General features: G+C 40.6%; 1 protein-coding gene and 4 long non-coding RNA genes across 5 annotated transcripts; 2 read left to right on the top strand and 3 right to left on the bottom strand.

Moving 5' to 3' along the window:
- The first annotated feature begins 4488 nt into the window (after positions 1-4488).
- LOC139363642 (histone H3.X-like) lies at positions 4489-4899 on the top strand. Its single transcript, XM_071097910.1, has one exon. It carries the CDS (start codon positions 4489-4491, stop codon positions 4897-4899), a length of 411 nt encoding a protein of 136 aa, XP_070954011.1.
- Positions 4900-12369: 7470 nt separating this feature from the next.
- On the bottom strand, positions 12370-52080 carry LOC112428559 (uncharacterized). The gene is made up of 3 exons (XR_003020564.2): positions 51848-52080; positions 18546-18686; positions 12370-12583 (listed from the first exon to the last, which is right to left on the bottom strand). It is a non-coding gene; the product is annotated as an uncharacterized lncRNA (long non-coding RNA).
- Positions 52081-62053: 9973 nt separating this feature from the next.
- On the bottom strand, positions 62054-74127 carry LOC139363915 (uncharacterized). The gene is made up of 3 exons (XR_011625119.1): positions 73329-74127; positions 66510-66678; positions 62054-62784 (listed from the first exon to the last, which is right to left on the bottom strand). It is a non-coding gene; the product is annotated as an uncharacterized lncRNA (long non-coding RNA).
- A 9249-nt stretch (positions 74128-83376) lies between these two features.
- LOC105492301 (uncharacterized) lies at positions 83377-92346 on the bottom strand. The gene is made up of 2 exons (XR_011625118.1): positions 92064-92346; positions 83377-84070 (listed from the first exon to the last, which is right to left on the bottom strand). It is a non-coding gene; the product is annotated as an uncharacterized lncRNA (long non-coding RNA).
- Positions 92347-107939: 15593 nt separating this feature from the next.
- LOC105492300 (uncharacterized) lies at positions 107940-116273 on the top strand. The gene is made up of 3 exons (XR_011624349.1): positions 107940-108044; positions 109762-110355; positions 114680-116273. It is a non-coding gene; the product is annotated as an uncharacterized lncRNA (long non-coding RNA).
- Positions 116274-144179: the final 27906 nt, after the last annotated feature.

Below are 144179 nucleotides of genomic sequence, written 5' to 3' on the forward strand. Positions count from 1 at the left end.
GCTCTCCCTTCCCTTGCCTCCCTCCCCCTGACAGGCCACGGTGTATGATACTCCCCTCTCTGTGTCCATGTGTTCTCATTGATCAACTCCCACTTATGAGTGAGAACATGTGGTGTTTGGTTTTCTGTACCTGTGCTAGTTTGCTGAGAATGATGGTTTCCAGTGTCATCCATGTCACCATAAAGAACACGAACTCATTCTTTTTTATGGCTGCATAGTATTCCATGGTGTATATATGCCACATTTCCTTTATCCAGTCTATCATTGATGGGCATTTGAGTTGGTTCCAAGTCTTTGCTATTGTAAACTGTGCTGCAATAAACATACATGTGTATGTGTCTTTATAGTAGAATGATTTGTAATCTTTGGATATATACCCCGTAATGAGATTGCGGGGTTCAATGGTATTTCCGGTTCTAGAGCCTTGAGGAATTGCCACACTGTCTTCCATAATGGTTGAACTAATTTATACTCTCACAGACATTGTAAAAGTGTTTCTATGTCTCCACAGCCTTGCCAACATCTGTTGTTTCCTGACTTTGTAATAATTACATACTAAATCTTCTCAATATATAATATCATATGGCCACAGCTCTCAAGAAAGAAATCTGTAGAAAGTGGTTTCTTTCCAGGAGAAATCTTTGACAGCTTTCATGGCTGATTATATTACATGTTAATGACAATAAAGTTTTTCCTGGAGCTTCATTACTATTCTTAAAGACTATCTCATAATGTACATTTGGAGACTGCCTAGAAAAATGTGGTCTCTGATTGGATGCTGGTAAAGTGGTGACAAGATACCTAACAAAGTGAGTATACTTGACTGTTTTCCATCATTTTCTATTTTGGAATAAGCTTAACATCCTCAGTGCCTGCCTTTGCCCCTCACAAGTAATTAGCGTATGCCTAAATAAAGTTTAAGCAAGCTAGCTCCACTATTCCCAAGCACATATTATCTAGGGTCTAGTCTTTAGAAGTATAAAGTTCAAAGCTTCAAAGTACAACCGGCCAGGTGTGGTGGCTCACGTCTGTAATCCCGGCACTTTAGGAGGCCAAGGCAGGCAGATCACGAGGTCAGGAGATGGAGACCATTCTACCTAACACGGTGAAACCCCGTTTCTACTAAAAAAATACAAAAAAAATAGCTGGGCATGGTGGCGGGGGCCTGTAGTCCCAGCTGCTCGGGAGGCTGAGGCAGGAGAATGGCGTGAACCTGGGAGGTGGAGTTTGCAGTGAGCCGAGATTGTGCCACTGCACTCCAGACTGGGCGACAGAGTCAGACTTGGCCAAAAAAAAAAAAAAAAAATGTACAACTACATAAAAAGATATATCCAAACTAGAAAGGTTTAAAGGATAAATTGATGGATTTGTGTTTCCTATGGAAGAGGGAACAAAGCACAGTGCTAATATACATATATTACTTAGTTTAAAGATAGGAAAGCATGAATCTTTTTATTTTCTCTGTAGTTTGCCTTGTGACATTACCACTCAGAGAGATGTTGATACTTCACTTTTCTAGTGTTTACTGATTTCAAGACAAGGTGATGATATTGAATCTCCTTAGGAGCCACCCTGATACTGGAACTCCATTTTATTGTGGTTATACATTTGTTACCGTTTATCTTATATTCATGGTATTGGATCAATTACACATCGCTATAATTACAAATAATGTTCAAATACACAAAATACTTAATGGTCAAATCCTACACTGAGAGGGAATTTTATTTTTAATTTTTGTGTTCTTATAGAATAATTTGGAAAATAAAGTAACAATTGAATTTTATCTTGTATGAAAATGTATTGTCATCATATGTATATCTGTTTTAGAGAAGCACAAAACAGAAACAAACATGTTATTTCGGCCATAAACCTAGTTTACAATGGGGCCAATTCCTTGGAGGTGAAGGCGTGGAAAGGAGTGCCCAGATTAGACGGGGTATCTGGGGTCTGTGCTTCTCTCAGTTTTCCATGCGGCTCCTAGAGTGTGTTACCATTCTAACATCATCACATATCACTCCCTGACATGAAACAGTCTTGGTAGGAAAGTAAAAAGAGTCATTTTCAAGAAGAAAACTGTTTTTCAATTTCACTTTTATTTTTACAAGCTGGAAAAGAGGTGCTTGATTCCCCAGGAAAAGCTACGGAAACGTGCTAAATGTTTACAAGGGCAACTACTCCAGTACTCTTAGAAAGCCCAGGACCTTAAGGATAGAGTATTGTAAGGGAGGACTTTGTTGTATCTCCTTAAAATCACATATGAGCAAAAATCCTAAGTTATATCCACTTCAAGATTCCGTGTGAATCCACCATAGTCTCCTAAAAGGGTTTCTTTCTTCTCTCGAAAAACAGTTCCCTGTCCACAGGAGGCTCAAGGTCCATGTACCTTTGTTCTTCCAACTAGGAAGCCCTAGAACAATGCCTGCTCATACATGGACCTCAGGGACCCAAATATGATGATGATGACGCTGACGGTGATTGTTATTTTCTTGAGCCAGGGTCTCCCTCTGCCAGCCAGGTAGGAGAGCAGTGGCTCCATCTCAGCTCACTGGGATCTCCACCTCCAGAGCTCAAGAGATCCTCCTACCTCAGCCTCTGGAGTAGCTGAAAGAGCAGGCACCAACCACCACATTTAGCTTTTTTTTTTCCCACTTTAATTGTAGAGAGGAAGTTCCGTCATGTTGCCCAGGATGGTCTGGAACGCCTGAGTTTAAGTGATCCGCCAACCCCGCTCTCCCAAAATGCTCTCTGTCGCCTATAGTCCCAGCTACTCAGGAGGCTGAGGCAGGAGAATGGCGTGAACCTGGTAGGCGGAGCTTGCAGTGAGCCGAGACCGCGCCATTGCACTCCAGACTGGACAACAGAACTAGACTCCGTCTGAAAAAAAAAAAAAAAAAAAAGAGGAAATATAGACAATGAGATGTATCTATTTTAAATATGAATAAATAAATCAGTAGTTGAGTGGTTGCAAGGGACCAACGGGGAAGGAAAAGTGCAGAGAGTGGACACAGTGCATTTGTACGGAAGTGAAACTAGTCCATAGAATACAATAACGGTGGGCACGTGTAATTATGCCTTTGCTCAGATCCATGGAATATACAACAGCCAAGTGAATCCTAAGAAGAGCTATGGTCTTGGAGTCAGAGTGACGTGTCAGTGTAGGCTAAATGATTGTAGCCAAAGTCCCAATCTAGGAGAGAAAGTTGATAATAAGGGGGCCTATGAATATGTTGGGGGAGAGGATATCTGTAACCTCTGTTCCTTTTGCCCCATTTTGGCATGAACCTAAAGGTTTTCTATGAAATGAGCTCTATTTTTAAAACAGTAATGTAAACTTATTTTGTGAGTGTTGATTATCCTGGAATTTCCTGTTTGGTGCGTGATATATGCATTGCATACATGGGCATTAAATTTCTACTACACATATCAGAGAAGCCTGTTAACCGTGTATTGAAATAGGGGCCTTTTGTTTGTGTGTTGTCTCTTCTGCTTTGCCTTTTCTCATGGAGCCAAAGGTATGAAGGTAGCAGCTGTGGCCTCGGTTCAGCAGCAGCTCAGTAAACTCAGGGTCTTCACTGGGCCTCATGGCATTTCCAAAGTTGGAAAATGGAAACAAAGCTCAGCCCCAGTACCAAGGTAAGAAAAAAAACAGGCGGCCTCAGTGACAGGCCCATAGGACCAGTTGATCAAAAAGCCACAGCTTCGCCTGAAGGCTACCCGCCGATTCCCATGAATGTCACTTTGGGAGAGAAAAATGCCCCCAAGAGCATCCCTGTTAGAGGTTTTCTATCTTTCCCTCCCCGTTTCACCTCATCCTCCGGGAACCTGAGAGACACCTCATGATCGCACCCTTGGTGTTTTGCAGCAGTCACCAATGTCGTGTAACATGCAACTTTACTCCTATGTCTTTTTCATTGTAATGACTTCCATGTAAACTTTCAGAATCTCCTTGGAACCCAGAATTTTATCTAACTCGCACCTACCATCCCTCCCATGATGCACACAGCAGAGGTTCCGCCCTCCCTGGGGGTGTGTGCAGAATCCGGGGACTTGATTGGGTTTTCACAGCCCTGGTGAGATTGAGGATCTAGTGAAGCAGGGAGTACAATGGAAGGTAGCAGGGAGGGCCTAATGCAATCATCTGAGCTCCTTATAAGAGGCAGGGCTTTACCGAGACCACAGAGATCTCCAGTCAGAAAGAGACTGCCTGCGAGGGAGATTCCTGGCTGCTGCTGTGTAGACCAAGGAAACCCACGACACTCCAGGAAGACTAGAAGCCCGGCCTCCGACCCACAGACCTGAGAGCTGGTAAGTCTGGGGCTGGGTTTGCAGGGACTAAGTGTGTGGGAGAGTCATGCGCATGGACCTCAACTCACAGGCTCTCTGAATCCTGTCCACAGCACCACTGCCCTCGTTTTCAGACGCCAGCACCGCCTGCAGCAGGCCAGGCTCAGCCCAAGGAGAGCGGAGAGGCTAAGACCCCGAAACATGGCTCGCACCAAGCAGACCGCCCGGAAAGCCACCAACTGGCAGGCCCCCAGGAAGCCCCTGGCCACCAAAGCAGCCGCCAAAAGGGCGCCGCCTAGAGGAGGGATCAAGAAGCCTCACCGCTACAAGCCTGGCACCCAGGCGCTGCGGGAAATCAGAAAGTACCAGAAGTCCACGCAGCTGCTCCTGCGCAAGCTGCCTTTCCAGTGCCTGGTGCGCGAGATCGCTCAGGTCATCAGCCTGGACCTGCGCTTCCAGAGCGCGGCCATTGGCGCCCTGCAGGAGGCCAGCGAGGCCTACCTGGTGAACCTCTTTGAAGACACCAACCTGTGTGCCATCCATGCCAGACGTGTCACAATTATGCCCAGAGACATGCAGCTGGCCCGCCGCATCCGCGGAGAGGGTGCTTAAGAGCCCACGCTCCTGGGAAACGTTGCACTCTAGAGGACTTCTTTTCTATTTGGTTGTGTTTTCTTTTTTCTCTTCCCCCTGTAACTGGTAGTTCTGATGTGAGAAGTTTTGTTCTGTTTTGGTTTCTTTTCCCTCCTGGGGTCCAAAGGTAGCTAAGCATAGGATTGCCAGTGGAAACGTAGGCAGAAATCAGGTGGCGGTTGTGTCTGTGTGTGCTTCTGTTAGGAAACGTCTCATCTACCTTGAGGCTCCCAAGGCACTAGTGTCAAGTGGAAATGTGTCTGTGAGCGAGTTTCAGTTCAACTCTGTAAAATTATAAAGAAATCTGTTTCTTTCTTTACTATGTCTGCATATGGGTTCCGTAAACAAAGTAAATTTCTTATTAATGAGAGCTAAAAGGTGTTTATTGCATTTTATGAAACAGTAGATTCCAGGTATACTTGGAGGTTTTATGTATGCAACTGTGTTTTCAATGTTCCCTGTCTTCTGTGATGTTTCCACTAGTTTGCTATGAAAATACGTTAAACTTCATTGTCTACAATTTGAATAAACTCTGTATTTACAAATTACTGCACATTGTGGAAGCAGTGTGAGTAGAATCCAGTGGAGTAAATCTGTATGTTGAAGGGAGTCAGAGGCACCCATTGGGAGTCTGATGCAGTCCATCTCTGGTGGCCTATATCCCGGAGTGTGGTCATTGTCTTGGTTGGAATGGTCAAGGCCTTGGTCACGCAGGTTGTAGAAGAGGCTCTGGACATGTGTGAGATTTGAAAAAGAGATGCCCCTGAGAAAGCTTGCCTGCACATTTAAGTTTAAGGGCCACATTTTTATCAAGTACAAAAAATTATGTGATTTTCAGCCCAAGACGAGAAAAGTAATCCTGTTCCTGAGGGAAGAAGTACTGGCTCCGTCTTCCAATGACAGAAGACTGTATGCTGGAGCTTCCGCATCTCAGTCTATCCTGGACCCACCCTAGATTTTTAACACCTTCCTCAAACTCTGACATGGTCTCACCTAGATCATGGAAGCAGCCTTTTTCATAATCACTTTGACTAAATATTTGTTCCTCCTTGAGTGAATTGAATCATTTTTCTACGTCTTCTCCGTTGGAAGAAGAAAAGTGCATGGTCCCTGAGAACCTTTGGAACAGACAGCTGCTTTGAGAGGGAAACACCTCCCAAGGGACTGTGATGGTTTCACATTGAAGCCTGAAGTTGTTCTGCCTTAGGATTATTTCTGGGTTTTCTTTTCTTATCGTAATCAATTACTAGTTGATATTTTCTGTTGGAATTTTTAGAAAGGGCTTACTGATGAGATTATGACTTTCTCATTAAAAATACTACTTTGGTGAAAGTATATTAAAATTAACAATACTCGAATTTCCGATACTTACATATACAATAGTTGAACATGGCATGGTAGGTGAAAGTGAGAAGTAGAATTTGACAAACACCATTTTACCAAACATTAGTATGTTCCCTTGAATATGTGACTAAGAAAAACTAAGTAATTAGGGGGAAAAAAAGAAACACCTTATATATCTCTTTTATAGATTCGTTCAGAAAAAAAGATACTCTTTACAATGTCTTACTATGTCTTGATATTCCTAGACATGGCACTGACTTAAAATTTCATGAATCGTCTCTCTAATATTCATGTTACTCAAGAAACTATTATAAAATATTTGACTACATTCATTTTATAAGAGCCCTGCCCTCTTCTCACCTACATATGTATGTTAGCACTCTGCGTTGTACTGTCTTCCGTAGAAAACACAAATCCATCAATTTATCATTTCAGCTTTTTTAGTTTGGTTACAACTTTCTGTGAGTTATACTTTTAAACTTTTTACTTTGTACTTTTAAAGACTAGACCCTAGATCATATGTGCTTCAGAATAGTGGAGCTAGATTGCTTAAGCTTTATTTGGACATATGGTAAGTATTTTTGTAGGGCAAAGGCAGGCAATGAGGATGCTAAACTTATCCCACAATACTAAATTATTGAAAATAGTCAAGTACAGTCACTTTACTTGTTAGAAATTTCATCACCACCTTACCAGCACCAATCAGACACCACATTTTTCTAGGCAGTCTCCAAAGGCACATTATGAGATAGACATTAAGGATAGTAATGAAGCTCCATGAAAAATGTCATTGTCATTAACGTGTAATACAACCAGCCATGAAAGATATCAAAGATTTCTCCTGGAAAGATACCACGTTCAACAGACTCCTTTCTTGAGAGCTGTGGCTGTATGATATTATATATTGAGAAGATTTTGAATGTGTAGGGAAACTGAAACTTCCCAGCTAATCCATTTTTCCTCTTTGAGAAACACACTGTGTTCCTGCTCCTGAGCTGACCTCTGAGATATTGATGGGAACTTGTTTCTGTCTTCAGCAGTTCAGCTTTACTCAGACCCCACTCGAAGCATGGAGTTCTATGGGGGGCCGGAAAAACGTTCTGAGCGCATGTGTCCAGTCAGCACTGTCACTGCTCTCTGCAGTGGCTCATTCCCACTTCAGGCTGCTTGGGCCAGGTTTTCTTTACTCTGGTGTTAAGAGACTGCTCGGCCTGCCACGTCTGCCAGAACACAGCTCCCAAGATTCCTCAATGCCATGGGAAAGGGATGAGCTGACAGCCATCTAAAGACTGGGAGATATTGAGTCTCTTGGATCTTACTTCTTTTGGTTGCTCAAGCACTTTAATTCCTGAGAGAGCCCTCCTATCTCCATCAGTTCTTCCAAGGACCTGTACCCTCCTGTGTCTCTCTAAGACACACTGGTCTAACTTGTTATACGCCTCTACAGGGAAGTTGGTAAAATAAAAGGAAAGCTAAACAATGTCAGAATATGGAGGTCAGAATATGTCAGAATATGAAACAGAATTTCCCCATGCTTGGTAAAGTTTAGAAATTTATGTAATGCTCAGCCAAAGATAGATCCTATGTACAATAAGTTCTATTTTAAGAGCAAAAGCAGAGTGTATGAGGAAATAAAACATTTTGTGGAGGTATCTTTGGCTTCAAGAAGAAAGAATAGATGTTATTCTCTACTCGATATGAGAACTGAACTGTGGGGGCTTTTAGATCCTTTTTGCTTATACTCTGTGATTCAGGGGGCACATGGCAAAGGTAAACAGATCCTGAAATAGCACCGTGGATATCTGGGAGCTGTGCTGGGAAGGTTCACAGTGATTCCATAATAAATCTCAGGTCTTTATTCTATGATGAAAAAGTAAAGGTAAAGTAAAGGATGAACAAGTGGAGTGTGGAATAACTTTGTAACTCCTGATGAACCTACTTTTTCTGATATTTTAATAACTTCTTTTCCTCTGTTGCTGTACTCGGGTTTGATTTTCTGAACGGATCACTGGTAGAATGAATAAAATCAAGAATACTCTAGGCTGGGTACTGTGGCTCACACCTGTAATCCCAGCACTTTGGGAGGCCAAGGCGGGCGAATCATGAGGTCAGGAGATCGAGACCATCCTGGCTAACACAGTATAACCCCTTCTCTACTAAAAAATACAAAAAATTAGCCGGGCATAGTGGCAGGCACCTGTAGTCCCAGGAACTCAGGAGTCTGAGGCAGGAGAATGGTGTGAACCCTGGAGGCAGAGCTTGCAGTGAGCCGAGATCGTGCCACTGCACTCCAGCCTGGGCGACAGAGCGATACTCCATCTCAAAAACAAAACAAAAAAAAGAATACTCTAAAGCAATGTTTTGAACTAAATTTGGGTACCTATAGAAGCACCACAGCATACCTGAGCTATCAATGTGCTCTTTCTGTGTCTTTTAAACAGCTTAGATGATCATTACAAATGGCTGTTTGCAGAAAGGTGGTTTTTGAATTCTGTTTCTGTCACTCTAGTCTTATAAGATGCTCTTATATTATGTTACTTTATAATAAAGTAAAGGATCACTAGCTGACATAAAGCACAGTAGGTAGGAATATGAGAACAGTCAAATGAGAGAAAAAAATGCTTTGTGATTTTATCTTTATTTCTGCAGGCTGGAAAACAGTTTAACAGTTTAACTGTTTTTATGATGACTCATCAAAATCCATACCAGAATTTAAAATACATACAAGGACAACAATTCCAGTTCCCCTTCTCAGGCACAGCCTTCAGGGCAGAATATCACAAGAGAAAAGTTTTTGGAGGCTTCACTTATTGAAACCCAGACATAAGCATAAAAGCTAAAACACAGCAACTCCAGGCTTCAGTATGAAACCATACAAGACTCTTGGAAGGAATTTCCCTCTCTGAAAGCAGCTATCTGTCCACAGAATGATCAAGACCCATAGACCTTTCTTCTTCCAACTAGGAAGACACATAAAGATGACTCAATATGTCCTAGGCGACCCAATTATTTACTCAAGGCGATTATGAAACAGTGTCACAGTTTGAAAAAGACGTTAAGATTGTGGCAAATCCAGGGTAGACTGACATGCAGAAACTCCAGCAAACATAGTCCTATCATACCAAGACTGGATGCAGTACTTATTCCTGCACAAACAGACCTGTCCCTCTGGCCTTCGGCCTAGAAGAACGTGATTTTTTTTGTAGTTGCTGTTAGGGAAGAGGCCCTTGGGCTTTAACCTGCGAACAGCCTCCCTTAAATGCTTGGGCTGAAGCGGGGGCGTTTCTCCCCACATCTCACACACGTCCAGGGCCTCTTCCACCACCTCTCCAACCAAGACCTTGGCTATTCCAGCCATGGCAATGGCCGTGTTCTCAGACTCCGAGCTGCCACTGATAGACCGCATCAGATGTGCAACGCGTGCTTTTGGGAAAGCTGACCCACGACACACTTCATAGCGGGCCAGCTGCTCCTCAGACATGGCAGACAGCAGGGTGCTCATCCTCCGAGCCTCCTCTGCATCCACGGTGGGCTTCCTCTCCTTCTTTCCTTTGGTGTCTGTTTTCAGTCTTTTGGCTGCAGGAGGAGCTGAGGCTGAGGCTTCATTATCGCCTTCCGTGAGGCCCATGACATCCTGACTCCTGAGCTCACCTTCCTGATCCCTGGGTTCTTCCAAGTTCCCATCTAGGTCCTCAGGGATTCCATCCATGTTGCTGCCCTTCAGACCTCGGGGCAGGGCGAACATCTCAGCAGACACACCTGCTTGCCTGCCCGTCTCCATGGGTGGGATTCAGGTCTGCTCTCTGACAGCGCTGTAGAGGAGGAAGTTCCGGCTGGGGTGGTTTGATTATGGATCTTCAATGAGAACCTTTCAAAGATTTTGGCTGCGGTGTTTCTGCTGAGCCATAGTTTAGCCACAGCTGGACACAGAAAGTGTGTCCCTGCCTCCTGCTCCCACACGTAAACACACACACTGGTTTTTCTGACTTCCACAATGCGAAGAAACTTGTGTATGGAAAGTATATTAGTTTTAGATCAATGCCTAATAAATTCTCACAAATTTGGGGTCTTTAAAACAAACCCCAGCTCACAGATCAGAAGTCCCGCTAGGCCGAGTGACTGCCTCCTGCTCACAGTGAACCTCTAGGGTGGGCCTGGCTGTGTGGACATTGCCTTGACCTGGGAAAGGTCTGGCTGTGATCTGATTCAGGTTGGTTGGTAGAATTCGATGCCTTAGGGCTGTGAGACCCAGGCCCGCTTGTCTGTCTGCCTGCTGCTGTGAGGATGCTCTCAGCTCCCAAAGTTTCTCCCAGGTCTGGTTGTGGGACTCCCCGGATCTGCAGAGCCCGCACAGGAGAATCTCCCGCATGGGGGAAAGGAGGCAAATCTCCCTCAGGCTGGAGAGCCCTGTCATTTCAGGGGTTATAAGCAGAAACAAATGGCAACTCAAAGAGGGGAAACCATCCAAAACTGGAAGATCAACCCCTGAAATGAAACAAACGGAGATACATAATCTGTTAATAAAAATCAACTCCTATATACAGTTCTCTGTCATTATGATAGCTCAGATGATTGAATTAGACCCAGTACTTAATGTCCATTGCTGCAGGGCATTCCTAATCTCATCAGGGATTTGTGGGCCTGTTAATTTCATGGTGTCACCCACACTCAGGGAGGGGCAGATGCGGGGTGTGCCTCTGAGGGACAGGAAATGCGTGGGACATTTCAGAATTCTGTCTGCCTCAGATATTCTGAATGTTTGCATTTCACAATAATAAAAAACGTATTTTCTGTGCAAATTTGACATTTTATGAAGCTGCGTGTTAGACAATTTAAATGTCTGAGGAAAAATCCCCAACTGATTTGGCAACGAGTCATTTATCAGGTACTCTGAGGGTAAACTGGGCTGGTAAGGAGAATATGGAAATATTTATTTCAATTTTTTCATTATATACATATATGTATACATAGGTTGCAGAGAAGCACAGAAGAGATAACGTTTTTCAAGCACAAAAATATGTATCACATTTGGAGAAAACTATGTTGGGTAAAAGGCATAAAATTAGTTTAGAAGATAAAGTAGACACTAAAATACCTGACTTTTAAAGAGCTTTCATGTATTTTTAAATATTTGGTAGAAGATATTAAATTACTACATTATTGCCATTATGTTGAACATATTTAAAATAATGATCTAGTTATTTTATTTTTAAATAACAAAATTTGCAGTATGTCAAACATCTTTTGCAACTATTTAAACTTGTAATGAAAACTTAGATGTCTACATAAAAATAAATGAGAAACATAAAAATTTAAAACCTTTTAAAGATTGAAGACCAATACCCCCATACTTTATTTATGCCATTAATTATTAAACTGAGAATTACTCAACTTCTCAGTTAAATAAATTAATATAAATATTAAACTTAGAATTACTCAAATTCTATGCAATTTGCCTTCTCAACATTTCTTTCCTAATTCTGATTTTGCTGGTACAAAATCAAAGGTCCTAAAAGAATCTGAGAACTTGGCAGCACTTCACTGCATATGAAGATATGAGTCTGTACTTGAATCAAATACTTGAAGCATTCTTTTGATGGGTTTTCTTTATTTTTTATTGAGAAAATAAAAATAAATTTATTTTTAATTAACTAATTTCATTAATTAATTAACATTGACTGTTAATTAGCCTCTAATTAACATCATACTAAGTATTAAAGAAACTAGATTTTAATACTTCAAAGTAAAAATTGGCCCACGTTTGATATGGGCTTCTTTGACTTGTCTTCTGGTATTTTATTGAATGCAGAACATGATAGCAATACCTGGAACTCATGTGACAACGATACTGAATACAAGTTCATTTAATATTAACATTGTTGAAAGTTTTTCCTTGCTGTAACATTAAGAATAATCTAATCACTTGGATTACTGGTGCTTCAGGAATAAAACTAACAATGAGAATAACATAGTGATAGTCTTCAATAAATAGAGCTTAAACTGGAGTCTATGACAGTCAATGAAAAGAGCGACTCAAAGTTCTGAGACCTTATTATACCTTGATACTGAATAGCCAGTTTCACTTAACTCATCTGAGGAGGCATGAATGTGGTACAAGAACACCTGTGAAAGTCATGCGTAATCCGACACCTTCACTTCCCCATCTCAGCAACACGTATTTACATCAAAGCCTTTCCAAGCCACCCAAGGCTTTCCCTTTTCAATATTTACTAGTACTAAAGGCATGATCAGTAGGTTATAAGCAGAAACAAATGGTAACTCAAAGAGGGAGAACCATCCAATACTTGAAAATTAACCCCTGAAATGAAACAAACACAGATACATAATCTGTTAATAAAAATCAACTACTGTATACAGTTATCTCTCATTATACTCTAAGGAGAGACTGAATGTATCTAAGCTTTTTATATCCCCCATTTCTCTCTTAAAGACTATGTGGTTCTTTACCTACAGGCTAGAGAAAGGCCTGTATTTATGATTTTTAAAATGAAGTGGGGATGAAAAGGCTATATACCCCAAGAAATATGCAAGATAATTGAGGCATAAAGAAAAAATTAATGTCCATTTATGCTTATTTTTATCTAAAAAGCAAGAATTAAATTTCTAATATTTAATAGACAAAATATAGCACATAAAGTTTATAAATAACAAGATATATGCTGGGTTATTCAAAAATATTTTACTGGCTCACACCTATAATCCCAGCACTTTGGGAGGCCAAGGAGGGCAGATCACTTGAGCCCAGGATTTGGAGACCAACCTAGGCAAGATAGTGAAAACCTGTATTTACTGCAAAAACCTCAATTGTTTTTGCACCAAGCTAATACAAAAAATACTAAAATTATCCAGGCGTGGTGGTCCGTGCCTGTGGTACCAGATACTTGGGAGGCTGAGGTGGGAAGATGGCTTGAGCCTAGGAGGCAAAGGTTGCAGTGAGCGGAGATCACGCCACTGCACTCCAGCCTGCGTGACAGAGCAAGACTCAGTCTCAAAGAAAAAAAAAAAAAAAAAAGTACATGATCTTCTGCACAGATTAGATAACCTTCCATGTAAACTATCACAGATCGGGGAGAACCAGCTCATATTTTATAGTGCTCCAGAGAAAAATTACAGACACTTTCTAAGCATCAGTGTCAGGATAATTTTTGAATTGCTTTTTAAAAAGATAAAAGCACTTAAAATTTTTTCCACTAAAAAGTGTCATCATTCTTCATCCCATTATGCTTATTTCAGAGCATTATTCTTACTCTGAAATCCCTTGTAATGTTTTTAAAGCATTTCTGCCATTTCTATTCTATGGCCAATTAAATTTTTAAAAAATTATGTCAGAACTGCCATTGTTATTTTGCAGAATGTTTGCAAAAGCATTCATGACAATCAGAGCCTTTCTGGATACATCTATAAAGGTGCTGGCAGAGGAAACTGGTGAAACTGTTATTCCCCCAAAACAGTGACGTGCCTCTGGTTTTCAAATTAAAAATAAGAAAGAAACATACCAATTAGGTGGCTGTTTTTCAGATCCTTGACAGGTTCTTTTTAGACGTATCCTCTTTTTTGAATACATACTCAAAAAAATATTTTCAACAAATATCTATTGCACATTTTTCTACATGCTGTGTATCGTGGAGGAAATGGTGTGAATATGTACAAAATTTAAACTTTTCCATCCTAGACATGAAAGATCTGGTATTTTAAAGTTTTTTATTTTTTTTTTTTAATTTTACCCTGGCAGGGGAATTTCTTAACTGTCACGGTCTTTCAGCAAACCAGTCAATGCTTTAGATGCCCTAAATCTACCAAGTATAGTTCCAGGCGTTTATTTCCTACTTGGTTTATCCTGTTGTAACTTCTTTAATTATTACACAGATACTGAATTTAAACACATAATTGACAATGTTTATGATATTCAGAGAGCATAAGTGTTTCATTTTATTGTCGCAAAATTTCTTGTTGGGTATCAAATAGGTACAAGCAGAAGTTAGGTCTCTGAGGACTCTAAAATGAATCTGAAGTTTAACAAAAACCAGCACGGTGCTTACAAGCTATTTTGATGCTTCCTTTTTTAGCTGAACAATATAAAAAGGAACTGGAAAAGAAAGATGAGTTCCCTGCATGGTAGAACACAGAAGCTACATGGACTGGGAAGATTCATTCCAACTCTTCATCCTACCAGACCTGAATCGACTCTGCTCTCCCGTGAGCACCCCCATCCTTTAACTTCGGGGTATGGAAAGATCAAGACAGAAGAAAATAAAAGAAGAAAAAAAGGGGCAAGGGAACAGAAAAGAAAGAGAGGTATGCTCTATAGGAACTGGCATTTCCTTAGAAGTGGAACAAGAAAATTCAAACCCAACTATGCCCCTCCGTCCCCTAACCCTTCCCTATCGAAGCAAGCTGGCTCCTCTGAACCACTGTACTGAGATCTCTAACAATGCTGTGCTAACTTTCCCCTGCCTTGTTCCTCTAACAGCTCTCCTCCCATCCTTGAATAATGAGAATCAGCTGACAAACTCTGGGTCTTAGAGATTTATATGCTTCACTTGTTTTTAGAATTGGGCATGAGATCCAAGGGGGTGACAGTCTCAGAGCATAGTAAGAAACACGTATTTATTCCTAAAGACTTTCAAGTTGACTGTAGTGTGCATTTATCTTGAATGATTTGATTTCTGGGGGATGTGTGTGCGTGTGAGCATGTATGTGTTGTGTAAGAATTGTATTACCACTAAAACTCTCCGGAATATAGTAAGGCCAATATAGATTTAACACTTCAGTTAGTTGGTTGATTTTATTATTTTTTCTCCATAAAAATAAATGATTGTTTTATTTTATAATTTCTGTTTAGGTACCATCACTGAGTGTTATTAAAAAGGGAAAAAATGCAAGCTAAAAAGAAAATAAAAGGGAGAAAAAGATGATTACCAACAAATTGTTCAGAATACGTCTGTTTTTTTAACATTGCTTATTAACATTTATTCTGTAAGCATATAGTGTTCACTGAAATTATAGCAATAGTCTCCTGCTTCTCAGCAGACCACATTGTCACCTCCCTCAAAAAATTGTATATATGTATAATATATATGGTATTTATATCTTTATATATTACACTTATATATAATTTTTATATATTGGTATGTATATCTATACTCCTATATAGATATATACACACCTATATATGTGTGTGTGTGTAAAAGTACATATATATGAGATGGAATATATAAAATCAGATATATAAAAGCACATATATATCAGATGGAAACCCATCAGTTCCTACCCTTAAAGGTACCTATATCTGCATCCAGATCAGATTTTTCAGATTTCTCCCTTCCCTTTCATCACAATGATGATTCCTCCCCCACCTATAAATTATTCTCTGCCTGTGGTCTAAGTCCCACAGTAGCCTCTCTGAAAAGTCCCTTATTGATTTATTTCTGTCTTTCCTCTCTACTACCTTTATCCCAGAAGCAGTTAAATACTGTCAAATGTTTCCTGTCTTGAAAATAATTAACTTCGCTCTCCTCATCTACCCACTAGCTATTGGCTATTCTCCTCCCACGTAAGAAGTGGGCTCCTTCTGAGAGCTGTTAATCCGTCCTGTCTCCTCTTGGTCAACTTCTGTTGACTTCTCAAGTCTGGCTTCTGCCTTCATCATGCCACTGACACTCCTCTCATATGTCAAATGCAGGATTTGACAATGTTCACCACTCACTTCCTTTAAAAAAAAAATCCTCTTCCTGTGGCTTCTGGATCAGGTCCCCAAGCTATTCTAGGTTGATTTCCCAGTGTTGACATACTTCTTCTTTTTTTTTTTTTTTTTTTTTTTTTTTTTTTTGAGATAGAGTCTTGCCCAGGCTGGATGGAGTGCAATAGTGCGATCTTGGCTCACTGTAACCTCCACGTCCTGGGTTCAAGTGATTCTCCCGCCTCAGTCTCCTGAGTAGCTGGGATTACAGGCTCACACCACCATGCCCAGCTAATTTTTTGTATTTTTAGTAGAGACGGGGTTTCATCATGTTGGTATCGAACTCCTGACCTTGTGATCCACCCACCTCAGCCTCCCAAAGTGCTGGGATTACAGGCATGAGCACCACCCCAGGCTGACATACTTCTAAGTCTCCTACTGAGCTCATCTTTTCCTAGTTGCCTGAATGGTCATCAATTATCAGGGTCACTCTCTCAGTCTCTTGCTTTCCTCCTTTCTCTGGTTCTCCTGACAACCTCATCCATTCTTGCCTCTTACAACCATCTCTATGCTAATGAATGCACCTCCCATTTTCTCTCTTCATTTTCAGCTTATAGAATTTCAAAAAATTGAAGAAACACAATGGAAAGAGGAATTAAAACATTTATTCCTTACACCATAGGTCTGGCGCCAACTTTGAAGTTGTTTTATTTCCCCAAAACTTTGTAGCATTTATGCATCTAAACGTTGCATTACAGGCTTTGGTTGAGAAGGTCTTGATAAAAGCAAAATTCAATGCACAGTATTTGTTTTTAAACTGGAGATTAAATTGTCAACAAACTGCTTATTACATGTTTAGTAATACGACAAGGGGGGTTAGATGATGTTAACTTTGAACTGAATTATTAAATGTTGAATCTGGGTAATGAGTGCATAGGGATACATTATCTAGCATGTGTTTAAGTTTTCCATAATAAAAAGTTTCTTTTTAATTTCTACCCTCATAGTGCTCACATGCTACTTTACAAAATACTCACAGAATTCTAAGTTCAAAGGAATTGAACCAAAAATTAACCTAATCCCACCACCTTTCAATGAGACTAGAGAAACTAAGTGACTTTTCATGTTTCCTAGTTTCTTACACCAAGGTATTGCTGAAAATGACAGCATGTAGACCCATGTATTAAATATGAAATTTAACCAGAGCTGACTATGTACTGAGCCCTTTCCAAGGGTCAAGAGAATTGAGATTAACCATTTGTGCAAAATTTATGCTACAGCCTTTGAACCAGTGAACAAACTAGAATAATGTAGAACATTTAGGGCAGACATCTTTAAGGTTCACTATAAAAATTGCAGAGAAAGGAGCATACCACAAAAACCTTCCACTCCTGAAAACATGGATCTCTGAATCAGCTTTGAGGAGGTGACAGCTTTGGGTTTTGTGCTTTGAGGAACTCCTAGTTTAAAAATGAAGGTGCCTTGCCTGTGCACTGAACACCTTCCCAAACGTTGCCATGTTGCCTGCTGGACATTTTTTTTTTTTTCTTTTTTTTTGTGACGGAGTCTTGCTCTGTCACCCAGGCTGAGTGTGATGGCGCCATCTCGGCTCATCACAACCTCTGCCTCCCAGGTTCAAGCGATTCTCCTGCCTCAGCCTCCCGAATAGCTGGCACTACAGGTGCGCATCACCACGCCTGGCTAATTTTTGTATTTTTAGTAGAGACGGGGTTTCTCCATGTTGGTCAGGCTGGTCTCAAACTCCCGACCTCGGGTGATCTGCTCTCCTCAGCCTCCCAAAGTGCTGGGATTACAGGCATAAGCCACTGCACCTGTCCTCCTGTTTGAATATCTTAAGCACTCCTATCAACATACATGCCTGTAGTGGGCTGAATGGTGGCACCCAAAAAGATGGCATCCAGTATTATCTATCTGGGCTCTCAGTGCAATCATATGTTCTGGGCTCTCAGTGCAACCACCTGTATCCTTTCAGGAAAGGGTCTGAGTTTGGGGACAGACACACACAGGAGAGATACACATAAAAGTGGTAGGTAACATGAAGATGGAGCACAGAGAGACACAGCCACAAGCCAAGGGACAGCTGCAGCCACGAGAAGCTGGAAAAAGAAAGGATCACATTCATCCCTAGAGCCTCTGGGGAGTAAGGCTCTGCTGATACCTTAATTTCAGACTTCTGGACTCCAGAATTGTGAGAAAAGTAATTTCTGTTGTTTTAAGCTACCTAGTGTGTGCCGATGTGTTACGACAGCCCTGGGAAACTAACGCGGCGCTACGTTTCCTTCCTTCTGTTAAAGCTACTCAGCTATGCAACACGCTACCGGCTGCTACCTTAGAGTTGAAGAGAATTTGTGTCTCTAATAACATGATGACAGACTTTAAGAGGATTCCTTCGAGAACTTATTTGCATCAAGTAAAGATTCAGTCTTAGAGTTTTCAATATTCATCACATGCGGCTGTGAGAAGGTCCCTTACTCTTCACTGCATGGGCCTCCGTGTGAGAGGAGGGGTGGAGTGAGTGCTTAACATCGGCAGACAGAGCAGCGTTCACTTAAACACGTACTGATCCGTATCGTGGGCAGAGTGGTGTGCTGTCACTGCTACTGTGATGGGCACGGCTGAAGACTGGTGTATGACTTTCTGCGGCTCAGAAGGATGCTTAATGGCGCTTAGAAACAGGACTGCCTCCATAATTGGCAGGAACCTGTGAAAAATAAAACTGTAGGGCTTCTTGTTCAAAAATTATCCAGAATATCAAAACAGCAGAGAATTAAGTCAAGTACCGGGCTCTTCGGAGAATGGCAGCCTGTGCAACTGCGCAGACACAATGTCTGTGAAACCAGCTGTGCTGGGACATACTCAGTTCAAGGAGAGCGTGTTGTCAGGGAAAAACCTTCAGAGATGACTCTCCCAGAGGAAAAAAAAAAGGGGGGGCAGAACTGGAACAAGTTTCCCCTATACCTCAGTGTGGCGGAGACCCAGGGTTAGAATACCGTGGCTGGTGAAGACAGAACCTCTCAGAGCGGAATGAGAGACAATGAGTCTCCCAGATAATTAGAGACAGTGATGGGAAATAAACTGAAGCTGGGCCTGGTGATGGCTATCAGAGGAAAGCAAAAGCGCCTTAGCAACATAATTAACAAAGACTCTAATCTAGCCTTGAGGAAGCATATTTATTAACAAGCTAAATATAGATAGATATTAGTACACAGTAACAATATCAAACATATTAATATGTATATGCTAATATATTGAAATTTATGTACATGTACATGTATATCTATCTTTTAGCCATTTTCTCCTTATTATCTTTATCCCATAGCATTGAAATACTGCCAAATACTATATATTACGTGTGTATACTACAATTTCGTGTGTATTCGTATACAATACTATTTTATGTAATATATTTAATATTTTATAAAATTAGCATATATAAATTTTCTTATATATGATTGTGTATGTAATACATGTGGAGATTTTTTTTTTTTTTTTGAGTCTTGCTCTGTCACCCAGGCTGGCGTGCAATGATATGATCTCGGCTCACTGCAACCTCCACCTCCCAGGTTCAAGCAATTCTCCTGCCTCAGCCTCTCGAGTAGCTGGGACTACACGCACCCACCACCACGCCTGGCTAATTTTTTGCATTTTAGTAGAGACAGGCTGGGCGAGAACTCCTGAGCTCAGGCAATCTGCCTGCCTCAGCCTCCCAAAGTGCTGGGATTACAGGCGCGAGCCACTGCATCCAGCCAATACATGTGTATTTTATACTATGGAGGGACCTCATAGGCACACTGAAGGAAGCATTTAGACCAATGCATTTTTTTTAACCTTTATCTTAGGTTTGGGGGTACAAATGAAGGTTTGTTACACAGGTAAAAACGTGTCATGGGGGTTTGTTGTACTTATTATTTCATTACCTGGGTACTAAGCCCAGTACCCAATAGTTATCTTTTCTGCTCCTCGTCCTCCTCCCACCCTCCACCTTCAGGTAGACCCCAGTGTCTGTTGTTTCCTTCTTTGTTTTTTGGTTTCTCTTTTTTATGAGACACAGTTTTACTCTGTCACCCAGGCTGGAGTGCAGTGGCGCAATCTCGGCTCACTGCAACCTCCACCTCCCAGGTTCAAGTGATTCTTGCACCTCAGTCTCCTGAATAGCTGGGATTACAGGCGTGCACCACCAGCCTGACTAATTGTATTTTTAGTAGAGATGGAGTTTCACACCATGTTGGCCAGGCTGGTCTCAAACTCCTGACCTCAAGTGATCCACCTGCCTTGGCCTCCCAAAGTGCTGGGATTACAGGAGTGAGCCACCATACCGGGCCATTGTTTCTTTCTTTGTGTTTATAAATTCTCATTATTTAGCTCCCACTTGGTTTCCTGTTCCTATTTTAGTTTGCTAAAGATAATAGCCTCCAGCTCCACCCATGTTCTCTCAAAAGACATGATCTCATTTTTTACGGCTGCATAGTATTCCATGGTGTATATATACCATATTTTCTTTATTTAATCTGTCATTGATGGGCAGTTAGGTTTATTTCCTGTCTTTGCTATTGTGAATAGTGCTGCAATGAACATTTATGTGCATGTGTCTTTATGGTAGAATGACTTTTATTTCTCTGGTTATATACAGAGCAATAGGATTGCTGGGTCAAATGGTAGTTCTGCTTTCAGCTCTTTGAGGAATCACCATACTGCTTTCACAATGGTTAAACTAATTTACACTCCCACCAACAGTGTATACATGTTCCTTTTTCTCCACAACCTTGCCAGCATCTGTTATTTTTTGACTTTTTCATAATAGCCATTCTGACTGGTGTGGGATGGTATCTCATTGTGGTTTTGATTTACATTCCTTTGATGATCAGTGATATTGAACTTTTATTCATATGCTTGTTGGCTGCGTGTATGTCTTCTTTTGAGAAGTGTATGTTCACGTCCTTTGCCCACTTTTTCATGGGGTTGTTAGTTTTTCTCTTGTGAATTTGCTTAAGTTCCTTATAGATGCTGGATATTAGACCTTTGTCAGATGCATAGTTTGCAAATATTTTCTCCCATTCTGTAGCTTGGCTATTTACTCTGTTGATAGTTTCTTTTTCTGTGCAGAAGCTCTTAAGTTTAATTAGATCCCACTTGACAATTTTTGCTTTTAGTTGCAATTGCTTTTGGTGTCTTTGTCATGAAATCTTTGCCCGTTCTTATGTCCAGATCGGTATTGCCTAGGTTGTCTTCTAGGGTTTTGATAGTTTTGAGTTTTACATTTAAGTCTTTAATCCATCTTGAGTTGATTTTTGTGTATGGTCTAAGGAAAAGGTCCAGCTTCAATCTTCTACATATGGCTAGCCAGTTATCTCAGCACCATTTATTGAATAGTGAGTCATTTCCCCATTTTTTTGTTTTTGTCAGCTTTGTCAAAGATCAGATGGTCATAGATGTGCAGCCTTATTTCTGAGCTCTCCATTCTGCTCCATTGGTCTATGTGCCTGTTTTTATACCAGTACCATGCTGTTTGGGTTACTGTAGCCTTTGTAGTATAGTTTGAAATTGGGTAACATGATGCCTCCAGCTTTGTTCTTTTTTCTTACGACTGCCTTGGCTATTCAGGCTCTTTTATGGTTCCATATAAATTTTAAAATAGTTTTTTCTAGTTCTGTGAAGAATGTCATTGGTAGTTTGATAAAAATAGCATTGAATCTGTAAGTTGCTTTGGAGAGTATAGCCATTTTAATGATATTGATTCTTTTTATCCATGAGCATGGGATGTTTTTCCATTTGTTTGTGTCTTCTCTGATTTCTTTGAGCAGTGTTTTGTAATTCTCTTTATAATTGTAATTGAACAATATTTTGCCAATTCTTTCACTTCCCTAGTTAGCTATATTCCTGTGTATTTTATTCTCTCTGTGGTAATTGTGAATGGGATTGTCTTTCTGATTTGGCTCGAGATTTGGCTGTTGTTGGTATATAGGAATGCTGATTTTTGTACGTTGATTTTGTATCCTGAGACTTTGCTGAACTTGTTTATCAGTTGGAGGAGCTTTTGGGCCAGCACTATAAGGTTTTCTAGATATAGAATCATGTCATCTACAAACAGAGATATTTTGACATCCTTTCTTCCTTTTTGGATGCCCTTTATTTCTTTCTCTTTCCTGATTGCTCTGGCTAGGACTTCCAATATTATGTTGAATAGGAGTGGTGACAGAGGACATCCTTGTCTTGTGCTAGTTTTCCAGGGGAATGCTTCCAGCTTTTGCCCATTCAGTATAATGTTGGCCTGTCATAGATGACTCTTATTATTTTGAGGTATGTGTTTTCATTATCTATTTTATTGCAAGTTTTTAACATGAATGGGTGTTGAATTTTATCGAAAGCCTTTTCTACATCTATTGAGATAATTATGTGGTTTTTGTCTTTAGTTCTGTTTATGTGATTAATCACATGTATTAATTTGCATATGTTGAAACAGACTTGCATCCTGGAGATGAAGCCTACTTGATCGTGATGGATAAGCTTTTTGATGTGCTGCTGGATTTGATTTGCCAGTATTTTATTGAGGATTTTGGCATCAATGTTCATCAAGGATATTGGCCTGAAGTTTTCTTTTTTGGTTGTGTCTCTTCCAGGTTTTGGTATGAAGATGATGCTGGCCTCATAGAATGAGCTGTGGAGGAGTCCCTCCTCCTCGATTTTTTGGAATAGTTTCTGTAGGAATGGTACCGGCTCTTCTTTGTACATTTGGTAGAATTCAGCTGTGAAACTGCCTGATTCTGGTTTTTTTTTTTTTTTTTTTTTTTTTTTGGTTAGTAGGTTATTTATTACTGATTCAATTTCAGAGCTTATTATTGATCTGTTCAGGGAATGAATTTCTTTCTGGCTCAGTCTTGAGAGGGTGTATGTGTTTAGGAATTTATCCATCTCTTTTAAGTTTTCCAGTTTTTGCATTTTATATGGAACTCTGTATTATATGTATAGGATACTAAGGAGGGACCTGACAGAAACACTGAAGGAAGCATTCAAACCAACAAATTTCAAAAAAAAAAAAAAAAAAAAAAAATTTCGAGACAGGGTCTCACTCTGTCCCCCAGGATGACCGCAGTGGTACAATCACAGCTCACTGCAGCCTCAACCTCCCTGTCTCAAGCAGTCTTTGCACCTCAGCCTCACAAGTAGCTGGGACTATAGGCATGTACCACCACACCTGGCTAATTTTTTTTTTTTTTTTTTTTTTTGTAGAGGCCAGGATCTTGTTATGTTGCCCAGGCTGGTCTTGAACTCCTGAACTCAAGCAGTCTTCCCACCTTGGCCTCCCAAAGGGCTGGGATTACAAGCGTGAGCTATTGCACCTGGCTTAAAAATAATTTTTTATGTTTTATTTTTATGGGTCCATAGTAGCTGTATATAGTTACAGGGTACATGAGATATTTTGACACAGGCATACAATGCATAATGATCACATCAGAGTAAATGGGGTATCCATCACCTCAAGCATTTATCCTTCCTCTGTGTTACAAACAATCCAAGTATACTTTTATTTTTAAATGTACAATAAATTATTGCTGGCTGTAGTCACCCTATTCTGCCACCATTCTGTTTAATTCATTCTGTCTAATTATATTTTTGTACCCATTAACCATCCCCACTTCCCCCTAACCCCACCCCCACTACTCTTCTCAGCCTCTGGTAACATCCTTCTGTTCTCTATCTCCATGAATTCAATTGTTTCAAGTTTTAGCTCCCACAAATGAGTGAGAACATGCAAAGTTTGAGTACCTGGATTGTTTCAGTTAACATAATAACCTCCAGTTCCATCCGTGTCCTTGCAAATGACAGGATCTCATTCTTTTTTATGGCTGAATAGCACTTCATTGTGTATATTACCAGATTTCCCCATCCACTTGTCTGTTGATGAACACTTAAGTTGCTTTCAAATCTGTGCTATTGTGAATAGTGCCTCAATGAACATGGGACTGTAGATCTCTCTCTAATATACTGATTTCCTTTCTTTTGGGTATATATCTAGCAGTGGTATTGCTGGATCATATGGTAGTTCTATTTTTAGTTTTTTGAGAAACCTCCAAACTGTTCTCCATAGTGGTGATATTGATTTACATTCCTACCAACAGTGTACGAGGGTTTTCTCCATATCCTTACCAACATTCATTATTGCCTGTCTTTTGGATATAAGCCATTTTAACTGGGGTGATATCTCATTGTACTTTTGATTTGCATTTCTCTGAAGATCAATAATATTGAGCAGGTTTTTATATACCTGTTTGCCATTTGTATGTCTTCTTTGGGAAATGTCTATCAAATCTTTTGCCCGTTTTTTAATTGGATTATTAGATTTTTTTCGTATTGAATTGTTTGAGCTCCTTGGGTATTCTAATTATTAATCCCTGGTCAGAGGGATAGTTTGCAATTATTTTCTTCCATTCTGTGGGTTGTCTCTTAACTTTTTTGTGTGTTTCCTTTGCTTTGCAGAAGGTTTTTAACTTGATATGACCTCATTTGTCCATTTTCACTTTGGTTGCCTGTGCTTGTGGGGTATTACTCAAGAAATCTTTGCTCAGACCAATGTCCTGAAGAGTTTCCCCAATGGTTTTATTTTACTAGTTTCACAGTTTGAGGCCTTAGATTTAAGTCTTTAATACATTTTGATTTTATTTTTGTATATGGCAAGACATAGGGGTCTAGTTTCATTTCTCTGCATACAGTTACCCAGTTTTCCCAGCACCCCTTATTGAAGAAACAAGTCCTTTCCCCAGTGTGTGTTCTTGGCACATTTGTCGAAAATGACTTCACTACAGATGTATAGATTTATTTCTGGGTTTTCTAGTCTTAAGCCAGTGGATTTTATCATGGCTCAAAACAGAAACAATGAGAGAAATAAGTAGTAGAGAAATACGTTCTAAATAACTTGTAGAACACAAGTGGATTCTAGGATAAATCTGAACAGAAATTTGTCTATATCGTATCCAACTGAAGGGCTTTCACTGATTCTTTAATTAGAAGGCAAATGAGTTTATTATCATATGCAATAATGTTTTAAGGTTTTATAGCAATTTAAGCTTCCATTAACTTCCTAGTAAAACGAATGTAGTTTATATTACATGGTGTAATTCAGTCATACTCAATCAAATTTTTAGTCATCTCAAAATGCCATGAGGTTTAAAAAAATGTGTAATCACAGTTACAGAGAGTAATGTAGATCACTGTATAAATTCTGCCATCAAAGTCTAGCATTCCACAATAAGCAACTCCAGGAAACAAGAGTCCTTTACAGAATGTTATCACAACCGAAAGTGTATTTCTATCTTGGCACTGTATTTCACCAAGCACAGGGCAGGATAGAATGAAGAGTCAGACAAGACCTTGCCTCAGAGAGCTTACACTCCAGGAAGCAAAACCAAAATAGATACTTCTATATCTATATATCAACCTGTATCTGTATCTATAAGAAAAGTGCTAAATTCCAATGGAGCCTGAAATTTAGAAGTTAGAATAATCTCAATACTTCTTGAAACTCTCAATTTTCTCATTCCAATCCAAGTACTGTTAGTTGCCTGCATCCTTTTGTCTGTTCATACAGTGATATGTCTTCATGATGAGCCATCTCCTGGCTCACCAGGGCCCAGTTACATTTTCAATAATCGAAATCCTTTTGCCTCTCATTCTCTCAGAGGAAACCACCATCTTACTAATAGCTAACACGGATTGAGCACTCTCCTGATTCCTTGCATGAATTATCTCATTTAGTACTTATAAAAATGCACAAGGGAAGTACTTTAATGTTTGCATTTTACAATTTAATAAACTGAGGTTCAGAGAGTTTAGGAAATTTGCCCAGTATCATGGGTAATAGGTGGAGGAATCAGCATTAGAGACTGTGCACAGCTTGAACTCTTATTCTGCCTCTTGTACTGCCTCTGGATTAGGGAGAGCAGCTGCACTTCCAGTAGGTGAAATATTGTAACACATGTGCCAGAGTGAGAATTACAGCTTAGAACTGGGTCCCAGTACAGTAAATTATCAGAGCTTGCATTCTGGATACAGCTTCTTTCAGTGATTTCTTATCCTCCCTTTTATGTATCTTATGTAATTCCTGTCTCATACAACCTGGCCTCTATATTTAGATTGCCCCTTCACTGTGTTGTAGGGTTTTCTTTTATAGAAAATTTGTTACTGATTATGCACTTTCGCAAGGTTTATTCAAAGCATTGACTCTTTCCCAACGAAAGAATTGCTTCAGCTCATATGCTGTATTTTCCTGGGAGTGGACTGTGAATGAGAGTTCTATTCACACAATCCTGCACCTTCCTTATTCTTGGTAGAGTACTTGGTTCTGACTACCTGCCTCTGAGGCTGCATCTCCTCCATTCCCCATGCCTCTCCCCCTTCCAGATGCTACAAACCACCATTCTAAAAGTTTGAACCTTTGAACTCCTGTGGCAGGTAATCAAGAGAGGAACTACTCATTTAGTCCAAGCTGAAAATAAATTCCCCTATTCTGTAGAACATAAACAGGGTTACACCTATATCTCACCCTTAAATACTTCTGGTCTGAAGATTCCTGGAATTCATACTCTCTACTCATGTTCCTCCCAACATCACCTATGCTACCTTTATCGTGTATATGTGTTTTCTTGTTAAAATGAAGGTATATAAAAATGCTGCTTAAGTATAATCAACACACACACACACAAACACACACACTAAAGATTCCTTCCAGAATGCATGTACTTATGCCAAGTAAGAGTTAGCAAAAAGAGAATAAAATGTGTAGAGTTCTGATATGTCAGAGGGCTTCTTCAAAGAATGGGATATGATCTCAAATTCCACCTGTAAGCTGGCAACCTTGATTTACAAACAAGAGAACAGGGTAGTATACTCACATAATTAACACTGCCCAAAGACTGTAAAAAGTAAAGTAATATGTAATGTACCTAGTAAATCTATGAGTCAACAATCCTTTGTCCTTTCATTGCATTGGTGTTCTTAACCATTGGTGTTTGGGGGTCTTAACCATTGAAGCTTTTGGGGCCTCAATATTTCAAATACTCTGTCTAGAAAACCTTTACATAAAAATATACTGTCATTCAGCTTGATCATTTTTTTTCTTAACTTTTTTTTTATTTTGACCTTCATTTTGGTTCATTCCTTTAAGTACTTCAAACTCATCTTACTGAAGGTACCCTCTCCCGACTCCACATCTCAAAACAAATGAATACAGACACACACACACACACACACACACTCATGCCAAGATGGCAAAGGATGAATCCAAATTCACAAGACCAATCAATAACAAAACAGACACACTTAGGTACAAATATTTTTACATTCCAGTTCAGTCAGTGTTCTGCCCACTGAACCATGCTACTCCAGTAGGACGTCTAGTACATTCTTACTGATCAGCAATTGCCAAATGTTAACTACCAGTAAAAATAGCTTTGTGTTCCATCTATGAATGATACCGAGGTCAAAGCCAAATGGCCTCCAACCACTGCATTATTATCCCATCTATTGTTCCCAATTCAACGCTGCAGCCAGCCAACACAAATCAGCCTTTCCTGGTGCGTTTATTGCCTTTCTATTGCAGCCATACCTCCCCCAGCGAGAATAGGAACGATGACTAAAGCAAATCACGTTACCATTCTGGAAAGAGGGTCTTGAATGCAGGCAGCCACCAGTACCGGTATCTCCTGCCAGGTGGAAGCACAGCTCTGGGTCACAGGACTTCTCAACAAAGACACATTTTGTTACCTCCTGACACAGAGCGTCAGATGGGCTTCGTGAGCTATTCATTAAATTTTACCACAGTTCTTCATTTTCTCTGCCTACATCAAGCTTCCTCCATCTGGAATTTTCTCAGATGAACTGAGCTTTTAGCAGCATCCACTCTACTTGCAAATCATCAGTTCATTACAGGATTTATTCACCAAAATAGGTGCAGTTAAAAACATATTCAAATGGTAGATTTTTTACTTTTGATATTTGCATAGATGCCTTATTCTAGTAACTGTTCTACTGTCTTGAGAGAAAGCAGAGAAAGAGTATTTCAAGGAGGAAATAATTTGATAATTATGAAACATTGGAGCCAGAAGGGCCTCAATTCCAACTTCTGTCTTGGAATTGTCTCTTTACCTCAGTATAGAGAAGGTATGGAGAAGTTGAGGCACCTTCAGGTCACACTAGAAAACCAGGCTAATATCTCAAACTGAAACTGAGGCCTCCAGACTCTCTGTAGAAACGTTTCATCGCCAAAATGTGTTGCCCTTTATTGCACTATCAACATGAAGCAGCCGCTATCAGCAACTGGTCATTAGGTACCAGCTAGTGACTCGCATGATGGGCTGGCTTTTATTCCCATTATTAGCTATTTATTTTCTTCATATTAAGTAACAAAGATAAAAAAGTAATCCAATAGGTCTTGTAAATTTTATTTCCTATTCTTATTCACAAAACAAGCGAACAAGGATAAAGCTCTTATTACATAATAAATAGAAATAGTCACTACATTCATAAACATTATCACTCATGTATAGAGAACAGCAACTGAAACCCTTAGCAATGGATTGGTTTTTTTAAAGCAACTAATTTGAGATACTCAAAAAGTCTTTCTTTCATTGTTAATCATTATGATATCAGAATAGTAACTATATAAAACATCTTTTTATTCTGTAATTATTTAGAAAGAAAAAAATTAAATTAGCATCAACGGACCTGGTTACAGGATTTAGTTGGTATCATGGGAACATGGCATAGCACCATGGTTCTCAGTCTCAGCTGCACATTTGAAACATCTGAGGAACTTTTAAAATCTCAATAGCCAAGTCATAGTTACAACTGGTTTTTTAAAAGAAAAATCCATAGAGTTGGGATCAAACCACCAGTACTTTTAAAACTCTCCAAGAAATTTCAATCTTCAGCCAAATCTGATAATCACTGGCATAATTACAAGCTTTATATAAAATATATACAACATTGGTGCCTGGTACGGTGGCTCACGCCTGTAATTCCAGCACTTTGGAAGGCTGAGGCAGTCGGATCACAAGGTCAGCTGATCGAGACCTTCCTGGCTAACACAGTGAAACTCCGTCTCTACTAAAAATACAAAAAATTAGCCGGGCATGGTGACGACACCTGTAATCCCAGCTACTCAGGAGGCTGAGACAGGAGAATGGTGCTAACCCAGGAGGTGGAGCTTGCAGTGAGTGGAGATCATGCCACTGCACTACAGCCTGGGCAACACAGCAAGATTCCATCTCAAAAAAAAGGAATATATATATATATTTATATATATAACTATATATTAATATTTATTTACATATAAAAATATATATCTATATATAGTTCTATATAAATAAATATATATTTATATATAGCTCTATATAAATATATAAATATATATTTATATAGATATATATTTTATATGTAATATATAAATATATATTTATATAGATATATATTTTATATTTAATATATAAATATATAAATGGAAATATGTTTAATTTATATTTAATATATAAATATATCAATATAAATATATAAAAATAAATATATAAATATATTTATATTTTATATATAAATTATAAATATACAAATAAATACCAATTTAAATAATTTAAAATTTAATAAATTATTAATTTATTAAACTATTAATTTATTGATAAATTTATTAATTTATTAAAATAAATAGTAATTTAAATAATTTGATAATTTAATAAGATTAATAAATTTAATTATTTAATAATTTAATTAATTTAAATATGAATAAGTATAAATATATATAAAACATATTTATATATAACACATATATATTTATATATATATATATAACTTTTATATATATATACACACACACACACAACATTGAATCCTGCATCTGTCCCTTACTTTGTAAACTTGGGCAAGTTTGTTATCACTCTGTGCCTCAGTTTCTTTTCAGTAATATGATGGTGATGATTGATGATGGTGACAATGATACCTTGTAGTGTTGTTATGTGGATCATCGCTAAGGTACATAAATCTCTCCCACAGCACATGACAAAGGACTGGCAAGCAACTAATATTAGACATTAGTTTATGCAAAAATTCTGTTTCCATTTGTGGTAGAATAGCTTGTATCAGACTAAATCTCCTATAATAAGAATTATAATCTCCAGACAAATTTTCTTTAAACTGTGTGAAGGCGCTGGTGTACAATCCAAAGCAGGCAGAAACTGAAGGTGCACAGTAGATGAGCTCCGTAATTAGTTGGCTTTTCCCGATAACACATTCAGGGTCACGGCAGTACAAGGAGAAAATGAAAATCAACCAAGAAACGTCATCCTATTGGGAAAAGGACAGGGAGACAAGTTCAGAGATTCTAGCAGAACATGAAATTGGAAGAAAAATATTCAGAAAAATGGAGGACACAGAGGGGATACTGCCAAATCTGCATACAAACTCTCCTCGAATCCTTGGCTGTTACCTAAACTGTCTATTTTCATGGTGAGAATCTAAGCAATCCAGAAGAGAGCAGCACCTGAAAGGATGAATAACTGAGAAAATATATCAGCAGTTATCCTCGTCTCTCCAGGGTACAGCTCAAGTCTGGCTAGGTCAGAGGAGCTTGGTAAACACCGTTGCTGTTCATTAAGACTCTACAAGGACCACACATCAGGAGTAAGAAACACATATCATGACTAAGGTCTATGGCACAGAACTAAGGGGAAAACTAAAACAGATGCTCATTCAAAAACTCTAAAACCAAGCCTCCAAAAGATCAAGAGAATATGCTAGTAACTTAGTCACCATCCACAGCAAAATTTAACACTCTATAAAAAGACAACAAAATGTTTATCATCTTAAGTGTTTATCACACAATCAAAAATTACTAGGCCAACAAAAACACATAGAAATAGGACCCACACCTAACAGAAAAAAAAAAAAAAAAAAGTAAATAGGAGCAGACCCTCACTGGTGATGTTGACATGTTGACTTTGATGTTGAAATCAGCAAAGGCTTTAAAACAGTTAATAGAATTCTGACTAAAAATTTGGGGAAAAAGGTGGACAAAATAGATGAACAGATGTGGAATCTCAGCACAGATGTAGAAACCTAAAAGAAAAAAAAATCATAAAAATTATGAAACTGAATATACATCACCATAAATAAAAAGTTTGTTAAATCAGTTTAATTGCAGGCCAGACTTACAGAAGAAAGAATAAGCAAATTAACTTAAAAACAGGAATATAGAAACAAAGAATAAATTCACACACAGGAACAGAGCATACAAGACCTCTAGGGCAATATTTTGTCATGTAACATATGTAACTGAGGTCCCAGAAAGAGATTAGAATGAAAGAGTAAATACTTGAAGAGATAATGGCTAAAACCTAAAACCGATAAAAATACATCAACAGATCCAAAAAATTTGCAAACTGCAAGCAGGACAAACACAAAGATAAACTCATCTAGGAACCTTTTCGCCAGACTGGTTAAATCTAATGATTAAAATAAAATATATTAAAAACAATTAAAGAAAAAAATTATGCATTATATTCAGGGTGATAGCAATAAATATGATGGTTGACTTCTCATGAGAAGAAAGATAGAAGATAATGAAATGATATCTTTAAAATGCTAAATGAAAAATGTTAACTGTTCATCTTTCAAAAATGAAGGTAAATTAAAGCCATTTTCAGACAATGGCTTAGAGAATTTTATTGTAAGCAAAACCTCACTACCAGAAATGTTAAAGCAAGTTCCTCAGGTTGAAGGAAATGACAATATATGAAAAGTCCAATCTGCAGAAAAGAATAAAAGAATGACTGGGCGCTGTGGCTCATATCTGTATAGGAGGCCGAGGTGGGCAGATCATTTGAGGCCAAGAGTTCGAGACCTGCTTAGCCAACACGGCAAAAACCCGTCTCTACTACAAATACAGAAGTTTGAGGGGCCAAGATGGTGGACTAGAAACAGCAGCATTGGGTGGCTCCCACAAAAATAATAATAATAATAATAATAATAAGTGTGTGACACCTTCACTGGCAACCAAGGTATCCAGGTTCTCTCAACAGAACTGACTAGGAGGCTGGTGTGACCTTGGAAAGGGGGAAGAACAGTGTGGCACTGCAGCCACGTGGGGCAGGGGAGCACCATCCCCCCAGCCAAAGGAGGCTGTGAGTGAGTGTGTTACCTAGCCAGGGAAACCATGCTTTTTCCACAAAACTGTGCAACCTATGGATTGGAAGATCCCACTTGTGAACCCATGCAACCGGGGCCTAGTGTCCCAACCCCAGAACACACAGATTCTCAACAGCTGGAATCTGCTTAAACCCACTGAACCTCCTCCGGGAGGAGGGGCAACCAGCAACACAGCTGAGGCTGCCTGCTGTCTAAGCCATTTGAGCTCCTTGGAGGAGGGGCAGCAGCCAGCACTAAGACTTGCAACTGTCTAACACACAAAGCTCCCTGGGTGGGGGAAGGGTGACATCCATCTCTATAGCTCCAGGCTGCTCTTTTCCCCTACTGGAGCCAAGGAGACTGGACAGCTTGCTCCCAAGACTTGTATCCACAGCCTAACACACCAGTTGTGGCAGTCAGCGGCCAGAGTGCCTCTTCAGGCCTGACCCAGACCCATCCTTCCTCACTGGGTGGGGGGCTTCCCTGCAGAACTCAATAACTCCAGCCAGAGGCTCAGGGAAATAAGCTGAATCTCCCTGGGCCTAGCCCCTAGGGAAAGGGGTGCCCACAGTCTCTGCGATCCTTTCCTCCCAGTAGTTCTGAGGAATCCGGGAAGCCTAGACGAGTGGGTGTCCCCCCAGAGAAGCACAGCCCCTCTACCAAGACACAAAGTGCTTTGTTAATCGGTCATGCTCCCCGTGCCACCAAACTGGATGAAACCCTCCAACAGGAGTTGTCAGATACCTTATACAGAAGCGGTCCTACTGGCATTAAGTTAGTGCCCCTCGAGGTCAGAGGTCCCAGAAAAAGGAGCAGACACCCATCTTTGCTCTTCTCCAACCTCCTTGAGTGACATCTCCAGGCACCGGAGTGAATCAGATAAATAGAGCCTGAAGTGAACCCCCAGCAAACTGCAGCAGCCCTACGGAAGGACCTGACCACTGAAAGAAAAGCAAACGAGCAAAAAACAACAGCATCAATAACAACAAAAAGCCCCCACAAAAACCCCATCTGAGGGTCAGCAGCCTCAAAGACTGAAACTAGACACACTCACGAAGATGAGAATCAGTGAAGAAATGCTGAAGACACAAAAAGCCAGAGTTCCTCTTCTCCAAATGATTACAAAGTCTCTCCATCAGAGGCACAGAACTAGACAGGGGATCAGATGCACGAATTGACAGAAGTAGGCTTCAGAAGATGGGTAATAAAAAACTACACTGAGCCAAAGGAGCATGTTCTAACCCAATGCAAAGAACCTAAGCACCTTGATAAAAGGTTAGAGGAATTGCTAACTAGAATAACTAGTCTACAGAGGAACATAAACAAACTAATGAAGCTGAAAAACACAGTATGAGAACTTCGTAAAGCGTATGTAAGTATCAGTAGCCAAACCAACCAAGAAAAAGAAAGGATATCAGAGTTTGAGGACCACCTTGCTGAAATAAGACATGCAGACAAAACTAGAGAAAAAAGAATGGAAAGGAATGAACAAAGCCTCCAAGAAATATGGGACTTCATAAAAAAAGCAAACCTACAATTGATTGGAGTACCAGAAGGAGACAGAGAGAATGAAAATAAGCTGGAAAACACACTTCAGGATATTATCCAGAAGTTTCCCACCCTAGCAAGACAGGCCAACATGCAAATTCAGGAAATACAGAGAATACCATTAAGATACTCCATGCGAAGATCAACCACAAGATACATAATCATCAGATTTGCCAAGGTCAAAATGAAGGAAAAACTGTTAAGGGCAGCCAGAGAGAAAGGCCAGGTCACCTACAAAGGGATGCCCTTCAGACTAACAGTGGATCTCTCAGCAGAAATCCTACAAGCCGGAGGAGATTGGGGGCCAATATTCAACATTCTTAAAGAAAAGAAATTGCAGCCCAGAATTTCATATCCAGCCAAACTAAGCTTCATAAGCGAAGGAGAAATAAAATCCTTTCCAGACAAGCAAATGTTGAGGGGCTTCGTTACCACCAGGCCTGCCCAACAAGAACTCCTGAAAGACGCACTAAATATGGAAAGGAAAAGCTGGTACCAGCCACTGCAAAAACACAACAAAATATAAAGACCAATAACACTATGAGAAAACTGCACCAACTAGTGTGCAAAATAACCAAATAGCATCATGAAGACAGGATCAAATTCACACATAACAATACTAACCTTAAATGTAAATGGGCTAAATCCCCCAATTAAAAGACAAAGACTGGCAAATTGGATAAAGAGTCAAGACCCATTGGTGCGCTGTATTCAGGAGACCCATCTCATGTGCAAAGACACACATAGGCTCAAAATAAAGGGATGGCAAAAAATGTACCAAGCAAATGGAAAGCAAAAAAATAAAAAGCAGGGGTTACAACCTAGCCTCTGACAAAACAGACTTTAAACCAACAAAGATCAATAAAGACAAAGAAGGGCATTACATAATGGTAAAGGGAACAATTCAACAAGAAGAGCTAACTATTATAAATAGATATGCAGCCAATACAGGAGCACCCAGATTCATAAAACAAGTTCTTAGAGACCTACAAAGAGACTTAGACTCCCACACAATAATAGTGGGAGACTTTAACACCCCACTGTCAGTATTAGATCAACAAGGCAGAAAATTAACAAGAATATTCAGGACTTGAACTCAGCTCTGGATCAAGTAGACTTAGTAGACATCTACAGAACTCTCTACCCCAAATCAACCCCTAATATAGATTGTTCCCAGTGCCACGTGGCACTTATTCTAAAATCGACCACACAATTGTAAGTAAAACACTCCTCAGCAAATGCAAAAGAACTGAAATCATAAGAAACAATCTCTCAGACCACAGTGCAGTCAAGTTAGAACTCAGGATTAAGAAACTCACTCAAAACCACATGATTACATGGAAATTGAACAAACTGCTCCTGAATGACTCCTGGGTAAATAATGAAATTAAGGCAGAAATCAGGAAGTTCTCTGAAACCAATGAGAACAAAGAAACAATGTACTAGAATCTCTGGGACACAGTGAAAACAGTGTTAAGAGGGAAATTATAGCACTAAATGCCCACATCAGGAAGCTAGAAAGATCTCAAATCAACACCCTCACATCACATTTAAAAGAGCTACAGAGACAAGAGAAAACTAATCCAAAAACTAGCAGAAGACAAGAAATACCTAAGATCAGAGAAGAATTGAAGGAGGTAGAGACAGGAAAAACTTTCTAAAATCAATGAATTCAGGAGCTCGTTTTCTGAAAAAAATAACAAAATAGACAGACTGCTAGCTTGACTAATAAAAACGAAGTGAGAGAAGAATCAAACAAACACAATAAAAAAAAATGATGTAGGGGATATCACCACTGACCCCACAGAAATACAAACTACCATCAGAGAATACTATAAAAACCTCTATGCAAATAAACTAGAAAATCCAGAAGAAATGGGTAAATTCCTGGACACATACACCCTCCCAAGACTAAACCAGGAAGAAGCTGAATCCCTGAATAGAAAATAACAAGTTCTGAAATTGAGGCAGTATTTAATACCCTACCAACAAAAACGAGCCCAGGACCAGATGGATTCACAGCTGAATTCTACCAGAAATGCAAATAGGAGCTGGTACTATTCCTTCTGAAACTATTCCAAACAATTGAAAAGGAGGAACTACTCCTTAACTCATTTCATGAAGTCAACATCATCCTGATACCAAAACTAGGAAGAGACACAACAAAAAAAGAAAACTTCAGGCCAATATCCCAGATTAACATGATCCAAAAATCCTCAATAAAATACTGGCAAACCAAATCCAGTAGCACATCAAAAAATTTATCCAACATGATCAAGTCAGCTTAATCCCTGGGATGCAAGGCTGGCTCAACATACACAAATCAACAAACATAATCCATCACATAAACAGAACCAAGGACGAAAACCACATGAGTATCTCAGTAGTTGCAGAAAAGGCCTTTGATAAAATTCAACATCCCTACATGTTAAAAACTCTCAACAAACTAGGTATTGATGGAACATACCTCAAAAACAAGAGCTATTTATGACAATCCCACAGCCAGTATCATATTGAATGGGCAAAGACTGGAATCATTCCCTTTGAAAATCAGTACAAGACAAAGATGACCTCTTTCACCACTCCTATTCAACCTAGTATTAGAAGTTCTGGCCAGGGCAATCAGGCAAGAGAAAGAAATAAAGGGTATTCAAATAGGAAGAGAGAAAAACAAGTTGTCTCTGTTTGCAGATGACATAATCTTATACTTACAAAACCCGTCATCTCAGCCCAAAAACTCCTTAAACTGATAAGCAACTTCAGCAGTCTCAGCATACAAAACCAATGTGCAAAAATCACAAGCATTCCTTTACACCAATAATATACATGCAGAGAGCCAAATCATGAATGAACTCCCATTCACAATTGCTACAAAGAGAATAAAATACTTAGGAATACAGCTAACAAGGGATGTGAAGGACCTCTTCAAGGAGAACTACAAACCAGTGCTCAAGGAAATAAAAGAGGACATAAACAAATGGAAAAACATTCCATCCTCATGGATAGGAGGGATAAATATCATTAAAATGGCCATACTGCCCAAAGTAATTTTTAGATTCAGTGCTATTCCCATCAAACTACTGTTGACATTCTTCACAGAATTAGAAAAAAAAAACTAGTTTAAAATTTGTAGGGAATCAAATAAGACCCTGTATATCTAAGACAATCCTAAGCAAAAAGAACAAACCTGGAGGCACCATGCTACCCGACTTTAAACTATACTACAAAGCTACAGTAACCAAAACAGCATAATACTGGTACCAAAACAGACATATAGACCAATGGAGCAGAATGGAGACCTCAGAAATAACACCACACATCTACAACCATCTGATGTTCGACAAACCTGACAAAAATAAGCAATGGGGAAAGGATCTCCTATTCAGTAAGTGGTGCTGGGAAAACTGGCTAGGCATATGCAGAAAACTGAAACTGGACCCCTTACTTATGCCTTATACAAAAATTAACTCAAGATGAATTAAAGATTTAAATGTAAAACCCCAAGCCATAAAAACCCTAGAAGAAAACCTAGGCAATATCATTCAGGACATAGGCATGGGCAAAGACTTCATGACAAAAATGTCAAAAGCAATTGCAACAAAAGCCAAAATTGATAAATTGGATCAAATTAAACTAAGGAGCTTCTGCACAGCAAAAGAAACTACCATCAGAGTGAACAGGCAAATGACAGAATAGGAGAAAATTTTTTCCATCTACCCATCTGACAAAGGTCTAATATCCAGAATTTACAAGGAATGTAAACAAATTTACAAGAAAAAAGCAACCCAATCAAAAAGTGGGCAAAGGATATGAACAGACACTTCTCAAAAGAAGACATTTATGTGGCCAACAAATATGAAAAAAAACTCAGCATTACTGGTCATCAGAGAAATCAAAACCACAGTGAGATCCCATGTCATGCCCATCAAGAATGGTGATTATTAAAAAGTCAGGAAACAATAGATGCTGGTGAGGCTGTGGAGAAATAGGAATGCTTTTACACTGTTGGTGGGAATGTAAATTAGTTCAACCACTGGGGAAGACAGTATGGCAATTCCTCAAGGATCTAGAACCAGAAATACAATTTGAACCAGCAATCCCATTACTGGGAATATACCCAAAGGAATATAAATCATTCTACTATAAAGACACATGCACATATATGTTTATTGCAGCACTATTTACAATAGCAAAGACATGGAACCAACCCAAATGCCCATCAATGATAGACTGGATAAACAAAATGTGGTACATATACACCTTGGAATACTATGCACCCATAAAAAATAGTAAGATCATGCCTTTGCTGGGACATGGATGACGCTGGAAGCCATCATCCTCAGCAAACTACCATAGGAACAGAAAACCAAACATTGCATGTTCTCTCTCATGAGTGGGAGTTGAACCGTGAGAACATGTGGACACAGAGAGAGAAACAACACACACCAGGGCCTGCTGGGGAGTCGGGGGTGAGGAGAGGGAACTTAGAGAATGGGTCAATAGGTGCAGCAAACCACCATGACACACATATACCTATGTAACAAATTTGCACATTCTGAATATGTATCCCACTTTTTAATAGAAGAAATAAAGAAAAATAATAAGAAATAAATAAAATAAAAAATCAAAATCAAAATACAAAAATTTGCTGGGTGTGGTGGTGCATGCCTATAATCCCAGCTACTCAGGAGGTTGAGGTGTAAGAATTGCCCAGGAAGTAGAAGTTGCAGTGAGCTGAGATCTCCCCAATACACTCCAACTTGCATAATGGACTGAGACTCTGTCTGAAAAATAAATAAATATATAAAAATAAAAAATTTTTAAAAAGAATAAAAGAGCACAGGAAATGGTATTTGGGCAATAATGACCAAATAAGGGTCAGTTTTTCTTTTTTTTTTCTTTTTTTTTTTTTTTGAGACGGAATTTGCTCTTGTTGCTCAGGCTGGAGTTCAATGGCACGATCTCAGCTCACCGCAACCTCCGCCTCCCAGGTTCAAGTGATTCTCCCGCCTCTGTCTCCCAACTAGCTGGGATTACAGGCATGCGCCGTCACACTTGGCTAATTTTGTATTTGTAGTAGATACAGGGTTTCTCCATGTTGGTCAGGCTGGTCTCGAACTCCCAACATCAGGTGATCTGCCTGCCTCAGCCTCCCAAAGTGCTGGGATTACAAGAGTGAACCACTTCGCCCAGCCAAGGGGCAGTTTTTAAAAGTCAGTTGGTTGGCCAGTCCATTAGCTGGCTGGTTAAATAATACTACCAGAATCTCAGCACACTCAGATGCTCATGCCATGAATAACATCCAGAAATTGAGGCTGAGATTACAGCTTTACATCACCTGTCTCATTCTCATGGCAGAGCACATGCTTACTGGGTGACATGAAAGGCATAGTCATTTTCTATATGTAAATTCTTATTTTCTTGTCAAGCTATAGTAGAATTTGCATGTCTTAAATGGGCATATAACATGAATCCATTGTGTCAACAGAGTTCATTCTTGACAGCATAGCTTTAGCATTCACTGGTTCCTAGAAATCAGGAAAAGGTCCATGTATTCATGAACAATTAAGGACAATAACAACAAAGAAAATATAGATAAATATTTCGTATGAATTTCTTTTCTTTTCTTTTCTTTTTTTTTTTCTGAGACAGAGTCTCACTCTATTGCCAAGGCTGAAGTGCAGTGGCACAATCTTGGCTCACTGCAGCCTATGTCTCCCAGGTTCAAGCAATTCTCCTGCCTCAGCCTCCTGAATAGCTGGGACTTATAGGCATGTGCCATCATGCCTGACTAATTTTTCTATTTTTAGTAGAACAGGGTTTCATCATGTTGGATAGGCTGGTCTCAAACTCCTGATCTCAGGTGATCTGCCCACCTTGGCCTCCAAAAGTGCTAAGATTACAGGCATGAGCTACCAAGCCCAGCCATGAATTTTCTTTTTTTGTTTGTTTTGAGACAGGTTCTCACTTTGTCACCCAGGCTGGAGTGCAGTGGTGTGATCACAGCTCACTGCAGCCTCAACTTTCTTGGGCTAAAGTGATCCTCCCACCTCAGCCTCCCAAGTAGGTGGGACAACAGGCATGTACCACCATGCCTGGCTAATGTTTAGTATTTTTTGTAGAGATGAGGTTTTGCCAGTTGTCTATGTTAATCTTAAACTCCTGGACTCAAGCGTTCCATCCACCTTGGTCCCCCGAAATGCTGGGATTAAAGGTGTGAGCCACCACGCCCAGCCATAAATTTCTCATAGTTCTTTTAGTTTTAGTTTGTTTTTCCTCTTGTCTTTTCCTCTTCTCTTCCCACCAAATGGAGAAGAAGATAGGGAGTAACCCATCAGAAAAAGACTGGGCTGAATTAACATGGTTCTGGTATAAAGGATTAGATTGAAGGACACCAAGATGTATAAATACAAATTCTCCTCATAATTTCACCTGGAAAGAGTCAGTGTGTAGTGGCACTTCAGTTACAAGGAAAACATGAATCCTCTCACTTTCCCTTCTGAAACCTTCCACTTCCCTTCCCTCTTCTTTATAATTCTTCCTATTGCATATTATCATCTTGCCCTCTTGCTGTCCAAAATCCTTCATGTTTACCAGAACAAAACAAAAACAAACAACATTTATCTTTCCAAATCCCTACCTTATCTCCTTTCAATAGAATTTTTATCTGATGAATAATTCACATTTAGTTCAGCCAAGAAAAATACTACAATGCCACTTGGGTAGAATTTGTAGTTTAAAATAATTTGCTACTCATAATAGCAGATAGTCTTTGCTTATAGAGGAGCCTGCCTCAGTTCTAGGTTTATTCCTTGCAACCCCAACACATCCTATGCTGTTTTCATGCACACTAACACACACACATTGTGGTAAAATCAGAACTGAATAATGACAGCCATTCTTTCAGGAGAATAAAATAACTGGCTCAAAAACCACAAGTCACAAATACGACAGTAAGGAGAGCCTTTTAGACTTTATTTCTGGCAAACCACTTGAGCCAGAGCCCAGAAAAAAACGCCATTACATTTTTTAGTCTAGTATTCCCTGCTAAAATTATTTCAAATAATAAATGTAAAGGAAGCCACCAAATTGATTTCTTCATCCAGTTTGGGGATTTTGACCAACTTCTATATGACTGTACAATCAATCATGACTCCCATTATGGATGTCCAACCTCACTATTATCATAGCTAAGTGATTCAGTTAATTCATTCTCAAATCAATATTTTAGTTATAAACCATCACCTCAGGCTCTTACAATTTTATCCTATTTCTCTCCATTGTCATCAAGGTTTTCTGGTAAATTTCATAATTCCCCAGAGCTTGAACTTGCCTCAACAGTGGCTCCATTTTTAATTGTTAACATTTATTAGAGAGATGGACTTCATTATTGAAAATTCAAACAGACAGACAGTGAAAGTTATTAGTTAAAGTGATTTGCAAGATGTTAAACATATCAACATGTAGTAGACATTTAATAAACATTTGACGAATGAATAAATGAACTAATGAATAAATGAATGAGAAAATATTTCTAGACTTTAATATAAAGAAATGATACTTTGAGGAGGATTACACCTTTTTCTTACCTGAGCATAACCATCCACTTTGACAGTGCCCCTCTGGCTTTCCTTTGTAATTGTAAATATATTCCAGTTTGAATTATGCATGAGATATTTATTTCTCTCCATTTGTTCAAGCACCACACCTGGGTCAGGCAGAACTTACTTTCTGCAAACCGCATGCTCAGGCCTTGTCAAAATTGCGCATCAGTTCTGTGCATACACAGAAAAGAGAAGATCCTGTGGCACTGAGCTTGGAATCAAGCTTCATTCTTGTACCTGACACCCCACAACTCAGGACCTCTGCTGAGATCCAAATCTTTCCTTCCTGGAATCTTTGACCAGGCATATTGATCTTTTCTTCCCAGACCTATAGGTCTAGACTCTGGTTTCTCCACACCTCTCCTCTGGGTTTCTGATCCCTGTTGCCTGACTTCCCCGTTGCCTGCCTTAGCTGCTGAGACCCATTGTGAACGTTGACTGCTCCATGATCAACTAACTTCTATGAGCCAGAAATCTTGACCTAGTCCAAATTTCAAAACCAACCTCCTCATCCTATTATGCGCTTTTACTATGTCCAGTGTCACCTGGTATTTTAGCTGTTCATGAAAGGAAAACCAGGGCAGATGCACTGCCTTTATGAGTTAGTGCCTGAAGTGGCCTTTCTCTTGTCTACAATACAGTTGCATCTCTTTCAACCCCATTCCCACCCCCACTACAATTTCTCAGTAGTGAATTTTGCTTTCTCAGTAGTGAGCTTTGCTTTCTCAGTAGTGAGCTTTGCTTTCCCTGAGCTTTGCTTTCTCAGTTTTCTCAGTTTAATGAACCACTTATTCAGGTCTTTCCAGTTCCCGCCAGCCTCCTTTATTTCCTAATTATAAATTTGTCCTCCTTTTTGGCCAGTGATTCCTTGAACTGGTACAGCAGTGAAAACAAACAAGTAAAAATAAGCAAGCAAACAAAAACAAGAAAAAGGCAAAAAAATGCTTTTTTTCTTGGATTGAAACATCTCATACTTATAACCTGCATGGATAATACCGACTAGGCATAATTCAACAGAGATCTCCAGTGTAAAAAAATCCTTTTGCTGCAAAAGAGGGGAAGTGTGATTGTCTTCAATTCCTCATGTTCTGAGAGCATGTACTGCACTTTAGTGCACATTAGAAAATTTCCCTGTTCAGGTGGATGATTCCCAAAAAAATACTCGCTCTGAGTGTTTGATGCATCGCAAGTTGACCCAATTCAATTCTATCAAACAGAGCCCAAGCTACCCTGCCTCACACTAAGCTAAGTACTTCCTAATTACAGTTGAACTTTCATGTAATATCTAGAAATCCAGAATCCAGTGGAATAATGTTCTAAAGTATAAGAGAAGTTATAAAATATGTGTGTGTTCATGTAAGGCAGGCCTCTTGAGTTTTCCATTTTCCTCCCCCTTAAATTCTGATTACTTATTGCTCCTTGTGGCAGACTATTTTTGGAAAAGGCACAACAGTTGCTTCATGTTTAATACTGAACAGGAAAAGTGAGATGTTGACCTCCAATTTTTATTTTTCTGTGTACATGTCATTACATATTTGTCTAAACCCCTAGGATATACAACTCCAAGGGAACCCTAAAGTAAACTCTGGGCTTTGGGTGATAATCATGTGTCAGTATAGGCTCATGGATTGCAACAAGGGTACCACTCTGGTCAGAGGTGTTGATAATAGGGGAGGCCAGGTGAGGGGGACAGGAGGGATATATGGGAAATCTCTGTTTTTTTATCTCAATTTTGCTATGAACTAAAACTGTTCCTAAAAAAATAAAGTTTTAAAAAAATGTTTTAAATTATTCTCATTCAGACCATCTAATTCTTAATAAAAGACAAGCATGGCTGGAAAATGGTATGGAATATGCAGACACACAGGGAGAAAGCGTGCATGCTGCAAGTTTCCATGTGTCTACTTGAGAATTTCCAGATGCAAACGAAAAGAGAGAGATTGCAGACTAATCAGATGAACTCGCTTTATTTTACATTTTTACAGTTGCTATGTATTCTTCCCCCCAAAGTAAGAAACCCTCATCAGTGAGAAGCGGGAGGTTGGAAGAGGAGTGATATAAAAATCCTAGATAACTGACATCAAATATTCCAGTGTATAGTGTTTCAAACTGTTGCAAGCATTTTTCTCTTTTCAGACAGAGCAGACTGAAGACTGATTTCCATCCAAATTTTGAAAAATAAAGCTGATCCTCCAACCGGGTGAGAGAAGAGAGAAAATTCTTGTTTTATAAATGAGAAGGCATGTGACAAATGGAACAGTTCTAACCAGAGACTTTTTTTTTTGGCACTATTTTATATTTGGTATTACAATATGGAAGTGTCTTGTCCTTCACATGCAATTAGTGCCGTGGGAAAGTTGCTCTGCAATTTCTACTCACATTCCAGTCTTTGAAGGGACTTAAGACAAATGTGACCCATGTGACTCATTTTACACTGCTGAGAGAAATCGACTGTTCAAAATCCATCCTTCGATTTTTGAGAGCCATGATTATAAAAAGTCAGACGAAAACAAATATTTGAGAAAGCCTTCCCTAGCAAATGTATCAATAATTGACAGAAGAAAAAACTCTAAAATCAAACGTCATAATTAAGTGAATAAAGTACACATTTTAAGCATAATTCATAACTGAATTACAAAAGTAATTGTCATCATATTTTTATTGCTTAATCAATTTCCATACTCAAGTACACTAATTCCCACCTTCTTTTTGGTGTGACTTTTTTTTCCTTCGGGGCAACTTAGTCTTGATGTTTTTTCAAATGTATTCTATTTATCTAATTTATGTGAGCTCACGAAAACATTATTTGGTCTTTCTGCTCCAACAGATATGAAAGAGAAGGAAAGACCAAACAGAGGATCCTTAATGGGAAAACAGAAATCAAAGCAAATAACCAAGGGAAAAAAATAAGATATTAATGCTTATGATAATTTAAAAAGTAAATAAAATAAGGAAACTAGCAAAAACTCCTCAGCAGAAATTATTCCCAAATTGCTCAATATCAAGGGCTTACACACATTATCGAAATTCATTTAGTCAAAGGGTACATGTAAGCCTTTGGGGTGATGGAAGTGTTTTGTATCTTGATGGTGATGGTGATCTTACAGGCATATTAAACTGTCAATATTCATCAAACTGTACACTGGATGCAATCTATTACACATAAATTACACCTCAATAAACTTGATTACAATAAGAAAGCAAAACACTTGTTTATGATCCCTAGATAAAAGTTAAGTGCAGTGAAAATAAATGAACTATAAGTGATAGCAAATATTCACATTTCACAAAAGTCATTGCTTTAAATGTACACTTACACTCCAATATTTCTCAGTGAGGTTTCAAAAATCGTGATATGTAATAAATGCGAGGTATCACAGGCACCATTTTCATTTGCAATCACAAGGAAAAGCAGATATAATAGTTTTTGACTTTTTGTTATTTCATTTATGTATCAGTCTGTTTTCACACTGCTGATAAAGACATATCTGAGACTGGGAAGAAAAAGAGGTTTAATTGGACTAACAGTTCCACATGGCTGGGGAGGCCTCAGAATCACGGCAGGAGGTGAAAGGCACTTCTTACATGGTGGCAGCAAGAGAAAAATGAGGAAGAAACAAAAGCAGAAACCCCTGATAAACCCATCAGATCTCGTGAGACGTATTCACTGTCACAAGAATAGCACAGGAAAGACCGGTCCCCGTGATTCAATTACCTCCTGCTAGGTCCCTCCTACAACACTTGGGAATTCTAGAAAACACAATTCAAGTTGAGATTTCGGTGGGGACACAGCCAAACCATGTCAATCTACAACTTAGAGTTCCATCCTCTCAGTGCTGGAAAAGTTGGAATGTTTCATATTTTATGGTAGAATAAAGTCTACAGATTGGAAGATAAGACACTGAAGTGCATTAACCATCAAAAACTGTGAAGAAGGCCAGGCGCCATGGCTCACGCCTGTAATCCCAGCACTTTGGGAGGCCAAGGTGGGTGGATCACGAGGTCAGGAGATCGAGACCATCCTGGCTAACACGGTGAAACTCCGTCTCTACTAAAAATACAAAACATTAACTGGGCGTGGTCGCACACACCTGTAGTCCCAGCTACTCGGGAGGCTGAGGCAGGAGAATCGCTTGAACCCAGGAGGCAGAGGCTGCAGTGAGCTGAGATCATGCCGCTGCACTCCAGCCTGGGCAACAGAGCAATACTCCATCTCAAAAAACAAACAAACAAACAAAAAACTGCGAAGGGTCTGAGAGTTCACCCTTCTCGCAAACTAACCAGTTAGCCAGACAAAAGTTTCATGAATGCTGGTAGAAGACACAAGACTCCCGGGTCACAGAAAAATAACAGTTTAGTGCTCATGACAATAGCAGTAGCCAAAGTATTCGCATTTTTTTGTACCAGTTAACCAGGCCTCCATTTTTGCAAGGTGATGCAAAGAGAACCAGATGGTACCTTCAGTGATTGTGCTGTAGAAGAGGAATCTTGAATTCAGGGAACCCGAATCCTTTATAATGGGCAGTGAGCATGCCTGGCCTTTGCTCCAGAAACACTGTCTCTATGTTCCAAGACTGTTCACAACACAAATATCCCTGAAAAGATAGTTCAGAATGAAGGGCAGTTAGTTGCTCACTCACAAGAGACGCAGAAATACAAAAAGTCTGTGGAGAATTGACCTCCAACAATAACAATTTAATCATTAGGAAAGTACTTCAGGGTACCTTGAATTCTTCAAAGAAAATGTTGGCTAATTTATTAGAAACCTCTGCTTTTCCAGGTCCAAGTTTTACACTAATACGTGTATATAAAAGTGCATACATTTTCTCAATTTGAGTCAAAATACCAAAAACTACACAACAACATTTGTATTAATTAACAGAAAACAGACATGGCAAGGAATAGCACACTACATGCATGTGCTGGACCTCCTTGTAAATCACCTCATGTAATCAATGACAATCCAACTGTTACCATCTATTTCAAATGATGAGTTCTTGTCCATGAAATTTATTTCTTATTTATCGAGGTAACAGGAGTAGAAATTAATCAATCTTCAAATCAGCTGCTCATAATCACAAAGTACATTTTATTAATGTGCTAGAAGAACAAATATTGGAAAGTTTTATTTGGCCTCAAACTTGACCCTACTTAGAAATAAGGTGACAGTATACTGCATTTCAAAAAATATACATTCCTCATCAGCTCAACAGCCCAAGCCAAAATATACATCATCCTAGATTCCACTCTCCTTGTCACTCTTCTCACATGCGGTCAGTTGCCCACTTCTGCCATCTTTGTTTAATAAATAGTTATTATATCTGCTTCCAAGCAAGGCTGTGCCTTTTATTTGTATCAACTGCACCTCCCATTATGCTGATGCATAGTCAGCACACAATAAAGGTTTGTGAAACGAACAAATAAAGGTTTGTGACGTTTATCGACGTCAGAAAACAATGCACGTGGGAATGTAAATTGGTACATCCATTATGGAAATCCATATGGAGATTCTTCCAAAAAATTTGGAAAGAACTACCATATGATCCACCAGTCTCGCCTCTGAGCATACCACATATATCCAATGGAAATGAAATCCATGTGTCAAAGAGGTATCTGCATTCCCATGTTCATTGCAGCATTATTCATAATAGCCAAGAGATGGAATCAGCCTAAATGTCCAACAATGGAGGGATGGATAAAGGAAATGTGATATATATGCACAATGGAATACTATTCAGCCTTAAGGAAGAAACCCTGTCATTTGTGACGTGGCTGAACATGGAGGACATTATGTTAAGTGAAATAAGCCAAGCATAGAAAGACAAATATCACATGTGGAATCTAAAGAAGTTGAACTCACAGAAGCAGAAAGTAGAATGGTGGTTACAAGGGACTGGTGGGGAGAAAGGTGGAGTTGGAGAGATGTTTGTCAAAGTATACAAAATTTCAACTGGACAGGAGTAGGAAGTCCAACAGATCTATTGTGCAATATGGTGACTACAGTTAATAACATTGGACAGTATTGTATTCTGGAAAATTTCTAAAAGAGTAGATTTTAAGCGTCCTCACCACAAAAATCATAAATATGCATATGATAATTAGCTACATTTAGCCATTCCAAATGTATGCATATTTTAAAATATTCCATTGTACACAATAAATGTATATAATTTTTGTTTAATTTTTTCAAATAAGCTTTCTAAACAGAAAACATAATTAAAAATGAAAAGGAAATTTTAAAACCACAGTGCACAAAGAGAGATATGGAAAAAATTGATTTTCTTGGCAAACATGGATTTTATCTTTCTAACAATTATAGATATTTTCACACAATCGATAATACAAGCATACGTTTTGTGTACTGGTAAACACAAACCCCATTCAAAATGGTGACATTTTTTCCTCCATCTCCTGTTAGCAATCTGGTTGCACTTACCTGTTAAACATTAGTTTCCTAGAGAAGAAGATACTATCATTTCAAACTGCAGCAAACAAAATATTCTACAGGACATATAAATCCTGTATAAAACCTGAACTTTGAGCTATGAAATTCTGGTGGCTTTCTCAACCCAGTCAGTATGACACTGTGAAATCTAAGACTATACCAGAAATGCTCATTCATTTTAAGGTATGTGTGTTTATTTAAGGCTATTTTGCTTTTAACCAAGTGGTTATCCTCAAAATATACAGCTTCTATTGGGGAGGATAAAAGGAGAAAAATCAAAGTTTAATCTCCAGTTCTCATGGGAAAAATCTGAAGAGCAGTTGTCCTCCTTTAAAAAAAAGTTAATAAAAAATATTTTCATGAAAAGATAAGATCCTGGCATGTTAAGACAATTTAACCATTTTAATCTGATGCAATCATTTTCTCTAAAATAGGTACTGTGTTTGCCATCCAATGGGCAGTGGTTTGGGAGAGCGTTTCTGAAAGATCCTTTGGTTAGTAGCCAGGACAGAATTTACCTCAGGAACAACAATATCCACACACAGTGACCATTCCCACTATTCTTTTGACTACACAGCTTACACTAAGGTAACAAAAACACCAGCTATGTTTTCAGGATGCAGTCAAGACCCCATCCAAAAAGAAAATAAAACTTACATTTTAAATTAACTTAAACGGTATGCATTAGAAGAGAGTGATTTTGCAATTGCTGGATCAATCAATCAGTCACTTGACTGTGACTTGAGAGGAGGTTTCTAGAAGAAATTCAAAGTTTGGATGAATGCCTGAGGGTAGTCTCTTCTTACCTTAATCCACATGTTTCTAACCCGTAATTATCTTAAAGTTATCGCACACACACACACACCACACACACACACACCACACCCTTTCTTGACTTCACTGAAACCCACTGTCCCCTAAGGATACTGCTTCTCCTCTCAAGCAGGGGCTGGGAGACGTTTTCCATCAAACTCGAAATATCCCAGTATCAGAACCAAGGCAGTGTCCTCCTGACTACCCAATGCCACTTGCAGACAAAAAAACTGCACTCTCTTTTGTAAGCCGCTCCTTTGAGTAGTTGACAATAAGAGCCTCTTCTCTCTCCAGTCCTCACTTAATCATTTGGTCACTCCTTAAAGAATTTAGCACCCAACTCGTCGTCTTCTTTTCACCCAACCTTACCATCATGCTAAGCAGATTTAACATCACTTGGATGTACCATCAACACCTTGACCAGCAGTTCCTTACCCTGATACCCACTGATAGTTGTCATCATTCACCCCAAGCACCAACTTCCACAGTCACACCATGAATTTGGTCAACACTGGAAACTGCACTTCAGATAATTCTGCAATAACATGAATACCTTCACAAACACCACCACCACCACCTTCAGCTTCCCTTTCCAATGGCCTTGTTTTCGTCCCCTCATACAACATTTCTACCTATCAAGAACTGCAATCCAGTGACACTTCTACTTTCTCTACATTCATCAGCCTCCTCAGCTCTCTACACCTCTCTGTCAGTACTATGTCACCTCCCTCCCCCGTGTCCACCTCCAACTCCTGGCTTAGTATTTTATCTGGCCTATTCCTATTCATCCTTACTCATACCGCTTTCTTAGAAAGGGGCTATCCATACTTGTAAGCTAGATGAAGTTCTTCTGTTAAGCCATCTTGTAAGTTCTTTGTGCTTTTCTTAGCTATTCTTCAAACACAACAATGAATCATATTGCAATTAATGTCATTGTGGATTTGAACATGGAAGGTCTCTTTTATCCTAGATTGTAAATTGGTTAAGAGCAGAGATCATGACTGTTTTACTCTCAATTATATATGTTGACTAACACCATGCCTGGCACATAGAAGGCACTCCAGAAATATATGTGGAGTCACACACACACACACACACACACACATACTTATGCATACACACTCATACACTTACCCACAAAGATTTCTTCCAGTTAATGGGTATCTGTATTATGCAAGCAATGTGAAATCAAAAAGAACATTTTGGGGTTTTTGCTGCCTAACACCAAAACTAATTGCAGCCACTCTTAAAAAAAAATGCAATAACTTTACAAACAGCCACATCCTGATTCTTACGGTAGAAAGCTCTCCATTCTCTGCTGAATATTCATCTGTTGGGAGGGACACTCACCAAGAAGCTCAGCACTTTCTGTAAAGAGAAGCAGCAAGAGAGGAAAGAAAGTCAAAGGCAGGCTCCTGCAATGCAAAGGTGCCAGGAACAAGGGTGCAATCCCAAGCTGTGTAACACAGGATGGAGGAGGGAGATCTCACTTTTATTGTAAACAGCAGAATTCTTTAAAGGGAGCTCCATTAGCAATCAGATCTCAAAGATGGTGGAAACATAAACACCTCCTTTCTCGTTAAGGCTAGGGGGCTCCAGCATAATTTCTCTGGACCAGGAAGATGGAGGAGTCTTACTTCTCTTCCCGTCCAACTGCATCCCGCACTCAATCCTAGATTGCACAAGGAAGTCAACACTACCTCCCCCAACACGCTCCAAATACCTCTCTTCACAGCGTTGTCAATAGATTCTCTTCATCCAATCTCGGAAGCAGTCTGGAAAAAGAAGCAGAAGAGAGAAGAAAAGGGAAAAGTTCAAAAGTACTTTAAACTCTGCCAAAAAAATCAATTAATACCAATATACACAGAGAAATGAATGACAGAAGTCACCGCAGCAATGTATTTCCTCATAACTCCTTCAACTGGCCAGGGCCAAACCAAGGTGTGCAAATAATCTGGGCAACTGTACGCTTTGGCACACCTCTGCTATGTATGCATACCTTCAACATTTCTTTAGAGAAGAAGCTGGAAATTGCACAGGGCAGGACCAGGAAAGAACTGGCAGCAATGTTCAACTGCATGGCCAGTGCCCTGAGCTTTAGCCCCAGAGTTGTATGTCCTACTCCAAAGCCCTACAAGTCATAGGACCCATTCACCCCAGAGCCAGTGTATCCTATGTCTTTTTTTTTTTTTTTTTTTTTTGAGACAGAGTCTCGCTCTGTCGCCCAGGCTGGAGTGCAGTGGCCAGATCTCAGCTCACTGCAAGCTCCGCCTCCCAGGTTTACAGTGTATCCTGTTTCTTTGAGATCTCAGTCCCATCCCTCTAGTGGTATCAAAGTACCCTCCATGTACATATAGTGCTCTCTTTGAAAGGAGCCATGATAGACTTTAATCCAAATTTACAAATAGAAAAACTGGAGTCCAAAGAACTATACAATTAGCATAAATACTGGGACTACACACTGCCACATAATAAAACAGACAGCACCAGAATATATAATTAAGTATAACACCTATACACTAGTATAGGTCAAACAGCTGAATGATTTAAAGGAGTTTTGTTTTGTTCTGTTTTGTTTTGTTTTAATCAACTAGGTACTTCTTAATGCAGTCACTTGGGCATGATACAAACAAAATCTTTCAAACTACAACACATCTTAGAAACAACAAATACTACTGCTGTTCACGTAGCAAGGAAAGTTACAAGTAAATCTCCCAATAGCTCAGGTGTAAAGAATTGTTCTAACAATATCCATTTGTATTAAATCAAATCACCAGACTAAGGCGTCTATTTTGTACCGTTTACTCAGAGCAACAGACAAAAAGACAGGACTTTGGGTTTATTTATATAAACATTCTTCCACAGGTAGTCCGAGGAGGAAGGAGTACAATGTAATTTGACGGTGGATGAATCTGCACAAAAAGGAGACTAAAAAAGAAAGGTTTTTGTGACCCAACACTCATGGGTTTACTTTTTAAAGTTGTGAGGAAAAGAAATGGCAAAGCTTTCTATTTCTGTAAGTTTTTGTTCTAAAGAATTGAATGAAAAATAACAATACCTAATCATCTCCAAATTACTTCAACTAAAAACACCACTAAAGACCTTATAATTTTTTTTTAAAGAATTCATTTTTCTTCCTTGGCCCTGAAAAAGATGGTTTAAAAATAGCTTGATTTGCATCTTATTCTTTTACTGCCTTTCTACAAATACATTTTGAAATGCTTACTTACGGGAAAGCTGTTGCCTGCTTAGCTTTCATCATGTATGAGATCGCACTACTTCGCTCACCTGGAACTGTGGTGTTCTCTGTTCCCAGCAACGTGAAAGACCATCCAATAAGGAGCACCCTTGCTAAATGGTATGTTTAAAGTATGTATAGCTACACGTATTTTCAAATGCATAACTGATTTCTCAAGAGAGAAGGGAACTCATGCCAAAAGCAAGGAAAAGATTGAAAGGCAGGCCTGGAAACAGAGCTGGCCCAGTAGCAGCTCCAAATATGGCAAAATGCTAGTGTTATTCAAGACACCGATACAACATCCCTGATGATGAAACAGGAGAAGTTCCCTTGCCCCCTCGCAGGGTGTGCAACAGCAGGAGGGGCTCGCTTCTTCCCTGCCCCACTGCTCAAACCTCTAGAGGAGCAGGCAGACGGCTGGGTTGTGGGATTCTAACCCAACAGCCGTGTCTAGGGGTGAACGATTGCAGCGGAAGCCCCAGTGGGCGTGTGTTACAGGGTGCTCTTTTAGTTTTGCCATCTGTAGGCGACTTGTGTTAGTCAGCTCAATTAGACCCCTGGCTTATCTCAAGGACAGAGGACTTTCTGTATCCTAAGGTCCTTGCCTTGTTGTACCGCAAGAATCAGATCACACGTGAGCCTGGAGAATGAGAGCAAGGTTTTATTGAGTGGAAGTAGCTCTCAGCAGGCAGGGGAGGCAGAAGGGAGATGGAGTGGGAAGGTGTATTTCCTGGGGTCAGGCCACTTAGCGGCCTGGATCTCCTCCGACTGCCCAGCCGAACTCCACGTCCTTCCACCAGTCGGTGGCCTGCCAGGGTCTGCCGGTGCCTGTGGACGTGCTCTTCTTGACGTCCTCTGGATGTCCAGCCGCTTGTGTGACTGCCCACTAGGGTTTCGGGGTTTTCATAGGCACAGGATGGGGGCGTGGCGGGCCAGGGTGGTCTTGGGAAAAGCAACATTTGGACGCAAAGGCAGGAGTGCCTGCCCTCACCCAGGTCTGTGGGCACAGGCCCCAGGGTGGAGCCCTGGCCAGAGACCTGCCTTTCTCCTCCCAGCACTTCCCTGCCCCCCTCCCTTATCAATAACATCTGCATTTGTGGCTGGGTAACCAGGGTATTCTTCACATAGTTGCAAGCGTCTGGCCAATATATTGATAGGGTTTGGATCTGTGTCCAGGCCCAAATCTCACGTTGAACTGTAATCCCAGTGTTGGGGATAGGACCTGGTGAGAGGTGATCGGATCATGGGGGAGGATTTCTCATGGATGGTTTAGGACCATTCCTTTGGTGCTGTCCGCAAGACAGTGAGTGAATTCTCAAGAGAGTTCCGGTTGTTTAAAAGTGTGTGGCACCTCCGTCACTCTCTCTTTCTTGCTCCTGCTTCAGTCACACGAGGTGCCTGCTCCCATTTCACCTTCCACCATAAGTCAAAGTTCTCTGAGGTCTCCACAGAAGTAGACGAAGTAGACCCAATATGCTTCCTGTACAGCCTGCAGAACCATGAGCCAATTAAACCGCTTTTCTTATAAATTCCGCAGTCTCAGGTATTTCTTTATAGCAATGCAAGAACAGCCTAATTGATACATTATGTCTTCAAGTGGGGGTGAAGACATGCTGAACACTTACTGCTTGAAATATCCATTATATGATAGTCAGGGTGTTGTATGTTGAAAGCATGTATGTATATAGCTTACATTATTAAAAATTATTGCTTTAGAATAGAAAAAGGAAGAGTGATAAAATATTAGGCTGAACCATATGAAATTGCTGATATTTTGTAATTTTTAGGCAACAAAATTCTCAAATGAGAGCTTTGGGTCCAATAAGTTTGCTTTGCCCGAGGCAACTTGCCTCACTACTGTAATTCAGGGTCAAGCCATGTCCGAGACCATCAGACATTTTGCACATCCAAGCATGACCACTCCATGCTATATTATGCTAAGACAGTCTCTATAACTTTCTCTGCTTTAAGTTACATAAGTTCCCTTTCTGTTACCCAACCTTTGTGGGTGCCAGGTCCCTGAAAGGAAGCTATAGGAGCAGGTAAAACTTCTTTCCATATTTCTTTGTGTGGAATTTTTACTTTTCAACTGTATACCAGATGTAAGGAAGTGTTCTTGCTCTAAGGCCATCTGTCATTGCAGAGGTAGGATAGATACACATAATGACAGAGTAGAAAAAAATAAGTACAGTGACCCAGGTTTAAATCCTGTCACCTGCTGTTATTGGTTGTGTTTCACTTCTTGACCTGCAGAATCCTTGTCTATAAAACTGAACTGGGGACCATGCCTAGTCATGTAAGTTCATTGTAAAATTCAAACAAAACGAAGTCTGTTAAGTATTTTGAAATGCCAAGATACAACCATGTCATCAGGGAAATTTACATAGAGAACAGAGTTGGGATAACATAATGCTAGAAAAACCAGAAAGCGATCGGACACAACGGTTCACACCTATAATCCCAGCACTTTGGGAGCCCAAGGCAGATAGATTGCTTGAGTCCAGGAATTCGAGGCCAGCCTGGGCAACAAAGCAAGACCTTATCTTTACAAAAAAAATCATTAAAAAAGAAAAGAGAGAGAGAGAAAAAAAAACTAGAGTGGGCCAAAGTTAAGAGCTCTAGAAGTTCAATTCCAAAAGGAATATTTATTCAGAATACATCAAAGGGTCTACTGGAATTGGAAACATAGTCATCATACTTAAGGATAAGGACAGTCAATTCCTTAGATGCAGGTCTTCTGAGTCAGTGGACTCCACACTCCTGGACTTGCATCCAGATTATCATCGACTTCTGTACTGATGCTTGCAGGAGATGCTCTGTAGACTCCCTGTATCTCTGGACACACAGAAAAAAGGACAGTCAAGTTTTTCATGTTGGACAGTATGAATTTAATTTGTAATCTCTATTTGTCACACATATCCATAATGTTCTTTGTGATAGTCTCATCTGAAGCTTCTGGAAAAATAGGGGAAGATCTTATGGACTGTTAGATTGGAAAGACGTAACTTCCCAAGACTTCCTAAAAGTTGACCCTAAGGGGACTTGTGGTTATGAATAGAATGCCGTTGGTTGCAGGAGAACACAATCCTGTTAGACTAACTAAAGAAGACAAATTAATTGCAAAAAATCCATTTAAAGAGATGAGTGAATTATGGAAACAAAAAGAATTAAAAGAACAAAAATTCCAGAGAGCAGAGTGTTTTGGCAAGGTTAGCTACCTTTCACAGGCTATTTTCTTTCTTGGGATATTTGCTGATTTGAAACACAGATCAGATATGGTTCATGCAGAAGCACTGTAGGAAGGAAAGAGGAGTGAGCAAAGCTTGTGGCATTCATAGAAGCAACCACAACAATTTGGAAACAAAAGTATCCCCACATGCCTTGCCAATTTTCCTATAGCACCCTTGCTAAATTGAGACTGAGTAAAAGGTTAGGAGTTTCTGCAAAGTAAGTTAAAATCTTCAGAAGTCCCATAATAATTGGGAGGAGAAGTTCCACTTGAGGAAAGGAGTCTGCTCAGAACATGGCTGGTCTCCCCAAGATGCTCATCAAATTTGGATGGAGAATACAGCAGGATGCTAAACAGCCTGAACCTTCCACTGTCTTTCAGAGCTCTCAATCAACAGTGTAGAAGAGACAGGCCTGAGAAATAAAAACAGAACTAGAGGTGGAGGGGATCTTACTAAAATGTCAACCCAGTCTTGATCTAGCTCAGCCTCTTGGATTGGGGTGATGACCTCCTCACCTTATCTGCTCCACAGAGAAAACACAGATTCCTGTCTGGTCAAAGTAGCATCATACAGAGCTTTGACTTGTGCTTTTTCCACAATGTCTGGCATACAGTCACAAATTACTAACATAAAAAGAGGCAGGAGATTGTGATAAACTACCAGGTGAAACAAACAAACAATATAAGTAGATGCAAAGAAAGAAAATGATATTTTATTTAGCATCTTAAGATTACATTTGATACAATGATCAGTATATTAAAGAGACTGAAAGACAATATGAATGAAAGTTATGAAAAGATGTGGGGTTTAATCATTGAATCAAAATCTGTAAAAGTAATCATTCTAAGACTGAAAAATACAATACTTGAAATGAAGACCTCATTGGATGAGTTGAACAGTATAGCTGAAGATTGGCTCAATGATCCCAAAGACAGATCAACATGAAATATTTGACTAGAGCACAGAGAATGCAAAAGAATACACATATCAGTCACATGCAAGTCATAGTGCAAACCCCTTTATTCCTATTATTGGAGTTACTAAAGAAAAAAGAAAGAATAGGGTAGGACAAATATGTAAAGAAAACACAGTCAAGAATTTCCCAAAACTCTTAAAGCTAGCAATCTTCACATTCAAGAATCTCAGCCAACTCAGGATAGCTATAAAGACTCCTCAAGGATCTAGAACTAGAAATACCATTTGACCCAGCCATCCCATACTGGGTATATACCCAAAGGATTATAAATCATGCTGCTCTAAAGACACATGCACACGTATGTTTATTGAAGCACTATTCACAATAGCAAAGACTTGGAATCAACCCAAATGTCCATCAATGACAGACTGGATTAAGAAAACGTGGCACATATACACCATGGAATACTAGGCAGCCATAAAAAAGGATGAGTTCGTGTCCTTTGTAGGGACATGGATGCAGCTGGAAACCATCATTCTCAGCAAACTGTCACAAGAACAGAAAACCAAACACCGCATGTTCTCACTCATAGGTGGGAATTGAACAATGAGATCACTTGGACACAGGAAGGGGAGCATCACACACTGGGGCCTATTGTGGAGTGGGGGGAGGGGGGAGGGATAGCATTAGGAGATATACCTAACGTAAATGACGAGTTAATGGGAGCAGCACACCAACATGGCACGTGTATACATATGTAACAAACCTGCACATTGTGCACATGTACCCTAGAACATAAAGTATAATAAAAAAAAAGAAAGAAAGAAAACCACAACTAGGCATTTCACAACTAAACTGCTGAAAACGAAAGACTTGCTGATTCTAATGGGCTAGATGATCAATGTGCCACAGTCCTTATTTTAAACCCATATAAAATATTTCACAAATTATCTGAATATCGCTAGTTTAAAAAGGAAATTCATTTCAACAAAGTCAAAACAAGGGACAAATGAAAGATGGATAAATTGTGTTTATCATTTGAAGGTTGTAGCTGCTTTTCAAACCAGATAGAAACCGTTTGTTTCTAATTGTCTCATAACTGAGATAAATAAAACCAATTTTAAGGAGAAACTTTATGCCTGACAAGTATGAGTCAATTGGAACATTGAGAAAACAATTCAAAAGAAGTCGAGTTTAGAACTTTACATCTTAACTCTTACTTTGTTTTGTGCTTTGTTTTTTGTCTTTTGTTTTCTGTTTTTGAGATGAAGCTTCGCTCTTGTTGTCCAGGCTAGAGTACAATGGTGCCATCTCGGCTCATGGCAACCTCAGCCTCCTGGGTTCAAGCAATTCTCATGCTTCAGTCTCCTGAATAGCTGGGATTACAGGCATGTGCCACTATGCCCAGCTAATTTTTGTATTTTCAGTAGAGACGGGGTTTCACCATGTTGGTCAGGCTGGTCTCAAACTCCTGACCTCAGGTGATCCACCCGCCTTGGCCTCCCAAAGTGCTGAGATTACAGGCTTGAGCCACCGCAGCCGGCCTTAACTCTTACTTTGTATGTTGACTTTAGAAAGCACAGATATACACTGTAGACAGCTTGACTGAGATTGCTCACATACCAGAATAATAGAGAATCAGGTGTCATTGTGGGTAGAAACAGAAGTAAGAAATCAACATTTACTGAGCCCTTAACAGTGCCAGGCATTAGACTACCTTTCTTACAGAGAGCACTGCAGATATGAAATGAACTTCACATAGATCACACATGGATGTGGAAATGAACCCATTCATTAGCCTGAATGCCCATAAGGTAAATCATTTCAGACAGTACAATATCTTCAGCTCCATCTCATTTCTTTTTTCATTCTATTGAGAAATAAACATTCATTCCAGCTGCCAGCTTCTGGATTTGTCTGGAGTGTTGCAGACCCAAGTGGAATCAGCCTGGGTTCCCATCGATTTCTTTCTTCAGAAACTAAGCTTGTGTTCCTCTTCTCCTCCCTCCTCTCAGAAACTACTGAGCCCTCTCTCTCTTCACTTGCACCATCCCCTCTCCCCACCCACAAGCCCGACTATGAAATGGGATGTCACCCTACTTTTGCCTCCCCTTCCAGCACATATATTCATTTCATCTTAAATTGTTTCTGCTAATCACTTTGGGAAACAGAGATAATTAAAATCATAAGCATGAAGGGAAAAAAATGAAATCATAAACATGAAGGGATTCAAAATCTCATCATTGGCCTGAAGCTGTGCTTCCTGGAGCACTCTTTATTCTACATCTGAAATTATAACTAAGCACAGTTGGGATTCTGCCCCTCTTCCCCCACTGTCTCAGCTAATTTAATTCTGGGTCCTATTCGTTGATTGAATTAAATCCTACCGATGTCATGAAAACATCCAATGTTTCCCCGCTCCAAGTGTTCAACTCACAACTCTGAAGCCCACCAAGAGGTCCCTGCTGAGGTACCAGCTATTTCCTCTGTAAGGCGGTAATCTCCAAGGTAAACAATCCACCAGCACCTGGTACCTCTCCTTACCCTGCCTCCTTGGAAGAAAGGAAAAAGAGAATTTAGCAGAAAAAAATTCCTAAAACCTAACAAAGTGTCCCAGCCCCTTTGGACAGACCTATGTACCCATCTGTCATAAGTAAACCCATACAACAAGAATGTTGCCATGTCTTTAAAAATTCGTGAGTTCCAGCCAAGCGCAGTGGCTCATGCCTGCAATCCCAGCACTTCGGGAGGTCAAGGTAGGTGGATCATGAGGTTCAGGAGATTGATACCATCCTGATCCACAAGGTGAAATCCCATCTCTACTAAAACTACAAAAATTAGCCAGGTGTGGGGTGCATGCCTGTAATCCCAGCTACTCGGGAGGCTGAGGCAGGAGAATTGCTTGTACCTGGGAGATAAAGGTTGCAGTGAGCCGAGATCAGGCCGCTGAACTCCAACCTGGCGACAGAACTACACTCCATCTCAAAAATAAATAAAAATAAAAATTCCTGAACCCTCAATTTGTCTCCCCTATTCACTCAATTGAGTCATTATCTTTCCAAGCTAGACACATAGGAGCTATCTTTTCCTCCTTCCTTATCCTTTCCATTTGATCTGTGGTCATCCCTCATTCCCCTACTTATTTTATCGCCCCCTTTTATCCTCACACTTTTTCTCTTGTATGTTGAATGTATTTGCTAGTTACATGTTAATCACCCTTGAATTATCTTGAAAGAAACTGATACCGGCTGATGTTTCAAAGACTGACTTTCTATACCTGTTCTGTACTTTCACTTTAGTGATCATTTATTCTATTGTTTTAGGTTAATACTGTTGTTTTCATACCTTAAATAACTTTGCTTCCCACAAAGTAGAGGGTTTTGTTTTGTTTTGTTTTGTTTAGCATTTCTTATTTAACGCTTTATAAACACAATAACCTAGGAAAAGGGGTTACTTTACATCTACCTTCCACTCCTGCAGCTTTGATTCCTGGCACACAGCATGAAAAGCAAGCAGAGGAACACAGCAGTTAGCAACTTTCACCACTTTTCACCTGTTCTTCCCCATTATTGAATCTATCTAAGGAAGATATCATTGTGACTGCCAGGAGATGTCAGGCCTCAAAAGGGAAGTTGAAAATTTTGTAAGAAATGAGCCCAGTGACCTCCATTTCCTTGCCTCCTTGGTAAATAATTTGTGGTTTTCCAAAACTGGAGGCATATTTTAGAGTTCAAGCAAGCTTGGCAGTAAATTGTCCCAAGGCTCATAAAAATGTGCACACGGGGTTTTGCAGACACCAAATCAAATAACTAAAGTGAAGTGAAACCAAAACAGAGCAGATGCATGTATGCACAGGCATATCCCAGTCCCAGAACTGCAGACAGGGTTGTCTGTCTTTTACTGTGTAACATAAATTCTAGAATATTAAACAGTTCAGTGGTAGGGAGGTGCAAGTCGCTCTTCCTTTAACCTCCAAAATATTTCTAACATCCAGTTTTGACTGCTTTCATCAAAGAGATAGCTCATGGGTTACAACTTCAAACTTTGGAACAATTCAGGGTTTAGCAAAGCCATTGTCCTCTGCTTCTTGACTTCTGCATGTGCTGAGAGGATTGGGAAGGGAAGTCGGCGCTGTTAGTAAAGAAACGGAGGACAGAGGTGGGGCAAGCAAAGACACAGGCTCTGGTGTTGGAAAAAAAAGAAAAACAAACTTGAGGATCCTAGCAGGCTCCAGATCACAGGGATTAAGAAGAAATTGGCTCAAACTTAAATACTAAGTGTTCACTTCTATTTCCCTTCTGAATAAAACAGTAAGGGGATTGTGCCAATACCCTCCAGCAGTTAGCAGAAGAGTCCCAACTAGAATACAGAACTTGAGACGGTAAGTTCACTGCTCAGTGGACATATACCCAGATCACAAAGCCTTACAAATAGGGCTTTCTACATCCTCCCAGACCCTCCTACGTGTTTGTTTTTGTTTTTTTCCTCAAAGCGCCTACCTGAATGATCCTCTTCAAGAGAAACCAGGTCATAAGGCTTGTTCTCTTCTCTGCTGCAACCACGCAATGGACCTTGAAATCACTCAGAGCGAGAACCAGAGCCTCACAGTGGCCTCCAGGGTGTCCACCATCTGCTGAGCTTACACCTCCACCCGCCCTGCCACCCTCACCTCTCAGGTCCCTCCAGCTGAACCCCTTTTTCACTCTGTCCCAACCGGATGGGGCTCATCACTGCCTGCGTCTTTGCACTTTCTACTCCTCCCCCAGAGATCTTCTCACCCTGTTCTCTCTCCACCCGTAAGTCTCTGCTCAGACATTACCTTTTCAGGGAGGCCTCTCTGACCATATTATCTAAATGGGTAAATGACAACTCTTCAAGACTCTTGTCCCCCACCTGGCTCTGCTTTTGCATACGGTACTTACCCCCTTCTCTCTTTTTTTTTTTTTTTTTTTTTTTTTTTGCTTTGAGATGGAGTCTCGTTTTGTCACCCAGGCTGGAGTGCAGTGGCGCGATCTCGGCTCCCTGCAGCTTTCACCTCCTGGTTCAAGTGATTCTCATGCCTCAGTCTCCCAAGTAACTGAGATTACAGGCATGTACCGCCACACCTGGCTAATGTTTGTATTTTTAGTAGAGATGAGGTTTCACCATGTTGGTCAGGCTGGTCTTGAACTCCTGACCTCAAGTAATCCATCCACTTTGGCTTCCCAAAGTGTTGGGATTACAGGCATGAGCCTCCATGCCCGGCCCTCACCTTCTTATATTCTATATAATTTTTGTCTTCCTCACCAGAGTATGAGCTCTATGAAGCCGAGAGCTTTCCTTCCTTTTCTTCACTGATGAATCCCAGCATAAAAAATTATGTCTTGTACACAGTAGGATTCAACAAGGAGATCTATGTATTATTTATATGTTTTTATATATCTCATTGACATATATGTTGTTTACATATATATCTTATTTACATATATCTCATATAGGTATATACACAAATGGTCCCTAACTTACGATGTTTTCAACTGTACAACGGTGTGAAAGTGAAACACATTCAGTAGAACCTGTACTTCAAGTTCCCGTACAACCATTCTGTTTTTCATTTTCAGTACAGAATTCAATAAAGTACATGACATATTCAACACTTTATTATGAAATAGACTTTGTGATGATGATTTTGTCCAGCTCCAGACCAATGTAAATATTGCGCATTTACAAGTTAAGTGTCTAAGCACATTTGCAGTGGACTAGGCTAAGCTACGGTGTTCGAAAGGTTAGGTGCATTCAGTGCATTTTTGGCTTGGAATATTTTCAGCTTACGGTGGGTTTATCAGAACATAACCCCATCGTAAGTTGAGGAGCATCTTTCTCTCTCTCTCTCTATTTTCTCTCTCTCTCTTTCTTTCTCTCTCTCCATATAAATGTATATACACACATACACACATATACATATATATACACACACATATATACATGCTCTGTGTGTGTATAGAGAGACAACTCTGTTCTCTGAGTGTGTGTATATATATGTGTGTGTGTGTGTGTGTGTGTGTGTGTGTATGCACAGGGAGAGAAAAGAGAGAAAGAGAAATCAAATCATCCATGGCTACATTTGAGAATAGATTTGTGTAATGATCTTTATTTTACCAATCAAAAAGTTAATGAAGAAATGGAACGGACAAATACAAGTACCAAAAACAATATTATACTTAATTAAGGTTTTTCGCTTTTGATTTAATGACTAGACTTATTATAACTTCTTCTTACAAAATAAATTATTGAGCAGAACACAGGTTTGTTGAGGACCAGGAATTTTCAGGCATTCAGAAGTCTATCCTAGTCCATCCTCTGGGTCTAATGGAAAGTTACTTGCTCAATGTTTATGTGAGCCAGGAACCAGCAGAAGTGGGTGCATGACTTCAGTGAAAACACAGGGAAATTTTAGAGGGTGATGGCGTCGGAAGTCAAGTTGCATATCTGGAAGCCATCTCTTCCGTGATTCGTGACTTTAAGGACAAGTGGACATTTTTGAAAAGGTACATGGTGGTTTCTTTATAGTTTGGCACAGAGTCACTGTGGACTCAGGGTGTCCCAGACACAGGGAGCAAAGTGGGTGGCAGAGGAATCTAAGGGTGGTTCATGCTGACTGTTTGATCCAGCAGACATTTTTGAGACTTCTAAAAGGTTGGCATTTTATGGCCTATTTAGTCATTTAAATCCTCGTGGGCCTTTGACCAGCAGAAGTGGGTGAATAACTACAGAGCAGTTCAACCTGAACTTCCAATTGCAAAAAAGAAAAAGTGAGGGGGCAGGGGTTTGCTGGTGAATGACAGTCTCTTCGTGAGCTTCCCTGAAAAATAAAACAAAATTAAAGTTAAAATAAAACAAAATTAAAGACTACTGAAAACTAATCTAATAATATTGACATTTCTTCCCCCAAAATATCAGCTTTAAAGAACTGAATAGAGGGTGGTGGAGAGACTGAGCTTTCCTTTGTTATTGTTCTCTTTTGATCATTTCACTGCTCCTACTTTATTTTAATAATGCGTCCAAAGACTGATTCACCCTCTGTCTCCCACTTTAATAAAGGTTCATTAGTGGATTAGGAGAGATTTGAAACCGAGCCCAGTGGAGTCAGCAGAGACAAGTTCCAAACAGCCATTCAGCACATTTTGGAAAGCGCCAAGCTAGCAACTTGGAAAAGAGTCACCAATAAAATGTGGGTGTACTTGTGTCCATGGAACCCCAGTGGACAGACAAAGCACCCCCACTTCCAGGAGGGGCAACGTGGCTCACTGAAAATGTTCAAGGCAAAGATTGTTGTGTCTACTTTGAGCCAACCCCAAGAAAATAAATATAGCCCATCCACATGGAAAATCAGGGAGAAACTGATGACCACATATATTATTATAATCAAAATAAGTAAATAAGTGCAGCCACTTGTGCTACTCTGGAATCCCAGCATCCTCTTTGAAATCTACAAGCCCTTCTCAATCGTAGCAGGTCCCACACTCCTACCTGGCCTACAGAGGGGGTCAACCACTGGTGTTTGTAAGCACGCAGGTGGTTCACACCTCAATGCTTCGCTTCCTTCTAAGCCTTCTCCAAGGGTGAAACTAAGGAGGGAGCTGTTGACTTCATCCTTTTTCCCTGTTTCCATAGGTTTTATCAAAATTATTTCTGATGATATTTTCAATATGTACACAAAAATTCTACTTCTATTAGTATTACGAATATGATAACAAGCTAACAATTGAGCACTTGTGAATTTTTCTAAGAACGTTACAGCCATTAGCTCATTTAATATTCAGAATCCTGTAACACATTATAACCCATACTCTTGATTGTCTGATTTAAGCCATATCTATAATCTCCTTTCTCTCCCAAATTCAAGCAAAGGTGGTCAGAAGACACAAATCAGGCCCATAAGTGAGTTTCTGCTTATTGGAAATTTGAGAAAAGCGTTGATTTTCTGATAAAAAGGCCGACTCAGCTAAAACTCTCCCATGTCTCTTTTCTCTTCTTTTTGTATGAAAAGTAGAATCGCACACACGGTATGGCAGAGACAAAAAACCTCATTTCTCTCACACTATTGATCAACAGCACCTGCTCTTTGGGTTTCTCTTTGTTTAAGCTACTGTAAGTCATACTTTCTGGTACTTTCAGGCGAAGATATTCCTATCAGATGCCATTTACCGGTGAGGAAGCTGACACATGATGAAATGAAGCCATCTATCCAAGATCACCCAGGTGAGAAGTACAAAAGCTTAGCTTAAACTCAAACTCTTTTTTCCCAGAGCCCACATTACTAACCACTATGGCATGCTGTGATGCCCTTGACAACCATTAGATTAGAAATAAGGACATTCTAGGCTGGCCCGGTGGCTCACATCTATAATCCCAGCACTCTGAGAGGCCCAGGTGGGCAGATCACCTGAGCTCACAAGTTCGAGACCAGCCTGGACAACATGGCGAGACTCCATCTCTACTAAAAATGCACACGAAAAGAACCCAGGCATGACGGTGCATGCCTGTAATCCCAGCTACTCAGGAGGCTGAGGCTGGAGAATTGCTTGAGCCCGGGAGGAAGAGGTTGCAGAGAGCTGAGACTGCACCACTGTACTCCAGCCCAGGCAATAGAGCCAGAAAGGAAAGAAAGAAAGGGAAGGGAAAGGAAGGGAAGAGGAAGTGAAGGGAAGGGAAGGGAGAAGGAAGGGAAGGGAAGCCGCACACCACCACGCCCAACTAATTTTGTATTTTTAGTAGAGATGGGGTTTCACCACGTTGGCCAGGATGGTCTCGAACTCCTGACCTCAGATGATCCACCCAGCTCAGCCTCCCAAAGTGTTGGGATTTGCCACTGCACCCAGCCTATTGTTATTCTTTTACTCAAGTTCTCTATACAACTTTTGTATTAGCTACAGAAACACAAAGTCAAGTTCTGAATCCTCTTGCCTCTGCTTGCAACTCTGTTGCCATCTCACCCATCCTGGATCTAGCCAATACTTTCCTTTAATTTTAAATTCTTTTAATCTGTGGAACATGCCAGTATGCCAGAAGTTTCCTAACTGTATTCATTTATATGATGCCAAGGGAAAATGGAAAGAGGAAGAAAAGAAAGGGGGTGGGGAATGAGAAAGGGAGGATGGGGGAAGGGAAGGAAAGAAAACATTGTTATAACTATTTTACCAGAATTGGTACATTGTGTTGAGATAACCTTTTTAACTTTCTATTTGGAAATAATTTTTAACATTACAAAAAGTCACAAAAATAAAAATAGTACAAAGATCATCTATCCATTTAGCCTTTACCCAGATTTTGCTGCTGTTAACAGTTTATTCCCATTTGCTTTGTAATTTGCAATAGATGATAGATGATCAATAGATCGGTAGATTAATAGACTGCCAGATGATTGATAGACAGACAGATAAATAGGTAATTTTTTTCTGAACATTGTTTTTTATCCCTAAATACTTCAGTGTATCCTAAGGGATATTCTTTTCTACAACCACCATGGGCTTATCAACTTCATACATTTGCATTGATACAATAATTTTCCTACTCTAACAATCATATTCTAGTTTTGTCCATTGACTGAATAATGTCCTTTCTTGCATTTTCTCCCACCAGTGCAGAATTGGTAGAGCTTCATTATAGAAGCATTTGTTGCTGCTGTTGCTGCTGCTGTAACTGTTTATATATTAGTTCAATTATTTGATGAAAAACTGTTAGCCCTTGAATAGGGGCCAACCTGTGGATAGCCCTTATCAGGACTCAGGCTTCCAAGAGCAGTTCATACTTGACCTCATCTCTTCCATGCCTACCCTCTGTTTTATCCTTTCCACTCCTTTTTGTTGCAGAAAGAAACAAACAGCAGGGCTCGCTTTAGACCCAGGTGAGCTGGGCTCCTCCCTCAGTCCTCACGATTCAGGGGCCCATGAAAATGTCTTTCATGATAGTTTCTGAGAACCCCCTCCCACCCCCAATCCTCTGGTTCCTGGGCCTGGCTGGAGCTGGTAGTGTGGTCTGGGCAGGTTTCCTGAGCCCAAATGGGGATTTGCTTGTACCCAGTCCCCCTTTCTCCCCTTTAGAGTTCTTTCCAACCCACTTTCTTATGCACGAGATGGGCTTGACATTCCAAAGAGCTCCAGAAATCGTGCCTGCAAGGTCATCCTGGGGCCCTGGGGCTGACCTCCAGTTCCAGAAAAGCAGCCTAGGGAGTGGATTGATTCTGCTGACTGGCACAGGGTTGCTGTCATGGGATGGTGTGTGATTGGGCCACCAGAATGGTGCTGACATCCTGATTTTGAATGATTCTCACTCACTCGGTCACAGGATGAGTTCAGGACTCTGGGCTCCCAACAGCCATCCGCCAGCCCTTGGGTTCGAGCTGCATGTGAGGTTTCCTGCCTCCTCAGTTATCCCCCTTGCTGCTACTGTGGTGTTGCCTCTGCTCTGCAGCACCCGCGGTGGCAGGCAAGGTTTATGCTGTGCACCTGCTGCTGCTGAAACCCAGGGCCATCGCCCCACCCCTCTGCAGGCTGCACCACAGTGCTCGAGGGTGGCTTCACCCACCTCCTCCAAGGGCTTTCCAGATGGTTGTTCTGCAACACCAGCAGGCTCTTCCAATCCATGTTCATTCTTTCCTCCAGCTGATGGGGTGCCTGGCCCTCCCAGGTTAAGCTGAGCGAGATAAGGGTCAGGGATTCCTTGCATAAATGGGATCACTCTTCTTGCTCCACCACTGGAAACAGTGTGAGGAAACCAGGGGTGCAGTCAACATGAAAAGAGATCACATTTTAGGAATGCTGTCATTACAGCCTCAAGGGTTCAAGAGACGACATGGTTGGAAAATGTGTTGTTCTATATTTATACCATAAAGTTCCAAAGGGTAAATTTAACATGACCATAAAATAAATGACTATGCACATTTTCCTGCATACTCTGTGCATTTGTGGTCATCTTCAAAGAAATACGGGCACAACCTCTGAAAAAGCCATCGGAAGCCAGTATTCACAGGCAGCAGGATGGATGGTACAGCATCGTGAGTAATGATGTAGCCAGCATGAAACAAATAGCATTGGGGACTTTAGAGGCAAGAAGAATCAGAATGTCTCAACACGGACAGGTTCTGACAAGCTATAGGTCTTGAATAATAACACAATTGCTACCCTTTTCTCACAGTGGGAAATATGAATTATCCAGGAACAGCACACTTGACAATAACTAATATGAAGAGATGATTTCTGGATCCAGAAGGAAAGAAGTAGTGTCGGGATGGTACAAAGAATTATCAAGTAGTCTGGACAATAAACAAATACATCAGTACCTCTTTACCTATCATTCTAAATCTTCAGTGATCAATCACTAAACCTCATATACGTTTAAAATTTTGCAAAGCATTTTTCAAAGGAATTGCTTGTATAAATGGGAGACCCACACAAAAAAATACTTGCCCAGAGTCCCACACATCCTAGTGTGGGCCCTAAAGAGGCAGACACGTTCTCCATGTCCTAATTCTAAGAAGGCCATCACAAAGCGTGAAAGCATTCCAAAGACAACTCAGTTTTTCTTACATCTTGATCAATTCCCATTGACTTTTAAGCATCGTAGAAAGTAGAAAAATTACACCTGGAAAATGTGCCTGGAATACGGGGAGATACCCACTGAAACTTGAGACCAGAGTAAGAGACACTGACTTTAGCTCAAAACAGTGAAGTCTCCAAGGCCACATGCACACCCTTTGAACAAGGAAGAAAATATGGCTGTGCAGTTGCACAACTTGAGGAATAGCACATGGGGATGGGCTGCCAGTCTAGCTACAGAAGGAAGTATACAATCCCATTACTGCAAGCTAAGAAGGACAATTCATCATGACAAGGTTCTGTGGCAGTGTCTAAGGAGTCACTGTACTTTAATCAACAGTAAAACAGAACTCGGAAGAGAAGCTGATCTGTTTTCACAACTAGGTGAGTCCTAGTCACCTGTTCCTTGGAAACTGCTTCATTTTCTTTCTGCTTCTTTTGTGCTACACCCACGTTTTCTTCCCCTTCTCCCCGGGTCTCCTGTTCTGCAGGATTAGAGCTCAGCCCAAAGCCGTATGTTCTGTTCCTCCCCAGCAGCAACATTTCCACGTTCGGAAGTGCCAACCTATGCGCAGTTCTTCTCATGTCAGTTTCATTGTTCCTTCCCTCCTTCGCTTTGTGATAATTATGCCTATTGGTATCTCCATTTATTTTTCCAAAGAGCACTAAGAAATGTATAACCCCAGAGCAACAGAAGCACAACCCACCACTACTTCCTTTTTTTTTTTTTTTTTTTTTTTGGAGTCTTTGGCTAGGATCAAGTTACCATTTGCTGTCTTCGTATGCTGGCAGGAAGAATTACAGAAATAAATAAGTTAACCCTCACTTCAACAATTACCGGAAACCATGATTAATTCAAACAAAAGATATGTGCAGTGACTTTAACATTTAGAAGGGCCAAATTATGCTCTCCTTTCTTTATTGAGTAAAGCATACTCTGCCAAGGAAAGCCTAATTTCTGTGTTTCTGTCACTTAATTGGTAGTAGAGGATGGCTACAACTTTTTTTGGAAAACTTCAGACATGACAGGGAAAAAGAACAAAAAATTAAAGAAAACAAAGAGTATGGTAAAACTGTGAGAGGGAAAGGAGGAAACAGAAAAAATGAAAGAAAGAGGTATGTCTGATAGGATGGAGAAGGAGTCAGTTCCACGTAGATAGAGAGACTCTTGGGATATGGTTTTTGCCAGATGCCATATATGTTGTATATGCAACTGGGATAGCAATAGCAGAGGTTGTTTTGAAAATGAATTGTCTAATGGGAATTTGCTGCACGCCTATCTTACGCTATGTGTAAGGAACATTTCAAGCCCAGTGGTTACACATCAGCATTATCTTCTATTGTTACATGTCAGTGTCCCTCTTTAAATCACAGTGAGGGCTGGGATGCAGGAAAAATGAAGCGTGGGTCCACCTAGCACAATACCCTTTTTTCTCAGCAATTCTATTAACATAACAATTGTGCCAAATGTCACAATACAAATGCCAACAGACAGCTGGACACGGGGGCTCCTATAATCCCAGCACTTTGGGAGGCCAAGATGGGAGGATTCTTTGAACTCAGGAGTTCAAGACCAGTCTGGGTGACATAGTAAGACCTCATCTCTACTAAAAATAAAAAAATAAAAATTAGCCAAGCATGGTGGTATGTGCCTGTAATCCCAGCTACTCAGGAAGCTAAAGTGGGAAGATCATTTGAGCCCAGTAGTTCAAAGCTGCAGTGAGCTCACATGACTGCACTCCAGCCTGGGTGACAGAGCAAGGCGCTGTCCAAAAAAAAAAAAAAAAAGCCAACCAAAGAATTTGAACACATTGTTTTTATTCTGGCTTTACAAGGAATTTCAGTATATGAAGAGATTTCCTTGCTTAAATTATTTTGCTAAAATATTTAAATAATAGCTGGCATTAATGAGTGAGTGTGATGTTCTAGGTATACTTTCAGGTACCTTAACTGTAATAATTTATGGAAACCTTACAATAGGTCTACCTTCACTTTGCAAATAAGGAGACTGAAGCTCAGAGGGACTAAGCAACCTTCCCAAAGTTTCCCTCTGGTAAGTGATGAAGCTGGCTTACAATCACAAAGCAGCTTATTCGAAGCTACTTTTGAACTCTCAGATATTCCAACACATTAAATCAATTAGCATCAACTAGCATTTTTAATGACTTTTTGATTTGGTTCTATTTGCTGCATCTGCAGTTACTGTCATTCATCCACAAACTAAATATGCTTTGTCACTCTCCTGATTTTTAAAGTGCTCTGTTCTCCTGAACTTGACAAAAGCTGAATATTCATTCAGGAAGCACATAACTGGTGAAATCTATTAAACCATCCATGCCACAGATCTGAAACTGTCATGGGTAGTTCAGTAATTTTTGAGAATCCACAATGCCCTTAGAACTGTACAGAAGATGAAAGAATATTATCTCTACCTCACCCTCTTAAAAAAGCCAGAGAAAAAACCAGCAGAACTTCTTGTTCCCGTATCTGCTGGCACATCATATGCTTTTAGATACGATCATCGAGACAAGCAGTGTTTCATTTTTCATTTTAAGCCCCACCCTACAACCAGCAGAAGAGAAAGGTTTCTAAATCACGCAGACCCATGTTACTTTTCCAGCGGAGCTGGCGAGGGAGTAAGGTGCTGTTTTTAATTCTGGAAACCAACACACACAAGAGAAGTCTGATCCTACAAAACCATTCCTCTGGGACAGCATCACCTTTCAGTCTCATAACATTTCATTGCCTATATAATTCACACTTTTAGAGTATAATTACGGGTTAATATCACATTTGCACACAAACTTCACACAGGCACAATAAATCAATTACAGCAGCCTGAAAAGTCAAAGACACATCTCTGAGGTATCTGCTTATCCATAAGCCTGTTTAGAAAAAATTCCCTTCCCTGTTTAGTTTGTCTCCAGGGCTAATGCCTAAATCCAGAAGCCTGAACTTTCCCATCATCTCCACATCTCTTTTACTCAAGGAGAGCTCCAAACTCCATTTTAGGACTTTTTCTCAAACAGGTTCTCTTAATGGTAATATTCAAATAAAGGTAGAAATGTTTCAATATTAATAATTCGTCTTTAGTGGGTTTTATCATTTGCAATTTACTACCTCATATAGTTTTCTTGTAACACACCAAGCAACCCTGTGACATGTCATGTGAGTGACTTGTGATTATCAGCATTTTACACATAAAAAATGTGACCTGAGAGAGGCGATGTAATATTATTACTGGTTACATGGCTGGGAGATATTACAGTCAAGATTCATACCTAGGTTTTCCGAGGCTGAAATGTTCAGCAAAAATCCACTTTAACATGAATCAGGCCATATGCACACACATTTTATTAAACAAAAATCTAGAAAATATCCCAAGAGTAGATTGTAAGCATTCCCTGAGGTATTTTCTATGAATTCAAGCATACTACAGCTACCACCACATAAAAGACAGATGTGAAACCAGACTCAAACTGAAAACCAACAGAACTATTTTTATTGCCCACGCTTTGTATAAAAAGCAAGAGGAGAAAAGAGCCTGAAGATCAAATGACAAAGAACTTTCTAAATCTGTCACTTAGTAACATATTGCTAAATTCTTGTTCTCTTTGTCCCAACATGTTAAAAGTCTGCCTTCTACAGAAGATTTTATGTTCTTTCTCTGTCTCTCAATACTCTACCTTCTCGATTGCAATGGAAGAATGACAGGGTGACTGATTAATACACGCATAATATCAAAAATGTGTAAGACATGTGTAAAGAGAATTTTTTTTTGTCTTTGACATTGTTTGTGTTCCTCCCATTTATACTAATTTTTCAGGTATGGGTATTGTATTTTGAAGATCCAGCATACTGCAAAGCCAATTAAACACAGAGGACATAACTTTCGCCTTGGGAGATGCACACGTGCCCACAAAACCCGCCCCTGAGTTGCCCCTTTCTCTATGTCTGCATTTCAGATCATCTCTAAACCATTTGTGGGCAGCTCATAATTCTTGCCAAATCCATATTTAACCTTCTGCAGTCACATTAGTGGACACGGCTTCGGCATTCGTTGCCCAGAAAACAGATCAATAGACTCTACATTTTGAAGGGCATCAAATCCTCCTGGTCTGCAGCAGAGAGGCGGTGGGCCTGAGAAGAGCCAGCAGCAGTCAGATTGAGCCTCACAGCGCTGCCTGCACCGGAGGGAACAGAACCTTTCTGGGACTTGCCCGGCATCCCTCGCCTAGCGGGGGCTAAGTTGCTGTGCTTCTCCTGGGCACTCAGAAATGCATCAGCCTGGGCCAGCAAATCAAGGCCGAAGCGCAAACGAATTACAGTCTGTGTGTGGCCAGAGCAATCCCGACGACTCCCTTGATTAAACTTTAGAGGGGTTTCAAAACGTCTGCAGGAAGACGCGTTCCAGCCCAGCTGTCTTTTCTCCCTTCCGCACCTTCAACAAACTGTTGGGCAAGATTACAGGACAGTCTCCCTTTCCCTATTATATATTTCTGTAACAATTTGAGTCTCTTTAAATGGTAAGCAGATATCCTTCTTATCAGAAAAAAAAAAAATAATGCTTAAAAATTACCTCCAGCTCAATATTCTATCATTGCTATATCTGAATAACACGTTCAAATGAAAACTGTGTTGCCTCTGTTTGAGTCCCAATCATGAAGGGCTGAGCTGCTTCCAAAGACCATGAATAATGTGCTTCTGTTCAATTTAAATGATTATCTCAATGTGGAATACGAGTAGGTTTTGTTAGGGTCTTTGAAACCATTTCTGTGTCGCATATCATAAAGTCTGAGCCATTCACAACCATGAATAAAATGACAAGTTGTAAACGAGTAAAATGTAAAATTGCATGCACTGCAATTTGACCCTTTCATTCAAAAGCTGAAAAATCTGTCTTAATTCTGGAAATTCCTTCAATAGACAGAGTTGGAAATATTCCACCAAACTATATGTTTGTTTTATAAATAAAACACATCATATCACATATCCAATGTCAAATATGCTCTTGGCTCTACCTTCAAAGGCTACCTCAGACCTAATCGCTGCTCACTCCTTCTACTGCTTCCATACTGGCTCAAACCATTCTCCCTCGCCTAGATCATAGACAATTTGTGATTCCATGTAGCCCCTTAAATGTCTATTCCAAACACATGACCCTCTGAAAACATAAGTCAGATCATGTCACTGCTCTGCCCACTACCCTACAATAGCTCCCTGGTTTCCTCTGAGGAAGAGCCAACACCCATAAAGGCCACCAGGCCCTCCTTGAATTGCCCCCATTAGAGCTCTCCTTCTCATCCCTGATCCGGCATAATGGCTTCTTGCTGTCCTCAATTACGCCTTGGCTGCAGCTCCTCTCTGCCTAGAAACCTCTCCTCTACATATCTGCATAGCTAACTCCCTTTACTTCCTTCATATCTTTGCTCAAATTATCCCATTTCAGTGAGGCTTTCCCAGACATCCCTATTTAAATGGTAACCACTGCCTTTCTTCTTCCCCCACTACCCTACTCCACTGTTCCCTGTTGCCATAGCAATTCGTCTTTTCTGGGATATTATATAAATTACCATTGTATTATGGTGATTGTTTATCATCTGCCTTTGTTCATTTGGTTCACTTGTATATCTCAAATCACCTGTAACCATACTTGACCCATAGTAGGGGCTCAGTAAATATTTGGTAATGAATGTTGAAAGAAAGACGAGTTGGAAATGGCTAAAATTATGCTATCCTTTACCAAGATACTCCATTGCAAATTTTGGAATTTCCTTTTTCTTACATACAGTTCTTAATATTGATTTACGTCTCCAACATAATCCACAAGGGAATAAAAGAAGGTTCAATTCCTCTCTTTCTATTCCAACCAAAGTTACACTTTTTGAGGAGAGAAAGTGGAAACTAGGCCTGTGAGCTCAAATTTTCCCCACTGTGCATAAATGTTTGCGTATGTGTATCTGTTGTTAGAATGGCCTCATAAATTGCAACAGCAAGTCAGAGAAAGCCAAGTGAGCTATCCAAAATTCAACTAAATGTCATCTTAAATACTATCCAAAATTCAACTGAATATCATCTTAAATATTCATCAGAGTTGTAAGGTCTTAAGACCATGAAAGCATGCAGAATCACATCAAGAAAAAAAAATCTTTACCACTTAATAGAAACTATACTTTTAAATATCTTGAGATTCCATCAATTGTCTTTAGGTGGTACAAGAGTCTTAAGAAGTCAAGGAAAAAATATATTTACAACTCTTACAAAACAAACAAACAAAAAAATTAAGTTCCATCAGGTGATCAACCTGGATAAAATCTGCAGATTTCTGTGAATAAAGAGAAGAACTGGGGAGCTATGTGAATAAAACTTCAAGCCAGAGGAATGAGCTACAGGACCAAAGAGGCCCACCCTTATTACATTTCAAAGTCCATGAAATGACAACTGTAACAAAAGGCTCTATGTATTCCATTGTGATCATTCACAAGACTCCAGTCTTAAGTAACCTGAATTAACAGGGAAGGAGCCTACTATCTTCCATAAATTGGGAAGCATATTTTAACCTTGGGAAAATATAGCATTACCAAAGAAAATTTCAAGAGCCTGAAAATCGTTGCATATTATTTGTGTTAAAACAGAATCTAGAGGCCAGATGTGGTGGTATGTACCTGTAGTCTCAGCTACTCATAGGGCTGAGGTAGAAGGATCACTTGAGCCCAGGATTTCGAGTTCAGCCTGAACAACATAGCAAGATCCCACCATTAAAATTTTCTTTAAAAATTTGTCATTAAAAAAATAATAATGTATTTATGCCTATAATCCCAGCACTTTGGGAGGCCAAGGCAAGCAGATTGCTTGAGTCAAGAAGTTTGAGACCAACCTGGACAACATAGTGAAACATCTCTACAAGAAAGCACAAAAAAAATCACTGGGTGTGGTGGCATATGCCTGTAGTGCCAGCTACTCAGGAGGTTGAGGCAGGAGGATCACTGGAATCCAGGAGGCGGAGGTTGCAGTGAGCCAAGATCACACCACTGCACTCCAGCCTGGGTGACACAGTGAGACCCTGTCTCAAAGAATAATAATAATAATAACGATGTAGAAGAATGCCTGGCACAAAAAAAAAGGTGTTCAATAAACATTGGCCATCATTATATTAAACTGGAATCTATATGCATTTAATGTGCTTCTCATGACAAACTTCTCAAATCAAACATTTTGAGGTACTTGGAATGATTTGGCCTGTTGAACCGACAACCTTATAATGTTCATTTAAAATGTATGTTTGAGTCATTGACTTAAACTTCAGGTCTTAAGATAAAATCATGCTAAGTCTGGGCATTATATTAGAATATCAAAGATAATTAAGGCCCTCCTTATTAAGTGTATTTTTATATTACAGTAGTTATTTAGGATGGGGAAAGTTTTATTTGTTAAGACAAATAACAAAATTAAAGTAAAAACTATAAGATGTAGAAATGCTAACTTAGTAGAGTAATATACCAGGATGGATGGGGTTTATCTAGGTCTGTAAATGGAAGCAACATTATTCCCAGGCCCTTTAGAAATTATTGTGAAAATCTGCTAAGTAGAAGAGAATAGAATAAGAAAGTTTGTAAACTGAACTATAAAGATTCAAAAACAACTGGAGTTTTGAATTCTCAACTTTCATAAACTAAATACTAGTTGGTTCAAAATAAAAGTAGACAATTTATCTTTTCTAAATTTTGTGCACATTTCTGCACTCAAAAAACATTTAGGAAGGGTAAAAAATAATGACGATGAAAACCCAAATGTGTGACTTCTAACCAAGGAAAGCTAGTGTCAGGGAAGTGGGGTGTCCTCAATGTGCAGGGACTGGAGAGGGAATGGGTGGGTAGGGAATGGGTGGGAATAGTGGCAGTCTGGACAAGTGGCCCAAAACTAATAGTATTATGGGCAGAAAGGGAAATTTTCCCTGAACAAGAAAAACAATCATCATCATCATCATCATCATCATCACCACAAAATACTCAAAGGGCTCCAGACACCATGAATGAGAAAGAAATGAACCCAGGTAGGACTTGCCAGACTGGGAAGGGAAGGAAGTTGCCCAGTGCAGCTGTGGAGAATCACAGCTGTGACAGAGAACAGAGTCAGGGACTCCGGATCTGAGCACCCTTGCTCTCTGCAGAGGCTCCCTTTTTCCCGAAACCACGCTGTTGCAGCCACGACTAAGCCAACGGGATTTCTTGGTAGACACTCCATAACACATATTTAAGAGTGAATGTGTGTGGATGTAACGTTCTGTTAACAAGCTCATTCTCCAGGACAGTTTAAAAGATCTAAAAGAACTCTAAACACCAAATGCTGAAAGCTTTCTTGAATTCCGTAGGGTATGTACCATAAATGTAGTAAAATTTAGTCAAAAAACCTTACAACACCGTGAATGTCTACAGGTAAATGATAATACTACTGCTGCTTGCCTTTATTTAGTTTACAAAGAGCTGTTTTCTGCATTCTCTGCTCTGCTCCTCAAAATGGCTCAGTTATCAGGTAGACAAATCGGGCCATTTTTAACTTGATTTTGATTAACATTTTAGTAATGTAACTAAACGCACACAGAAGCTCACACACCCACCCACCCACCCACACACACACACACTCTCTCTCTCTCTCTCTCTCTCTCTCTCTGTCTCTCTCTCTCATTTTCTCCTTACCTTTTGCAGGAAAAAACAGAATTCCCATTATGAATTGGCTTTCTGGGCATCAAGTGGGGAAGAGCTGCTGAGAGAAGCTGGCACTGGTGGCCCTGGGCCTGGTTAATATCCCTCTGTCTGGGAAAGGGTTGGATTCTCCTTTTGGATTTCAGACAATATAGATCTCTAAGACCGTGTGGCTGCTGTGAGCAGTAAATTTCCCAAGGTGGGGGCCACCTCTCTAGCCAGCCAGGTGACCTGCCCTGGGTGGGCTTAACCCTATTCTCTCCTTTAATGCCTAGGTAAAGGAAACATTAATTCTGCATTTCAATGTAATGGAATGAAAAACATTCTGGACTGGAAGATTTTGGCTTCTCACCCACTGGCTGGGTGATTTTAGGCCACTCGCTTTATCTTAGGTGTGTTTTCTCATGTGTAGGATGAAACATTTTACAAATACGAATATGAAAATATGAGTGTTGATAATATGAATTTGAAAGTACCAATATTGTTATTAAAACATCAGCAAAAATCTTAAAATAGTAAAAACTTCAGCATACATAGAGTCACCTGGAAGGCTTGCTAAAATACAGATTTCTGGGTATCACCCCAAAGTCTTCCATTCAGGAGGTCTTGGTGCAGCAGAGAATCTACATTTCTAGCAGGCTTCCAGATATTGCTGATGTTACTGGTCCAGGGACCCCACTTTGGTTTGGTTTTTTGTTTTGTTTTATCTTAGAGTCAGGGAGTACATGTGCAGGTTTGTTACATGTGTGTATTTCATGATGCTGAGGTTTGGTCTTCTAATGATCCTTTTGGTCTTCTAATGATCCTGTCACATAAGTAGTGAACATAGTACCCAACAGGTTGTTTGCTGACCCTTGCCCAACTGGAACCCTCTCCACTTTTGGAATCCCCAGTGTTTGTTTGTTTGTTTGCTTATTTGTTTGTTTTTGAGATGGAGTCTCACTCTGTCGCCCAGGCTGGAGTGCAGTGTCACGATCTTGGCTCACTACAACTTCCGCCTTCTGGGTTCAAGCAATTCTCCTGTCTCAGCCTCCCAATTGGCTAGAACTACAGATGCGTAGAGATGGGGTTTCACCATGTTGGTCAGCCTGATCTCAAACGCCTGACTTCAAGTGATCCGCCTGCCTTGGCCTCCCAAAGTGCTGGGATTACAGGTGTGAACCACTGCGCCTGGCCCCCCAGTGTTGATTGTTCCCATGTTTGTGTCCATGTGTACCCAATGATAAGCTCCCACTTATTAGTGAGAATGTTTGGTATTTGGTTTTCTGTTTCTGAGTTAATTCACTTAGGATAATGGCCTCCAGCTGCATCCATGTTGCTACAAAGGACGTGATCTCATTTTTTATGGCTGCATAGTATTCCATGGTATATATGTACCAGATTTTCTTTATCCAATCAACCATTGATGGGCACCTGGGTTGATTCCATGTCTTTGCTAATGTGAATAGTGCTGTAGTAAACATATGAGTCCAGGTGTCTTTTGGTAGAACGATTTATTTTCATTTTGGTATATACCCAGCAATAAAATTGCTGGGTCAAATGGTAGCTCTATTTTTAGTTCTCTGAGGAATCTTCAAACTGCTTTCCTCAGGGGCTGGACTCATTTGCATTCCCACCAACAGTGTATAAATATGCACAGACTACACTGAAAACCACTGGAATAAGCAGTTAAGACAGTCTTGTATTCAATGAATTTGTAAAATGGGATTGATAAATTGTCTTGAGTTGTGAAGAAAAGAGTACACATTGTTGCTACATACTCCTGTAACCAGCCAGCAGGTTCTCCTTGCCCACTGCCCAGACAGAGTCTACTTATCCAGACGGGAATTGCAATAGAGAAAGAGTCAAATTCATGCAGAGCTGGCTGTAGAGGAGACCAGAGTTTTATGATTACTCAAATCACTCTGAATTTGTTTGGCTGCATGTTTAGTGGCATGACTCCTAAACCACAATTTCTAATCTTGTGGCTAATTTGTTAATCCTACATAGTGAGTCTGGCCCCCAGGCAAGAAGAGGGCTTGTTTTGGGAAAGGGCTGTTATCATCTTTGCTTCACAGTTAAACTAAAAACTAAGTTTCTCCCATAAAATACCTAGGAATCCAACTTAAAAGGGATGTGAAGGACCTCTTCAAGGAGAACTATAAACCACTCTTCAAAGAAATAAAGGAGGACACAAACAAATGGGAAAACATTCCATGCTCATGGATAGGATGAATCAATATCATGAAAATGGCCATACTACCCAAGATAATTTATAGATTCAATGCCATCCCCATCAAGCTACCAATGACTTTCTTCACAGAATTGGAAAAAACTACTTTAAAGTTCATACGGAACCAAAAAAGAGCCCGCATTGCCAAGACAACTGAAGCAAAAAGAACAAAGCTGGAGGCATCATGCTACCTGACTTCAAACTATACCACAAGGCTACAGTAAGCAAAACAGCGTGGTACTGGTACCAAACAGAGATATAGACCAATGGAACAGAATAGATGCCTCAGAAATAACACCACACATCTACAATCATCTGATCTTTGACAAACCTTACAAAAATGAGAAATGGGGAAAGGATTCCCTATTTAATAAATGGTGCTGGGAAAACTGGCTAGCCATATGTAGAAAGCTGAAACTGGATTCCTTCTTTACACCTTATACAAAAATTAATTCAAGATGGATTAGAGACTTAAATGTTATACCTAAAACCATAAAAACCCTAGAAGAAAACTTAGGCAATACCATTCAGGACATAGGCATGGGCAAGGACTTCATGACTAAAACACCAAAAGCAATGGCAACAAAAGCCAAAATAGACATATGGGATCTAATTAAACTAAAGAGTTTCTGCACAGCAAAAGAAACTACCATCAGGGTGAACAGGCAACCTACAGAATGGGAGAAAATTTTTGCAATGTACCCATCTGACAAAGGGCTAATATCCAGGATCTACAAAGAACTTAAACAAATTTACAAGAGAAAAACAAACAACCCCATCAAAAAGTGGGCAAAGGATATGAAAAGAAACTTCTCAAAAGAAGACATTTATGCAACCACAGATACATGAAAAAATGCTCATCATCACTGGTCATCAGAGAAATGCAAATCAAAAGCACAATGAGATACCATTTCGCACCAGTTGGAATGGCGATCTTTAAAAAATCAGGAAACAACAGATGCTGGAGAGGATGTGGAGAAATAGGAATGCTTTTACACTGTTGGTGGGAGTGTAAACCATTCAACCATTGTGGAAGATGGTGTGGTGATTCCTCAAGGATCTAGAATTAGAAATACAATTTGACCCAATGATCCCATTACTGGGTATATACCCAAAGGATTATAAATCATGCTGCTCTAAAGACACATGCATATGTATGTTTATTGTGGCACTATTCACAATAGCAAAGACTTGGAACCAACCCAAACATCCATCAATGATAGACTGGATTAAGAAAATGTGGCACATATACACCATGGAATACTATGCAGCCATAAAAAAGGATGAGTTCATGTCCTTTGTAGGGACATGGATGAAGCTGGAAACCATCATTCTCAGCAAACTTTCACAAGGACAGAAAACCAAACACCGCATGTTCTCACTCATAGATGGGAATTGAACAATGAGAACACTTGGACACAGGGTGGGGAACATCACACATTGGGGTTTGTCGTGGGGTGGGGAGCTGGGGGAGGGATAGCATTAGGAGAAATATCTAATTTAAATGACGAGTTAATGAGTGTAGCACACCAACATGGCACATGTATACCTATGTAACAAACCTGCACATTGTGCACATGTACCCTAGAACTTAAATTAAATAAACAAACAAAAACAAACAAACAGACAAAAAACTAAGTTTCTCCCAAAGTTAGTTCAGCCTTTGCCCAGGAATGAACTAAGGCAGCTTGGAGGTTAGAAGCAAGATGGCGTTGATTAGGTCAGGCCTCTGCAACTTTCATAATTTTCTGTTCCAGTTTTTGCAAGGCGGTTTTATTCCCGAAGGTTGTCCTCTTTATTCTCTTAATGGGGAACCCCTCCAGCGGGATATTATAATTTATCAAGTCCTTCTTCTTACATCACCTCCCTGGAGGGTAGAAAGGCACCCACGGCAGTGTCCTTACCCCTCCTATTACTGAGGTTTCCTCTTCACAGAGTGGCTGCTGAACAGGGTTTGCATAGAAGCAAACAATGGTGAAATGGTTCCTAACTGTCTGCAGAGAACCAGAGCCTTGAACATTCCTGGTTTGAGACAAAATGTTCAGAGCCTCGCTGGTGAGTGTGGGTGATGCCGGCCTGAGAGAGCCTCACTCCAACGAGGCTGTTCAGAGGCACAGGCGGCTTGAGGACCCAGCAGCGCTCGCTGCTTTGTGTGCAGGGGGCCCCCGTGACCCTGGTCCTGTGTCACGACAGCTGGTCACCCATCTGTCCCCTCTCAGTGCAACTGGGGACAGGATAACATGAAGGCCAAACCTAAGTGATTCTGTTTTCTTTTTTTTTCTTTTCTTTTCTTTTTCTTCTTTTTTTTTTTTCCCCACTAGCTGCTGATGGTTGACAAAGGGATTAAAAGCAGAAAAGATTAGACCTCTCTTTCAATACTAGCAGCAACAAATGTGGGGAAAAAAGGATATTTTATGGGAACTACAAACGGCTATCAGATAATTACACTCACTGAACTTGAACAATGAGCCTGCTCTGTTTACTACGTACTCCTGGGTCGCTGTCTTTCTCATGCTTGTCCTGCATATGCACTATTTCCCTCTTAATAAAGTTTAATGTTTAGAGTTCAGGGAAGAGGTCAACATAAGCTATTTGAGAGTTCTATTATTTTTCTCTAAATAACTTTGTAATTTAAGATATTTTAATCTAATATTCTGTTCGGTAGCTAATGTTTTGGAGATGTTAAATACATTAATAAATATATAAATGTGTGTATGTTTGTGTATGTGTGTATGCATAAACATGTATATGTGTTTATGTATATATGTGTGTATATATACACACATATACACACATTTTATATATATATATTTAGCATACTCCTGAAAAAATTATGAGCTATATTAGAATAACCTCTTTGTAGGCAATCTATCCTCTCTGTCAAGTTTGACTAAAGTAATATGCTTTACTATTTTTTTATGAACATGCCTGGTAACCCAACTTTGAAGTAAGCAGGTGATAATGTGCTTCTGTGTCTACAGAAGATGCGTTACTAAGTCTTCCAGATAAATGGGGAGTTTCAAATGAAATATTTATGAAAATAGTTTTCATTTGAAAGAGCCAGTGCTGCAAAGATGGCCAGCGAGATTTATAACGACAACCCCAATGTCAAACATGCAATCGTATTGTTATATTCCGTGTGCCAGTTTTTTATTGGGACAATACATGGTGATATAGTGAATGGCAGAGCTGGGCCTCACATTGCCTCACAGATCAATCAGTTTGGCTGCACAGGACACTGAGGGTGAGAGGCCTGATGCCTTGCTCAAAGCTACGTAGTAAGTTTGTGGAAGCGTTAAAAGCAGGACCCAGAGCTTCTGCCTCCTAACTCAGTGTTCCTTCCTGAATGATGAAAGTATTTCCCTGTTGCCGAGGAGAGGTCACTCATCGATGGACCTCCCTGAATCACCTCCTTAACCAGTGCTTTCCTTGTGGTGAGAAAAGTCGTGGGCTGGGTGGGAGCAAGGCAAGATTTCTGCGAGAATCTGTCTCTACAGTCCTTCTACAGGGCAGAAAAGACAGTATAATTTTATTATTATTTTCCAAGATTTTTAGTTCACCGGTTCTAAACCTGATGGTGTAGGTGTGACTCACATTTGGGTTCTATCCATGGTCCCTCTGCCCCACCTCCCTTTGCTTTTAGCACTGACACTCTCCCAGCTACAAATAAGGGAATGGTCTGAAGCGCTGATATTCCATTTCAGAGGTACGAAACCAGGCACAGTCCCCCATTTTTTCCCTCCAAGGATCCTGGACAAATGAACATTCAGGACAACCCTGAAAGACATGAGGAGTCCCAGAAGTAGACCCTGAAACCTGAATGGAAAGTGCAAAGGGAACTGGCATGAACTGAGCACACAACCTTTGTCTTTCTCTGCTGAGCTGATTTCTTACCTCGATCTCGATCTCAGTTGAGAAATGTTGAGATGGGGGAGGGTGTTTGTGCAGACCTTTCTATTCCTTCTCACCCCTAATTAGCCTATGTTCCAAGATGGAGCCAGGATCTACCCCTCTCCCGTCCACAATATGATGAGTCATCTGTCCCTCCCAGGCACTGCCCCAAAAGGGGAAGCCAGTCTGTGTCACCTCACCTCGTATGTGACTTAACTCTAACAGCTCCATCAGGTGTTCGGTCAAAAGAAAAAAAAAAGCACCTGTTGACCAGTGTCAGAATTACATGGATTATCCCCTTCCTCTCTCTTTGGGATCTTATCAAATGCAAATCCTCTTTTGTTCATGATCTCCAAAAAGCAGATTTGAAGATGGAAGTAGATTTGAGAGACTGGGGTGGGGGACCTGGGAAGGATAAAGGGGGGAGGAGGAGAGAGGGAACAGGAATATGTGGGGGACGATCCTCAGACTGAGAGCAGTTCTGACACCTGTGACAGAAGAGACAAAGTTGCAGGATGTGGTAGGAGGGGCCTCAGCCTCTGGCAAGCTCTGCCAGCGTTATGTCCATGCTGATGGCGAGCCCTGGAGCCAAGTTTACCCATTAGAGGAAACCCAGCTGCAGGAATGGCATGGGGCTAGCACTTCCGCCTTGCTCAGTGACAGGCTGGGAGCAGCCCTGGGGAAAACGTAGCCTCCGCATGAATGCCCCAGTGCATTTGAAGACAGAGCAGGTGGAGGGTTTTCCCCAGCCTCCCACCTCAAAGCACGTTTTCTTGAAGGGAGAGCTGAGCAAGGCACCTCATGGCTCCACATGTGTACCTGCTATCTTGATATTTTGCTAGCTCTACCCTAGAGCTTTGCCCAGGAAAATGAACAATTCAGCACCTCAAGAAGAAAATAGCATTAGCAGCACATGACGTAGGCATACTGGTAATACTTTCTATCTTTCATTCTTTGGCTGAGAAAATTATTGCTACTCCTGAAACAAGAATATTATATTTCTTTAACTCACTTATTGTACGTTAGAAATAAAAGGAGGCTTTAGAATTGAGTTGGTTTATGTATGAGGAGATCTGATTTAATTTACACAGGCTTTCTCTCCTACCTCTTACCCACCATGTATTTCTTGATCTTTCTTCAGTTCATTCACCTAGAAACCAGACATGTGGGTGGTGTGGTAGGACTGCCTGGAGGAATTCCAGGATTGCCTTTACTCTGGCACAATTTTAGCAGAGGCTTATGTGTGAATTTGATATCCAATGGATCGTTCTGGGCCTCATCTAAATTCCAACCAATGATCTCGCCCCACAGAATGCCCCCAAACCGCGCTTACTTTATTGAGATAAACAGGGCTTATGTTTGTCCTATGTTCCAAATGCACATGACTCCATCCTTTGCCTGTTCTTCTCTTCTACAAAAATCTACCTTCATGTGATTCATGTCTGTGCTGCCCTGACTACAGCTCAGTTGGCTTAAGTGCTGTATTTTTTGAAATAGCTCAGAGCGTGTATGTTCTCCAAGTCCTTGGGTCTCCTACACTTGGCTGTAGAATGTTTTTCAAAACTCAGCAACCTGATTCAAATTGCCTAGAAAGCTTTTAATAGTGGCTTGTTCCTCAGGCACACTGACGCTGTGTTCAATAATCCGTGGAAAGCCCATTTTTTGCTTCTTTTTGGCACAGGATAACTGGAACAATCAGATCATGTACTTAGTTGGCATCACATCAGAACAGATTTGCTTCTTAACCTAGAAAAGAAATAGGAATATCTCACTAATTGACTTGAAAGCTAGAACATGTGTTCATTTCCTACATCAGGCAGGTTTCTCATTGTTTATGTAAAACTCAAGGCATCTATCCATAGGCTACTAAGTTTCAGGATACAGACAAGTCATTACAAAAACCCCTACGCATTGCTCATCTGTATGCTTGTCTATTTTAGGCTAATATAGTGACTTCATTTTGAACTTTCTTTCATCATACTCCCACTTTTTCCTTATGATCTCTAGATAGTGCAAAAAACACTGAGTCTGTCCTGAGTTATTTTGCAATGTAAATTCCATAAGAGTTAAGGGCTGTGCTTCCTTTATTGCTGTTCCTTTCATACCACGAAGAAGACATTTCACTGAGATCCAAAAAACATCATTATCTTTCCCAGGAGTGACTGTGGAGTGCAGAGCAATTCTACTCAGATATCTGGATAATAGTAGCTAAACACATTTGTTAAGGGCTTATTATATTAATAATATACTAACAGGCACTGTTCTTATATTGGTAGACAGACATACACAGATATTTTTTATATAGATGTGTATGTATCTACACATATATACAACTGATTCTCATCATTTGTAGTTTTTATGTTCCATAAAGTTGCCACAAACACTAAATTAGCAAATATTGAACTACTGCTCCTTTGGGAAATAACACAATTAGGTTCCTAAGAGCATCTGGTCACAACATTTTGATTAACCAATCAATTCATAATTGATTTTGTTTTAGTTATGTTTCTTATTTAATATATAATGTTGATTCACTAACATTAAACTCAACAGCACTGTAACTCATGTCTGAATGACGTTTCTCTGACGCACATATTTTCTCCACAGGGATTCCATCATAGACTTCTTGCCTTTAAGAACACTAGACAAGACATGAGCACTGCACATTGCGGGGGGGCATTTTAGACATCAAAATCACCCACAAAAAGCCCAGAAATGTGAAAACGTGGCATTATATATAGAGAGAGAAAAGAGCCCTTGTTGGCAGCACGAGAGCTGAAACAAGAAGGCAGGACATCTAGTTATCTGAGCTCACTGGGAAATGGGCGTCAGGCAGTTCTCCAATGTTTTGCTATGTTGTGCATATCCACAAATGATCACAAAAATGCCACAAGAATTGATTGATTAATTTGGAGGTTTGAAATAAATATTAGCAAGTAGGCAAAATTGCAAATATGGAATCTATGGTAAGTGACTGTGTGTGTATAAGTACACACATATACACATGTCCAGAGGAGGCAGTATGTGGAGATACCTAATGCTGAGGCAGATAATACTGAAGCAGATAATACTGCTATCCCTATTTTATAAACAGAGGGATGGAAAAGTTAGGTATCTAGCTGAAAGCTATAAAGCTGGCCAAGTCTTTAAACCCAGGGATTTGAAATCCAGAGCATGTTTACCTGAGACTCAGTTAAGAGTTAACTGTTAGTTTTTGTTTTGTTTTTCTTTATTTTCTAAATAAACAAGTATTTATTGAAATACAACATGAAGGCAGGAAAGTACACACAGCCTAAGTGTACCCTTGATGAATTTCACTGAATGAAGAAGCCCAGGCAACCAGCACTGAGATCAAGAAACAGATCAGATACCCTTGAAGCCTCTTGGGGACGTCTCCCTGTCACCACCACCCCGCCAAGGGCAACCACTGTCTTCACTTCTGAGTATTAGTTACTGTTTAAAATAAGATTCACACCTAGTGCCTCAACCTTGGTTTCTAATGCCATTCTTCAGTCAAAGGAACCAGGGCTCCTTGGAGAAATGGCTAGCTCTAAGACTGAAGCAGGAACACCTAGGGCATCCTATAATGCCAGAAAACAAAGAAGTGCTAAGTACTAGTCACAATAGCAAAATCACAGAATCAACCTAAATGCCCATCAGTGGTATACTGGATAAAGAAAATGCAGTACATGTACACTGTGGAATATCACACAGCCATGAAAGAAGAACAAGATCATGTCCTTTGCAGCAACATGAATGGGGCTGGAAGCCATTATCCTAAGCGAACTAGCACAGGAACAGAAAATCAAACACTGCATGTTCTCATGTACAAGTGACAGATAAACACTGAGTATACATGGACACACAGAAGGGAACAACAGACACCAGGGCCTGCTTGAGGGTGGAGGGTGGGAGGAGGATAAGGATCGAAAAACTACCTACTGGGTACATGCTTATTACCTGGGGCTGAAATGATATGTACACCAGCTCTCCAAGACATGCAATTTATCTACAGAACCAACCTGCTCATGTACCCCTGAAACTAAAAGTTCTTTTTATAAGTGCTAAGATAAAAAAGAATCCACAATTATGGGCATGTCAAGAGGACAAAGGGGCCAAGAGAACATTCTCCCAACGGCTAATGCTGGCACAATTTGAGCAAAAAGATAAATAAAATCTTTTGGATTATAACTCAAAATATAACATGAATACCCATGAGTCGAAACTGACAGAAATAAATGATTGAAAAAATAAATAAATGGGGAAAAACAGACAAATCTCCAGTTCTGCCCTCAAGAAAGTGGAGAATAACTCTCCACTCCTTAAGTGTGAGCAATGCATAGTGACTTTCTTCCAGAGAATACTGTTCTCCATTGCTGCCCCAAACCTGAAGGCAATCTACTCTTTACTGGCCTATCTTTAATGACTTGCCTATGGAGAAGAATTCAGGTATGCTAGAAACACATCGAACTAAGATTCACAAGACCTGAGTTATTGTCTTAATTCTGACACATACTATTGAGTTAGTCACAAATTCTGATCCTCTTTGCAAAATCGAGGACAGAATCCTCTTTTGTCCTTGTAAGTTCTCATAATTGTGGTTATATGTACAGGCTCTCCAGGCTAAGTTCAGATACTAACACTGCCACTTACTAGTTCTAGTCTCCTAGATAACCAACTTGATCTCCTTTCACCTTAATATCCTCATTTATAAAGTAAATAGTAGTGCCTACATTCATGAGTTTTTATGAGCATTAAGTTACATGATACATAAAATGTGTAGCATCTGATGTAGAAAACAACCAATATATACTAGAAGCTAATAATACTAACAACAATAATAATATGCCTGCCCTTGGAAATCTACCCTGGTTCTGAGCATCGTCTCCTTCAGACAAGTCTTGGTTTAACAGCAAATAGTTCTTCTATGATTTCTTATGCTTTTCTGGCTTCTCAATCTCCCATCTGTTGGGCACGCATTTTTCTTTAAATATATGGATACATTTCATTGACTGAGACTTGAGGTCCCACTGCCCTAGGATCATTTTTCCCCTAATCAGTATCTTTGCAAATCCCTACTCTGCTTCCCTATAACTCAGTTTTACAGTGTACTCAGAGGGCTTTCTCGTGTTTCCTAATGCAGCATTCTTTTTTTTGTTGTTTTTTTTTGTTTTTGTTTTTGTTTTTTTGTTTTTTTTGAGACGGAGACTCCCTCAGTCGCCCAGGCTGGAGTGCAGTGGCGCGATCTCGGCTCACTGCAAGCTCTGCCTCCCAGGTTCACGTCATTCTCCTGACTCAGCCTCCCGAGTAGCTGGGACTACAGGGGCCTGCCACCACACCTGACTAATTTTTTGTATTTCTTAGTAGAGACGGGGTTTCACTGTGTTAGCCAGGATGGTCTCTATCTCCTGACCTCGTGATCTGCCTACCTAGGCCTCCCAAAGTGCTGGGATTACAGGCGTGAGCTACCACGCCAGCTTAATGCAGCATTCTTAACAAGTGCATTGTAGTGTCGTTTGGTCATAAGCTCTGACTAGAGAAACTGTAGTTTCTTTGAGTACACAAATAACTCTATAATTAGATTTCAGTCACACACATGGCAAACATCTATATCAAACGTTCCATTAAACTAATGGAACATCCACTAGTTTAAAAAAGTCAAATGGCCACTCACAGTGGCTCATGCCTTAATCCCAGCACTTTGGGAGGCTGTGGCAGGTGGATCACCTGAGGTCAGAAGTAAATCTGCTATACTTATTAATCAAACGTGACATCAGGAATGAGTCAGAAAGTATGGTAATCTTCAACATTTCATATCTAGAAAGACATTGAAGAAAAATGTTGAACACGCCCATTTCTCTACAAATAAAGCCAAGAGGAAATGTAATATCTCATCATGGCCCTGATTCAGTATGTAATTTCTATACGTATGTCATATAGTAGACAGTAAATTAGAAAAAAAAAATTCAAATGCTAAATTCATATATACTTTACTTTTATACTTAAAAGTTTCTTAGTTAAAGATTTAAAGCACGCTTCGAATCCCCTCCAACTGAGATGCAGACAACTTTAGCAGGCAATCGTGAGCTGCTTCAATCTCCACCTTCTCTCCCGCATGAATCCTTGCAAGCCAAATTTCCATCAGCAGGGCAATTTCACAAGCTTTACAAACTCATCTGTGTTCTTATTAGTAGTGGTTATTAAATGTTTACAACACACAAAAACACGTGAACACCTATGGAACATCCACTAGTTTAAAAAAGCCAAATGGCTAGTCACAGTGGCTCATGCCTTAATCCCGGCACTTTGGGAGGCTGTGGCGGGTGGATTACCTGAGGTCAGAAGTTCGAGACCAGCCTGGTCAACATGGTGAAACCCCATCTCTACTCAAAATACAAAATTACCCGGGTGTGGTGGTGCCCTCCTGTAATCTCAGCTATTCGGGAGGCTGAGGCAACAGAATCACTTGGGCCCAGGAGGCAGAGGTTGCAGTGAGCCAAGACTGCACCACTGCACTCCAGCCTGGGCAACAAGAGCTAAACTCTGTCGCAAGAAATAAATAAATAAAAATAATTTTAAAAAGCCAAATGTTGATAATGAGTTAAGCCCTACCCCATGAGCTCCTCCCCACCCAACAAGAGTATGAAATATGTGAAGAGGTTAATATAAACTATCCTCTTATAAAGAGGAGGAAATATAAGGTGATGTCTGGTACATGCCCAGAGTCATAATACAGCAAATGGACATTCAGTTACAAGTGACTATAAAGGGAAATTCACACCCAGAATTTGTTGGACAAATCATGAGCAGGGTAAGTCCAGAAGGGGTGAAGAGAGAAACAGGGCTTTAAATCAGAGTAGGGAAATTCTTCAAAATAAGTAGTGTATGTTATTACTTCACAGTATGTAGATTTATTTCCCAGATTATGACAATATGGGGAGACAGCAAGGCCAGGAAAACCCCAGACTTTGAATCCAAAAGCCTGGGTTTGGATATCTGCTATACTTACTAATTAAACGTGACATCAGGAATGAGTCAGAAAGTATGGTAATGTATCAGTTAGCATTCAGCTGCCAATAGGGACATCAGCACGGGTAACTTTTAATTATCTCACACACAGTGAAACTCTAGGTAAATGGTTCCAGATTTGGTGCAATAACGAACTGATGTTATCAGAGATGTAGGCTTCTTCTTATTCTCCCTTCATCCTTTGTATCATTTCTCTATCTTCTATCATCCAAGATATGTGATGAATTTTTTTTCCCTTAGGCTTATTGCCTCACCGGCTCAACCAAGATAGCTGCCACAGAGCCACAATCATTCTCTCACAGAATTGCATTCATGGCAGGAAAATGGGGCAAGGGGCAGAACCAAGGAGCTGTCTTTTTGCACCTGACCCTTTCTACAGAAAGAAACACCTTTCCTAGAAGCCCCTAAGTGGAATTCTCCTTAGATCTCATTGGGAACATGGTTGCCCTGAGCTGCGAGGGCAATCATTTACCAATCCTTGACAAATAACTTTTCCAGGAAGAAAATGAAATGATTCAACTGCTTGATATTCAGCTAACAGTACCCACCAAGGACATACCTTGTTATTAATGGAACTGTGTGAATTCATGTCTATACTTGTGTGCACACAGTCACACATATGTTTTGATCATAAAATAATGGGATACTTATTCCCTTTTAGTAGAGTGGAACAAAGTAAATGTGACCAGAGATTTCTACCCTTTTCAAATAAATAAATAAATAAATAAATAAGGCATTTTAAGATGACTTTAGAAATAACTTGCTAATAATTTGCTAATAACAATTACTCTTAAATGTTCCTTAAACTTTACACTGTGCTTAAAAATAATAAAACTATGTATATAGTAATCACAATTTTAGTCATATGAGTCTTGACAGATTTTGTAACAATCACTGGGGTTTGACTACACCTGTGATTAACGCCATTTTTAGTTTTATTTTTATGACTTATCACACTATTTTTCAGTGTTTGCTTTTTACATAATTATTAGAGGAAATATATAACCTTTTATAAAGGTAACTTGGGGTGTAAACTAATTTTTTCTCCTTCCAAGTCAGACATTTTGTTGCTATAGAGAAAATGAATGCAAATTATCAAAAAGGTAAGTAGCTAATAAGCTTAATGTCTACTGGGAATGAGGAAAATTATATTCTTCTTATAAAAAGGAAAAGTTATTCACCTCTGCCAAGAGGCATAGCGATATATAATACTCACACATAATACTCACACAGAGATTTGCCTAAATTGACTACAGACCACTGTGAGAAAAAAAAGACTCAAAAAGATAAAACCGGAACATGGGTAAAGATAAATCTCTAGTTGTTCCAAAGACCTAAGAAATATATGAGACAAAAGCCCAACAATTTGGCAAGTAATTTCAGGAACTTTAAGTGCCATATTTCTTAGAGAACAAGAACTGTATTTCTAAAATGTCAACAAATAGTAAAAGAATTAAAAGTAAACACAGGTTAGATTAAGCAGTAGTTGATCATGGTTAAGGATTAATGATCACACCTAGATATTGATTTATTTAAATGTTGTACACACATTGATCTTTGAAGATGATGTCATATAATGCTGCTATAAAGAGTTGCTCTTTTTTTATTGGTTCTTAAAAGAAAGATATAAATATATAAGTGTTCAAAATTCTTACTAAAACTCCACACCAACTGTCCACGAAAAGCAACAGTTCATAACTTCTTCCCTTTTATGCCTCCAGCATCTAGCACACAATAGTATTCTTGGTAAAATCTTATTTTTTACTGTTTCTGTAGTATTTTTTAATAGTATTTTTTGATAAAAATAAGCCATTTCATTTTGGTAAAAATAAAATCACAAATATGAAACTCCAGTTCACTTGAAGGCAAATTGATAGAAATAAACTGTCAGTGGTAAGATGAGAGACATTAACATGTAAAGGAAAGCTGTAAATATTTCCATAGCCCAGGAAAAAATGCAAAAAGCTATTGAGTAGCCAGGATCTGTTACACCATAGAAGAGCTATATCTCTTTATGCAACATTTAGTAATTATTTCTAAGCAACTACTTACCTGATTCTTTCAGAATCATTTAGGTGGAAAATACAGACTCTTTTCCCTTAAACTTGTATGTAACTCCCTCTCAAGACGAGAAAACTCAGTCTCCCACCCTCCTCCACGAACACAGGATTTAGGAGGGGAAGAGACTTCCTGTTACCTCCTCATTGCTTTTCCAAAGCACAGCTCCCCTACCTTGAAATAAAAACACCCGTGTTGAGGCTGATGGTACCCTGCTTTACCAGTCTCTTCTATCAACTGCCTGACTCTCTCTCTGACATTTGTGGAAGATTTGAATATCTAGTAGCTGCCTGCTTTTCTTCTGTTATCTCTGTTCCTGAAAATGCTGCAGATGATATCTGTGTCTTAAAAGGGATGATTGACCTTATACCCTGGCATTAAGTACTTACTACCCTTGAACTTCTCAACTGCAGACTTTACCTCCAAAGCCCACTGAGCCACCCCATTCCATGGCAACTGTAGGGCGTGGCCTTTGCTCTGAAATCTTCAGCTTTGCCTTATCACTGCACGCTCGTAGTCTTCCCTCTCACTCCAAGCTTGAAATCCTTCCCTGTTGCATTCTCGGTTTAAAACTCTGGTCTGCACCCTCGTCTCAGCACATAGAGCCTTCTGCAATCTGTCCACTGTCCGTTTGTCTCCCCGCATTTCTTACCCCACACAAACAGACTTGCCCCTTTCTTTCAGACATCCTGAAAGGCTGTGTTTCCAGTGCGGCTTTGAGCTTCCAAAGTGCTGCTTCTTTTGTCCTGCTTTTTCTCTTTTAGTTTACTCCTACTCAGTCCTTCAAAACGGGTCTGAAAGTATTCGTTTCTGTTAAAAGACTTTCCATGCTCCATCTGTGCAGTCTGCTTTATTTGCTCCTTCTCCTGGCTCCCAGAATATCCTTTATATAACTCTTGGGTACACTCGCGAAGGCTAGGAGGACGTCTTGCTCACATTAGTAACTGCAACACCTGGGACAATGTTAGGAAGACGGTAGCTAGGACAAGCCTTGAGGATGCTTTCCAGAAAATATTAACACCAGAGAAACTAGAAAAGAGGACATAATTCCAACTTTACATTTTTTCTACTGTATACTTTATACTGGTGTGCTAATACCATTAGATATTTTTATTCACCCCTAGATAGTGGTCGCATTTTATCCCCTATCGAAGACAAACACTGCATGGTTACTACACGACAGTATGGACAATGTTGGAAAGTTGAATGGAAGATGATCAAATGAGGTTAAGCTTTCAAGTTGAGAAAAAGGGAGAAAGTGGGAAAAAGTAAGTATTCCTATAAATTTTTAAAGTCAACAAACATAATTATTTTTGTTTCTTAAGGGCTGTTCTGAAAAATGTGAACAAAACTCACCACTTGGTTAAATTTCAGTTATCAACTGAATTATTTAAAACAAGAAATCTGACTTTGATTCCGCTTTCATGAAAGAAGCAAACCAGCAAAACAGGTCTTTGGAATTACTATATTATAACCCTATAGGAAAAAAAAGAATTTATTAATCTCCTCCAGTCCACATGTTACTATACCCTTATTAAATAGATATATCACAGAAACATGAAGGATTACTACCACGTAAGTATTAGTAGTTTAAAATAGAAATGCAGCTAGTGCATTTAACACTTAGACTTATTCTCCTTATCTTAGTTCTTTAAAATCATCACCAGTGCCCTAGTGGTTGAAAAATTGAGCTGTAACTCAATCTGTGCCATTAATGGCAGAATCCTGGGTCAGTCTACTAACCTATTTTGATCTCAGTTTCCTCATTTGTAAAATGAGGAGAAGAGAATGGATGAGTGATTTTTCAAATGTTTTGTTAATTGACAGAACTCCCTTCTTTTCCCCAAAGGAAATGTTACCAGGAATCCTGAGACAGGAAACCTGAAAGGCAGGATGGAGAAGATTCAGCCTCCCTCTCTCCCTCCAGGCACACCCCAAAATTCTGGGACAGGGAATTGGAAAACTAGCTCAGAGAGTCCTATTTTGAGCCTTTCACAACAATCCTGGCAGGTCCTGGAGTGGACATGCAAGAAAGGATGAAACAAGGGCAGGTGTGCTAAGCTGATAGCCCACCTTAGCTCAAAGGAAAAAGAACACATTTTTCCTAGTTTTAAGTCTGAAAGTGGAATGAGAGATTAGTCCTGAGATAACCTTGGAAGAATCTGTCCCCACCTCCAGGGTTACAATGTTGACTCTTTGAATGGTATTTCTGTCCTGCATCTCAACTTCCCTGAAAACTCCTCTGCCTGCTCAGATCCCTGAGCCCAACTGAACCTCTTCCTCCTCCTCATCTTCCTCTTAGCCCACCATGTGGCTCCCAACGCCCACAGTTGGGCCCAGGATCCCTTCCCTCTATGAGCCACCCGAGCAGGCAGCCCTGATTCAGGAAACCCGGGTTATAGTCACTGGAAAACAGATGCCTCAAAAGCAACAGGACAAACTTTGGAACAAAGGAGCTCACGGGTCCTTTCTGACCTAAAATCTCTAAATCTCTCGCATTGTCTTGCTCAGTTGAAATAAGCCGGGGCTTTGTGTTTCCTCTCACCCGCGTTCAAAGAGCCGGTGCTGATGACACTTGATTTTCCTCACTCTCTGTTCCTAAGGCAAAGTGAGAAAATGCTTTCAAAACTAGCTCTAAATTTGGCTCATTTTTGCTCTTTGGAAAAAAATAAGAGAGAGAGAGAAAGAGAAAGTCTCACTTTCCTACTCCTACAACTTATTTTAAAATTTGCAGAGGAATTCCCACAGAACTACTGCAGTTTAAAAAAAAAAAAAAAATCTATTAGCCTGTAAAATGTCCACCAATTCTTCGGCACCCAAAGCCTTGCCGGCAGCTGGTGCCACACGGCTCACTATTATTATCCCACCCTGGGATTCACTTGTAAAAGCCTCACACACAGTAAACAAATGTCAGAGAGCAAACATAAAGCTCTCTCTAAACTCAAGACATTGTAATTCTCATTACTTTATCTGTTCACTGTCTAAATGTTTACCTGTCCCTTCAACGTTCGGGGCATCTCAGCTGTCAACTAAAAGGAAGAAGCTGAGGCAAAATTAACATAAGTAGAGAATTGGTTTGGGCCAAGCTTGAGGATTGCTGCCCTGGAGAGCATTCAAGTGGATTTTTAAAGGAAAAAGAAGAAAGAAGTTCCTGAGTTGTTTACCAAGAACTTATGTTAAAATAACATAAGCTATTGATTGCTTATACACTGTTCTTTGTATTGCAAATTCCAGCAACAAGAAGATAATGTGTTAGGCAGCTAATCTGGAACAAAATGCCTTTAAAACTTTACCCCCAGGCAGGGGTGCAGGGTGGGGAGAGAATGATTGAAGTTCCATACTCCTGTCTCTCTGGGCCTGATAAATTTCTCATATCTCACATAGCTCAGAATACTCTATTTTTCTTTCCTCACAGACATGTGCCTTAGAACCCTGTATTTTGAAAGTGAGAAGACAAATCATGCATTCCAGGGATCTCCGAGGTGATCTCCACCCAGCCCTACCGCAGTGGCCTTGATCCCTTTCAACCGACCCTCCTCCTCCAAAACCATCTCCTGGGGCCCAGCAATCTCTCCTCTGAACGGGCTAGAGATGCAGTGGCTTGAAACTGCAAGATCCCAGACCTCCCGTCCTACTGACATTTTGTGGGTGTCCATTTAGTTAGTAAACAAACAGGTAGGGAGGCAGTTAGTTGTTCTGCTTGCTGGGATGATGAAATAACAGACTCTTACTCCCAACTTCCCGTTGCTAAAGTGCTAGCTCACCGCAGGACTCATTCGGTGCGCCGAGGGAATGGAGAAAGGGATTACTTGTTAATAATACATGAGCACAGAAAGCCCTTGAAATGTGTGCCTAAGGCCAACTTGACATGGGGAGTGGGGGAGAGAGAAGTCACTTGATAACACAGAAGGGAGAGAATAGCCCACATTCTGCCACGAATTTTCACTCCGCAAACACGTCTGTCCTCCTGGTCCTTCCACCTGGGTAAATTTCACATTAGCAATTCTGAAACAGGAAGGGTAGCAAATGCAGCTCTTTCTAGAAAAAGGCAAGGGAGGGAAAAGAATAAAGTGAATCTGGAGGGCATTGATCGTGAGTGAGTGTATGTGTGAATATGGGAGTGTATGTTTGTGTGTATGAGTGTGTGTCTATGTGAGTTGGTGTACGTCTCTGTGAGCGTGTGTGTGTATGTGTATCTGTGTGTGTGTGTTCATCTTTATCTTTACTCCTTTCATTCTTCAACATTGTTGTCTCACAAACTGCCTCCAGCAATGATTTTTGTTCTGTGAAATCTAATTTTCAATCTTTTCATCTCAATGATGAGACGCAGCATAACTTGCACATCAATTTCCCAATATTTCAAGGGATACGTGGCTCTACATAACACTTTTCCAGATCACTGAATTTAACCTTTTAACTCAAACTTGCACTTTCAAATGAAACACCTTATGTATTATAAACTTATTTTCCTTCCTTAGTAAAAAGCACAAACATGATTCGAAGTTTTCTTGATAGCTGAAGATCATAATTCTCAGCCACTATTTCTTTATGCTGTAATATAATCAGCCCTTCATGGGCCATGACGCATAGCACGGTGACTTTCTACACAACAAAATGGTTCCGGTATTCTCCTCCTCAGACCTGACACCCTTCCTCCCTGTCACTGCCTGCTAGACACTGATAGCCTAAGAAAATTACGGTCTCCATCTGCAGCCAATCAGTCACCACGCTTGTACCTTTCCACTAGTCTCGGCTGCTTTTATTTTATTTTGACTTATTTTATTCTGTTTCTGCTCCCTCCTCGAAGCTTCCTTCCCTTCACTGCTGGTCTTTCAGCTCTCAGGCTGGCTGTAGCTGAAGGCTGTGCTGTTTGGTTCTGCTCTGATAAGTGACAATTTCACCACCTCAAGGCATTTAGGTCCCAGTTCTCATTTTTTCAGTTTTTGTTTTGTTGGGGAGTTGTTTAATCCTAGTTCATTTTACTGCTGGAAATACTTTCTTCCCCTCCCTCGACACTTTCCAATTTAAGGTTTGATGCCATTCTGGGAATGGGAGATGGCCCCCAAACTGCCTCCGATGATCCAGGCTCTGCAGTGATTTCCAGATAGGAGATAAGGAATTGACAGTTGGAGAAATCAGAGCCGGCAGCACTTCCCTAAAAATACATTAACTCCAAAAAAAGAGATGAAATAAGCATTTTGAGGGATGAACTCAAATTTTTGCTCTAAAAATGAAAATCCTAATATATAGGATAGATAAGAATTGGATTCAGCAAACTATATGCTACCTGAAAGTTGCTTCTAATTTCCCAACTGGTAACCTCAATTCTACAGTGATGGGCACAGAGTCCATTCCCCAGTAGTCTCAACTCACTTTGGGACCAGACTGTGTTTACCTGCCACAGTTAGAGACCAACCTTCCCAATCTTGCATTTCTTCCTTTAGAGAAGGAAGAGCTGAGGGCTGCAGCCACCTGTTGCATCTTCTGCAACCTTCAAGCTACCAAAATTGTACTTGACAAGTTTGTTGAAAAATGGACAGAAGTGCCAAATATCCATTTGTCTATTCAAATGTCCAAGCTACCTTCCTAGTGAAATGTTGGTTGCAATTGCATTTGAATTAGACTTTAGAGTAGGGGGGAAAGAGATGTGTACATTTCCACATTTCAGTTCCTTTAAATGCTAAATAGACATCATGATACTCAGTCAGTCCTGTTTCCTGAGATTATTACCAGGCACACGAAAGAAATACACTGAACTATTCTAGGGAAGTGCAGAATATATGATATTGAAGTATTACAAGATAATGCCTCTTAAGGAGTTAATTTTCCATTTCCTTTAATGAATATAATCAACCACTACCTCTTTGCTCTCCAGTCCATCACTTAATTAATCAGTTCCTCCATGCAAAGTGAACACATTCTGGTCCCTGAATAAAACTGAGAAGTATCTGCCATAATCCGTCAGCCTCCAGGCACAGCTGTGTGGAGTTATCCGCATCCACAGCCTCTCCTTGCTGGGGCACCAGTAGTCCATGGTTAATGCAGCCCTGGCTGACTACGGGAGGGGCTTAAGCTTGATTCAGATGGGAAATGCACAAATGGTTTTCCCACTCATCTGTCAAAGAAAAACCACATTTCATTCTCCCCAAAAGATAATGCTGCTTTATCTGAAAAAAGGTGTGGCTCATTTTATTGAGACTAAATCTGCAGGCAAAACTGAATGAGTCAACAATTAGCATGTGGTCAGGAATTTGACTACCAAAGCCAGCATTGGTTTGTCATCACAATTGGGTCAGCAGACAGAAAGCTGTCAGGTATTGAAGGAAATTTTGGAAAGTAAAGACATTATGTACAGTTCTAGAATATTAATACTATGAATTTCAATAAGATAAGCACCTGAAAAAATCTTGAATAAACATTGAGTAGAAGAGTCCAGTTGTGAAGGGCTTATAGTAAATGACAAGTTGCAGATTCCTTCTAGAGCCTGTGACCAAGAGAAAGCCCTACCACCAACCATGTTTGGGGTCACAAAAACGGGGTTGCTCAGTTCAACTTCCATTATCTGCTAATCCTAGTGATGCTGCAACAATGTACCACAAACTAGGTGGCTGCAACAACAGAAATGTATTGTCTTACAGTTCTGGAGGCTAGAGGTCCGAGATCAAAGTACTGGCAGAGTTGGCTTCTTCTGAGGACTGTGAGACAGAACCTGCTCAACGTCTCTTGCCAAACACCTGATACTGGGTTCAAACGATTCTCCTGCCTTACAGAAGTATCATCTTAATCTCTCCCTTCATCCTCACATGAGGTTCTTCCTGTGTGCCCATCTATGTCACCAAATTGCCCCTTTTGTTAAGGACAACAGTCACCTAGGACTAGAGTCCACCTTAATGGCCTCATCTTAACTAACCTGCAAAGACCCGACTTCCAAGTAAGATCACATTCTGAAGTACAGGGGTTTAGGGCTTCAACATATGAAGTTGGGGGAGAAAGGACACAATTCAACCCCTAATATCTACCCTGGGGGTCCATGCTAAGGTCTGAGGGAGGAGGCAAGAATGCTCATCCAGTTAGGAACCTGTTTGCCAACTGAGCGTGTATAGGAAGACAAAGCTAAAACTGAGACAGAGAACTGTGTAGCTAGATGGAGTTTGTCAAACCCTAACTTTGGTTTAAAATCAATGAGTTGGCCAGGCACTGTGGCTCATGTCTGCAATCCCAGCACTTTGGGAGGCCGAGGCAGGTGGATCACGAGGTCAGGAGTTTGAGACCAGCCTGACCAACATGGTGAAACCTGGTCTCTATTAAAAATACAAAAATTAGCCAGGTGCTTGCCTGTAATCCCAGCCACTCAGGAGGCTGAGGCAGGAGAATTACTTGAACTCAGGAGGCAGAGGTTGCAATGAGCCGAGATGGCGCCACTGCACTCCAGCCTGGGCAACAGTGTGAGACACCATCTCAAAAATAAAAAATAAATCAATGAGTTTATTACATTCCATATGTAGAATTTGATATGGTTTGAGTCTGTGTCACCACCCAAATCTCATGTTCAATTGTAATCCCTGGTGTTGGAGGTGAGTCCTGGTGGGGAGGTGATTGGGTCATGGGGGGGTCTGTCATGCTTAAGCACCATCCAACTTGGTGCTGTTGTGGTGATAGTGAATTATCACAAGAGCTGTTTCTTTCATGGTGTGTGGCACCTCCCCCCTCTCTCTTCCTCCTGCTCCAGCCATGTAAGAGGAGCCTGCTTCTCCTTCACCTTCTGCCATGACTGTAAGTTTCCTGAGGCCTTCCCAGAAGCTGAGCAGATGCCAGCATGATGCTTCATACAGCCTGCAGAACCATGATCCAATTAAACCTCTTTTCTTTATGAATTACCCGGTCTCAGGTATTTCTTTATAGCAGTGTGAGAACAGACTAGTATGGGATTCATCTTTACTTCATCGGAAGATGAAAATACATTCAAAAGAATATGCAAACCTCTTTCCACTTACTTCCATCATAATCCTGCATAGGTCAACATTGTTGGGTGTTTTAGACAAAATATATAAGAGAGTCAGCGAGGCATTGGACACAAGCTCTTTACTCAGAACAGAAACAAAAAGGAAGAGCTTGTACCAGGCCTTTATTTATTTCCTGTCTTCAAACACACAAAATACAGGTCCACTGAAATTGAAAACATTACCAAAATATTATTTGGCATTCCAAATAAGCAAGGGGTAAAGCTCAATCCCTACCACTCCCTTGAGTGTGGGCAGGACATACTGACTCACTTCAAAGAAAGTGAAACATAGTAACTTTACAGTGTAGACAGCTGGTAAGCACAATCTTACCCAAACGATCAAGGACAACATTGCTAGTGATAAATCATGTGTATATCACCTAACCCCTGATAAGATGTGATGAGAATGGTATTTTGCCCTGTGTTATTCTACTCCAAAACCCATAACCTGAATCTAATCTTAAGAAAAACATCAGACAAACCAAAATTGAAGAATAGTCTATATCACACTTGTCCAATACTCTCAAAACTTTCAAGATGATGAAACACAAGAAAAGACTGAGAGGCTGGGCATGCTGGCTCACGCCTGTAATCCCAGCACTTTGGGAGGCCAAGGCGGGTGGATCACCTGAGGTCAGGAGTTTGAGACCTTCCTGGCCAAAATCATGAAACCCTGTGTTTACTAAAAACCAACAACAAAAAAAAAACTTATAAAAATTAGCCAATTACATGCCTGTAATCCCAGCTACTCAGGAGGCTGAGGCAGGAAAATCACTTGAACCCAGGGGACAGAGGTTGCAATGAGCCAAGATTGTAACACTGCACCCCAGCCTGGGTGAAAGAGTGAGACTCCAGCTTAAAAAAAAAACAAACCAAGAAAAAACACTGAGAAACTGTCACAGAACAAAGGAGATGTGACAACTAAATGTAATGTGGTATCCTGGTTAGGATCCTGGGATAGAAAAAGACATTAGGAAAAAACTAATGAAACTTAAATATAGGCAGGAGTTTAACTATTAGTAATGCACCAGTGATGGTTACTCAGTTTTGACAAATGCACCACAGTAATGTGAGCTGATAACATGAAGGGAAAGCGAAGCTGCAAGAGAATTATACAGGGACTCTCTGTGCTATCTTTAGAACTTTTCTGTAAACCCCAAATTTTTCCAAAATAAAAAGTTTATTACAAAATATATATATGTGTGTGTGTGTATATATATATATGTAGATGTGTCATTATGAAGCAGAACATATCGAGCCTTGTCTTCTACCATATTCAAGTCTAAATATAAACCCCCATTTAAAATTCTATGCATAACATAGAGTCAGAAGTATAATACTTTAAATTTGAAAGAAAAAGTAACAAGATGCTGCTCCTTGTTTATCTTATGAAGACTTAGAATTTTCCTGCATTTCAGAATGTTCAAGGGTCATGGTCCATGTCAGGCAGGATTATTCATGACACAAACCATACTGAAACTCCCTGCTCATAAAAGTGAAGCTCTTATTCTTGAGATAATTAAAAAGATAACTTCTATCACATGCCAATGTTACCCAACCTGAACCAAACAAAAAACATGCTAGTGCCGTTTTCTGCCCCAGATCCTGAGAGAATCTCAGTTTAATGACTAACCATCAGAGTTAGCTTTGGGATGGGGAACGATGTCAGAGACTTTGCCTGTGTTTTTCCTTGAATCTCAAGTACTCAATTTTCTCACAGTTATTCAAAATTTAAAGCTCTGGTTGTTTGGATTCAGTGGAACATTTTGTTTACGTGTATATGAAGAACTCAGAGTAAAAAGAATTCATTTCAAAGTTCATGGAATTTCAAAAAGAAATAAAGCAGACCTCCGCTGTTAAGTCATTGCATCATAAACTAAGAAAGCATCCTGCTCCAGACCAGGGGAAAACGTACTATGTCGAAGGAATATAGTAAAGAAAAAGTCCTTCTACAGAGAATCAACACCATTAACTACACCAAGCAATAAACTTTGAAAAACCTTTGAAGCTAATTTCCATGGCATCCCAGCCTTTCCTGACCCCACAGTTCAGGACTAGTTCTCTCTTTACCTCAGCTTCTTTGTTCCGTTCAGGCCTTCAACTGAGTGGCGGAGGTCCATACAAATTAGGGAGGACAATTCATTTTATGTGATGTACCAATTCAAATGTTAATCTCATCCAGAAACCCCTCACGGATATACCCAGAGTCATGCAGAGACAAGTATCTGGGCACCTTGTGGTCCAGTCAAGTCGACACATAAAAGTAACTATCATCCATGCCATTCCTCCCATCAGATGGTGAAGCCCACTCCCCCTCCCCTTGAATCTGGCCTAGCCTGTGACCTGCTTTGACAAATGGAACAGAGCTGAAGTGGTATTGTGTGACTTAAGGGATCTTGCATCTCCCATGTTTTGCACTTTTAGAAGACAACTAGTGTGTAAAGAATCTTGAGTTCGGCTACGGAATGATGAGAGGAAACATGGAGAGAGAGAGATCTGGCAAGCCCACAGACATTGTAGATATTCCAGCTGAGGCACCAGGTGTGGAATAACCACTTCAATTCTACAGCAGTAATTCTGGCCAGCAAATGAATGAAATGAGGCCAACTGTTGAGCCTTGTAAAGAAATTAGAGTCAGAGAAAGTTCTGGTGGACTTAAGTCTCTGGTTCTAGCCATCTAGATGTGCTTTCTCTTTGTCCTGTTACATAAGATATAATTGTTTGCTTCTAATAGGTTTGGCAAGGTGTAGTGGCTCATGTCTTTAACCCTAGCACTTCGGGAGCCTGAGGTGAGCGGATGTCTTAGGGCCAGGAGTTCAAGACCAGCCTGGGCAACATGGCGAAACTTTGTCTCTACTAAAAATGCAAAAATTAGCAGAGCATAGTGGTACACACCTGTAGTCACAGCTACTCAGGAAACTGAGGTGTGAGAATCACCTGAGCCCAGGGAGGCAAAGGCTGCAGTCAGCCATGATCATGCCACTGCACTCCAGCCTAGGCAACAGAGTGAGACTATCTCAAAAAAAAAAAAAGGTCCTGAATAATATTTGCTTCAAGAGTCATTATGAATAGGTTTATAAATTTCCACCCTTGAATTTTCCTTGTAGAATGTTCTTCTAAGAAAACAGGCAAACTCCTGGGGAAAAAAAAAAAAAAAAGTGTGCAAAAAATCAATGCATAGCAGTATTTGTCTCATTGCAAAAATAAAAAGTATATAATCTAGATAGCCAGCCATATGGAATTATAAAATAAATTATATCATCTTTATAACCAATATCTTTAAGAGTATGATGTGGCCATTGAGTATGACACCTATTTACTTCGTTTCTAGTTTTTTTGTTTGTTTATTTTTGTTTGTTTTTTGCTATTTTAAACATAAGTAACATTTATAACAGTACGTTTTAAAAAATAAGGGTAGATTATATGTACAACATGATTACAACTGTTCTAAAAAGTATGGAAAAAAGTCTAGAAGGAAATAAACCAAAATTACAGTGTGAATAATATATGCTAAAGCTTCTGGCTCCATTTTACATTTTTATAGCAAGCAATCATTGGAATCATTGGAAAATCATTGGAAAATTGTTAGAAAATTAGTAGTTATCAATTACATAAGTTGAGAATATGGCCCTTTCTGTTTTCCTACCCTCAGAAGTCTAGGAAATTGATGGGACATTGTGGTCATATAGTGTTATAAATACTATATTCCAATTTCTTGAATTCTTCACCATCATATAAAGATACAAATCATAGGCAGTTCACTACTCTTTGGTATTCGGTTAACCTATTTGTGCTTTACAGAACCAAAATGCAATTGAGATCACTACTGAACAAGGTTCACCTTATCCACACCATTATGGTCTCTTAGTCATGCAGTTAACCACCTAGAGCAACAAGTTTTTTGACGTCCCATAATCATTCCATTGGAGTAATTACATGTTCTCCAGTTTCATTTTTAAACAGCAATTCAATGGCAAATGAAAACAGGAATTTGACAACTTAAGCCAGTTTTCTTTCGCCATATGCTTGGACAACTGGATAAAATCTTTTCATCCACCAATCATTAATAACTTCCAAATTATTGAAACACTCTTTAGAATTATTTAATATTAATACAACATGCTTAACATTGTATTTAAAAAGAAAAAAAAAAATGAATTCCCACCCAGTAATTACTACTTGTGACTCATCACCCCAGAGCAGACTAACAAAAGAAAATGCTTGACAACTTTCAAGGAGATTCAAATTGCTGCCGTAGAATTATTAAGATAGTTATTACAAGTTAATTGGATATCAGTTAATGGTATAAAGGAACATGTACTAAGTCTTTTCAGGGTGCAAGGATTACATTTAGCAAGTAGCTAGTTATTCAGGTCAAATTTTTTAATTTTACTTTTTTTTTTTTGAGACAAGGTCTCACTCTATTGCCCAGACTGGAGTACAGTGGTAAGATCGCGGCTTACTGCAGCCTTCACTTCCTTGGCTCAAATGATCCTCTCACCTCAGCTTCCCAAGTAACTGGGACTACAGGCATGTGCCACCACACCTGGCTAATTTTTTCACTGTGTTACCTAGGCTGGTCTCAAACCCCTGGGCTCAAGCAGTCCTCCCACCTCGGTCTCCCAAAGTGCTGGGATTACAGGCATGAGCCTCCGCACCCAGCCTTTTTTTTCCTCTTACCTCTGTGTCTTTGTTTAACTGTTCTACATATGACCTGGTTACTCAAAATCAGTTAATACATATCTATTTAGTGCTTATTATGTGCTATGAACATGTTGGAGATCTAAGGGGAAAACTCTAGAATATTCTCCTGCCAACATGGAACTGGCTTTCCACCATCCTCTGAGTTCCCCATTTGCATTCAGGGTCTTACATAATCTAAAACCCACACATTGCTTTGCAGGGGAGCCTGCAGCACCTTTTATGGGTACTGAACAGGTCAGAAGCAGGGCTGTAGACCTAGCACCTGAGAAACATCTCTGATTTCTTTGGGAAGCTTTTTCTTTGTAAATGATTAAAATAAAAACTACTTCAGCCCTGGGCATGATATTCACCCACAGTCAGGCTGCCCCTCATCGGGTACAGACAGGTGTCAAGGTGAGTCCCAGCTCTTTCTTCCTGCCCTTCTGTCAGGTAAATATGATGTTAGAAAATCAAGAAAATCTGGTATATTTTTCTAAAATAATCATATCTTTCTCTCTCCCAAGGAAATGGTTTGCGGCTGATCAATTTCCCATCCATGTCAACTAGATGAGACATACGGAGTTGGAATAAGGTTGAAAGATTCAAAATGGGAGCACAATAGGGAGGAAAGGGCCACTTTCAGAAAATTCCAGAAAATTGCATAGTTATATGTCTAACATTGTATTTCTCAAATGCAATGAAAAGGTTTTAATTCTGAGACCAAATATGTCCTACAAGCCATGTTGTCTGCTACTCTGCCTATGATGACAATGGAAACTTGTCATGCTGGTAGATAGTATTGCTACCACAAGTATAGAAGGTACCTCAGAATAACACCAACGGAGCCCACACATGGAGAGACACAGTTCTAGTGACAACATTTGCTCTCCTGGATCCAGCCATGCCTGAAAATAGAATGCCCCCTTAATGTTTCCCTTTGCATAAGAAAATAAGATGCCTTACTTAGCTTAAGTTGATTTTCTGTAATCTGCAAGCAAAGAGATCTGACAAACAGAATCTTATAATACTTAGACAAAAATGATCAAAACAAAAATATTGAAACTAGAAAGAAAAAAAATCACCCATAGGAACCAAAAAGGAAGGCAATGTACCCTAATGTCATTTCTTTAAGTGACAGCCAAAGAAAGAAACAGAAACTTTTATCTCTACCAAGTATTAAAGAAGTTATGATAAAAGGATAAGGGTGAATTCAGAATGAGTTTAAATTTGGAATTAAAGCAAAACAATTTTAGAATAACAGGTACAGAACAAAATGCAATGCTATAGAATTGCATGTGACAATAATAGTGTAACCATCAAAAAGCGGAAGATGAGAGAGAACTCAAAGGATAAATGAATGATTTATAGTGCCTAAAATTTAAAGATTGTTTAAAAAACAATGATTTCAACTTATGTAACTGCTTCCAAATCTTTTTTTCTTAATGTAGAAGTATTTTTAAGAAAAAAAAAAATGGGAAGAATTATTCTGAAGTTCAGCAATTCCTTTGCTTTCTTTCTTTTTCTTTTTTTTTTTTTTTTTCTTTTTTTTTTTTTCTAGTTATCTTAAGTAAAAGTTGGCCGGGTGTGGTGGCTCACGCCTGTAATCCCAGCACTTTGGGAGGCTGAGGCAGGTAACTCATTTGAGGTCAGGAGTTTGAGACCAGCTTGGCCAACATGGTGAAACTCCATCTTTACTAAAAATACAAAAATTAGCCAGGTGTGGTGACATGCACCTTCCCAGCTACTTGGGAGGCTAAGGCAGAAGAATGGCTTGACCCCAGAATGTGGAGGCTGCAGTGAACTGAGATGGTGCCACTCCACTCCAGCCTGGGTGACATAGCTAGATCTGTCTCAAAAATAAAATAAAATAATAAAAAATTTTTGAAAAAAATTGACAAGAGCAGTTTCAAAGAAGTGACAGGAGGAAAGTCCAAGTTGCAATGGTTGGAAACAGTAAAAGTGAAGTTAAAGTAAGCTTGCCTAGGATAGGAATTTGACTGCTAGAAATGGAAGCATCACTTCAACCAGACAAGAGTTCGTTTTTCTCACATAACATGACACATAGAGATAGATATTCCAGGGCCTGTGGTAATAAATCTAGGCTATCTAGGCTGACATTAGACATCAATATTGTACTCCTTCTATCCTGTCACCTCATTTTCAGCACCAGGCTTCAATTCTTAAGGATGCCTCATGATCACATAATGGCTGCTAGTTTCAGCCATCACTTTCTACATTCCAAATAAGGAAAAAAATGAAAAAGGAGAGAGAGGGCAAAGGGAAGCTACCAGCTGAGTAATCATTTTTAAATTAGTTTTCCCAGAAGCAACAGTAGTGATCTGGATTTGTTTCTCATCAGCCTCATCTCTCTGCAAAGGATGCGAGAAAATGTACTTGGGCATACCTCTCTCTACAAAACCAGAAATCTAAGGACAAAGGGGATAGTTGTTATCACAGAATCACAGAATGTGGTATCCCTGCTGCAGCCTGTTTTCAGGCTAGTGGTAAATAATCCTGCAGAGGTCGGGCATGGTGACTCACCCCTGCAATCCCAGCACTTTGGGAGGCTGAAGCGGGTGGATCACTTGAGGTCAGGAGTTTCAGACCTGTCTGGTCAACATGGTGAAACCTTGTCTCCACAGAAAAAATACATAAATTAGCTGTGTGTGATGGTGCATGCCTGTAATCTCAGCTACTTGGGAGACTGAGGTGGGAGAATCTCTTGAACCTGGGAGGTTGAAGCTGCAGTGAGCTAAGATCACACCACTGCACTCCAGCCTGGGTGACAGAGTAAGATCCTGTCTCAAAAATAATAATAGTAACTTTAAAAATGGCCAGGTGTGGTGGCTCATGCCTGTAATCCCAGCACTTTAGGAGGCCGAGTCAGGCAGATCACCTGAGGTCAGGAGTTCCAGACCAGCCTGGCCAATATGATGAAACCCCGTCTCTACTAAAACTACAAAATTAGCCAGGCATGGTGGCGCACACCTGTAATCCCAGCTAGTTGGGAGGCTGAGGCAGGAGAATCACTTGAACCTGGGAGATAGAGGTTGCAGTGACCCAAGATCTTGCCACTGTACTCCAGCCTGGGTGAAAAGAGTAAAACTCGGTCTAAAAAATAAAAAATAAAAAAATTCCTGCAGCAAGGGATAGACTGCATTGGGGGCAATGCCAGGGTGGCAGAGGGAGAGAATGATATCTTTACATACTTTTAATGAGGTATGTTTCTCTTCTCCCACTAGATCAATGACATTCATTGGGAGGTCAGGCCCCAGACTAACACATGGGTCAGCTGAAGTGGTGAAGGATGATTTTTCTTTTTAACATGACTTTCGTGGTGATCTTAAACCAAAGTGCTTTTGAACTATCAAAAGCTTAGAGCTAGCGAGGGAAAAGTATGGCTCTCAAAACTAAGAGGGTTTTGATAGGAAGATGAAGACAGAGGTCGGACACCTAGAGCAGAGTCTATCTCAGTTAACACTGGAATAAGGAAGACTGCAGGGTAACTCCTAACACTGGGGAAAGGAATTAACACTGTCCACACCTTTTTGTTTGCTTGTTTCAGTTTCTCATTTTGCTCTTTAGTTAAGAGCCTGGAGAGAGAAAAAAAAAAAAAATCAGATACCGTTGATTGTTTCAGCAGGTTGGGGAAAAAGGAGAGACTGTGGTTGATAATCCAGGCTGATGGGTGTGAGGGGTAGGAGAGAAATCTCCATCATATGTATGAGAATCCAAAGGCAGAAAGCTGTTTCCATTTGGAATCCTAAGGCGGGGCAGCTTCCCAGACTGCCTGCCCCACACGGAGCACCTCCAGCAGAAGAGGATGGGGCTGGGCCAAGCGTGGAAGAGCGGGGAGGTGCCCACCCAGGCCCCCTCATTTCCAGTGAGGCCTGCAGAAGACCCTGAAAATTTCTCATAGGCCCTGAGGAGGAAAACAACTGAAAATTAGTAGGTTGTATGCCTGCCGAGGGTCACCAAAGTGTGTGAGGCCAGGAGACCCCGTGGCAGAGGCACAGGAAGGACAGCCCAAAGCTGAGAGCCAGTGGAGGCGTCTTCCAAGTCCCGGGAGAATCAGCGGAACTAGGGGGGAACCAAGGGGGAAATGGCAGAGCTCCTGACAAGGGCAGGGCAGACCTGTGCTGAGAGAGTCGGCGTGGGGGAGCCTGGGCACAGTGACTATGGTGGAAAACCCACACACCAACAAAATGAGGCATTTCCCAGAAGCCAGCGTCTAGAGACGGTGTGGGGATAGGGGACTAGCGCTTCCCTCAATGCCGTGCTGGTTGTGTCCCCACGGCCACAGGGCACCCAGGGAGGCCACAGAAGCAAACTCAACTGGTTGGATAATTCTCAGAGACTTTTCCATCCTTCCTTCCTTTCTTCCTTCCTTCCTTTTTTCTTTCGAGATGGGGTGTCACTGTTGCCCAGACTGGTCTCTAGCTCCCAGATTCAAGTGATCCTCCTGCCTTGGCCTCCCCAGTGTGCTAGGATTACAGGTGTGAGCCACTGTGCCCAGCAAAAGAAACCTTTTTTAAAACAGGAAAAAAAAAAAAAAAAAAAAAAAAAAGGGCAGGTACCGTGGCTCACACCTGTAATTCCAACACTTTCAGAGGCCAAGGCAAGCAGATCACCTGAGGTCAGGAGCTCGAGACCAGCCTGGCCAACATGGTGAAATCCCATCTGTAATAACAATACAAAATTAGTTGGGTGTGGTGGCATGTAATCCCAGCTACTTGGGAGGCTGAGAAAGGAGAATGGCTTGAACCCTGGTGGCAGATTGAAGTGAGCTGACATGGCACCACTGCACTACAGCTTGGGTGACAGAGCTAGACTCTTTCTAAAAATAATAGAAAATAAATAAAACAGAAAAAAAAGTTTGAAGAGAAATGTGTTTTTTGAGCAAACTGAGTTTTTGTTTGTTTTTGAGACTGAATTTCATTCTTGTCGCCCAGGCTAGAGTGCAATGGTGCAATCTCAGCTCACTGCAACCTCCACCTCCTGGGTTCAAGCAATACTCCTGCCTCAGCCTCTGCCCGGAGTAGCTGGGACAACAGGCGGGCACCATTTTTTTGTTTTTAGTAGAGATGGGGTTTCACCATGTTGGCCAGGCTGGTCTCGAACTCCTGACCTCAGGTGATCCTCCTGCCTCGGCTTCCCAAAGTACTGGGATTACAGGTGTAAGCCACCGCACCCAGTGAAGTTTTTCACTTTCAAGCTGAGCTGTCCAATATGGTAGCTGCTAGCCACAGGTGGTCCATTGGGTGTCTGAATGGAGATGTCTGCCAGTGTAATATAAACATGGGTTTTAAAAGACTCAGTCCAAAAAATATATATCTAAATTATCTCTTTAATCATGTGGTATATGAATTACATATTTAAACAATGTAGTTTTGACATATGGATTAAATAAAATACATTATTAAAATTAATTTCACCTGTTTCGTTTTGCTTTTTTTAATGTGGCTGAAAAATACATGGTTCACATCTGTGGCTCATGATCTATTTTATTGGACAGCACCATTTTAGAGATAGAAAGCAAGCTGTACTTCTGCCGGTATTTATCCTGAATCAAGGATCAAATATAGGTGTGAAAATTTTCAGATCTGTTAAGTATCTATTGATGTGTAAAACAACGTGACTTAAATCAACATTTATTATCTCGCAGGTCTGTGTGTTAGGAATCTGGGTGTCACTTAGGTGGGCCTACTGGCTTAGGGTCTCTCATAGGCTGAAATCAAGGTGTCACCTGAGGCTACCATCATCTCAAGGCTTAACTGGCGAAGGATGCACATTCAGTCACCCTAGATGGTTGTCGGCAGGACGCAACTCCTCATGGGCTACTGAATTGAGGACCTCTGTTTATTGTTCCTGTTGGCCCAAGGCTGCCCTGAGTTCCTTGCCATAAGGATCTCTCCATAAGGCACCTTGCAACATGGGAGGTGCTTCATCAGAGCCAGCTGGTGACAGAGTACAAGCAAGATGAAAGTCAGTCTTCTATAACCTGATCTTGGAAGTGACAGCCTATCATTTTTGCCATATTCTTCTCATTAGAAGCAAGTCACTAGGTCCACACGCTAAGTAAGGAGATTGCAGAAGAGCATAAATAGGAGGAGATGGGGATTGCTGAGGGCCAATTCAGACGCTGCTGCCTAGAACCAAGGAGTACACGAAGCACACGCAAGATGGTTCATCCTGGCAGAGGAGGAACAGTTCTTCCCTCATAACTGAGCTGGAGAGGCACACATGGCAGAAGGTAGAGGTAGACTGTTGTAGTTGGCGGTGACAAGTCGTAGGACCAAAGCTGATGACATATTTGTTTATCTCCGTGAAGCAGGAGGCGAGATTGTCTGCTGAAGGAAAGGATGTGCGTGGTTTGAGGGGAAGAAGAAAGTTTGGGAATGACCACCTAGTAGAGAAACACAGTCCAACTACCAGGCAGTGCCAAATGAAAGTTCAAAATTACCAGAAGTGAAAAACCAGTTCAGCTCACTTGGATGATTTTCTCCACCAGCTTTCAGCTGCCAGGGTACTAGCTCAGACAAAGTGGCAAAACAAATATGCCAGCTCTAGGGTAGGAAAATTTTTTTATCCACATGTGAGTGCAGCCAAGAAACAGTAGTGTGAATTATACTGGTGGATATTTCTCTCCATTTAATTCTTCCAACCCACCCTGCCCAGCAGGCCTCTTTCCACTGAGCAGCCAACAAATTAAATAGCCTGGCATGTGAGCTTTTGATACAGCTGTCTTGGACCTGCAGTGCATGCAAATAACCCGCTTTATTCCCCTCCGTCCCCTGCATAGTGGCTCAGTGGGCAAAACTCTCCAGCACTTCAAAGAAGATCTGTGACACGGAACAGACCCACGGGCCCTGTCTGCACATTACGGCTAAATATTGATGATAGTGACCTCCAAAATACCACTAGATCTCCCATGCTAAAACTGCTGTTTAAATATAGCTAATATTTACGATAGAAAACATACAATGCTTATGAAACAGTAGGCTCTAGTACACCTTTTAAGATACCCAGAGGTTGGTTGGTTGGTTGATTGGTTGGTTGGTCAGTTGGTTGGTTACGTTTAAAGTCATAGAAAAAACAAGCCAAATAAAGATGCAAAAGCGCATCCCTTCCCACGAAATGCATATGCTTGCTAGGAAGATCATTTCATCCTCGTTTGTCTGAGACTGTAGTGAAGACCCATCAGTCCCAGGTAAACTCAGATGGTTAATTATCCTAATTTACCCATGATCCTTCTCAGAAGTGGTCCAGGAGCAAAGCTGCAGTAGGGAGAATTCATAAGACTGGTCTTGCAGCAATTTCTCCTGGTTCTCTGAGCAACACCGATCATGGTTCTTTTCTGGCAGCTCTGGTCCCTTAGACGAAGCTGACGGTTTCCTAAACAATCCCTCAGGTTATTACTGTTTTCATTTCAGAGTGCATCAAATTCATCAAAAAAGATTTACCAGATGCTTATTATTTGCAAAATACAGTGACAAATGTGGCTGGAGACATGAAAGTATTAAAAAACTGTTCCTGTCCTCAAAAAAACTAATATAATTGTGAATATAACACAAAAATCTGTAGGGTGAAAAAAGTCTAAGTAATAATAAAACTGACATGGAGGACAACTTTAAAAAAATCACAAGTCAGAATATGATTAATTGCAAATATACCCTTGGAAAAAGAGTGACTTTTAGACTCAGAAAATTCATTTTTTTTTTTTAAAACAATAAAGGTAGCTTTTGTAATGACCTGCTACCATTGGTTGAACAAAGCAGAGGAGAGGAATAGCTGTCACTTCAGACAACTTTTTTTTTTTTTTCCGAGATAGAGTCTCACTCTGTTGCCCAGGTTGGAGTGCAGTGGCACAATCTCAGCTCACTGCAACCTCCGCCTCCTGGGTTCAAGCAATTCTCCTGCCTCAGCCTCCCCAGTAACAGGGATTACAGGCGTGTGCCATGATGCCGGATAATTTTTGTATTTTTGATAGAGACAGGGTTTCACCATGTTGACCAGGCTGGTCTTGAACCCCTGACCTCAAGTGATTCACCCGCCTCAGCCTCCCAAAGTGCTGGGATTACAGGCATGAGCCACCACGTTCGACAACTTCAGACAACTTTTTAAGTTTGAAAACTGTGAACACAGGCTTTCAGGTGAGACACACTGGGTCCCAATGTTATCGCTGTCACCAACTAGGCATTGGAAAACTCACCAATGCATTCTTTTCTCACCTGAAAAATTGGGATAATCTACCTCCATCGTAGAGTTGGTGAGAGAATTCCTTGAAATAAGCTGCAAAACCATTTACCACATTACCTAGTATACATCAGGTGTCCAATATATAGTTTCTGTCATGATTTGTGTAAGTATTAATAGAAAAATGGCAAGTATCACTTCATCTTCCCTCCACATTTTACAATTGCTTTCATCTGAAAAATCTGGTGCAATTCAAATTGCATATTAAGTCACGAGTGCTGCTTCATTGCCTCTGTAGATTTAAAAGACACAGAGGACTCTCACATGTTCTTGTGTGAATGCACTTTCATTCAAAATGCTTTACATTTTGAAATTGTCAAATTCAGGTCACGTGTGATGCAAAAATTAGTATGGTTGGCAATGCACTTAAACTTGTGCTTACAACTTTGTCTTACCTTTTTCCCTATCATATTAGTTATCTATTGCTACATAATACATTTCTCTAAAAGTGGCAGCTTAAGCCAACACATATTTATTATCTCATAGCTTCTGTAAGTCAGGGAGCTGGGAATGGTGTAATTGCATCTTCCACTGCGGGATCTCTCCAGAGGCCGCAATCAAGGGGTGAGCTGGGCTGTAGCCATCTTATGGCTCAACGGGGGAAGACTTTCTTCCAAGCTCATGAGACTGTTTTCAGGATTCAGTTCCTCTCAGACAGTTGAACTCAGGGTCTTAGTTCTTTGCTGCTGTTGGCTGGCAGCCACCCTCAGAAGTTCCTTGTCACGTTGGCCTCTTCATCATGGCAGCTTGCTTCCTCAAAGTCTTCAAGCCAAGAAGGCAATAAAGAGAGTCCATCAGCAAAACAGAAGTCACAGTCTTTTGTAAGCTAATCCTTGAAGCTTGAAAACCGTGGCATCCCTTCAGCTTAGCTGGAGTTGGTTGGTTAGAAGCAGGTCACTGGGCTTAACCCAAGGGGAGAGAGAATAGCACACGGCCATCAAACCAGGCGATGGCAATCCTCATGGGCCATCTGAGAAGCCTGCCTACCACAGCTGTCTCTTAGAGGATCTTGGTCACTACTTGTCTACAACAAAGATGAATAAAACAAACAACACTGGAAGACAAATTAATGCTACCAAATGCACAGGGTCCTAGAAACAACAGGGGCAGAGCCACATGTCTTCCTGCTGAGGCAGCTGCCTCACTGTTTTTTGTTTGTTTGTTTTTGGGGGTAGGGGGGACATAGTTTTATTCTGTCACCCACGCTGGGGTGCAGTAGCACCATCTCAGCTCACTGCAACCTCTGCCTCCCAGGTTCAAGTGATTCTCACGCCTCAGCCTCCTGAATAGCTGGGATTAGAGCCATGTGCCACCACATCTGGCTAATTTTTGTATTTTGAGTAGAGACAGAGTTTCACACCATGTTGGCCAGGCTGGTCTCAACCTCCTGACCTCAAGTTATCCGCCCACCTCGGCCTCCCAAAGTGCTGAGATTCCAGGCATAAACCACTGCTCCCGGCCTGATTTTTAGTATTAATCAGAACTAAACAATCTTGGCATGTCCTGCAACACAACCTGTCTGCTTCTTTACAATTGTATGACCTACCCTCTAGTGGAATCTGAGTAAAGTTGAATTTGACTACATTGAACCTTAAAAACTTGAGGAGTACCAGAATGACTGTCAGAAGCATCCATAAGCAAAGAAGAAAAAGAAAAAGCAAAAAACACAGTGCTGAAGACTTTTGCAAATTAGCCCCTAATCACAGAAAGTGAGTAAAATTAGGCCATATGTTTTTGGCCGAAGGATGTGGCTTCTTTGGATCTCAATTTCCTTTTGGAAGCCTGAGTGCTACAACAGATAATCTCTTAGACTCTTTCCATCTCGAGAGTGACCCAAGATTTCACAACCAATTGTTAGTGAAAATGCTGCTGTGCGCTAAGGTGCTTTTCCCTAAATCCAAAAGCCTTCCACCAAAGAAGGGACAGCCCTAGGAGTGATCATGAAGGGTGGCTGCAATGAACGGTTTCACAAACCGCATCTGCAAAGCAGAGCTCAATTTTCTCCCATTTTTGCCACGCAGGAAGCTAGTGAAAATTAGCAAAGCTTTTGAAAGGTTGAGTGACCATCTGGTGACAACAGTGCCACATCAGACACTGAGAAAGGCTCAAGTGGAGGAGGGAACAGAGAAAAAAGCCTGTAGATATTTCTAAGAGGAAAGTGGCCCTGAGCCAGGCATCCTCTGCCCTCTCTCAAAAGGCCTCACAGAGTGGCATGAGCGCCTCATGGGTGCACAATGAATACTCATTGACTGAACAAAGAAAATTGGGTATTCAAAGGTTTTAGGGGGGTTTGTGTGTTTATGTAAGATTGATATGAGATCTTTCAGGTGCACATTCACAGAAATCAAGGATGCAAGATGAAGGTATGTCCTCTGATATACAGCAAGGTCCAGTTGACTCACTGAACTGAGAAATGCATGCATACCTGTAAAAGAAATAAACAGCTAGCTTCAGTACATGGCCTAGAGAAACTGGAATCAGAATAGAACGAATAAGATGAACTGGAAATGTCATGTTTTTGAGCTACTGTCTCTAGAATACAGAGAGTGGCATCAGTTGGAGTCCTTAACATTTGAAGCTTCTTGGCTAAACTAACTTCCCCCAGAGAGGGCTAAGACTGGTAATACCATGTCTGCCTGTGACTCTCCTTCTAGTCAAGCTTCCGAGTGGGCTCCACCTCCATTCAGGATGATGGTAGTTACACAGCTCATGAAAGAATGTTTTCACTGGGTTACAAAGTCCTAACAGACATTTTTTTTTCTTTTTTAAGAGTTCTGTGTAATTTTTTTCTTTTTTAAGGGTTCTGTGTTTTTTAATAGTTCTAATCTCATATGAGATGATATCAAAGTTTAGCTCTCAGTGGGAAATCATTTTTCCACATTCCAGAGAAACAGGAGAGAGCCCCTGAGTTCTATGAGTAGTACCGACAATCATCGCCTACAGGGAAATGATATTTTGGGCAAGCCTGCATTCTTTTATGAGCCACAAAACCATATAGCAGGAACTTAGCTGCAGAGACCCTGTAATAAATACATTCCTTCCACCAGCTCTTAGACATCTGGTTCATAAATTGCTCCATTTGACAGTGAACGGGGAAAATGGATGAGAAACGTGGCCTCAAGCACATAATGTATATATGGTCAAAGAGTCATGACCCATGTGGCCACATTACCAGATTATATCGTGTTCTCACTTTCTCTACAATAGGATAAGCACCAACAGGATAGATATACACTCCTCTCTCCAATTTAATTACACCTTTATTATTACTTTACTTATATGCGCATAAGCAGCAACAGCTAATGTAAAGTGGAAATTGTAATACAATTTCCATATTGTATCTTTGCTGTCTACAAAATTATATAAAAAATGTGTCTCACCCTTTAGTTGGGACCATTTAGAAACCTGACAGCAATTACACAGAGTGTATTGGAGTCACCCGCACAATCTCCTAATGGCAGCTTGGCCCAAAGCCAAGCTTTAAGCCAAACCTCAGGGAATTCAAATGTAAAAGTCAGCAACATTAGAGGTAGTGATTCAGTTTGGAGAAGATATCGCCTTTCGTGATTTATTACAGCCAGAGCTTTCAGTACATTTAGAAGATGGTCTAGCTTAGTTGCATTTTCAAAGGAGTGCCACTGCATAAATTGAGGAACATCTGAACTGGAGGCTATCAGAATGGAAAAGCCTGACTAGGGCTTGAATTATGTGGAAAGCGTAACTCGTAGAAATAGGTCCTCAAACACACAAGAATCTGCAAAAATGAGCTCTACTTTCAACCCCCCAATATCTAACTTGTGATCATTTGGCAGAGAAGGGTCTGTTACTGTCAAGTATTTTTAAATGACTGCAAAGACATTAACTCCCTAGGTTCAGGATAATCATTCAGTACCAAGAATAAACATATAATTTAAAATATTAGTCTTGCCGGTGCTTGTGATCTATGACTAAGCTGCACTTTCACAGAGAATTCCAAATCTCTCCTCTCTGCAACCCAAGAGAATCTGCACAAAGACTTGGTGACCTTATGAATTTTCACAGGTTTTCCCCAGTGGATGTCTTTGGTGTCTGCTATCTCAACTGCAGATGCACCGGTGAGTCGGTAAATCTTTTCGAAATAGTTCTGTTCTTTCATACTCAGTTCAGATTTGGGAGAAAAAAAGTAGGAGCGACAGTTCTATTTAGAACAAAGCAGCTTAGAAAAAATATGTTAGGCTTGTAAAAATGAATCTATCTGTACATTTATTTTTGTCAGAAGAAAACAACATCATAAACTGCAAGTCCATTTCCCACTAGCATCTTCGTTTTCATGTTTTATTGCATTCCACAGTGGTTTTGCAACCAGCTATATCAAGAGTTTCCAAGAAAAATGTAAACAAGGATTTTGCAGTGACTCCAGCTAGAACACATGAATACGACTGAGAACAGAATATCTCGACTTACTTTGGTCAATTTTGTAGTAAGTAAATAAGTAAGATTTTTAAAAAGTAACTTAAAAAAAAAATCTCTACTGAGCTATCTGGAGACAAAAGATGGTGCTACATTCCAAATCACCAAGGTCCTTCTGGCACACACATCAGAAAGTGAAACATATCTGCCTCGAAGGAACTGGGCAGAGATGCTTCTACCTTTAGGAAAACAACCCCATTTTCATAATAAGCCTATAAATCATATAGTTATTACCTGGTGCTTATTTGTAATGGGAAACATCCTGGGATATTATCCATGTATTTTTTTCTGGGATCTGTGGCTCTAAAGCCCTTTCCCCAGCTCAGGCCACTTCCACTGCCTCAAGAAAGGAATAACTCAAAGGACAAGATCATCAGCTCCACGCATTTATTCACTTTTTTTTAACAAACATTTATTGAGCCCCATGTATGTGCAAGACACTGTCCTAAGTGCTGAAAAATAAAGCAGTGAACAAATTAGACCCAGTCTTTATCTTTATTGACTTTTGTATTCCAGTAGGGAGAAGTCAATGAACAAATAACTAGAAAATTTAAAAAAGTAAAGTACTAGTTGATGAAAATGCTGTAGAGAACAATCAGATCAGATCATGGGGCCAGGCATAGTGGCTCACGCCTGTAATCCAGCACTTTGAGAGGCCCAGGTGAGTAGATCACGTAAGGTCACAAGTTCAAGACCAACCTGGCCAACATGGAGGAATCCCCGTCTCTACTAAAAATATAAAAATTAGCCAGGCATGGTGGCGAGTGCCTGTAATCTCAGCTACTTGAGAGGCTGAGGCAGGAGAATCACTTAAACCCAGGAGGCAGAGGTTGCAGAGAGCCAAGATCATACCACTGCACTGTAGCCTGGGCGACAAAGCAAGAGTCCATCTCAAAAAATTAAAATTAAAAAAAATTAAAAAGATAGTGGTATAAAGAACAGAGGGACAGGAGGCAGGCTGCTACCGTCAGCTTTCGAGTTTAAAAAGCCTAGGTGGGCCCCAGCCTAAAAACACTGGAAAGTAATTCTCATACCAGGCAGAGGTTCTTTTTTCTGTCCTAAAGATAAGATGAAGTTTGCTTCAGTGAGAAGAAAGAGGGGAAAGAAAGATTCAGAGGAGACAAGGAAGATTGAGAGTTGATGGGTGCCTAAGAAGAAGCCCTAAGCCCCAATCTCTCTCCTTCCAATCCCAAAAGAGCACTGATAGGCTTGAAACCTACACCCTCTTCCTGGAAGGAGCCATACACGTCCTGGGAAAGCCATAAGATCCCAGTGCCGGCCGGGCGCAGTGGCTCACACCTGTAATCCCAGCACTTTGGAAGGTCAAGGCAGGCAGATCACCTGAGGTCAGGAGTTCAAGACCAGCCTGGCAAATATGGTAAAACTCTGTCTCTACAAAAATACAAAAAAATTAGTTGGGCAATGGCGGGTGCCTGTAATCCCAGCTACTGGGGAGGCTGAGGCAGGAGAATTGCTTGAACCCAGGAGGCAGAGGTTGCAGCGAGCCGAGATTACACCACTGCACTCCAGCCTGGGCGACAGAGCAAGACCCAGTCTTGGGCATGGGCAAAGACTTCATGACTCAAACACCGAAAGCAATGGCAACAAAAGCCAAAATTGACAAATGGGATCTAATTAAACTGAAGAACTTCTGCACAGCAAAAGAAACTATCAACAGAGTGAAGAGGCAACCTACAGAATGGGAGAAAATTTTTGCAGTCTATCCATCTGACAAAGCACTAATATCCAGAATCTACAAATAACTTAAATTTACAAGGAAAAAAAACCATCAAAAAGTGGGCAAAGGATATAAACAGAAACTTCTCAAAAGAAGACATTTATGCAGCCGACAAACATATGAAAAAAAGGTCATCATTACTGATCATCAGAGAAATGCAAATCAAAAGCAAAATGAGATACCATCTCACGCCAGTTAGAATGGTGATCATTAAAAAGTCAGGAAACAACAGATGCTGGAGAGGATGTGGAGAAATAGGAACACTTTTACACTGTTGGTGGGAGTGTAAATTAGTTCAACCATTGTGGAAGATGGTGTGGTGATTCCTCAAGGATCTAGAACTAGAAATGCAATTTGACCCAGCAATCCCATTACTGGGTATATACCCAAAGGATTATAAATCATTCTACTGTAAACACACATGCACACGTATGTTTATTGCGGCACTATTCACAATAGCAAAGACTTGGAACCAACCCAAATGCCTATCAATGATAGACTGGATTAAGAACATGTGGCACATATACACCACGGAATACTATGCAGCCATAAAAAAGGATGCATTCATGTCCTTTGCAGGGACATGGATGAAGCCGGAAACCATCATTCTCAGCAAACTAACACAGGCACAGAAAACCAAACACCACATGTTCTCACCCATAAGTGAGAAATGAACAATGGGAACACATGGACACAGGGTGTGGGGGTGGGCATCACACACCAACCCAAATGTTCATCAATGATAGACTGAATTAAGAAAATGTGGCACATATACACCATGGAATACTAAGCAGCCATAAAAAAGGATGAGTTCATGTCCTTTGTACGGACATGGAAGAAGCTGAAAACCGTCATTCTGAGCAAACTATCACAAGGACAGAAAACCAAACACTGCATGTTCTCACTCATAGATAGGAATTGAACAATGAGAACACTTGGACACAGGGCGGGGAACATCACACATTGGGGCCTGTCATGGGGTGGGGGGCTGGGGGAGGGATAGCATTAGGAGAAATATCTAATGTAAATGACGGGTTGATGGGTGCAGCAAACCACCATGGCATGTGTATACCTATGTAACAAACCTCCACACTCTGCACATGTATCCCAAAACTTAAAGTAAAAAAATAAATAAATAAATAAAATCTTTGTTTACATTTTAAAAAAATAAATCCCAATGCCTCAGCACAGTGAGCACAATAGGGTGGTTACCCAGACAGGAGGTCCATCTAGCAGCCCTGCAGGAGGCACGCAGGTATTTCTCTGGAGGTCATGCCTGGCAGGCATCCACTGTTAGAGCCAGGGGACCCCAGAGCATTATCTGAATGAACTAACGACCAACAGGCAGGCAGAAATGAGTGCTGTGTATTGATGACAGGGACAGCCAGACCCCCTCCCATCCCTACCAGGCAGAGGTGCCAGGTAAAGCTCCTTGGAAATGAGGCTGGACCCCATTAAAAATAAGGAGGGTGGGTGGGGACGAAATTAACTTAGATAAAGGTTTTGCTGCCTGGCAGAATGAAGGTTTGTAATAGGAATTAAATTCCATTATTGGAAAATAAATTAAGTTACATTTCCTGCACTCGGGAATCTGTGGCTTTTGATTTGCACTCACATGGTCTTGAGGCAGGAGGGAGAGGGAGAGGAAGGGAGGGAGGGAGGAGAAAGAGAGAGTGTGTTCAGATTTATTTCCAAGGCCAGAGACTACAAAAGAAGGGTGGATGGAGAAGAGCTGGTGAGGGAGACTTTCCTCTCAGGAAGTCTGTCCCAGGGGCCAAAAGAGCTTCACTCCTACACAAAGCCGTATCCAAGTTGGAGCTCCCACACTAGGCTCCCTTCCTTTAGGGAGCTGGGAGTTGGGGGTTAGCTTACATTTCACAGCTGCAAGCTGATTGAGTAGCCCATTACAAAATTAAATCAAACTCAATCTACCACTCATCTGAAATGCCTACGGTTCAAAGCCATAAGATTCACGATGCTTCTCTAAAAGTGGATTATTATGATCAGAAAGAATATGATCTGCATTGTATGGTTTTTAGGCACCATGACATGCCCCCATTATAACATTGGAGATAATAAAGTATAGGAGACAGAAGTAAGCAAATAATAACAGAGTGAGAAACAGTCAATCTAACACAGCTGATTGAAAGTGCTTATTAGATGTTTGTGCTCGCGACCAAAAATAACACCAGGTGCAAATTTTTTTTAATTAAAGAAAAAACCCTCAGATACAGATTTTTAAGCCAAGACCTAGGAAATTTTTTTTTAATTTTTTTAATTTTTTAATTAAAGAAAAAACCCTCAGATAAACATTTTTAAGCCAAGATCTAGTTTTTGTTTACGAGCCCCTGAGTGATGAGGAAGCTATGCTGTTAATTACTTTAATTTTGGTGCTAACTTTCTGTTGTGAATCTTTGGCATAGAGCATCGTTCAGAAGAAAGGGGTAAATGAGGTAAAGAAAACAGGACGAGGGCATTGCAAGGTCATGTTTAAGAGGCTAAACGGCAGTAGCAAATATTCAGGGCATAGTCTGTTAGGCATTGCAAATACTAGGCAATTTAAATAGCAGCTCAGTTTGATCCCTGCTGTCATCCATTATTAAAGTGCATGAATAAGCTCTGAGACACAAGATGTTAGCTTGGGACCTGCCTATGGTCCTGTGGGCCACCTCTTCCTACATCACAACACCACAAGTTCCCGGTTAGTGACTCCAGGGTCCCTCTGGTTCTCGCATTTAAACGGGCTGATGCAGAGCCTGAGGACCAGAAAAGGCTTGGGGTTCATTCACAGTGGAGAATAAGCACCAGACACAAACTAGACTCTGCATTTTCTTCTTCCTGCTGTAACAGAAAGAAGAAGAAGAAGAAAACAGTGAAGTTGTCTAAATCCTGAGAGAACCAACTTCTAGAAAAATGGTTAGAGATCAGCAGTTTAGCAGGGAGGGGGAATTGCAAATCAGCAGGATTCTATCTCACAAGCAAAATTAAATAAAAGTTCATTGTCAAGGAGTAAGCCCAACATTTGACTCACATGTAAGTAAATAGTCATAGTCAGAAGACAACCGGACCCTAGGCACCATCTCAAAATCTTTTGGTAGACTTTGGTTAAAGATTCCTCTCCCATTCTAAAGGAGGCAGTTCCAAACCTTTGCATGCTGCATGCTGACTACTCAACTTCTGTTTAATTCACCCTCAAACAAAAGAAAAAAGAATAACTTCTTTCTTCAGCAAGAAAAGTGAGGCGCTTTGCCTTGTATTAGCTAAACAAAACTCCACTCTGTTATCTTCACCATCACCATCAAAGTTAGTAACATCCACTTTCATTCTCACTTCCTTCCCACCAGAGGCAGAGAAAAAGGCCGGCCCGCCTCTTCACGTTCTTCGATCCAAGCTGCATTTCCCAGCGGTGCGTCCCTGCCGCTCCCCCTCTCTCCAGGGCTCATGGCCATCAATGTTCCCTTTGTCTCATGTGTATCTTCCATAGATTCCTCTTTACCAGCTCTTGTCCTTCAGCAACTAAAAGTGTCCACGTTCCCCCATTGTGATAGGACTAAAGACTGATGAAAATATTTTAAACATATGAATAAACTAAAAACAAAGAACTCATTGGAAGGAAAAAAAAATGCCTATTATATAACGCCTCCAACAGCAACTCAAAACATTGTAAACCAGTGGTTAAGCCCTTCAGACTTTTGATTATCTAATACATTTTTAAGTTGACATCTAAAATTCTTTATTGTTGGTTTAAATGGTTGCCGTTGCAAAGGATATAATTTCTGGCGTATATCTAAATTGTAATATTTTAAAACAAGACTCTTACTTGAAATATTAAAGCAATTAGAACTCTACCACCATCCATTTTTTAAATATATTAATAAAGGTTGGGCATAGTGGCTCACGCCTGTAATCCTAGCACTTTGGGAGGTCAAGGCAGGAGGACTGCTTTAGGACAGGAGTTTGAGATAGCCTAGGTGACCCATCTCTACAAAGAAAAATAAAACAATTAGGTGTGGTGGTGTGTGCCTGTAGTCCTACTTACGGGGGAGGCTGAGGAGGGAGAATCACTTAAACCCAGGAGTTCAAGTGAACTATCATCATACCACCACATTCCAGCCTGTGTGACAAAGTAAGACCTTGCCTAAAAAAAAAAAAATATATATATATATATATATAAAAGCTCTTTTGAAAAAGTCAGGAATTTTCCATTATTTCTTTTCTCCTTGAAAATATATTTTTATTTCATTTTCCCACAAAATTTATCATAATGTAATATATTTTTATGTTTGTCTTCTGTTGATCATCCTAAGTGATCAAACACAGGTAGATAATTTTAAGTTTATGTAATGTTTAAGTCATTGTGCTCATATCATTTTAAGTGTTAAAATTTGGAGGGCAGGAATTTCAGGAATCAATTTATTAGTCCAAAGTTGATCCAGGCCGGGTGTGGTGGCTCACGCCTGTAATCCCAGCACTTTGGGAGGCCAAGGTGGGCAGATCACTTGAGGTCAGGAATTTGGAGGCCAGCCTGGCCAATATGGTAAAACTCCATCTCTACTGAAATACAAAAATGAGCTGGGCGTGGTGGCAGGCACCTATAATCCCAGCTACTTGGGAGGCTGAGGCATGAGAATCACTTGAGCCCAGGAGGCAGAGGTTGCAGTGAGCCGAGATTGTGCCACTGCACTCCAGCATGGGCAACAGAGCAAGACTCTGCCTCAAAAATATAAAATTAAAACTTAAAAAAAAAAAAGCAAAGTTGATCCAAACAACATAAATACATACATGTTGGTACTTAATAAGCAATAAAATGCAAAAACAAAAATTGGAAATACATTTCTTAATGAGATAACTAGGCAAGGTTTGGGTGCATGAATTTTAAAAACTTATGCGATACCAATGTAGTGTTTTGAGTTGTCCATTTCTTTGGCCTCCCTGAAGTTTATGCATTACAAATAAGGCCACATAATAAAGCTGACATAGAAGAGGGTCTAGGTGTCCTTTATGAAGCAGCAAAAATGATATTTTGCAAGGAGAGGTGGGAAGGAGAAGGGCCGTGCACTGTCATGGACACCTTCTGAGGCAAATCATTTTCTAGGAAAGAGGATGTGTAGAAATTAAGTATCTAGAACTCAAAGCCATTAACATTCTCCAGGCCTCCACTTGAAACTTGGAAAATGTGCACTGGCTGCATGAGGTATGCACGCCCCGGCTTGAGTATCACAAGGTGAGGTTATTGTTCATTCATGCACAATTGGCCCCGCCTTCATTTATTTCCTTTGTGTTTCTTTCTCTACACACTATCAAAATAAGAAATAATCTACAGCTAAAGCACAAGTGTTTTCTTCCCTGTGGTGGAAATAGAGGAAATTATACTGGTCAGGCCATATAACATTCAGTATGACATTTTCCTTGTATTCACCCCACAGCTTGAGGTCTTAAGAGTAACATTTAAAAGGTCACATCTTGAGTTCATTCATGGGCATGCCCCATGCCAGTGTTGCTGGGAGCATAACTGCGTAGAAGTATAAGGATTCTGATGTCAAAGGCCATCTACCAGATGTGGGGGACCGAGCTGCAGGGCAGGAACAGAAGGCCAGTAAAAACATCATTGGAAATCACTGTCACATTGTTTATAATTACAGGGAACAACTGCAGAGATCTGACTACTCACTCACAGTGCAATGAGTAATGGAAGGCTATGTAGTTGCAAGAATTGAAAAGAAGGCCAGGCACAGTGGCTCACGCCTGGAATACGAGCACTTTGGGAAGCCAAAGCAGGAGGATTGCTTGAGCTCAGGGGTTTGAGAGTTTGAGACTAGCCTAAGCAACATAGTAAGACCTTGTCTCTACTAAAAATCGAAAAAATTACCTGGGTATGATGGTGCACACCTGTAGTCCCAGCTACTTGGGAGGCTGAAGTGGGAGACTCGCTTGAGCTCAGGAGTTCAAGGCTGCAGTGAGCCATGATTGTACCACTGCACTCCAGCCTGGGCGACAGAGCGAGGTCCTGTCTAGAAAAAAGAAAAGGCCAGGCACAGTGGCTCACCCCTGTAATCCCAGCACTTTGGAAGGCCGAGGCAGGTGGATCACTGAGCTCAGGAGTTCAAGACCAGCCTAGGCAACATGGTGAAAGCAAGTCTCTACTAAAAATACAAAAAATCAGTGGGACATGGTGGCACACGCCTGTAATCCCAGCTACTGCGGAGGCTGAGACACGAGAATCTCTTGAAACTGGGAGGTGGAGGTTGCAGTGAGCCAGGATCACACCACTGCACTCCAGCCTGGGCAACAGAGTGAGACTTTGTCTCAAAAAAAAAAAAAAGGAACAATTTAAAAACCATTTAGGAACCTTCTTAAAATGCAGACTGCTGGGCCCAACCCAAGACCAACTGAAACACAATGAAGGGTGAGAAGAAACACTTTTAACAAGCAACCCTGGCTTTGTGGGACCAATGACTTAGGGAATCAGGCTTAGAAAAGAAAATGTGAAACTGTAAGATTTCTAGGTCAGGAATCCTGAATATTTTTATTGTACAGTTGTATTCATTTTTATATTCTATCCATGTTCATTGTGTTAACATTACAACATCAACAAAATAGAAACATTTAAAGGAGTTGACAGAAAACATAATTGTAAATCCTAATATTTTCTTCTCACATCCAAACAGGCCACCTGGCTTCCCCACACATCAACCCCGTGGGCTCACACCCCACTCGAGACCACCAGCTTCAAGGCAAAAAGAGAGAACAATGTGCAATGGGGTAAAGCCTCCACGAGTAGGCGATGTTGTGAGGAAAGGGTGGCCGGTTGGAATGGAACATTTTTAAATGGAGGTTATTGTTTATATTTTCTCATAAACAGCTTCTCTGTGGCCACAGATTATTTCAGTCATTTTCACAGCTTCCTCAGATATCTGGAAAGCCTTTCAACTCATTATTTAAAAAAATAAAATAAGATTACTTACGAAAAATTAGCCAAAAGCATAGAAGAGCCTCCTTTGCAGAAAATTACAGGAAAGCAGATTCCTTATCTAAAAGAGAAATATTAGGCTGTGCGCAGTGGCTCACACCTGTAATCCCTGCACTTTGGGAAGCCAAGGCAGGTGGATCACCTGAGGTCAGGAGTTTGAAACCAGCCTGAATATGGTGACACCCCGTCTCTACTGAAAATACAAAAATTAGCCGGGCATGGTGGCGGCTGCCTATAGTCCCAGCTACTTGGGAGGCTGAGACAGGAGAATTGCTTGAACCCGGGAGGCAGAGACTGCAGTGAGCCGAGATCACGCCACTGCACTCCAGACTGGGCGACAGAGCAAGACTCCGTGTCTAAATAAATTAATTAAATTAAATTAAAGAGAAATATTGGGTTGAAATCCTGTTTCTTATGGGTCAAGCTAATTCTTTTCAGTATATTAAATAATTTTTTTCCTTTTATGTTTTTCCCTTTCCTTTCCAAATCCCCCAGCACTTTTCCTCATCCACCCCATTTCAAAGACAGTTCTGCTTGCATGAACTCAAAGCTCAGATCTTTTAGCTTCCCATAGCCCTGTTTCCAAACTAAAGCAAAGGTCCTTTAGAATTTTCACGGCGGGCTATGCAAAATGAGAGGGAAGGAAATCGCTGGCAGAAACATCCCCGAAGAAGGGATTTCTCCCCCAAAGACCAGAAAGCAATTCTTCTAGGTGAGGAAAATGAGGAGACATACAGAGAAAACAAGAGGCTTGGAGTTCCTCGTGAAAGGACTGGACCTGGAGTGGCCATGTGGGAGAGATGCAAGGGACTTGGAGCCCCTGAAGCCTCGGGAGACCTGCGTGGCCCGTGTCCTGCAGCCCCGGCAGCCGTCACCCCCAGGAGCCCCGCCTGTGTCCAGAAACGGTGCTGCTGTCCTTGACCTCCTCACCCTGCCGGGACTTCGCTTCCCCAGCAGCCACTTCACCTCTGGATATCCCTCCCTGCTGCAAACTTTGCTCTTGTCATGTGTATTGAGATCAAGAGAGTGGAGCCCACACCTGAGATCAGCACATGGGTAAGGAAACTGCTGAATGGAAGGAGTTTCAAGACCTGGAACTGAGACCAAGGCTGGCAACATGGCGGGATGTTGCACCCCCAACACACACGCTCACACGCGGTTTTCTTTTTTCATATTACGGCGGGCATGGAATTACCAGTCAATTTGACATTTCTAAATACATTAACTAGCGCTTCCAATTCTTCTCCTGCTTCCAAGTTTGTTCTCACCACCTCCCAGAAAATGCTGGGGACAGAATTAAATGCAGAGTAATCTAAACAAGCTTTGATATGTCATATTTCTTTCCTACTGAATAAGCTAAACCAACCAGGGCAATTTGGTGATACTTGGGCAAGAAAACTAGGAATTACGCACACTTTCTTTTTCCAAATTCCCCACGTCGAAGTCTGTGAATTCTACTGCAATTACAGTGGTATAATAAAAAATATATGCTTGGCTTTTGTTCCTGTTCTTGGCACAGACTTCCTAAAACCCTTGCAACTCCTTGAGTGATAGGAGTGTCTTTTGTTATTCATAATGAACTCTTTTCAATTATACCTGGGATTATGTGAGTGAGGTGGCTCTTGGCAGGGCCCCTGGATTGCTTCACCAGGCGTGCTGGTCTGGTTGCCGGAGGAACCAAGCATGTGATTAGAGGGTACACATTTTCACCATCATCCCCCAACCTCCGGGGATAGGAAGCGGGCTAGAGAATGAGTTCAATCATCAATGGCAATGATTTAATCAATTATGCCTGCATAATGAAACTTCAATAACAGGCTAGGGAAGCTTCTGAGCATGTTTAGGGTGGTACACACTGACTCCAAAGGGACAGAGGCTCCTGTGTGACAGACCGTTCTGCACCTCACCCTAGGCACTCTTCATTCAACTCCTCATTTGTGTGCTTTATAATGACCTGCAATAGGAAGAAGAGCACCTGCCCGTGTTCTGTGTGTCATTCTAGCAAATCACCAAACCTGAGTGGGAGGAGGTCATGGGAACCCCTACTTTTGTGGTAGCCCAAGCAGAATTAAGGGTAGCCTTGGACACCTCATTCATGAAACTGTCCTCCTGAAACGGGGACAGTCTTGTAGGACTGAACCCTCGAACTGTGGGATCCGGGCTCACTCTGGAGTTAGTATCAGAATTGAATTGAATTGAATTTTTGGACACCCAACTGGTGTTGAGGAAATGGAGAATTGATGGTAGTTAGAGAAAAATCACACAAGTACATATCCCAACTCCGACATTACTTTCTGCTTTTTGTTTCCACTGCTACCATTTTAGTCCAATCCATCATCATCTCTTTCCTGGACTGCCATACATAATGGGCTCCTTAGTAATCCTTTTTTTTGTTTGTTTGTTTCTTTGAGACCAAGTCTCACTCTGTTCCCCAGGCTGGAGTGCAGTGGCACGATCTCGCCTCACTGCAACCTCTGCCTCCTGGGTTCAAGCAATTCTCCTGCCCCAGCCTCCCAAGTAGCTAGGATTACAGGTGCCTACCACCACACCTAGCTTTCGTATTTTTAGTAGAGAAGGGGTTTCACCATGTTGGCCAGGCTGGTCTTGAACTCCTGACCTCAGGTGATCCACCTCCCTCAGCCTCCCAAAATGCTGGGATTAGAGGTGTGAGCCACTACGGGGCTCCTTACTAATCTTGCTTTCCTCTGCTGCTCCTATGATACAACCAACACTCAGCCTGCGGAGTGGGTTGTTCAAAACTCAAGCTACAAAATATCCTCTGCTTAAAACCCTCCGGTGATTCCTATTATGCTTAGATTCAAACCCAGTCCAAACCCTATTCTGACGTGCAAGGCCCATGGTGACCTGGCCTTCCCATCTCATACCACACCACAAGACTCATTGAGTCCTTTCCATGCTGGCCTTCCTTCTGATTTTCTGTTTATTAAACCCACCAGTCTTCTTGATTTGACTCATTGCTCCCTCAGCTTGGCATCCTCGCCCTCTTCTCAACATGCCAGTCTGAGCTGTCACTCTGAAGTCAGCTCAGAGATGCCTTTCTGGACCACCCAATCAGAGACAGAGAGCCACCAGCACAGCAGGCTGGTCTAATTCTCTGCACATCCTATCAGCATCTGCCACGTTTTGTGTTTATTTATCAGTTTATTGTCTGACTACAAGCCCTAGAATGTAACTTCAGTGAGAAACAGGACCTTCTCTGTCTCATCCCTCACTCCAATCCTCAGTGTCCAAACAGGACCTGACACGCTCAACCAACTGATGAATGTTTAGAGACCAGGTGGTTGAAGAAAGCCTTCACACATCAGGTGAAAAAGCAGGATTTAGCAATGACTGAATTTATTTACCAGAAAACAGCAGAGACCACAGTTAATCTCAGCTGGTTCTGTGCTGTAGCATCTGACTGGTGACAAGGACTTATGCCGGGAATGAAACTATTTCAAGGATTTGCTTCATGAAAGGTCTGTTTATTAGAGCATCAGCAAATATAAACAACTTCTAGAAATCCAAACAGGAGGGCCAGCACCAAACAAGGTTGCTGGCAAGCTTTCTTGCTCAGTAAAGTCCTCTCAACGCTGTTCCCATGAAAACAATTCATTCTGCAAAGCAATCGGCCTCCTGCCTCCTTGGGCACTAATTGCTCTGCCTGGTTAGACAATTTAGAAAAATGCACCACTTTCAACATGGCAAGGGAAGGGGAAAGGAGGGGGCCTGGCTTTTCAAAAGTACAATGAGCTCTGAGAAAAAGAAAACACAGAAAAACACTTCAAGAGAGGAGAATACCTCTAAGTGGAAACGAATGCTTTAGCTGAGGCCAGAAAGCGGATTCGACCCTCACGGCCTCAACGTCCTCCAGGGAGTCCAGAGTCCCGGCTGCTCCAGTGGGAAACAGAGAATCATGGCATTTCTTGAATCTCGCATTTGGAATGGTAAAGTTTTTCCCCTAAACAGACAGACCCTGACAACCATCTGTTGGGTCAGCTTGCTGTTCAAAAACAAAGATACAATGTGGGGCATACTGATAGCCCAAAGTGCAGTTTCCATGTAAATATGGCCAGCAGCTAATGCCAATGATTAACTCTGCATATCTTTTCCCTACCATAATTATCCATCTCACAAGGGGCATCTCAAATTTCCAAAAAGAAACCCTTTCACAGTGTATACTTAAACCCCTTAAAATGGTCATAGTCTTTCATCCAGTAATTGCACAACCAGAAATCCATGCTGAAAGAAAACAATAAGAAATGCAGACAAGTACTTATTCTCAGGGATGTTCAAAATCCATATATATATACACACACACATATATACGTGTGTGTGTGTGTGTGTGTGTGTATATATATATATATATATATATATATGTGAATGAACAACCTAAATGTCCATCAATGGGAAACAGTAAAGAAAAATTATTAAATGTGGCTTTGATGGAATGTTATATAGTCATTAAAATTATTTTTATTGTGAACTTTTAAAAGCACACTTGTGCTTTAAGGAATTCAACCATGCTTCCGACAGGTTCACAGAAACACTGGTTAATCCCAAAGAATTTCTGGGTTTCCTCAAAGCCTTTCTCTCCTTTTTTCTTTTTTGAAATCAGAGATGTTACCACGCCATGGTGCTAAAGCAGGGGAAGTTTGTTGCAAAGGAACGTAATCTTCATGTAAACCTATATCCACACACAAAAAATGAATGTTCCTGTCCTTGGAAGAAAGGAGGTAAGGCAGAGTCGGAGTTTTGAAGATTTCTTCCTACCATCTGCTGATTCTATGCTTTCAAACTCTTTCTTGAACAGCTGCTATGCAGCTGTTTCAGTCTCCTGACATAGGTAGAGAGTAAAAGAAAGGAAAAAAGAATAAACCTACAGAGACTTCCACACCATGCAGACTTTAGGTAGAGTTGTGCTATTTATTTATATTAATTTTTTTAATTTAAAAAAATGTTTTAGGCCGGGCACAGTGGCTCATGCCTGTAATCCCAGTATTTTGGGAGACTGAGGCAGGAGGATCACTTCAGGCCAGGAGTTCGAGACCAGCCTGGGCAACACGGCAAAACCCCATCTCTACTAAAACTCTGAAAATACAAAAGTTAGCTGGCAGTGGTGGTGCATGCCTGTAATACCAGCTACTAGGGACGCTCAGGCAGGAGAACTGCTTGACTCCTGATGGCAGAGGTTGCAGTGAGTCGAGATCGCACCATTGCACTCCAGCCTGGGCTACAGAGTAAGACTCTGTCTCAAAAAAACAAAAAAAATTTAGATGCAGAGTCTCACTTTGTCACCCAGGCTGGAGTGTAGTGGCACCGTCATAGCTCATTGTAGCCTCAACCTCCTGGGCTCAAAGGATCCTCCTTCTTTAGCTTCCTGAGTAGCATGGATTACAGGCATGCACCACCACACCCAGCTAAGCGTTTTTTAAAAAGCTTTTAGTAAAGATGGGGGTCTCGCTATCTTACCCAGGCTGGACTCAAACTCCTAGCCTCAAGCCCTCCTGCCTGAGTCTCCCAAGGTATTGGGATTACAGAATAACCCACCACACAGCTGGGTTATGCTGGGGGGAGACAATCATATTAATCTCCCTAGATGGAGACCCACACAGTTGGGTGAATGCTTTGGGTGAGTCTACTTGGTGATTGGCTCTCCAGGGCTGATGGGTTTGGTAGTGGGAGCAGATCTAAATCACTCTGCCCACAAATGGGGTAGTTGGTAGGGAGAGGGGTAGTTAGGAGCTACATGAATCATGGGGGAGGAAAGCCTGAAAAATGAAGGACTTTGAAGGAACAAAAATATCTCATCGATCTCTCCAAAAACCATCAGAAAGCATAGCTAGATGTACTAGACTTCCTGTAATAAATGTGAACAATGTTTCTCAGAGCTTAGCTGTGTCTCAAAATGGGAAAGCATATTTACAGGGTTGGGGGTCTGGGTGATTGTAAGGTAAGTCTTACACAGTGGGGAAACGGCTGGGCCTGGGCAGAGCTTCTGACATAACAGGAGTGGATTGAAGGGGAGTGGGGTGAGGTGTTTGAAGAAAGCCCTGAAGAGCAAGCTGTCAGCCCTGAAGTGAGTAGCTGACACTTTTGTTTGGGTTTTAGGGGTTGTTCCCAATGTTGTTTAACACACAGGAAAGTATGTGTGATCCCAGCATTGTTTAACACAGAGACAAGAAATTATATGTTGATTTTTAATCTTATAGGATTTTAATGAAATTAGTGACTGTGTAATTGACACCCTTTCCTGCATCTCCTTGGAAATCTTCGGTAAAATCCACCTTGCTCACTAATGCTTTGTGAAACACTCTCTTTGGTATCTGTAAGTAAACATGACACCTTGTTTCCAGGTCTGCGTAGTGATGAGAGATAACTTTGTAGCCTATGTACCCATAAGACCATTCTAACAAGAATGAAAATGTTATGCAGGAGAAATAAGAATTCTTGGAGAATGAAGTTAGACCCAAAGACTCTGGAAACCAGACAGATGGATTTAAACCAAGAAGATTTGAATAGTAATGGCAGACTAAGGGGAACTATTTAAAAAAAAAAAAAAAAAAATCTAGGCCAGGCAGCGGTGGCTCATGCCTGTGATCCCAACACTTTGGGAAGCCAAGGCAGGTGGATCACTTGATGTCAGGAGTTCAAGACCAGCTTGGCCAACATGGTGAAACACTGTCTTTACTGAAAATACAAAAATTAGCCAGGCGTGGTGGCTCCTGCCTGTAGTCCCAGCTACTCAGGAAGCTGAGGCAGGAAAGTTGCTTGAACCCAGGAGGTAGAGGTTGCAGTGAGCCGAGATTGTGCCACTGTACTACAGTCTGGGTAACACAGTGAGACTCCTTCTTAAAAAAAATAAAAAATAATTTTTTAAAAAAGTCTACATAACTTCTTCAGCTTGGGATAGAAAGGAAAGAGGAAGAAGCCAATTGAAAGGCTGTCACACAAGGTGAACAAGCCTTGAATAAGGATATTCACAAAGTTAGCTGTAAAGAGAGCAGATACAAACTATGGACCCACAAGTCAACAAGCCACAGAATTTAAAGCAGGCCAAATATGAGTTATCAGATGCAAAGAAGAGTCAAAGAAAACTCTAAATTTTCAAGCCTTTGATTGGAAAAATAACAATATTTTTTCGAATGAGGAACATAAGATGAAATATTGAGAGAAGGAAGAATACAGTTTGGGCAGGTTGGGTTCGTCCAGGCATTGAGAGATCTAAGTGATACCTCTGGAAACTACTTAGCCGGATAGTGAAGATACAAGAGTCCTTGGTAAGGTTTTCCTTTTAATGAAAAGCAGCCCCCAAATCAGTTTCTTTTCTAACAAAGCCAGCCTGTAAAATCAAGCTGCAGACATGCACGCGTGAATGCCGGCAACTGTGGCAATAGGAAAAGGCTACCTGTGACTAGGCATGATCAAAATGGCAGTCCCATCAGCCCTTCTCTTTGCCAGCCACGTGTACGGTAAGGAGCAGACAAGATGGCGCTGGCCAAGTGGAAAGACCATTTGCATAATAAGATTAGGGTGTAAATGTCACACCTGGACAAACCAATCTGTGGGCCCTATGTAAATCAGACACCGCCTCCTCAAGCCTGCCTATAAAATTTGCAGTGGTCCCCTGCAGGCTGGCTTTTCTCTTTCATACTCTTCTCTCACAGGAGAAAGAGCTGCTCTCCTCTCTCCTTTCATCTGCCTAGTAAACTTTCTGCTCCCTAACCCACCTGCGTGTGTCCATGTCCTTAATCTTGGCATGAGATGACGGACCCCTAGTATTTACCCCAGACAAAGATGCTGCTTCAATAGGTAGGGATGTGGGTGTGATGCTTTGGTGAAATGCCAGAAGAGAGATTACAGCAACTGCTGCATCTCAAGTGCATCCCACAGTCCAGACCCTGTGCTGCCTGGTCTCACAGGTGAGATCTCTAGTGGCCTTGCGATGGCAGGAAGAGTAGGCAGGCTCTGTCCTCTCTAGGAGAAAATCTGGCAGACATGCAAACTTCGTAAACGTGCAACATAAGAAGGAACTGTGAAAACAGGTCTATACTTTTCCCAAGGGCACCTTCAGTCCCTGCACAGTGGGGCTCTCCTGGGCTGCAGGAAGTGTACCCTGTGTCCATCTCATTCCCTCTCTTTCTTCCCTTCTGTTCTACCCTTGCCGAGGCCCAGTTTCTCCCGCCCTGTTCCTCCCAACACGTGCTGCTAGCTGGGGCCTCCGGGACCCATGTCCCTGGTTCCATGCTGAAGCCAGCTCTTGGAGCTGGGGTACCCAACTATCTCAGAAAACACCAGGGGTCTTTTAGACTTTTCTTAGTGAAGTAGTCACAACACAAGCAAATACCTTTCTCTGGTTAATTTTGAAGGATTCCTAGCATGCTTTGTTGTGATTTAAAAACTCTCTTCTTTACAAAGGGTAAGGAAGAGGGATAGCAGAGGGTAGGAAAAGTTGAGACTAGAAAATTTGTTTTCCCAGTGATGAAATAATCATTTCCCCAAATGATTTTATTCTTAGGGGCTTTTAAATTTCATTCTGTAAAAAAGAAATTTCGAGCAACCTAGCCTGGGAGAAAGGGGAAATCCGCAGACAAGAAGAACAACTGGCCAGAGAAAAGTGATGTCAGAAAGCAGCGTGCTGGAGGAGCAGCTCCAGCAGAAGCCCCAGAGAACAAGGGGAGATTCAAAACCACTGGACTTGACAATGAGGAGAGAGATCACGACCTTCAAAACAGCAGCGTCAGCAGAAGGAATGGTTATGCTTTGCTCGATGCAAATTACCCAGAAATCATCCCCTCTAATCCTGTACTTCCTGACATCGCTTTCCCAACTTCTTATAAATACTCATATGTCAGACTCCTCCAGTTCCATTGGTTAACTCAAGAAAGCAGAAGAAAACTTTATGTGAGTAATAAAACTGTGGGTTTGGTGATACTCGTGATCATTTGTAAAACCACATGTTTTAACACGCACACAGAAAATTCACTTTCAAAAAACACTTGTTGCCAATTTTCTGTTCTCTGTCACAAAGTGGCTCCAGGTTGAGTTTCCAAAGCCTAAATATTTGTGGCTGCCTTTCTGGAAAAATGCTAACAATGAACTCCACATCCAGCCTCGTCCCAAGCAGATTTCTGCTGGCCGCAATTATGAGACGGTGTACGAATCAGTCCATACCCTAAACATCCATGCTATTCTCCATTTTAGTATCCTTTACAGAAAACTAAACCACATCCTTCAGCTAGTGTTTGTTTTTAAACCAAGCCAAATTTCTGACATCCTTGTTTACGGTACTGAAATTTTGTGCAGATATCTTTACCACATGCTTTGAACTTCACCCATCAGTCGTGATTAAATGCTCTCAACTCCCACACCCCTGTGTTCATGGATGCTTTCATTTGCAGATAGATAGACAGATATAGATATAGAGAGATATATATAAACAGATATATATACAGATATATCTATCATATATATAACTATATATATAATTTGAAATTGGTCATGATTTTAGGTACTTTCATTCGTCTAATTATATCACTAGAAGCTCAATCCTAGGAATATTTGCCCATTAATACTTTCAAAGTTGAATCCCACAGTCAAATGAATTAATGTTATAAGATGGTACCGTTTCATTCGATAAACCTTACATTTAATGTAACATGCAAAACGTTTTCCAAACCACTAACCATTCCCAGACTGTTTGAAATACAAATACATCCACAGTAGTATGGCCTAGATGATTTCTTATGTCCATTGGACAAAGCAATTTCATAAAGATAGCTGATTTTTAACAGACATCTTTCAAGTTCAATAATGCAAACAGATGAGTCAAACAAAAGCAGCATTCGTGTTAGTATCATTCAGGGTTCTTTAAAGAAACAAAATTAAGAGGGTGTGTGTGTGTGTGTGTGTGTGTAAATATAAATACATATACATATAAGTGGATATATACACATTTTTCAGAGAATAACTTCAAGGAATTGTCTTACGTGACTGTGGGAGTTGGCAGGACTGAAATACTTGGCAGGGGGACAGGATAGAAACTCTACCAAGATTTCTACTTTATAGTCTCAGGGCAAAGTTTCTTCTTCCCCACAGGAAGCCTCAGTGTTTGCTCTTAGGCCTTCAGCGGATTGATTGAGGCTCACCTGTATTATCAAGGCTAATCTCTTTCACTTGAAGTCAGTTGATTGCAGATATTAACCACATCTACAAAATACTCTCACAGCAACCTCTAGATTAATGTTTGATTAAATAACTTAATACTATAGCCTAGCAAAAGTGACATATAAACTTGACATCAAAGTTGACTATCACAGTGTGGCAGTCCCGATGAATGTAGTTCCAGTATCAGCAAAGTCTAAATCAGATTGGGAGGATGTCACAAAGACATTGAAGGCACAGCTCCTGCTGTGCAAGAGAAGATCATCTCATGATATAAACTGACAGTCACGGAAAATTACATAAACATTCATACGCTACAACCACGCAAGCTGAAGACAGACATCTCTGCAAGGCCAAAACCCAACACCCATTAATTCATTGATTTTAGTCCTCTGTACACTTTTGCTGTCAAAACAAAAATCGTTTGTCTTAAGAAAACCACACCATTATTAAAAAGTCAGAAAATAACAGATGCTGGCCAGGTTGTGAAGAAAACGGACTGCTTATGCACTGCTGGTGGGAATGTAAATTTGTTCAGCCATTGTGGAAAGCGCTTTGGCGATTTCTCAAAGAACTTAAAACAGAACTACCATTCCACCCAGCAATCCCATTATCGAGTATAGACCCAGAGGAATAGAAATCATTCTACCACAAAGACACACACATGCATATGTTCATCACAGCACTACTCATAACAACAAAGACAAAGAATCAACCTCAATGCTCATCAATGGTAGGCTGGATTTTTAAAACATGGTACACATAAGCCATGGAATACTATGCAGCCATAAAAAGAGGATGAGATCATGTCCTTTGCAGCAACATGGATAGAGCTGGACACCATTCTCCTAAGCAAACTAACGCAGGAACAGAAAACCAAATATTGCATGTTCTCACTTGTAAGTGGGAGCTAAACATTGAATACATATGGACACAAAAAGGGGAACACAAACACCAGAATCTACTTGATGGTGGAGGGTTGGGGGAGGGTGAGGATCAAAAACCTATCTATTGGGTACTGTGCTTATTACCTAGGTGGCAAAATCATCTGTACATTAAACCTCTGCAACATGAATTTACCTGTATAACAAACCTGAACATGTACCCCTAAACCTAAAATAAAATAAATGAAAACCATACCACATTAACAAAACAATGTTATCTTAGGGAACGAGATCTCAAATTATACAAATTTTAATTTTGCCCAGGATATATAATAGTTTTCTGTTGTCAAGGTGATTACTTTTTTTCTTTTTCTTTTTAAATCTGTTTTTTTTTTTTTTTTTTTTTGAGACAGAGTCTTGCTGTCACCCAGGCTGGCGTGTAGTGGTAAGATCTTGGCTTACTGCAACCTACACCTCCTGGGCTCAAGCAAGTCTCCGGCCTCTGCCTCCCAAGTAGCTGGGATTACAGGTGTGAGCCACCACATCCAGCTAATTTTTGTATTTTTGGTAGAGATGGGGTTTCGCCATGTTGGCCAGGCTGGCCTCGAACTCCTGGCCTCAAGTGATCCACCCACCTTGGCCTCCCAAACTGCTGAGATTACAGGCATGAATCACCACGCCCAGCCATGATTACTCATTTTTCTTGACAGTATTATATAAAATAATTATGAAGCAACCTTCTGAATATTCTACCCAACTTCCTTAAAGCTTTATCATATAAAAGAGCTATCATTAAGGAAATGAAAAAGATGAAGGATAAGGAAGTTGCTATTATGAGAAGAATCACTTTTATTCTAGTGGCCATACTTCTTTTACATCCTGGTTTCACTTCTTTTTTATCCCCTTACATTTTAAAAAAGAAATTACCATTAGAAAACCAGAACTATCAAAATATCAGATCTCTTGTTTTGAGCTTTTTGATGGTTAATTTTCCATGTCAACTTGGCTAGGCTATGGTGCTCTGTTGTTTGGTTAAACACCAGTCTAGGTGTTGCTGTGAAGGTATTTATGGATGTGATTAACATGGAAATCAGCAGACTTCTAGTAAAACACAGTACCTTTCATGATGTGATGGGCCTGATCCAATTAGTTGGAAGCCTTAAAAGCAAAGACTGAGGTTTCTCCTAGCTAAATTTCCTACCAGTCTGCCCTACCAGTTTTGAAGTTGCTGCTCTCCAGAATCATGTAAGCCAATTCCAATCAATCAATCAACAGATAAATGTATGTACACATGTATATATGTATATGTGTGTGTATATGTATGCATGTGTGATATGGTTTGGCTGTGTCACCACTCAAATCTCATCTTGAATTCCCACGTGTTGTGGGAGGGACCCGATGGGAGGTGACTGAGTCACGGGGGCAGGTCTTTCCTGTGCTGTTCTCATGATAGTGAGTCAGTCTCGTGAGATCTTATACAGCAGCATGAAAACGGACTAATACAGTGTGTGTACTGTTTCTCTGGGAACATTGACTAATGCAAGCTTTTTTCTTGGTTTGCTTATAAATATTTTAGACAAGAGATACAACTTATGGTAACAAAAAATCTTTTATAAAGCTGTGTGTTAGTCTGTTCTCACTTTACTAATAAAAACCTAACCTAGACTGGGTAATTTACAAAGGAAAGAGGTTTAATGGACTCACAGTTCCACATGGCTGGAGAGGCCTCACAATCATGATGGAAGGCAATGGGGAAGCAAAGACAGATCTTACATGGAAGCAGGCAAGAGAGCTTGTTGAGGAACTCCCTTTTATAAAACCGTCAGATCTCGTGAGACTTATTCACTGTCACCAGAATGGCACAGGAAAAACCCATCCCCATGATTCAATTATCTCCACCTGGCCTCGCCCTTGACATGTGGGGATTATTACAATTCAAGGTGAGATTTGGGTGGGGACACAGCCAAACCATATGAGCCTGTTTTACCAATAACTAAATAACTGATTTCAATGGTATGAGATCATCTTAAGTTTATTTTTTCAAAATATATGTATTTTTTATTTGGCATCTGATTATAAAAAACAAATTGTAAAACATAATGACATTGAATAGTTATTGGATAATACCAAGAAATGTGTTACTATTTTTACATGAAACAATGGTTTGCAGTTATTTTATCAAAAAAGGAGTAATTATCTTTTGAAATACACAGTGGTACATTTATGGATAAAGTGATAGAAAATTAAAGTCTTTCTATGGAATCACATTTGGCATTTGTGTTTTTAGTTACTCTTTTAACTTACATTTGTTTATTACATTTACATTTTACTTACATTTATGTTTCTTTTTATAAAAATAAAACATGGCCAGGCGCGGTGGCTCATGCCTATAATCCTAGCACTTTGAGAGGCCGAGGCGTGTGGATCACCTGAGGTCAAAAGTTCCTGACCAGCCTGACCAATATGGTGAAACACCATCTCTACTAAAAACACAAAAATCAGACGGACGTCGTGGAGCGTGCCTGTCATCCCAGCTACTCAGGAGGCTGAGGCAGGAGAATCGCTTGAATCCAAGAGGTGGAGGTTGCAGTGACCCGAGCCAAGATTGTGCCATTGCACTGCAGCCTGGGCAACAAAAGCAAAACTCCATCTCAAAATAAATAAATAAATAAAACATAAGATTTGCTACAAGAAAATTTATTTCAACAGTGTGGCTACATCCTATTTAATTTCATGTTGTATATTTTTAAGGACAAGAGAAGGAAAAGGAAAACAAGTTCACTGAATGCTTCCTATGTGCCCGGCTCTGTGTAGGTTATCTTTTAATTCTCAGAGCAGCCAGGAGTGGTGGATGGCATTTTAGTCATTTCACAGTGGGGAAAATAGTGGTAGTGAGAGTGAGTATCAGTGAGGATAACAGACTGCTTAAACTTAGCTTCAAAGTGGTGAGGTAGGAGTCTCTCTCCAATACCTACATATACCCCTTCCCATCGTGGTGAACTACGTCCCTCAGAATAAGGAGGTTACATTATTATTGAATGGCGAGCCAAAACAATCATTTCACAGAATCCGTCATGCCAAATTAGGTATCTATGCATGACATAGAACCTAGAAAGACTTGGGCTGTGTTTCAAAGAAAACTTCCCCCAAAAGAAGATGAAGATGATTCTATAGTCATGCCATTTATAGCCATAGTAGACCATGATATCATCTTTTCTGAAGGATTTTTTTAAATCACAAATGCAGACAAGATTAGAAAAATGTACATAATACCTTTTATGAATGCAAGAAAGTGGACATATTGATCTCTGAAGGTCAACTCTGTTATGAATGAATTGGATATATGACCTTATAGAGGGGGTTATACTTAAAAGTTTATGTTTTCTAACAAATATGTGACCACATATTCAGTGTAACCACTATTATCATTTGAGCTCAAGGTCACCTTAAGTTTTAACCTGAGAGGGATGGCATGTATTTTGTGTTTGTGTGTGACGGAGTCTCACTCTGTCACCCAGGCTGGAGTGCAGTGGCTCAATCTCGGCTCACTGCAGCGTCAACCTTCCAGGCTCATGCAATCCTCCTGCCTCAGCCTCCTGAATAGCAGGGACTACAGTCATGCACCACCATGACCAACTAATTTTTGGGGTTTTTTGTTTGTTTTGTTTTGTTTTTTTGGTAGAGATGGAGTCTCACTATGTTGCCTAGGCTGGCCTCGAACTCCTGGGCTAAAGTGATCCTTCCACCTCGGCCTCCCAAAGTGCTGGGATTATAGGCGTGAGCCACTGTGCCCGGCTGGCATGTATTTATTTCACTTTGTTTGCCCCTTCAGGGAGCCACATCGCTGATCATTCTTAGACTGCAGTCGGCACGACTGGATGCACTCTGTTCTCCTTCCAAACACTGCTTCCTGAGCACCCAAGGCTTTTTAGGTAGTGGATACGGGCCAGTCTAAATGGATTCCAGGTGTTCAACATGGAACCTGTATGCCTCTTCCTGGAAAGGATAAAGATTTGCTGTGGTTAACTTGGAAACCAAAACAAATGGTGAGTTGCGGCTGTCACCTGTGACTGCTTAGGATCATTCTATTATTACGCTTTCTTAATTTCCACTTCTGTGGAGCCATTTAATCAATTGGCATTCAGCTAATTAACAATCCGAAAATTACCATGGTTAAGGAACAGAGGAAAAGTACAGCAGACATTTAATTACGTGAACATTAGTCTCCGGTTAGACTGCTTTATTGATAAAATTTGCTGAAATGGGTAAGATTTTCCCGTTGCTAGGGCAACCTGCCTACAGGAATAACGAATCTATACATCATTCCGGCAAGCGGTCTTTGCAATTTAATAAAAGAAAAAGTAAATGTAGCTACAGAGCCACATCGGAGAGAAGACACAAAATAAAATACAGAAGGGAAAATGATAATGCTTGAGATGGTGGGTGTTGGGTTTGAAGACTGGAGTGAAACATGGCTGCTTTCCCAAAAGAAGGCCAACTCTAGGAGGGATACAGAAGAAATAAGATATAAGTAACATATGGTCTTCCCCCGTCTGTCATCTTATTTTTTACCACTTCTCCTTGCTCTCTCCTTTCCATCCTCACTGGACTTCTGGCCGTTTCTCAAATGTGCTGTGCTACTTCCCACCTCACTCCATATTTCCTCATTTGTCTGCTTAGAAACCTATTTCCCCAGAAACGCACATGGTTCCCTCTCTCTCATGTCCTACCCTCCTCTTATCAGAGAATCCTTTCCTGACCACTATTTATGAAGTAGCCCCCTGCCACACCCACCACTGTCCTTGACTATCACTTTGTAATACTTTCTTTTTTTCTGCAGAGCGTTTATCTCCATGTGATATTACAAAGGCATTTGTTGTTTATTCTCGGTTTCCCTTGCTGGAATGGAAGCTCCAGTAAGATTAGGACTGTTTTGGTCACTGCTCTGTCTTCAGCATCCTCAACAGTGTCTCGTTCTTTGTGCACACAGATTATTATTTGCTAATAAATGAAGTTCTGCTTCTAATTTTTTTAATTGAAAAAATAAAAATAAAGACAAGGTCCCACTATGTTGCCCAGGCTGGTCTCAAACTCCTGGGCTCAAGCAATCCTCCCTCCTCAGCCTCTCAAAGTACTGGAATTACAGGTGTGAGCTACTGCATCCAGCCTGCTCCCAATCTTTAAAACTCTAGTTAGGAAAAAAAAAAAAAATCCAGTTAGGGAAATAAAACTCATATATGTGAAGCAAGCATAAAGTGTTAATATGATACAAACTAACAAGACAAAAACAAATCCAAAAGCAGTGGCAATGGGATACAGAATGGGTTAGACAAGAAAAGAAAAAGCATTTTTAGGGAAATTGGACTTTGGTCACTAGCAGAAAAATCCTTCTAAAACATCACGTGCATCCTACCAGTCCTGAGCTAGATATTGTCTATTGGTTCTTCGCAGGGGATAGAAGCATGGAGACCACATTTCATAGACGCCCATGCCGGCTTGGTTCCAGCTGAGGATCTGCCAAAAGGAGGCTCTTGTGTGAGATTAGAGGGTAGAAGGAGAGTACACACCTTTCCTTTTGAAGCCTTCGCGGTGTCTAAGCAGTTTGAAGCAGGTTTCTGTAGCTCCTGACCTCTGAAAACTGCACTCTCCTTTCTGCTCCTCCAACCCTTCTAACAACTGTAATTTAATTCTATGGGTAAATCTAAATCTAATGTAAACTGTAATCTAATTCTCCACATTCAATACCTCTTTGCTGGAAATATCTTACGTGTTTTTTCTTTTTATTTTCGTGACTGAATCTAAGCTGAGAACCAGCTACTTCTTAGCGTATTTGTTCTTTAATTCATATCCTCAATTAAATATGACTTTAATTTATATTCTTTAATACATATTCTGAATTCTAAGGTTTACCAGGTGGGGAAGAAGGCTACTCAGGCAACCACCCTCAAGAAAGCTCTCTCCGGATCATGGAAGTCCAGGAGTTCAAGACAAGCCTGGGCAACAAAGTGAGACCACATCTCTACAAAATATTTAAAAAGTAGACAGGCATGGTCGTGCTTGCCTGTGGTCCCAGCTACATAAGAGGCTGAGGCAGGAGGATCGCTTGAGCCCAGGAGGTTAAGGCACAATAAGCCAAGATTGTGCCATCATTGCACTCCAGCCTGGGTGACAGAATGAGACGTTGTCTCAAAAGAAGGAAAGAAAGAACGAAGGAAGGAAGGAAGGAAGGAAGGAAGGAAGGAAGGAAGGAAGGAAGGAAGGAAGGAAGGAAGGAAGGAAGGAAGGAAGGCAGGAAGGCAGGAAGGCAGGAAGGCAGGAAGGCAGGAAGGCAGGAAGGCAGGAAGGCAGGCCGGCCAGCCGTCCTAGATGGCTCCCTCTGGCCAGCATTCATCTGTCTTTCATCTGAATTCCTAAATTACATATGGTAGTCAGTACCCCACAATTTTCACCTAATTTCACACTGTCATATCTTACTCTGTATTTTTTTCTTAAATACAAATTTGCACTCTCCAATTATATTTTACGTGTCTAGAAGGCAAGCCTCGGAGCTTTTACTTTTATCTCTGGTAATACCTACGACAGTATTGGGCATTTTGTCAATATCCAATAGATAAACGTGTTAGTTTCACTTGAAAGGAATAAAAGAGTACTTCTCACATCAGTGTGGAAGGGTGTTGATTTGGCCACAGTCATTGATTATATAATCCTACTTGTCAACCTTCCACAAACCACTTTAAACCTTAGTAAAACAGTTGCAGGAGTTAGAAAGAAATAAGGGGTAGGAAAAAATTAGCACAGAAGAACTGCTATAGGACCCTTGGTTTTGCATGTAAAATCTATGATTTCAGTTCAGTAAAAACGAGTCTGCTCACACTTGGAGCCCAGCAGCCGGTTTCAGCTAATTTTCACTGATCTCAAGCTTGCCAAAATGTCACAGGATGCTGTCCTAACTAAGCTGACAGTCTACTTCACTTAAGCTCCCTTCAGTACTAATCTCAACATTTGCTTATTTGTGTCTGTTATTTTCTACTAGACACAGATTTGTGATTCAATAATAATAGAGTCTTAAGATTGAGGGAAAATTATTTTTCAAATGCATAATTGATTCTAATACATAGTCAATTTAATTAAATAGGCTTGGACAAAAAGACAAGAAATCTCTCCAAGAAAGGATCTGTACAAGAAATATCTTAAAGAAAGGGGCTATACAAGCCAGATATCTCATGAGAATTTTGGAGCAAACTGTCGCAATGCCATCTTTGACCCTCCACAGAAAAATCAGCTAAATTAAGAGCCAGAATATAAGGCCTGGATATTCTGAATTATGGAACCACGAACAATTTTGCCCCTCTCAGAATACTCAGAGAGAGAGAGACCACCAAGGCTCCTATCATCAGAAACATCTTCCAGCACCTATGATTCCAACACGAATTGATTTGTTATTCAATGTGCAAAGATAAAGTCATTATCTTCTTATTACTAACAAAGCCCTGAATAAGCTACTGATTTAGAACTGGTGAAGTATCCAGGTGAGGAACTGAGAAGTAAAGATTTTCTTTCTAGATTCCAGAGAATATTAGGGTGAGGTTTTTGTTGTTGTTGTTGTTTTGAGTTTTTTTGAG

This window comes from Macaca nemestrina, chromosome 6 (assembly GCF_043159975.1).
Source record: "Macaca nemestrina isolate mMacNem1 chromosome 6, mMacNem.hap1, whole genome shotgun sequence".
Classification (NCBI taxonomy): Eukaryota; Metazoa; Chordata; class Mammalia; order Primates; family Cercopithecidae; genus Macaca; species Macaca nemestrina.

Excerpts from the sequence above, each read along its gene's own strand:
- LOC139363642 (XM_071097910.1), top strand. The coding sequence starts at position 4,489 with ATGGCTCGCACCAAGCAGACCGCCCGGAAAGCCACCAACTGGCAGGCC.